The sequence below is a fragment of the Euphorbia lathyris genome, chromosome 9, assembly GCF_963576675.1.
Source record: "Euphorbia lathyris chromosome 9, ddEupLath1.1, whole genome shotgun sequence".
Lineage (NCBI taxonomy): Eukaryota > Viridiplantae > Streptophyta > Magnoliopsida > Malpighiales > Euphorbiaceae > Euphorbia > Euphorbia lathyris.
The window spans coordinates 48,751,623-48,895,801 of record NC_088918.1 but is presented as its reverse complement, the minus strand read 5'-3'; the positions used below and the strand labels follow the sequence as shown (position 1 = coordinate 48,895,801).

At 38.0% G+C, this 144,179-nt stretch overlaps 3 protein-coding genes and 2 pseudogenes across 4 annotated transcripts; 1 reads left to right on the top strand and 4 right to left on the bottom strand.

The window, feature by feature from the left end:
• Nucleotides 1-9,104: 9,104 nt before the first annotated feature.
• LOC136207368 (triose phosphate/phosphate translocator, non-green plastid, chloroplastic-like) lies at nt 9,105-11,444 on the bottom strand (annotated as a pseudogene).
• A 30,065-nt stretch (nt 11,445-41,509) lies between these two features.
• On the top strand, nt 41,510-43,937 carry LOC136206798 (kinetochore protein SPC24 homolog). Its single transcript, XM_065997975.1, has 5 exons — nt 41,510-41,906; nt 42,514-42,656; nt 42,750-42,850; nt 43,355-43,428; nt 43,565-43,937. The coding sequence occupies exons 1-5, from the start codon at nt 41,729-41,731 to the stop codon at nt 43,669-43,671; spliced, it is 603 nt and encodes a 200-aa protein (XP_065854047.1). The 5' UTR covers nt 41,510-41,728; the 3' UTR covers nt 43,672-43,937.
• Nucleotides 43,938-44,076: 139 nt separating this feature from the next.
• LOC136206797 (gamma-interferon-responsive lysosomal thiol protein-like) lies at nt 44,077-46,605 on the bottom strand. Its single transcript, XM_065997974.1, has 5 exons — nt 45,825-46,605; nt 45,502-45,567; nt 45,254-45,394; nt 44,625-44,717; nt 44,077-44,548 (listed from the first exon to the last, which is right to left on the bottom strand). Exons 1-5 carry the CDS (start codon nt 46,080-46,082, stop codon nt 44,408-44,410), a joined length of 699 nt encoding a protein of 232 aa, XP_065854046.1. The 5' UTR covers nt 46,083-46,605; the 3' UTR covers nt 44,077-44,407.
• A 257-nt stretch (nt 46,606-46,862) lies between these two features.
• On the bottom strand, nt 46,863-49,664 carry LOC136206796 (gamma-interferon-responsive lysosomal thiol protein-like). Of its 2 annotated transcripts, none has more exons than XM_065997972.1 (5): nt 49,223-49,664; nt 47,712-47,777; nt 47,432-47,572; nt 47,263-47,358; nt 46,863-47,182 (listed from the first exon to the last, which is right to left on the bottom strand). In XM_065997972.1, exons 1-5 carry the CDS (start codon nt 49,460-49,462, stop codon nt 47,006-47,008), a joined length of 720 nt encoding a protein of 239 aa, XP_065854044.1. In that variant the 5' UTR covers nt 49,463-49,664; the 3' UTR covers nt 46,863-47,005. The 2 variants fall into 2 exon arrangements, with proteins under 2 accessions (XP_065854044.1, XP_065854045.1); XM_065997973.1 differs by having other exon boundaries at nt 47,263-47,355; nt 49,223-49,659.
• A 7,585-nt stretch (nt 49,665-57,249) lies between these two features.
• Nucleotides 57,250-80,669, bottom strand: LOC136207367 (rhomboid-like protein 11, chloroplastic; annotated as a pseudogene).
• Between the last annotated feature and the right edge of the window lie 63,510 nt (nt 80,670-144,179).

Here is a 144,179-nt window from a genome sequence, read left to right as displayed (position 1 = left end):
ACATGGAACCTCCAAAATCTCCGCAAATATTTTGTCAGAAAATAAAGTGTACACACGGTCTTGAGTACTCTTTTTCCTTTAATAAGCTTTTTCCCATGTGGTTTTTCTTATTAAAGGTTTTAACGAGGCTCACCTATAAGACCTACTTGCTGTAATAAAGCATCTCTCCCATTAATAAACATCATTTGTTCTATTATCTATGTTCTTTTTAAAGTTTATTGCAGCAATATCAATATTCCAGTCTTAAAAAGAAGGGGGGCATCCAACGCTCTCCACATTTACAACGTATCGCTATCTTATAGCTACTTTCTTTTCGCCTTAAAGACATAAGAACATCAATCTTATGGGCGGATCTGTCTCTAAGCGGATCCCAATCTCCAATAGAGTTAAAACGATCCTTGGACGCAAGGTCTTTACACTCTCTTATCCTTCCCAGAGAAGGATTCACAAGTCCTACGGGTGGATCACTTCACCTCAAAGATAGGTAGCAAATTGATCCCCTGGGCATCTTTACTTCCTCTAGAAGGAATAGAACAGTTTCTAACCTTCACAAAGGTTCATACAATGGAGTATGGCTGGCCACATACTCCAAATCCTAGATGCCTATATATATTTCCTTACGCAAACGTAAAGGTAAAATAATATAGCTTCCATAAAGGATTAAAACAAATTGTACTTAAAAGCGTTTTTACAATGTCACAAATAAAAACAAACTAAGTAACAATGGGAGCATCCTCCTTTGCGCTTTCCTTGCTCACGGCGCTTGCTTGGGGATCTTCCTTCTCCACATCCACAGATACGCCAGCCGGAGATACCTCCTTATCCACAGAGGATGTGGGACCAAGGGGAAGAGTCTGGTCAAGAATCGGACCTTCATCCGCCTTAGGTTGCACCTCCTCAAGCTCATCTAACGTGACAGTAGTGGACGGCTTGGTTTCCTCCATAGGCCCCTTCATCCATCTCCGAACATAATCACGGAGGTACTCCTTAGCATCTGACATTTTGTTAAAATTCGCCACATCCTCTGGTTCGGGGACGGCGAATTGCGGATCTGTGAAATTAGTCTCAGGATGCGCCAGTGAGAAGTACGCCATGAGCATTTCGCCGTAATAAAAGGCTTACTCACCTGCCATATATTCCGCTTCTCCAAGGGCGTCCTCATGATTTTTGGCATCAGACACGATCTTTGCCTTTAACTTCTCAATTTCTGCATCCCTAAGAACCAAGGCGGCTGTGGCGGAAGCAAGGTTTGCATTAGCGGAAGCGAGGTTTGCATTAACAGAAGCGATATTCGCATTGGCTTCCGCTACCTCTTTCTCTAACTTCTCGATGGTTGCCTTATCCGCCACATTTTGAAGGAGCTCTGTTTCCATGGTACGTATGCGAGAATACAACTGTCAAAAGCTCAACAATTCAGTCAAAAAGCAAAAGGGAATGAAGGACCAGTATTTTCTGCAAAACGAAATCCCTGCTAAAGGAACTCACCATGAGGAGCTCCGTTTTCCCCTTTTGCGCATGTATGGAACCAGGAATCTGGTTATGGTTCCTCTGCACTTCGCCCACCTGACCCAAGGCCTCATCCAAATCGTTTAGGATGGATTCATTCTCGAAAGATCCTTGGGCTCCAAATTTGGCGGACCAGTATCCACCAATATCGGGCTTCGCCGTCTACACAAACGTTCAAAGATCATAACTCAAGCCCAAAACTTGATGAACAAATAAAAATAAACGGTAACCTACCTGTGCAATCTCCCCAGCAGGCCTGGCGGGCCTCATGGCATCCGCTATAAGCTTAAGGCCTCCAGTGGTGGTAGTCTTCCTCCTCTTTAGTGGCGGCTCAACCACTGTTTCTGCAGGACGTTTTCTAGTATCCGCTTGAGGATTCGCCGCTTGATCTTTCTTGCGTGCTTCAGCCTCTAGAAACTTCTTACGCTTCTCTGCAAGAGCGTGATTGGCCTTAGATAAACCCCTGCCAAAGAAAACATTAAAGTAATCAAAGTTCACGAAGAAATGAAAGGTACCTTGGTCAAATTGCGTAATCTTTGAATAAATGAATTGATCCCCTTCCCGGCGAATCAATGGAATATCACTCATCATGAAAGCTAAGGCATCCGCATATGTCCATGCATCCGCCTTGATCTGCTTCGTGAGCTCCGCCACCTTCTCATCACTATCCGTTAAAATTCGCATATCGCCCGCCATATGTAACGGCCTGGGATTCCAAAATGAAGGAAAACCCAGTGGTTCGCCATCTTTTATCTTCACGTAGAAGAATCTCTCATCCCAGCAATGAACATTGGACATTTTGTCACTAAAGGGCGAATACACTCCGAATTTGGCGAACGAAAGATAGGATTCGGACTTCCGTTTTGATGGTTTGTGCAAAGCTCTAAAGATACGACCCGTATATACTACTCCTAAATTTGAGGCGAGGTAGCAGTCTAAAGCGATATCCAACCAGCAGTTGGGATGTAGCTGGCTAACCGTGATGTCAAAATAGGAGAGGATGTCCGCCATCATCTTCGGAAGAGGAAGTCGGAACCCTCTCTCCACGTGACTACAGTATACTGTAAGGAAACCGCTAGGCGGACAGGAAGGACGTTGATGAGATGCGGCAAGCTGAGTCTCATAGTTCTTATCCCCGGAAACCACCTAGATGCACCGGCCGGAGCGGCGCCGGAGACAGAAGTAAAAGGAGTCGGGTTCCTAGTGGAACGAGTTTGGTAATAATTACGCGCCGAGTTACTAAACCCAGCTAAATCAGAGTTAATCGTGCCCTCGGAAGAAGAAGAGTTCTCCGATGACGAAGTGGTCCAACTAAAATCAACTTCTATTTCAGGAGAAGGGGTTGAATTAAAAAGTTCTGAAGTTGATCTAGAAGATGAAGACGAACTTCTAAACATCCAGAGAAAAGTTAAGCAAAAGAAAATGAACTTACATGAGAAATCGGAAGCTTGGTGCGAAACTCTGAAAAATTCCTGGAAAAAGCTTCGATCAATGGAGTAAAAACGAAGAAGTGAAGAAGAAAGGGAAAGCGAAAGAGGAAGAATAAAGTTTTCTCCTTCCTGGGACAGTGCGTCCACTACACGTGTCATTCATCCATTGGCATTGAACAGTGTGCTCCTTAATGTAGGTGTTTATGACGGCGCGCGGGAGCTCAAAAGCCCTAAAGGACTTTCAGGGAATTTTGGGGGGGGCTTCTGATAATATCGTGATATTAACCCGAGGACTAAAAGGGATATTCACCTCAAGAACGCCGCGTAGTGATCCCCAAAGGGGAGCTGGCAGGCGGATCTCCACGGATTTGTTCTGAGAGATCCGCTGGCGGACCTATGAGGCGTATCTCTTCATTCACCTGATTCGCCATTATAACGGCTGGCCGCCGACTCGGCCATAAAGATCATTAATGAGTTATCAATTAGCTAACTGCCAGGTTAAAGATAACTCGTAACCTCCATTAATGGAGTATTAATGGAGACTTTCTAGTTACCTGAAGGTTACGACTCCACAGCTATATATAGCCTGATTCCCTAGGCTATCAAGGTACACATTCTCACAACCTTTGTCAATTCAGTTTGTTTTCTTGAATCATCTTACTGACTTTGGCATCGGAGCTTCCCCCCGTCGAACCCAACGACGCCCCCACAGGGACGGAAGTTGATCCGAATTTCTCTACTTGTTATCAGTTTAGAACAACATAAGTGTGCTCATCCAATTATTCTAATCTAGTTTAAGTCATTACCTTTATGTGCATGAAAACTATTTTCAAATAATTCAGGTGTTACCCATAAGGCCCCCAGATACTGCCGGCTGAATTATAACATTAGGGAGAGGCAACCGATTTCATAACTTGTTTATGAACTAATTTTTTTTTATTAGTGAGGGATTTATTTTAAAGTCTCATAATCTAGTCTAGTCTTGATTTTCTTTATCATAGATCATACCCAATCAATTCACATTGGTGGTTATGGATATATCATCAAATTATTCCGTTGAGCCAAAAACGGAATAAAAGGCCAATCATAGAGAAATACTAACTATTACATATTCCTCCTTCAGGTCCTCCGTCTTTTCCTTGGCGCCTTGAAATTACAACAATATCAATTTCTATGCTACTTTAGAATACTTCAACTAATTTGAAGGGATTTAGGCGAGAAGAAAAATACAATAGAGAGTAGATAAGACAGGACTCGCATGCCATATTTTCTAAAAATACCAAAAGACTAAATAACAATTATAGAGGAGTCTAAATACGTCTATAACACCAACCATGCAAAGACTCAATTAAATAAATTTAATTGGTTGATTACATAAACTATTTATGTAAAGCTTTAGTTAATCACTTTAAGTTAATTTACTTTCAATTTGACTCCTAATAAATTATGTATCACTTATATTTTATTCTAATCGATTTATATCAAATATAATACCAATTACGTATAAAATATAACTATACCAAAGCTGACTATCTACGTTTAATTATTTTATAAATTCATTTAACCTTTTAATTTAACTATATCAAATATGGTTAGATTAAACCTTTAAATAAATTTTAAAACGATTAAACACTAATAATTATTCAACTAGGTAATCTGGATCAGAAAACATAAATTAACATGATATTTATTAAAACGATTTTTAAAAAATATATATCATAAACCGAGTCGGCTGACTGTCGAGAGTAGTCGGCCTAACTGTTGTCGCGGGACAGCAGCATCAAGCTATTGTCTCGCAACAGCAGCAGCAGCCCGTGCAACTGGGGTTGTTGCTTTGCGGTAGCAATCCATAAACATTTATTTATTTTTATTTTTTTTAATTTTAATTATAAAATAAATGTTGTTTTTAATTTACGTTTCAGTTTTTAATCCAATCAAAACATATATCCAGAATTATTAACTATATGAAATAATTAATATTGGTTTTTTTTATAAGGAATTAATATTGGTTTATTACTAGATTAATCAATAAATCAAATTTATCAATTAATCTAATAAATCAACCTAAATCTCTTTCTTATAATTATTAATAATTTTAATCAAATTAAAATCAATTTCATAATCAGAGTTTTAATTATCAAATAATTAAAATTTCATTTATCTTTAGATTAACTAACTAAATCAAATTTATTAATTAACCTAACAATAAATCTATTCAATCTGATTAAAAACTTAATATTTTCATATATAAAATAACAGATTTAAAGTAGGCTTTAATACCACTGAAGGAAAATAGGCAAACACAGGCACAACAGAAATATAATTTTTTTTACCGATTTCCCTTAAACCAAGATTCGTTAAGCGTTATTTCATATAAAGAGGGATAAAGTGAAATACTTTTATTGACGGTCTATCTATAGTTGCAAACGAAGTGTCCACAACTCTTAATCCCGAGTTTCACGAGCACAAACAAAACAAGCAAGTAAACGATTAGAACACAACGATGAATATCAATCAAGAAAGATTGCCTCTGATAAATCAACACAAGATCAAGGATAGAGAAACCAGATATATGAATTAATAGAATGGAGACGAGCAAAGTTTTCTTCCTCCCTAATTGTGTTGGCCGAAATTCTTAAGTGAGGGGGGTATATTTATAGTCTCTTAATTCCAATCCCTAGTTAGATTGAATTAAAACACTTAATTAGAGTCATATTCCAAATAGTACTTCTTATTAAATAATATGAATATTTACTATAACTATATCTAATATAATATAAATAACACTTATATTATTTATTTGTGATAGGATAATATTTTTCAATTAGGGATATAAATTAAATCACCTAACTAATTTTATCATGTAATTAATCAACCATAATTATAATCTAATTATAATTATCTAAATAAATTAATTAAACGAAATTAATATACATACTATATGTATATTTCAGATAGGATAATATTTTCAGTTAGGGATGTAATCAAATTAAATTACCTTCTTTCAAAAAAAAAATTAAATTAAATTACCTAACTTATTTTATCCTACAATTAATTTAATCATAATTATAATCTAATTATAATTATCTAAATAAATAAATAAATAAAATAAAATTAATATACATATTATTTGTATATATTTCAGCCCCTTCTATTTCTCTCTCTCTATTCAATAATTACTATCTTGCCCTCTTTTAGTTCCAAGTCTCATGTGTGACCCATTAAGTTCTTATCGCTACTAGCCGTATACATTTGTTGAATTAATTTCCAAAATTACATTCAACCTACTATATATCAGAATGAGTGCATAGACTGTGAATAACAGAACCGTAAATATTCCCCCAGAGCCATAAGAAGACAGGTTGATTCCGTCATTTACCTTTCTGTATTAGGTCCAGTATAATTCGATCCTTCATCAGCTATATCCTTGAACGAATATTGTAACTATGGATAGTGTCAAGTTACATATAACAATATGTTCATTTTACATGTTCAGGTAGAGTTGACTCTGAATATATAGATTAAGTGAGATCACCATTTCGACTCTTAATCTATCACCTTGCAAGGATTTAGAGTCAAGTCTCCACATGCGATCATGGATACATCTCCCATTTATCAGGAGTGATGAATGCTCAATCTAATATTAACCATTCTGTAATTACTTTATGTGATACCCAACGAATGCCCGCACACACCCCATGATCCTTCCTATTATGGATCATGTTTGAACGGAGTCAAAGCATCACACTCCATAATCCAGAATCACTAATTAATATTTATTTGAGTCCGAGGATTACTTATACCTACTAATACCAATGTGATAAACATGGTACATAGGATAAATCCATCCATCCTGTTATCTTAAGTCGGGTCCCCAATCCTAATGAACTCCTTCACCGGATCCATGTAACTGTCTAGATATCTCCACATCTAAAGCTTGTGAGATTAGCTCTATGTTCATAACAGAAGACACTATTACATACAAGTCTCAGCAGTATTATGTTAATCCCATAAACACATTACTTGTCTTGGGGTGATTTTAAGTTTATTAGAAGGTTTGGTCTTAATTCATGCTTGTATGAACACTATATAATCACTTTAAAAAAACTTCAGGATTTTCTTTTATATGACTTAATTAGTTCTAAAAGATGAATGCCTTTATATAGTTAAACATACTATATCTTATTAAAACAAATGATATAAAAGAACAATTCATTTAAACATTTATATCCTAAAACAATTGTCTATAGGACATAAAACCCCAACATTCTCCCTGTTGGAGTTTAGTGTCCTAAAGACAATTGTTTTAGGATATTAATATTAATGAATAAATTGTTTATTTGATCATTTGTTTAATCAGATATATACACTACACCATAGATGATCTACTGCAACAGGCAATAAATGTTGGCAAAGACCATAAAAGTATTGGCATAGACAAAAAGGCAACACTTTTACCCATAAAAAAGTGTTGGGTTTTTTCGTGTCGCCATTGATGTCTGTAGCAACACTTTTTCAAATTAATAGCAACATCAATAAAAGTGTTAGCATACATGTCTATACCAACATTTTTCTTACCCTAAGACAACTACAATGAAAGTGTTGGCATAACCATAGATTAGGTAACACTATTGTCGAAAAATTTTAAGCAACACTTTAGTATATTTTTGCTACACTTTATTTTGCAACACAATTTTATTGTAGCAATAATTTTTTACACATTTACAACACTTTCTCATTTAACGCTTTTAGTCTGTAGCAACTCTTTTTTATACGCATTTGCAACACTTTCTAATTTAATATTTTTAGATCCTAGCAATTCTTTTATATATAATTACAACACTTTTTTTTATATAACAAACGTTTATTACAACACATTCTTTAATAGATGCAACACAAAATTTAAAAGCAATTTTTAATTTAAATAGCATAACAATATCATTAATTTCAAATACTTTTTTCTCGTATATGTGAAAAAGGAAATTTAACATTGTCATATGATCCAAAAAAATAAACTAAAAAAAGTATAATGTTGTCGTACAACCATAATAAAGACTATCCTTCCATCTCCCTAGAAGAGGTTGCGTCGTTATTTTACAAGAAATACGGCCCAAAATATCCGTCATATAAAAATGTCTGACTATAAAAATATGAGTATGCATATCCAAAAATATGTCACAATAAATAAGTTGTTCAAGCTGTCGTTGCCTTCGTGGCTTAATACATTCCACTCTTGAATACAGAAAAACTCCAGCAAGGGCAATCCCAGTTCCTACGTTATGCCAACAAGAATTTTCAGAAAGTAAAAGGTTAAGATAAGCATAGTAAAATATTGAACTAATGTTTGTTTTAACAAGTTCTACACATAGTTCTCAAGTAAATTTACCATTAGCATTTATAGGTGAGACAGGTGTCTGGAAGACGATGACAGAGCTCACAATGACCACCACACGGTCACACAGTTGCCAACAGAATAGGTAACAGGGGATACCCTCTGCAATAGCATGTAAGGAACCTGGACAATGATGCTCATGCATTTGTGAAAAAGGCAGACCACTTTAATACAAATGCATGAGCACTTAACTACAAGTTAAATGGTGCTTCGGGTCTAATATGAATGAGAAAAAAAAGTATACAAACATGAAAATTATTAGTATTATTTATACAAAAAAAAAATGATTAGACCTTGGAATATGAAGCATTTTCAACCTTTCATACAAGTAAATAAACATTGGAATATGAAGCATTTTCAACCTTTCATACAAGTAAAACCCATACATCAATATATGTCCAAAAACTCACAGCTCATCTTTCATTGGTGTGATTCATCATTTCTTTTTAATCTAACAGCAATTCAGACTAATAAATTTCAAAAACTTAGATTGACCTCCCATTTGTTTGTTTACAAGGCCAAAGCAATTTATAATGATTAATTAGATGAAAAAATTCCACTACAAATAATGGATCAGTCTAATATGATTCATATTGTATGAAAACCAAGTCAAATTTTTACCATCTAAAATTCAACTACTTTTTCCTCTTTTGGCACATGATTTATGATAAAAACAACGGATAAGGTACCATAATAGGCCTACGGGTTTTGGGGAAGTATCAATTTAGGCTCCACATACAAAATAGCACAAATATAGACTTAACGTTTAAAAAAGGTATCAATTTAGGCCTCGATAACGAATTGGACACGTCATTCCTATTACTCCGTTAAGTTCTGATTTCTCCCTCCACGTACAATTGACATAACTTAACGGAGTAATATCAATGACGTGTCTCGTTCCGTTATCGAGGCTTAAATTGGTACCATTTTTTAAACGTTAAGTCTATATTGGTGCTATTTTGTACGTGGAACCTAAATTGATACTTCCCCAAAACCCGTAGGCCTATTATGGTACCTTATCCCTAAAAACAACCACAATGTTGTTTATTGAGTCCTGTTAATAACAAATAACAAATCATTAGCCACTCCCAATAAATTAATCCAAATCTAAAAGTCCATACACCAAGAAACATTCACACATGCAACTGAATCAAGAAAAGGTTTGCTTAATCAAGAAGCAGACTTAAAACATAATGTCCAATGATGACTGATAAGCTAGGATTGTAGCTAAGAAATATTACCTCTTTCTTAATCGTGACCTTTTTGACCTTTTTGCTAAGGACATTTCAGAATTGGTTTATCAAATTGGAAGCCATTACACTCGAAAAGCCAGCCCTATTCTGCAAATCATTAGAACAATATCAAACATGCTAATTAAGAAAAATATGGAGATACAATTATATTCATGAAACATCACCAACAAAGAAGTACATTCCAAAAAATGTTTGGAGTGGCAGCACTATTCTTATATAACTTATCCATTTGTATTTTTTACCAATTGAAAGAAGCTTCAATAGCTGATGCATGTGCTACACCACCAATAATTTGCACGAGGGAACTGACTACTCGGACAGTAGGCAGCTACACAATTAGAATTACATGAAATGGGGCTTAATTAGCATTTCGAAAACATTAGTGGTCACTTGTTTATGAATATGCAGCGTCAACCATCCAGCATTTCAAGATAATGCAAATGAATGAGAGACTCAGTAAAACATGGATTCAAAATGCCTACCTCGCTAAGTAACATGGCAGAAAGAACAACCGAGAGTAAAGGTTCCATAGTTTGGATTGTGTGAGTAAATGAAATAACCACTTTCCCGAGACTCGTATAATAAGTAAAAAGGTTACCTAGTACGTGAACCACTTCCAGTGATAGGAGATATCAAAGAAAGAAAGAAAAAGAAACCCAAGTCTCATATACACCCAAGTCAACAAACCACAAACAATGCACAGTGGTTTTGGGAGAAATCCAATACCTGAGAACTGCTAATTTTAGGTCTTTCTAGAGGTTGAAAATCCACATAAAAGAAACTAGCACTATTCCAATTGCAAACTGAATTAAGGTGATAGTAACAAGATTCAGATTACCTTCAAAACCTGTGAAAGGGAGCATTGCAAATTATAGTCCACATGAATGTATAAATGACAAGATCGAACTTAATTGAACAATGAATTATTTCTTTTTAATTTAGCAGCAACTCAAACTAATCAATTTAAAAGAAGAGAAAGAACTATAAAATCAACGGACGAGCATTGAAATTGATGGAAAAACAGAAGAGACGTATTGGGGATTTGTTGGCACCACTTACATCGAGCGGAGAGCTTTAATGCCACAATAGACATAAAATAATTACTTTCAAACACATATAAAATAAATACACATATGAAATGAACAATTGTAATGTCTCGGGATGCTTTTCCCCTTCACTTTACATATTATAATCCATAAAAATACCAAAAATATCATGTCTCTCGTGGATTTTATAGGATGAAAAATTGATCAAAGACACATTTCTACTATATATACTGCTTTCAGAAGATAATAGTTGTGTTGATATCTACCCATAACTAGGTAGATGTGTCTGTCTGAGTCCTATGACCTTATATATTATTCCTCTATCATCTAAATGGCTTCTATCTTCGACATCTTATCCTGTCAACACCACGTATTTGTGTTGTGTCCACTAATTTCTCATATCATTACACAACATATCAACATCTGATGTGTCAGATAAGATTTAACAACATCATCATGTTTTTAACGATTAATCAGAGTGGATAGTTGTGGTTGAATGCCCCATTTTTGTCATTCTAAATATCCTCTAATCTCAAAACATTTTTGTACCCACCAATTGTCCTTTTGAGTATTTCAAAATAGGTAAATTATATCTATCAACTCTCAACTTTACCCTTACTCTCTTATCATTTGAAATCTTGCATATAGAATCAACATATGCCCCAATAGCACCAAAAAGCCTCTTCATTTCGCTCTTTTCTATGCCTTCCCAATCACGGCCTTCCTCTTCCTCCTTATAACTATCAATCTCACAATTTATATCTCCATGCCAATCTCTTTCTTCTCCTCCATACCCACTTCCTTTTTTATCAAACATATCAGTTTCAGTCTCCTCAACTTCTTTATGGAAAAGTTCGAGTCTTTGATTGTTTGGGATTTCTTATAGCGTAAACACTTGATTGCCTATCTATTTGACTAATTCCTAAAATTGGAACCATACCCAAGTTTATTTTCTATCTCCGAACTGTAATCCCATAAAAAGAACAGAAACCCAAAGCATCCAAGATAAATTTTCACAATCGGTAAAAAAAAATTCATCCTAAGACCCAACCCTCGTCCCAACATACCTAAATCTATATATCCCCATTCTAATGCAACTTATTTACTCCAAATTAGATGCTCAAGAAGGAAAAGATGACACAAAAATAGTTACCTAACATTGACGAATGGAAAGAGAGCATGAATTGAGCGAGAGCAGGTCCAGGCACGAGTGACTTAGTCATCTGGAACGGCCTCTCAGCACCGACCGACTGACAGAAGCGAGATCGATAAGGTTGCTGGATAAAGGGGCCGATAAGAGAGTAGTAAATCACTTTCATCGAGAGAGAGCAGGAACGTCGAGAGAGAGAGAGAGAGAGCAGATGTGAGCATATAAAGAGTAATTTTTTAATCGATTTGAGAGAGTAATTACCAAAATAGTTTAATTTTATCCTTGTTTTTATTTTATTTTTACTTTTTTGAAATAGAGGGAAAACAAATTAATTTTCCCTCCAAACTCAAAATTTTCCGGTCAAAAGTTTAGGAGTTTTTTTTATCTCTACCAACACTATGAAAATAGTTCTACCAATACTCTAAAAATAGTGTTGCAATAAATAGCAGGGAACAAATTTATTATATTTACTCCAACACTTTTTAAGAAGTGTTGGAATAGATGAAATTTAACACATCACTAGCAACATTTTATAGGCAACACATGTATTTTGTGTTGTAATAGACCATCTATGGTGTAGTGATAGCATTAAAATGTAACTATATATAAAGGCACAAATCTTTCATAAAGAAAGTAACCCTAAGTTTATTTAAGTAGTTATAAAGTGTTCATACAAGCATGAAGTGAGACTGTACTTTATAATAGAGCCAATAGACTTAAAGTAAACCCAAGTCAAGTAATATGTTATAGGGGTTGGCATATTACTGTTGAGACTTGCATGTAACAGTGTTTTCTTTCGAGACAGAAAGCTGATCTCACAAGCTTTAGATATTCAGATATCTAGACAATTACATGGATCCGGTGAAGGAGTTCATTAGGATTGGGACCCGTCTTGAGATAACAGAATGAATTGATTTATATAATGTGTCAACTGTTCATCTCATTGGTATTAGTAGGTATAACTAATCCTCAGACTCAAACATTCGTTAATTAGTGATTCTGGATTATGGAGTCCGATACTTTGATTCTGTGCGAGCACGATCCAATATGCGAGAGTCTAGGGTGTGTGAGAGCAGGGTTGGGTATCACACAAAGTAATCGCAGAATAGTTACTGTCACATTGAGCATTCATCACTCCCGATAAGTGGGAGATATATCCAAATGGGCGCTTGTGGTGAATTGACTGAAATCCGTGCAAGGTGATACAGTTAAGAGTAGAAATGAACATTTCACTTAACTTATCTTTTCAAAGTGAATTCAACCTGTACAAGTAAAACCGGACTCTTCGTTATATATAACCTTGACACATTCCATGGTTATAAGGAATTGACCGACAGGATATAGTTGATGAAATGAACATTTCACTTAACTTATCTTTTCAAAGTGAATTCAACCTGTACAAGTAAAACCGGACTCTTCGTTATATATAACCTTGACACATTCCATGGTTATAAGGAATTGACCGACAGGATATAGTTGATGAAGGATCGTATTATACTGTACCTAATATAGAAAGGTTAACGTCAGTTATCAACCTGACTTCTTAATTGCTCTGGGGGAATATCATAGGTTCTGCTAGTAACAGCTCGCGACGGTATTCCGTTATATATATGTTGGAATTAATCGTGATGAATAATTTCAAAGGATATATACGGCTAGTAGCAATAAAGAACCTAATGGGTCGCATATGGGACTTGGAATCGGAGGACGAAAATGTAAATTTGTGAGACATAGTGCATGGGCCGAAATTTATATATTAAATAGGGATATTAATTTGATTTAATAATTATAATTAGATTATGGTTATAAATTAAATTAAAGGATTATCTGATAATATTAATTAGAAGTTTTTATGTGATTGAAACTCTAATTAATTATCCCTAACATTAATTAATTATTAATTTGATTAATAATAATTATCTAGATATAATTAGTTATTATTTAGATAATAGTAAAGTGTTTAATTAATTATCTAATTAGGAATCCTATTCTGAATAAGATTCCAATTATTTAATTACCTAACACAACTGGGATTAGAGTTTAGAGAAGTCTATAAATAGACTCCCTAACCCATGAATTTCGACACACACATAAGAAGGAGAAGAGGAACCGTTCCGACTTTCATCTCGGCTAATTTACTTTATTTCTTACTCCCTTTTTGATCTCGTATCGATTTCTGTTAGAGGCAATCATTGCGATTGCTATTTATTAAAGGTTCATCACTGATTAGTTTTGTTTTGTGTTGAATCAAACGTTCGTGGTTCACGAGTTGATAATAACAAGTTGTGGGTACTTCGTTTGCAACGGTAGATAGTTCTTCAATAAAGGTATTACTTTCTATCCCCTTTATATGAAATAACAATTAACAGATCTTGGAAAAGGGAAATAGATAAAATAGATAAAAAAATTTATTATTCCGCTATGCCTAGGCTTGTCTATTTTTCTACATTGGTATCAGAGCCTATGTTAATCTGTTATTTCATATATGTAAATAAAAGAGTTTTTCAATCGGATTGAATAAACTTATTGTTAGGTTAATTAATTAATCGGTTAGTTCAATTTCCAACGATAAATAAGTTTTGATTACTTGTTAATTAAAACTGATTATGCATAGTTCCTGATTATTTCGGTTGAGAATCGTTTAAACAAAATCTAAAGGTTTTATAGTTAGATAATTAAAACATTTTGGTTTTATTAAATCTAAAAGATAAAACTGTTTTCTAATATTCTGAAAATTGTTTTGAAACTGTTTTAAAACAATTATATATATATATATATATAATTTAAAAAAAAATTAAATCAGCAGCGTTTTCGGGGTCGCTACCGCGAGGCAGCCACCCCGCGCCGCTGCGTCTGGTTGTTGCCATGTGGCAGCAACCAGCTGCAACGTGACGCTACTGCCGCTGAGGCAGCAGCGCCGCGCGCATGCTTCTGCCCTACGGCAGCAACTGTTACGTTTAGGGCCGGGCCGATTCAATCGGTCCGGCCCGATAGGTGGTACCGTTTTGAAAGAGTTTTAAAACAGACCCGTTTTAAATATATATGTATGTGTTTCAGAATATAATAGTTTGTTTTGATTATCAAAACCAATTTATTTAAAAGTTTGTTTTACATAAATATTTGATATAAGTAATTCAAATCATTAAATGAATTGTACGAATTAATTAGGGTATGCATAATTGATAACATTGAGATATTATCCCAAGGACCGAAAGGGATATTCACCTGGAGAAATGCCGTGTACAGATCCCCAAAGAAGATCCGGCGGGTGGATCTCCTTGATCCAGCTTGAAGGGATCCGCTGGCGAACCTATGAGGCGAATCTCCTCCTTCACCTGATTCACCACAGTAACGGCTAACCGCCGACTCATCCATAAAGACCATTAATGAGCTATCAATTAGCTAACCGCCAGGTTAAAGATAACCTGTAACCGCCATTAATGGAGCATTAATGGAGACTTTCTAGTTGCTGAAGGTTACGACTTCCTAGCTATATATAGCCTACATCCCTAGGCTATCAAGGTACACATTCTCACATCCTTTGTCAATTCAGTTTGTTCCCTTGATTCACCTTACTGACTTTGGCATCGGAGCTTCCCCCCGTCGAACCCAACGACGCCCCCACAGGGATGGAAGTTGATCAGAATTTCTCTGCTTGTTATCAATTGGTGCGGTGAAGGTGGAATCCTTAATCGAACAAAGGGTTTTTCGTTCACATTAAAAAACTATGACAACTGGATATCAGAATCCCTCTTCAGGGATTGAAACACCATTAGTTACACCATCTAGTGCTGGCCGCACAGATTCAACTACTCCTGCAACGCACGTCGAAAGTAGTATGAACCCAGATGCTTTCATCAACATGTGTGCACAAGCAATCGGAGAACGGTTTGGGCCCGAGACGGGGAATCGCCTGCGGTCATTTATGACCCTTCCTCCGCATTGGAGCATGGCGTCCACATCGGCTATATCATCTTAGCCCTTATTAAACTTTGGACCGGGCGCCCAAAGTTCTTCATTTCTCCAAGCTCACAACACGGATTCTATGGTAACTACCACGGCAGCAGGTGGAGAACGTCAAATCAATCGGGAGTTATTCCCTAATGGCGCAGAAGGAAGTCAAAGAAACGATTCAACCCTTCTGGGCGGATCTACGGATCCTGGGTTAAATCTGGGTGGGTCCAAAATCCCGAGGCGCCCACGGACAAATCTCTCCCTTGGCGGATCCGAAGGGCGAACACATAAAAAACATAGAAAGGAGAAAGGTATGCGGTCTAAATCACCTTCGCCTCGATGACCGAAATCCTCCTGTCATGGCCGATCGCCCCCATCTACTGGTCATAGACGGAGTAAAAGGCCAAGGGAGACACCCCATTTGAGTGGACCACCGCCGCCGCCACCCCTAGGAACTGTTGGTCACATCCCGTCGGGAAGCTATGGAGGGGGTAATGGGCAAGCTCCCCCAGGTGGGGGGGGGGCGGAGGAGGTAGTAGCGGAGGAGGAGGCGGACGCGGAAGCGGAGGAGGGCGTTCACCATCAGATCCATCATCTGGGTCAAGCTCTTCTTCCTCTCCAAGCAGATCTCCACGAAGGGGTCGCCCAAGGGCGGATCCGGAGAATTTTGATGATAGAGTTAGAGCTCTGGTACTCCGTATGAATGAGGAAAATGCCAGGCATAATCCGTTCGCCAATAGAGATTCGCCTTTCGCAGCTTGGATTGAGGCGGAGGAAACAGATAGAGCTTTTAAAATACCTAATCTCGCTATATACACAGGTGTTGACAATCCGAAAGCTCATGTCAGAAAATACCAAATACTGCTTAAACTCAATCGTGCCACCGAGCCGGTGCTCTGCAAAATGTTTGTCACCACGCTAGGGGGCCCAGCCTATGGGTGGTTTCAGTCTCTACCTCCGGGCTCGATAAACAGTTTTGATCAATTGAGCAGGGAATTTTGCGCTAAATTCGCCAGCTATATTCCTCTAGTGGTTAAATCAGGGAAGCTTTTTGAGTTAAAGCAGAAGGCGAACGAATCCCTTCGGGAGTACGTGGACACTTTTAACCAATTGTGCAGACAAATCGTTGATGTGGATATCTCCGTAGCAGTGGAATGTTATGTGAGAAACACCACTTGTAAGAGCTTGCAAGAAGATCTAATTCGAAAGAAACCCACGAGCATGGCAGAATTGATGGAGCGTTGTAAAGACTTTATCGAGGTGGATGACATTCATCCAGGATCACTGTCATCGCCTAAAAGGGACAAGGGCGAATCTCGCCATCGAGATAGAGACAAAGGCAAGCATCATGATTCTTCCTCTAGAAGCAGGCAAAGAGGTTCTAAGAACAAATCAACGTTTGTCACCTCTTTCACACCTCTCAACGCTTCTAAAAGTGAAGTCCTTATGTGGATCGAGAACAGTCAACACAAACGGAGCATTTCATACCCCGAACCAAAAGGGGGGGAGTACACCAATACTGGTAAAAATCCTAAAAATTATTGTAAATATCACAGGAAAAATGGCCATGACACCGATGCATGTTGGGAGTTAGCTCGGGAAATCGAGCGTCTCATTGAGAGAGGCAAATTGGATCAGTTCATCCAAAGTGATGGCAAGAAAGGAGATGGCGATAGATCCAAAGAGGACCCAAAGAAGAAGGGAAAGGGTACCATTAATGTCATAGCAGGCGGACCTGGATACCAACCAATGCTAAAAAAGGCAAAGACCACCGCTCTTGACAGAACATCGTTAAATCGCCCCTTTGCCGATGTAGGTCCTGAAATCTCTCCCCATGTGGATGCATTAGTCGTCACTATGATGGTGGAAGGCTGGGAGATGAAAAGAGTGATGATTGATACTGGGAGTTCGTGCAATGTCATCACCAGAGGAGCTTTCGCCAAACTCATGATTGATCCAGTCCAAGTAGAGCCAACTGTGGTTGATATCCTAGGAGTGACGGGACACACTATCCAAACAAAAGGCCAAGTCACTTTGGATTGCGAGCTTACAGACGATGATCAGGTCTGGAAAGGTGATTTGGAATTTTCTGTCTTGGATGGTCAGTTAGCTTACAATATCATCCTCGGACGGCCCTTTATCTCCGAAGTAGCAGCCCTTATCTCCATACGCCACTTAACGCTTTACATCCCCATGGCCAAGGGAGGTGTAATGGTCAGAGGTAGCTAAAAGGTGGCCCAGGAGACATATTCGGCATCATTAATGATTCGCCCCCAATCTAAAGAAGAGGATGAGGAGGAGCTCGTCACAATGGCCTTGGGCGAGACAGAAATGTACCTTATGGTGGATGAAAAGCAGGTGCGAATGGCTAAAGGGCTCAAGGGCGAAATTAAAGACGCAATCACTAAGGTACTCCGTGAAACGGAGGATGTCTTCGCATGGAAGGATGAGATTCTCCCCGGGATCAGTCCAGACGTGATCACTCACAAGCTCAACATTGACAAAGATGCAATTCCCGTAGCTCAGAAGCGAATGAACCATGGGCTTGAAAGACAAAAGGTGATAGAGGAGGAGATCACCAAGCTTCAACGGGCGGACGCCATTGAGGAGGTACTTTACACTCAATGGTTGGCGAACGTCGTTCTGGTGAAGAAAGCAGGCGGATCTTACCGCATGTGTATCGACTTTACAGATCTTAACAAGGCTTGTCCCAAAGATAACTACCCTTTGCCATGTATTGACATACTCGTGGATGGAACTGCCGGACATGCGATGTACTCCTTTACAGACGTGAAGTCGAGTTATCATCAAATTCTCATGGAGCCTTCAGATAGAATCAAAACCTCGTTCGTGACTCACCAAGCCACTTATTGCTTCAAAGTCATGCCCTTTGGGCTTAAGAACGCAGGAGCCACTTATCAGCGGATGATGAACAAAATATTCGCAGAAAGCAAAGGTGATAACTACTCAGTCTATATGGATGACATGATCATTAAAAGCACAACCATAGAAAGGCATGCGGATGATGTAAATGAGGTACTGGACATACTCCGACGCCACAATATTAAGCTGAACCCAGAGAAGTGTACTTTTGGTGCGACGTATGGAAAATTCTTAGGGTTCATGATCAGCGAAAAAGGAGTTAGCCCAAATCCTGACAAGGTTAAGGCTGTCCTAGAAATGCAGGCACCACGGAACATCAGAGAAGTGCAACGCCTTAACGGACGAATCATAGCCCTGGGTAGGTTTATCTCCTGTTCAGCGCGCAGATGTCAGCCCTTTTACGAGGTTATCAAAAAGCAAAAGGCGTTCGAATGGGACGAGGATTGTAAAAAGGCCTTTGAAGGGATCAAACGGTTTCTCACGGAGCCGCCCATAATGAGTCGGCCGATGAAAGGAGAGGACCTCTACATGTACGTATCGGTTACGGATAAAGCCGTGTGCACGGTCATGATACGAGAGGAAGACGGCCAGCAGTTTCCGATTTATTATGTGAGCAAGGTTCTGAAAGATGCCGAAACCAGATATTCTAAGCTTGATAAAATGGCGCTGGCTGTTGTCACCACAGCAATCCGCCTTAGGCCATATTTTCAGGCTCATACTGTGGTGGTTTGAACGAATATACTGATGAGAAAGGTGTTGCAGAAGCCGGACACTTCTGGAAGATTAATGGAATGGGCAATCCGCCTTGGTGAATTCGATGTGAGATATGAAAGCAGGTCAGCTTTGAAAAGTCAGGTCTTGGCAGACTTTGTGAATGAATTCACTGAGGAAGGGATAGATCATCCCAAGCCTCCAATGGAAGAGTGGACAATGTACACCGACGGCGCCTCCTCGGCGAATGGAGCGGGCATAGGCGTTGTGATCAAGGGTCCCCAATACATAAAGTTACGATACGTAGCAAAATTGAATTTTCATGCAACTAATAATGCTGCTGAATATGAAGCTCTGATATTGGGATTACGCCTACTCAAAGAAATCACTCCCGAGCGGATTGTGATCTATAGTGACTCCAAACTAATGGTCAATCAAGTAATCAAGAATTACGAGGTGAAAGATGATGTTTTGGCCAAATACGTAGCAGAAGTCAAAAAATTGCTAGATCACCTTGAGGTAAAAGAAACCAAATGGGAACTGATTCATGTACCCCGGGGGTCCAACACTGAGGCGGATCATTTATCCAAAACAGCCTCCAGTGAGGAGAACTGGACAGATCCACAATGTCCCTTCGAAGTTAAAATAGCTCCAGCCTTCGCCTCAGAGGAAGTATCCCTACTCACAACAGTAGAAGATGACTAGAGATCGGCCATTCGCCAATATCTGCTATGTGGAACTTTACCTGAGGATAAGGAAGAGGCACGACGGATAGTTAGAAGAGCGGTTTATTTCTCCATGATCAACGATGGCCTTTATAGAAAATCTTTTAGCCACCCTTGGTTAAAGTGTATTCTACCGGAGGAGGGACAACAAGTCCTCAAGGAGCTACATGAGGGGTCATGTGGGGCCCATGAAGCATCCGCCACCATTTTGAAGAAATCCAGGTTAGCAGGTTTCTACTGGCCCACGGCCGAACTGGATGAACAAAAATTGGTAGAATCTTGTCATAATTGCCAGATTCATGCGAATGAATCACATACTGCCAAACATCTCCAAAGGCCCATCATAGAAGGACGGCCATTCGCCCTCTGGGGAATAGACATCGTCGGGCCATTCCCTCCAACTCGCCGACAGAGGAAGTACGTGGTAGTGGCAGTGGATCATTTCACTAAGTGGGTAGAAGCCAAAGCTGTCTCCTCCATCACTGCAGAACGAATGGTGGAATTCGTCAAAGACAACATCGTGGGAAGATACGGTGTTCCGCATACCATCATCACTGATAATGGAACACAGTTCAACTGTAGCGAGTTCAAAACTTTCTATGAAGAGTTGGGCATTCTGAACAGATTTGCCTCCGTTTATTATCCCCAGTCCAACGGAATGACCGAAGTCACGAACCGGACGATCATAAAAGGGATAAAGAAGAGATTGGGAGAGCATGATAAGAAGTGGGCGGATCAGCTGACGAGCGTTTTATGGGCTTATCGCACCACTCCTAGGACGGCCACATGAGAAACACCATTCGCCCTCTCTCATGGTGTAGAGGCTGTGATCCCAGTCGAAATACAGGTCCCAAGCGATAGAGTGGCCTTTTATTGTGAGGAGGACAACGGCAAAAGGCTAAGGGAAAGTCTGGATCAGGTAGGAGATCGAAGAGACCAAGCCTATGTACGCATGGCGGCGTATAAACAACGGATCGCCGCTTACCATAATGAAAATGCCAAGCTTGTGGATCTGAATGTAGGTGATCTTGTGCTCCGAAAGGCCGACAAAATCCAGTCTCGAGAAGGCAAGGGCAAGTTAGGGCTCAACTGGACGGGTCCGTATCAGATAGTGGACAAGATTGGATCCGCCACATTTAAAATTCAGGACATGGAGGGCAACACATTGCCGCGCACATGGAACCTCCAAAATCTCCGCAAATATTTTGTCAGAAAATGAGGTGTACACACGGTCTTGAGTACTCTTTTTCCTTTAGTAAGCTTTTTCCCATGTGGTTTTTCTTACTAAAGGTTTTAACGAGGCTCACCTATAAGACCTGCTTGCTGTAATAAAGCATTTCTCCCATTAATAAACATCATTTGTTCTATTATTTGTGTTCTTTTTAAAGTTTATTGCAACAATATCAATATTCCAGTCTTAAAAAGAAAGGGGGCATCCAACGCTCTCCGCATTAACAAAGTATCGCTATCTCATAGCTACTTTTTTCTCCTTAGACATAAGAGAATCTATCTTATGGGCAGATCCATCTCTGAGAGGATCCCAATCTCCGATAGAGTTAAAACGATCCTTGGACACAAGGTCTTTACACTCTCTTACATATCCTTCCCAAAAAAGGATTCACAAGTCCTACGGGCGGATCACTTCACCTCAAAGACAGGTAGCAAATTGATCCCCTAGGCAGCTTTACTTCCTTCAATGGAATAAAACAGCTTCTAACCTTCACAAAGGTCCATGCAATGGAGTATGGCTGGCCACCTACTCCAAAATAAATCCTACATGCCTATATATTTACTTACGCAAACGTAATAGTAAAATAAATAGCTGCCATAAAGGATTAAACAAATTGTACTTAAAGGATTTTTTACAAAAAGTAAACAACTAAGTAATAATGGGAGCATCCTCCTTTACACTATCTTTGCTTACGGCACTTGCCTGGGAAACCTCCTTCTCCAAAGCCTCGGATACGCCAGCCAAAGGTACCTCCTTCTCCACGGAAGATGTGGGACCAAGAGGAAGGGCGTTATCAGTGATCGGTTCTTCACCCGCCTTGGGGGGCACTTCCTCAAGCTCCACTAGTGTGACATTAGTGGAAGGCTTGCTTTCTTCCATGGGTCCCTTCATCCATCTCCGAACATATTCACGGAGGTATTCCTTAGCGTCTGACATTTTGTCATATTTGGCTACGTCCTCTGGGTCGGGGACGGCGAACTGCGGATCTATAAAATTAATCTCGGGATGCGCCAGGGAAAAGTACGCCATGAGCAGTTCGCCATAATAGAAGGCTTGTTCGCCCGCCATATATTCAGCTTCTCCTAGGGCGTCCTCATGGTTCTTGGCGTCTGTCACAATCTTTTCCTTTAGCTTCTCGATTTCCGCATCTCTAAGGACTAAGGCGGCTGTGGCAGAGGCAAGGTTCGCATTAGCAGAAGCGATGTTCGCATTGGCTTCCGCTACCTCTTTCTCCAACTTTTCAATGGTTGCCTTATCCGCCACACCTTGAAGGAGCTCGGCCTCCATAGCACATATGCGAGTATACATCTGTAAAAAACAAACAGTTTCGTTAAAAGAAAAGAGCAAAGGAACAACTTTTTCTACAAAAAGAAATCCTTTCTAGGGGACTCACCATAAGGAGCTCTATTTTCCCCTTTTGCGCATGAATGGAACCAAGAATTTGGTTCTGATTCCTTTGCACTTCGCCCACCTGACCCAGGGCCTCATCCAAGTCATTTATGATGGATTCATTCTCAAAAGATCCTTGAGCGCCATATTTAGCGGACCAGTATCCGCCCATATCAGGCTTCGCCATCTGCACAAACATTCAAGGGTCAAAACTCAAGTCCAAAACTTGATGAACAGATAAAAATAAAAGGCAACTTACCTGTTCCATCTCCCCTACAGGCATGGCGGACTTCATGGCATCCGCCATAAGCTTAAAACCTCCAGAAGCTGCAGGTTCCTCCTTTTTAGTGGCGGCTCAACCACTGTTTCTGCAGGGCGTTTTCCAGTATCCTTTTGAGGATTTGCCGCTTGATCTTTCCTACACGCCTCAGCCTCTAGGAACTTCCTACATTTCTCTGCAATAGCATGATTGGCCTTAGATAAACCCATGCCAAAGAAAACAGTAAAGTAATCAATGTTCAAGACGAAATAAAGGTTACCTTGATCAAATTGCACAATCTTCGAGTAAATGAACTGTTCCCCCTCTCGGCGAATCAACGGAATATCGCTCATCATGAAGGCTAAAGCGTCTGCGTATGTCCATGCATCCGCCTCGATCTTCTTCATGAGCTCCGCCACCTCTTCATCACTATCGGTCAATATTCGCATATCGCCCGCCATGTGTAAAGGCTTGGGATTCCAAAACGAGGGAAATCCCAGTGATTCGCCCTCTTTTATCTTCACATAGAAGAATTTCTCATCCCAGCAATGGACATTGGACATTTTGTCACTGAATGGCGAATATACTCCAAATTTGGCGAAAGTGAGATAGGATTCGTACTTCCGTTTCGAGGGTTTATGGAAAGCTCTAAAGATACGACCCGTATATACCACTCCTAAATTTGAGGCGAGGTAGCAGTCTAAAGCAATATCCAACCAACCGTTGGGATGCAGTTGGCTGGCCGTAATATCAAAGTAGGAGAGGATGTCCGCCATCATCTTTGGGAGAGGAAGTCGGAACCCTCTCTCCACATGACTGCAATATACTGTTAGAAAACCGCTAGGTGGACATGAGGGTCGTTGATGGGCTGCGGCTAACTGAGTCTCATAATTATTGATCCAAGGGAAGCGATTCGCCAGATCCATTAGATCCGCGGCACTCATACGAGACGGAGTAGACTCCGCTCGAGGGTTCTTTTTCCTAGGTTGGATTGAAGAAGAGGCCATTGTCCCCGGAAAACACATGGACTTAACGGCCGGAGCGGTACCAGAGACAGAAGTAGAAAGAACTTGATTCCTAGTGGAACGAGTTTGGTAGCGATTACACGCCGAGTTATAAAACCCAGCTAACTCAGAGCTAATGGAGTCCTCGGAGGAAGATGAGTTCTCCGATGACGAAGTGGTCCAACTAAAATCAACTACTATTTTAGGGGAAGGGGTCGAATTAAAAGGCTCTGAAGTTGATCTAGAAGATGAAGAAGAACTCCTAAACATTCAGAACAAATCAAGTAAGAAAAGATGAACTTACATGAAATCGAAAAGCTTTGAACTCTGAAATTCCCAGGAAAAGCTTCGAGCAGTAAAGAAGAAAGTGAAGACGTAATGGAGAAGAGAGAGAAAGCAAGGGAGAAAGAAGGACGTCTTCTCTTTCCTAGGACAGTGCGCCCGTTACACGTGTCACTCCTCGATTGGCATCGAACAGAGTGCGCATTAATACATGTGTTCATGACGGCGCGCGGAAGCTCAAAAGCCCTAAAGGACTTTAAGGGACTTTTGGGAGGGCTTCTGATAACATTGAGATATTATCCCAAGGACCGAAAGGGATATTCACCTGGAGAAACGCCGTGTACAGATCCCCAAAGAAGATCTGGCGGGCGGATCTCCTTGATCCAGCTTGAAGGGATCCGCTGGCGAACCTATGAGGCGAATCTCCTCCTTCACCTGATTCACCACAGTAACGGCTAACCGTCGACTCGGCCATAAAGACCATTAATGAGCTATCAATTAGCTAACCGCCAGGTTAAAGATAACCTGTAACCGCCATTAATGGACCATTAATGGAGACTTTCTAGTTACTGAAGGTTACGACTTCCTAGCTATATATAGCCTACATCCCTAGGCTATCAAGGTACACATTCTCACATCCTTTGTCAATTCAGTTTGTTCCCTTGATTCACCTTACTGACTTTGGCATCGGAGCTTCCCCCCGTCGAACCCAACGACGCCCCCACAGGGACGGAAGTTGATCAGAATTTCTTTGCTTGTTATCAATAATTAAAATTGGATGTGAATTAATTTAAGTTGTTAATTTGATTAACTCAAATATTACATAAATAGTTTATGTAACCAACCAATTAAATTTAGTTTAATTGAGTCTATGCATGTTTGGCGTTATGGACATATTAGACCCTCTATAATCGTTATTTAGTCTTTTGGTATTTTAAATAGGACATGCGTGTCCTGCCTTCTCTTACTCTCTATTGTATTTTACTTCTCATCCAAATCCCTTCAAGAAAATTGAAGTTTCTTAGAAATTGAATATTGTTGTAATTCAAGGCGCCAAGGAGAAGACGGAGGACCCAAAGAGAAATATGTAATAGTTAGTATTTCCCTAGGGTGACCCTTTATTCCGTTTCTGGCTCAACGGAATAAACTTAGAGATATGTCCATAATTGTCAATGTTGAATGTATGAATGTTTGGTATGTGCTAAAGCAAATCAAGACTAGGTTAGATTATGAGACTTAAATAAAATCTCTCACTAATCAAAAGTTAAGTAAATAAGCAAGTTATTAAAATCGGTTGCCCCTCCCTAATATTATAATTCAGCTGGCAGTACTGAAGGCCTTTGGGTTGTTGAGTAAACTCAAGCTCGGGGTCTTATGGTAACACCCGAATTATCGAAAAATTGTTTTTCGCGAATATAGGGTAATGCTTAAATTAGGATAGAATAATTGGATGAGTAAACTCATATTGTTCTAACCTAATGGGCAATATGGTTGGGATTGATAGACGACACATATCAGTTACTAATGTGGTTAGTAACCCAACAACCTAGAAATCACATGTTTTGATGTGATTGATTACATGAATCTACCTAATGAATGAAACTAGCTTGTTGAGTAAACTCATGGTGAAATTTCAGGAGTTAGGATTCTAGCTCACTAAAGGAATTGTGAATATCCTTCGAATTAATATAAAAGGGTTATTAATTTGGCAAAATAGTGGGAGCAATTTAAAAACATAAAAGTCCAACGTATTTAAATTGTAAGTGAATTAAACAAATGAATAACATCCGTCACTTTTCTCACTCTCAGGTTAATTTTATCAAATCGTACTCTAAAAACAATCATGTCGAAAACCGATCTAAGAAATATCCTTACCGATAACAAGTTGAATGGTTCAAACTTCGCCGACTGGTTTCGTAACCTCAAAATTGTTTTGAAGTTAAAAAAGATAGGGTATGTACTGGATACATCGATACCCGTTCTTCCGGCCGATGATGCACCCATTGAAGAGATTGATGCCTATCAGAAGCATAAATCCGATGATGAACACGCCGAGTGCATCATACTTGCATCGATGACACCAAATCTGCAAAGGCAACATGAGGAGATGGATGCATATTCTATTGTCATGCACTTGAAAGAGCTGTTCGGGAAACAGACTCGTTGTGAACGTTTTGAGATATCAAAACCGTTGTTTCGCTGCAGGATGCAAGAGGGCACATCTGTTATGACACATTGTGTCAAGATGATTGGTTATATCACCAAACTTTCTAGTATTGGCTTCACGATGGATCATGAACTAAGTGTTGACTTACTTCTTACATCCCTCCCAGAAAGTTATTCACAGTTCACCATGAACTACCAAATGAATGACTTACATACCTCTATTGAAGGGCTTGCCAATATGCTAAAGACTGTTGAGCCCAACCTGAAGAAAGATAAGGTGGTACCTGCTCTTGTGATTGAGGGATCAAAGAAGAGGAAGGGGAATTTTCCCAATCCGGAATATCCCAAAAAGAACAAGAGAGGCAAGCCAACCCAGGCCAAAGGAAAACAAGTCAAAAAGCCCAAAGGGGAATGCCACTTCTGTGGTAAAGATGGGCATTGGAGGAGAAATTGCAAGGAGTACCTAGCTTCTCTCAAGAAGGGAAAGGACGGTGCTTCAACTTCTGGTATGTTCTATATTGAAATTAACTCAATTTCGTAGTCTGAATCTTAGGTATTAGATACCGGGTGTGGATCTCATATTTGTATGAATATGCAGGAACTAAAGCAGACTAGGGAATTAAAGAAAGGAGACATAAACTTGCGTAGGAAATGGAGCAAGAGTTGCCACCCTCGCAATTGGAGATTACGTTTTGAGTTTGCCCTCTGGGCTTGTAATAGAATTAAGGAACTGTTTGTATGTTCCAGAGTTGTCTCGTAACATTATTTCTATTAGCTGTCTAGTTGATGATGGCTTTCATGTTTCAATTAAGAACAATGGTTGTGAATTTTATAGAAATAACATTTTCTATTTTTCAGGAATATCATTAAATGGGATTTATATTTTGAATGATAAAGTTTCTGCTTTCACAATTGATACCAAAAGACTTAGATTAGATAATTCAACTTACTTGTGGCATTGTCATTTATGCCATATAAACCAGAGACGCATGCTTAAGCTACATCAAGATGGGCTTATAGACTCAATTGATTTTGAATCAATGGGAACATGTGAGTCATGTTTAAAAGGAAAAATGACAAAGACACCCTTTAGCAATAAAGGTCAGCGTGTATCAGACACTCTAGGATTAATACATTCAGATGTATGTGGTCCTATGTCAGTCCAAGCAAGAGAAGGATTCAGATACTTCATTAGCTTCATAGATGATCATACCAGATATGGTTATATCTATTTGATGAAGCACAAGTCAGAAGCTTTTGAGAAATTCAAATGCTTTAAGAATGAAGTTGAGAATCAAACAGGAAAGACTATCAAGATACTTCGATCTGATCGAGGTGGAGAATATCTTTCTGAAGAATTTATGAGTTATCTAAATGAATATGCTCACAATGGACACCTCCTTATACACCACAACACAATGGTGTATCAGAAAGGAGAAATCGCACCTTACCAGATATGGTACGATCCATGATGAGCACCACTTCTCTTCCAAAATCATTCTGGGGCTATGCCTTAGAAACTGCCCTATTTACCTTAAACCGAGTTCCAACCAAATCCGACAGTTCCACACCATTCGAACTGTTCGTTGGTAGAAAACCCATCTTCTCTTTCATGAGAATATGGGGATGTTCAGTATACGTCAAACGTATTGTGTCAGATAAATTAGATCCCAAATCTGACAAGTGTTTCTTCATTGGATACCCAAAGGAAACTATGGGATATTACTTTTATCATCCAGATGACCAAAAGGTAATAGTATCCAAACACGCGGTGTTTCTAGAGAAAGAGTTTCTGGAAGAAACACAGAATGGAAGCGTGATTGAACTTGAGGAAGTTCAAGAGGAATCACATGTTGAAAACGCGGAAGAAGTTGAACCCGAACCCGTTTCACTAGATGAAACACAAGTGTCATATCCCACTCGTAGGTCTTAAAGAATTCGTGAACTCCTAGTTAGATATGGTTTTCTAGTGGGAGATGATGAACTGGTTCCCGTGTTGGACGATGAACCCGAAACCTACGAAGAAGCTCTTACTAGTCCAGAATCTAAAGCATGGCTTGAAGCCATGAATTCTGAAATGGACTCCATGTATACTAACCAAGTGTGGACTTTGGTTGATCCACCCGAAGGGATAAAACCCATTGGGTGCAGGTGGATCTTCAAGAAGAAGACAGACATGGATGGAAAGGTTAGTACCTACAAAGCTAGGTTAGTAGCGAAAGGATATCGTCAAAGGCAATGTGTTGACTATGACGAGACTTTCTCTCCAGTAGCCATGTTCAAATCCATCAGAATATTGCTTACAATTGCCGCTCATTTTGATTATGAGATTTGGCAAACGGATGTGAAAACAGCTTTCCTAAATGGAAACCTACTTGAGGATGTATACATAATGCAACCTGAAGGTTTCACATCGAAGAATGCAACCAAGCTTTGCAAACTTCAAAGGTCCATTTATGGACTCAAGCAAGCATCTAGAAGCTGGAACAAACGTTTTGATGAAACCATAAAACAATTTGGTTTCGAACAAAACTCAGAAGAGGCTTGTGTTTACAAGAAGACAAGTGGGAGCTCAGTCGTTTTTTTAGTACTATATGTTGATGATATAATACTTATGGGAAACGATGTTGCAAACAGTAAAAGTTTGGTTATCGAGTAATTTCTCCATGAAAGACTTGGGAGAAGCAGCCTACATCTTAGGGATTAAGATCTATCGGGATAGATCAAAGAGACTGCTCGGACTATCCCAGTCTACATATATTGACAAAGTCCTAAAGCGTTTTGACATGCATGAATCGAAAAGAGGTAACTTACCAATGGTCCATGGTGTCAAGTTATCAAATGGTCAATGTCCTAAAACGGACAGTGATAAGAATCGCATGGCTGTAATTCCTTACTCCAGCGCGGTTGGTTCGATCCTGTATGCCATGCTTTGCACTAGACCTGATGTGGCGTTCGCATTGAGTATGACGAGCCTATATCAAGGGAATCCGGGATTTGATCACTGGATTACTGTCAAGAACATTCTTAAGTATCTTAGAAGAACTAAAGACATGTTCCTCGTATATGGACAAGGAGAATTGAAAATTGAAGGATATTCAGATGCTAGTCATCTGACTGATGAAAATGATTATAGATCCCAATCAGGATACCAGTTTATCCTGAATGGAGGTTCAGTTAGTTGGAAGAGTTCCAAGCAAGGAAGTGTTGTTTTCTCGTCAACTGAATCAGAGTACATCGCAGCTGCAGAAGCGGCAAAGGAGGCTATTTGGATTAGGAAGTTCATAACAGAACTAGGAGTAGTACCTGACATTGTGAATCCCATTACTCTGTACTGTGATAACAATGGAGCCATTACACAAGCAAAGGAACCACGGTCTCATAATGCATCCAAACATTATCTTAAGCGATATCATCTCATTAGGGAGATCATAGACAGGGGAGATGTGAGAATAGAAAAGGTGCCCACAGAGGACAACGTTGCAGATCCGTTGACCAAGCCATTACCACAAAGAGCTCACGATAGACATCTTAGTTCTTCTGGTATTAGTTTCAGGAACAATTGGCTTTAGTCCAAGTGGGAGAATGTTGGATTTTAGTGTCCTAAAGACAATTGTTTTAGGATATTAATATTAATGAATAAATTGTTTATTTGATCATTTGTTTAATCAGATATATAGCATTAAAATGTAACTATATATAAAGGCACAAATCTTTCATAAAGAAAGTAACCCTAAGTTTATTTAAGTAGTTATAAAGTGTTCATACAAGCATGAAGTGAGACTGTACTTTATAATAGAACTAATAGACTTAAAGTAAACCAAAGTCAAGTAATATGTTATAGGGATTGGCATATTACTGTTGAGACTTGCATGTAACAGTGTTTTCTGTCGAGACAGAAAACTGATCTCACAAGCTTTAGATATTTAGATATCTAGACAGTTACATGGATCGGTGAAGGAGTTCATTAGGATTGGGACCCGTCTTGAGATAACAGAATGGATTGATTTATCTAATGTATCAACTGTTCATCTCATTGGTATTCGTAGGTATAACTAATCCTCAGACTCAAACATTCGTTAATTAGTGATTATGGATTATGGAGTCTGATAATTTGATTCTGTGCAAGCACGATCCAATAGGTGAGAGCCTAGGGTGTGTGAGAGCAGGGTTGGGTATCACACAAAGTAATTGCAGAATAGTTAATGTCAGATTGAGCATTCGTCACTCCCGATAAGTGGGAGATATATCCAAATGGCCGCTTGTGGTGAATTGACTGAAATCTTTGCAAGGTGATACAGTTAAGAGTAGAAATGAACATTTCACTTAACTTATCTTTTCAGAGTGAATTCAACCTGTACAAGTAAAACCGGATTCTTCGTTATATGTAACCTTGACATATTCCATGGTTATAAGGAATTGACCGACATGATATAGTTGATGAAGGATCGTATTATACTGTACCTAATACAGAAAGGTTAACGTCAGTTATCAACCTGACTTCTTAATTGCTCTAGGGGAATATCATAGGTTCTGCTAGTAACAGCTCGCGACGGTATTCCGTTATATATATGTTGGAATTAATCGTGATGAATAATTTCAAAGGATATATACGGCTAGTGGCAATAAAGAACCTAATGGGTCGCATATGGGACTTGGAATCGGAGGACGAAAATGTAAATTTGTGAGACATAGTGCATGAGCCGAAATTTATATATTAAATAGGGATATTAATTTGATTTAATAATTATAATTAGATTATGGTTATAAATTAAATTAAAGGATTATCTGATAATATTAATTAGAAGTTTTTATGTGATTGAAACTCTAATTAATTATCCCTAACATTAATTAATTATTAATTTGATTAACAATAATTATCTAGATATAATTAGTTATTATTTAGATAATAGCAAAGTGTTTATTTAATTATCTAATTAGGAATCCTATTCCGAATAAGATTCCAATTATTTAATTACCTAACACAACTGGGATTAGGGTTTAGAGAAGTCTATAAATAGACTCCCTAACCCATGAATTTCGACACACACATAAGAAGGAGAAGAGGAACCGTTTTGTCTTTCATCTCGGCTAATTTACTTTATTTCTTACTCCCTCTTTGATCTCGTATCGATTTCTGTTAGAGGCAATCATTGCGATTGCTATTTATTAAAGGCTGATCACTGATTAGTTTTGTTTTGTGTTGAATCAAACGTTCGTGGTTCACGAGTTGATAATAACAAGTTGTGGGCACTTCGTTTGCAACGGTAGATATTTCTCCAATAAAGGTATTACTTTCTATCCCTCTTTATATGAAATAACAATTAACAGATCTTGGAAAAGGGAAATAGATAAAATAGATAAAAAATTTTATTATTCCGCTATGCCTAGGCTTGTCTATTTTCCTACACTCCCACTTGGACTAAAGCCAATTGTTTATGAAACTAATCCCAAAAGAATTCAAATGACGATCATAAACTCTTTGGGTCAATGGCTTTGTCAACGGATCTGCAACGTTGTCCCCGGTGGGCACTCTTTCTATTCTCACATCTCCTCTGGCTACAATCTCCCTTACAATGTGGTATCGCTTAAGGTAATGCTTGGATGTATTATGAGATCGTGGTTCTTTATCTTGTGCAATGGCTCTATTATTATCACAGTACAGAGTAATAGGATTCACAATGTCAGGCACCACTCCTAGTTCAGTCATGAACTTCCTAATCCAAGTCGGTTGGATAAAATTCTTCATTATGTTTTTCCAGAATGTATAGTTTGATCCAAAGAACAATGAGGGTCTGGTTATTGACAATCCTCTAGGAAGGATTTGGGTCGTCTCATTCCCTGAAAGGAAACGTGTGCTATTTACCACCATTAGGGATCTAACTCAAGATAGTTATATCTTAATTTACAGAGCTAAGTTCTGATACCACTTGTTGGTCCCTTGTAAGATAGAATCTAGTTCCAAAGGGGGGGGGGGGGTTGTTGAGCGATTTCCGCAAGTGCACGGTATACACTTGTAGTAATAAAAGATATCGATCCCACATGGAATGTTTTTTTAACAAAAACTTATTTTGAATTGGTTAAATATACTTTTAAGATTTATAATATGGAAAATCGTTAAATCGGATTTGGTTTTGAAATTGCTAGAATGAAAATTAGATTAGAGTATGAAGATGTTTAGAAAATACTTCTGATTTAGGAATGAATTTACAAAACAGGATTGTTTAGTTCTTTAGAAAAGTAAACAAATATATTCGTTTGCATTAAGCAAAGAAAACAACTTTAAACTTTGTATAAATTATAACGATGAAATAAATAACGGAACCTCTAATTTTTAGGCTTTGAACTGTAGTCAATCCTCCTACGGTCGGGTTAGATCGCTACCTTAACCAAATTAAAACTCTACCGAGATAATAATTTATCTAAGTGTTCAACAAAGTTTCCTTGTAAAGATTTTGAATTAAACTACGTTTTAATGAAAACACCGGCAATCCATTTCGGATCCTTTACCAAAGTGCTACATGAAAATCTATCGAATAGAACAGACTTTATTAGATGAAATATAAATTGATACAAGTTTACAGAGAATAAGGAGCATGAAAACATTCGACGGCGTGCAAGTGAACGAGTTGTCAATCCTTTCCTTGGGTTTCGTTAGAGTTTGTCAGGCTCAGGGGCGGATTCTCTACTCAATCTTCTCGCTGAATCTTCGGAATAGAGACTGGTCTATCTACTACCAAAATGTAAACTAATATGAACAAATCTAAACGCTACTGTGTTTGTTATTATTGAATAAACAATGTGTGTACATCATATTGCTTTGTACAAAAATGAAATCTAATCTCTGACTCATTTCCGAGTCAGAGTTTCTGCATAACTCTTGCACTAATCTCAAAATCTAACTCTCTCAATATTCATGTTTCAACTCTCAATCAACTCTTTATTTATAGATGTTGAAGAGTTGTGAATGAAGTGTCATGTCCGTTGTGGAGAGTCGTGTCTGCTGTGAAGAGACGTTTCTATCCACCCGAACGAACGCGTTTCTTGGATTTTAAACATGTGTTTGTTGTGCTTGCAGAATTTCTGATCTTACCGAGAATGGCAATTCTCGGCCGAGAATGGGGGAGCATTTATTTGGTCTTCGGACGAAAGGAAGAAGATGACTGGACGACGCGTGTCGCGACCGAGAATTTGGGATTCTCAGTCGCGGCCCATAAATTCTCTACCGAGAATTTGGATTCTCAGCCGAGAATAGGAATTTTTCTTCTGTTTTTGACTTCGGCTTTGTCCTCGTTTTGGTGTAATTGATCTTCGTCGTTTTTGACTCCTTTTGTAGGGCTTTTTATTCTGTTTTTAACCTCTTTCGTTCCTATTTGGATTTTACCAAATATTTAGGTACCTCGCAAGATAAAAACATATTCGAAAGTAAAAGTACTCTAAATAGATATAAATAGCACAAATTCGTAACAAAACTGATGTAAATACCAATGATATTTTAGGTATATTTTGGGCTTAACAGGGGTGAATGGAACTATAAACAGATTTAAAGCTTTATAAAATTTTCTCAATATTAAATTTTATAACATGAGCCACTCAGAATCAAAGGCAAACTTAATTTACTGTTTTGAACAGAAGTTAAGCTTGATTTCGCTTCTGGACATGTACACTTAGGTTACGCAACTGGGTGCAACCTTTGTGTGACTTAATTAAGTATGTCAGTCAGAATCACAAGATATATAATTTATGTACAGAAGCAAGCAATATATTTATATCAGAAGTAAAGGGTTAGATAAATTGTTACGCAACGATTTATCCTCGCTCGGCCTCCTGCCTACATCTAGTCCCCAGGGTACCTTCCTCTGAGCTTTAATCCACTAGCGAACTCTTTCACTGGTAGAGCACGAACCCTTACAATAGATACAAAGGTTCTGTGAAGTACCTTCCTTTGCACTCCACACTCAGCTATCTATTCTCCTCTCTTTATGTCTACTTATAACTGAAGCAAACATAAGAGCTTCTGAACTTTCTAAGCTATTGATAATTTTTGTTCTAATCACAAAAGACAATGTGTGAACTTAGAACTTTTTACACAAATAAATACAATGAGTGTGTATATGATTTTTGCTTTGCTTTTGGGACTTCAATAGAGGTTTCTTTAAATTTCAGCGTTCATTGGTCATCCACAAATGTAGCAAGTGATGGGGGCTTTTATAGTGACATCTTGAAGGCTGACTAATTGAATTTCGAAATAACCGTTGGAGGGAACATCGTTTTTGTCCCTTTCATCCTCAGAGCCCAATGTCCTAAGCCAATGATCTTCTTTCTCTTGTCCGTTATTTTGTCCGAGGTGCCATGCTTCTGATCTTCGATAGAGGCAGTCTATTTGTCTAACCAAATTAGACAAAATTTTCAAGTTGACCAGGGGATACGCCGTTTGGAGCTTCTAAATATTTCCTCATTTAGTTATAGAATGTCAGTCGCACAGAGTCAACGTCTGTCTCTTGCGTCTTGATCTACTGTCCTCTGAATAAGTCTTATCTTGAGGCATGGCATGGTGCTTTTGGATCCTTCTTGCTATTAGGCTGAAGTTGATCCATGAGCTTTTAATCCATCTTCTAATGCATTTGACTATTTCTTTTAATTTTATATTTTAATTTAACCAAAACACTTAACAAACACCTTAGTCCAAATAAATCAACATTTTCTTATTATGGGTGTATTATTTTCCTTTAATATTTTTTGTCATAATTAAAATTAGTGTGAAAATGTGTTTCAATATATACAACTAATCAATTGAATAATATTTGTATTTAATTTTTTTTTATATTAATAGAAAAACTAAAAAGTTATAATAGATTCCGTGTATTTTACGGGGTTTCATACAATTCGTTTAATAAAAAAAAAAACTTAAAAACTTTTAAATATATTATTGCAAGTAAGAGAACTGCATCATATTAGACTAGAGACTCGTACTCCTCCCCCCCACCCCCACCCCCCATGCATTCTTCATCTAAATCATCGCCCCACCTTCTTATTCACTAAAGCCACCATAGGAACCTTTTAAAACAACTTAACACTATCGTTTCTTCATTAGAAGAGGCCCTGTTCTTTATCACTTAATTTCAGTAACAATCAGTTTAGTTCAGTTCAATTCAGTTCAGTTCAGTTCAGTTCAATTCAGTTCAGTTCAATTCAGTTCAGTTCAGTTCAGCATTCAGTTTCAGCATTCAGTTTCAGTATTCAGTAATTTATCATTATTTATTATATTATAATTATTTATATATAATTTATTATTATTATTATTATTTATCTATAATTTGTCATTATTTATTATTATTATTATTTATAGTTTATCATTATCTATAAATTAGATAAAAGTAAGAAATGATAGTTTATTAAAGTATATATGATTTAATAAAAAAAAATAAAACTAAAGTATGCATCCATATTTAAAAATTAGGAATTGCATCCATATTATGAATTATTTCTCAAATTTATCCAATTTATCAATGTTAGGGATAAAATTCCACAATTTTAGACGTTAGAGGTAAAATTACTTCTGACCCAAAACGTTATTTTTGTACTTTAACCCTTAATTAAAATAAAAAGTTAAGAGTTTGTATTCATATGAAGATTTGTATTTAATTTCATAAGCTTTAAATTATATATAAATTTGTGTTTGTATGTAATTTGTATTTTTAATTTAAATTAGACTTATTTTTATTTAATTTCATAGGCTTTTATCGAGCCAAGATTTTATCATCCCGGGCTTTTATTTGATATTCAATTTAGTTTTATCTTTAATAATATATTTATTTATTATTGATATTATTAAATTTATTAAACCATTATTATTATTATAAGTTCATTAATGTCCAATATTATCATGAAAATTATTTTAAAGTCTAATATCATCATTATTGTTAAGTTCGGTTAAGTTCGGTAGCATTCAGTTAAGTTCAGTAGCATTCAGTTAAGTTCAGTATTCAGTAGTATTCAGTTAAATTCAGTTCAGTATTCAGCAGTATTCAGTTCAGTTCAATTCAATTCAGTTCAGTTCAGTTCAATTCAGTTCAGTTCAATTCAGTTCAGTTTTTTTCAGTGATAAAGAACAGAGCCTTAGGCCTTGTTTGATAAGCCACTTAATGACTTAAATTAAAATATCAAACACTTATTTAATTTAAGTGCGTTTGATAACAATTATTTCTCCACCACTTAAATTAATAAATTAAGTTAAAAAACACTTATTTTGGTAAGTCAAAATATTTAACTTAACATTTTAAGTTAAACATTATCAACTAATATTTTTATAATAATTATATCACTCAATATTTTCAGCACTTAAAATTCAGTACTTATTTTTTCAGCACTTAATTTTCAGTTTTATCAAACAGCACCTTACTTCGGTCGCACACCTCAGCAAAATCTTCCCTTTCTCCCGCTATCCTGCATCTTATTGCTATTTTAAAGTTATTTTCCTCCAAGTTGATGTTATCTAGTTGAGGAGGAAGAAGGAACCGCTGTTTTTGTGTTCCTAGTTTTTTCTCTATTTTTTTGTTCGTTTATTTTAGTTGGAGCTCATATATTTTACAAGATCACTTAGGCCTTGTTCTTTATTACTTAATTTCAGTAACAATCAGTTCAGTTCAGTTCAGTTCAGTTCAGTAGTAATCAGTTCAGTATTCAGTTTCAGTATTCAATAATCTATCATTATTTATTATAATTATTATATATTATTATTATTTATATATAATTTATTATTATTATCATTATTTATTTATAATTTCAGCAATTTATTATAATTATTATATATTAATTTATCTATTTTCATTATAATTATATTTATATATAATTTATGCTTTGTCATTATATATATTATCATTATTTATTATAATTATAATTATTTGGTGCAACTTATTTGCAAATTTTGCGAAAAGTAAATAAATATTATATTAATACGTTTACATTATAATGCTCTAAAAAATTAACTGGCTCAACTACCTTAATATCTCAAATAGTGTAATTTTATCCCTAATATTAGAAGCCAATAGCAATTTTACCCTTAACATTGATAAATTGAGTCAAGATTTTGTATTCATATGAAAATTCATATTTAGACGTTAGGAGTAAAATAACCCCGGACCCAAAACGTTAAAGGTATTTTTGTACCTTAATACTTAATTGTAATAAAAAGTTAAGAGTGTGTATTCATATAAAAATTTGTATTTAATTTCATAGGCTTTAAATTATATATAAATTTGTGTTTGTATGTAATTTATATTTTTAATTTAATTTAGACTCATTTTTATTTAATGTCATAGGATTTTATCGAGCCTAGATTTTATTTGATATTTAATTTAGTTTAATCTTTAATAATATGTTTATTTATTATTGATATTATTTTTTTTGGTAGAAATATTATTATTATTATTATTATTATTATAAGCTTATTAATGTCCAATATTATCATTAAATTATTTTAAAGTCTAATATCATCATTATTGTTACGTTCGATTAAATTCGGTTAAGTTCGGTATCATTCAGTTAAGTTCAGTAACATTCAGTTAAATTCAGTTCAGTTCAGTATTCAGTATCATTCAGTTCAGTTCAGTTCAGTTCAGTTCAGTAGCATTCAGTTCAGTTCAGTTCAGTTCAGTTCAGTAATAAAGAACAGAGCCTTAGTCCTTTGAACTGTATCTGTTGTTTATAAAATTTGCTTTTGTAACCTTTTCTATTTTAGTAAGGGCAGAAACAATATATCTTATCCATGGATTTTTGTAGTTGTAAAAGAAAGGGTTCAGATCCGAATGTTCAGAATGATTCAAATGATGAAGATCAGACTACCGTTGCTCCGCCTGCGAATTTGGAATTACAATAAATATATGTTTCAACTGTTGTTTATATTTTTTTTTTGGTAGAAAAGGAAAAGAAAAACGAATAACAACAAACTACCCAGGAATTAGCCTAAGGAAGCTAACCCCAATCCTATCTTCTAAGAGAAGATGAGAGATGAAACTAGGGGAAACAGGAAGGGTAGTAACGCCTAACGTCCCTTCATGGCCCGCCGCCGCCAAGCGATCAGCAACACGATTCTGCTCTCTAAAAATGTGTCTGAACTCTACGAACTCAAAGGAGGAGCAAAGCCTTATAATAGCTTTGATGAGGTTGCGACTGTTAAGACCCATAGAATGATTCTCAGAAATCATTTTGATTGCTTCCAAATTATCAGACTCCACAGAGAGCCTCTTAACACCCAGCCTTTTAGCAAGATTGATTCCAGTAAGAATAGCCCAGAGCTCCGCAGAAAAGGAAGAACCCAACCCTAAATTCTGGGAGAACCCAGAAAGCCAGACGCCCCCTACAACTCTAAGCACACCTCCAGCCGCAATCTTACCGTTACTGAGGCAGGAACCATCAGTATTCAGCTTCACAACCCCCTCTCTTGGCCTGCTCCATCCCACGAGATGGACATCACAACACTGAGAGGCTCTGGCAAGGGACTCTCCTTTGAAACTATCGATAATAGAGAAAAGTTTTTTCGAGAAGAAATCAGCTAAGTTTGTCATAAAAACAGTTTTATCTCCAAAAATCTCCTCGTCTCCATTTCCAAACTTGGTGACAGATAATAGCAAAGAAAATGTCACCATGCTCCATGTATGGAAGCAACTTTCCTCTAACACCATCAGAGAACCAGTCGACCTCAGAATGTGCCATGAAGGAAGAGAAAATATGGTGTGGGAGAATTTTCCTCCAAACCTCTTTACTATTAGAGCAATCTCTAAGAGCATGGCACAAAGTCTCAACATGGCCTCTGCATCTACTGCAAGCTCCAGAATCAGCCAAGTGCCTTCTGTGCCTATCCGAATTAGTAAGAAGCCTGTCCTTAACGCCCAGCCACAGGAAACTCCTAATACGGAAAGGAACTTTAAGGGTCCAAATCGACTTCCACACATCCGAGGGAGGATCAGATCTAAAGAGAGAGAAAGCTTCAAAGGCCGATTTGCAAGAATAAACTCCATTGTTAGTCAGCGCCCAACAGTGCCTATCCAAGTCTTCCTCTTGATTACTCACCTTCACTCCCCGCATTCTAAGGAGAGTCTCAAGGCTAAAGAAAGTATCAAACTTTGACCAGATCCAGTCCCCTTCCGAGTCAACCATATCGGCAATCCTCCAGTTGCGTATATCACTAGGCGGGGGGGAAGAACACACCTCAATTAATGGTTTATCCCCAATCCAGTTATCAAACCAGAAACTAATGGACTTACCATTCCCCACCTCCAGGCCAACTCCCAAGCAGAACTCATCAAACACAGCACTAAGTCCTTTCCAGAGGAAGGAACAATTAGCAACTCTCTCTTTCGGGCCCCCGAAGATTTTGTCTTTCCGATACTTACCACAAAGGAGGCGAACCCAAAGAGAGGAGGGGTTTTGCCACATACGCCAAAGGAGTTTCATTAATAAAACTTTATTATTTTCCTTTGCTTTCCTAATACCCAGACCCCCAGAATCTTTAGGCCGGCAAACCTCACTCCAAGGCACAAGATGGATCTTCCTGCCCTCCGCAGCTTCCCCCCACAGGAACCTACGGTTAATCTTGTCAAGATCATTAAGCACAGGATCCGGAAGCTTACAAGCCTGCATGATGTGATTGGGAGCAGCACAATTAACAGATTGAATTAACGTGAGGCGGCCAGCGAGAGACAGAGTCTTGGCTTTCCAAGTGGCACACTTCGAATTAGCTTTATCCAAAGTCTCTTTGAAGGAGCCTTTAGACACACGCTCACTATGGAGGGGAACGCCCAGATACTTCCCAAGAGAATCAGTAAGAGGAATACCTGAGAGATCACTTAATCTCTTACAGACTCTCTGATTCATATTCTTAGAGCACATCATCCTAGATTTCTGGATATTAAGCTTCTGCCCAGAGGCCGAACAAAAACAATCCAGAATATCCATAATGACTCTCAACTGCTCCTCATTACCCTCAAGAAAGATAAGGACATCATCTGCAAAGAATAAGTGAGTCACCTGGGGACAGAAGCTGTTGATCGCCACAGGGTGGAAACTCCCATTATCAATCGCATCCTGAATCAGGTGAGAGAGCCTCTCCATAGCAATAACAAAAAGGAAAGGGCTCATAGGATCCCCCTGACGGATTCCTCTGCCCGGGGAAAATTCCTCCGACATATCCCCATTGACCATAACTTGAAACACAGGAGAAGAAATACATACCTTAATTAAACTTCTCCAGCTGTCCGGGATTCTAGCTCTCTCAAGGCTCTCCATCAAGAAATCCCAATTAATTCGATCATAGGCCTTCTCTAAATCCAGCTTCAGAGCCACAATGCCTTTCCTCCCCTTCCTAATCTTCATCGTGTGGACCATCTCTTGGGCGATCACCACATTATCCATCATTTGTCTACCAGGCACAAAGCTACCCTGATTCTGACAAATGATCGCAGGAAGAATGCCACGGATTCTATTAGCCACAATCTTTGTAACAGTTTTGTAAAGAACATTACAAAGACTGATAGGTCTCATATGCAAAAAGGAAGAAGACTTATCAATCTTAGGAATCAGAACCAGGAGGGTTCTATTAACCAGCTCAATATCCTTCGAACCACTGAACACCCCCAAGACAAAATTATAGATGCCTTCCTTCACTACATCCCAATGCTTATGGTAAAAGCCCGCCGGAAAACAACTGTTGTTTATATTAATTGTACATTTCATGATTTTTTTTTTGTTTTTGTAGTCGTTTTCTTATCCTATAGTGGATCTATACTAGATTTAACTTATATGTATGTGAGAGTTTATTTCTCAGTTTTATTACTTAATGAAATATTAGCCTTAAAAAAAAACTAGACTAGACTAGACTACACTGCATCATATTAAGTGAAGTTAGAGATAAATAACTTATGGTAAAGGCTATGGTTATTATTATTATTATTTTTTTTGAATCAAATGCAGCATAACTTATTCATCTTAAAAAAATAGTTGACAAACCATTTAATGTACTTATTTAAAAAGATTATAGGACTTAATAATAACAATTGAATTGATGAGGGGTCAAATATGCGTTTTACCCAAATTGTGTTCAAAATGATCAAAAGGATTGTTTCCCTCTCCCGTCTCTGCACAGTGCACGCCCATTCATCACCTCCCTTTCCCTTTCCCTTTCCCTTTCGACTCTCAACGATTATTTTCTGCTATGCCCCATCAGACCGGGGCCCTAATAGTTGTGATTTTCAACCTCTCGCTCTTGAACTATTCTTCATCTCTTTAATTGGTAGAAAATTTTCAAAAACCCTAAGAATAATAGAATCGACATTTCTCAGATTTTGAAGATGGGGGGTTTTTCCGGAAAGATCGATGTGGACAAGTTATTATCGTTCAGCGATGACCTTGTGTCGGTTTTGAAGGAAAAGAGGGATATGAACATTCTTAATCAAAGTCTTCACCAGTTTAAAGCTCTTCGGTTATCTTGCGACGCCGGATACAACGATAGTCGGAGCCTTCTCGAAGGTCTATTTCCTTTTCCCTTTCTACTTTCTCTGTCTCTTTAGTTGCAATGGCAGTCCTATTTCAATGCTTTTTGTTATCACTGTTGTTTCAGTTGACATTTTTATTTTGGATCTAAATTTCTCAAATTTCGTTTCTTTTGTCTTGTGGTTTTCATTGTGTTTTGTCGAGGAGAGAACTGAAACCCAAACAGTAACTTTCTGCTTATCTCGCGGTGGGGTATTATAGCCTTTTACATTTTCAATTCTGTAGCAGTGGTGGTTTTTGGGCAATGTCTCCCTGGTGAAATGTTTGACAAGTTAAACTTCGATACCGGAAGCTTGAAGTTTGCTTCCTTGCATATTTACACCTAGATTTTCGCCAATGCCAGAAATGGTTTCTGGCAATCTTTTGAATTTATGATAAAGTACATATGATGGATTTTTTCAAATGTTGTTAGCTGTATGAAGTTACTGAAGTGCATATGAAAAGATTTCATTAGTAATGCAATGATGTTAGGAACGGAGGATGCAATAATCATCAGCTTGTGCAACACTGCGATGGACAAGTTTAAAATTTAAATGCTATATTTGAAATTTTCTTTTACACTGTATGTTCATGTATTAAGCAGATTATCAGAAAAAGATAGATGAATGCAAGCAGAAAGCTGAGAAGGCAAAACTTGAGGTTTCTGCAGATGACGAATTGGACCCTCTTCAGAAGGAATTAGAACAAGAACGTGAAAAAGAATTTCTATTGATGGAGGAGCTTAGATAAGTCTATACTTGATTCTACTGATGTAGTTCTTGGATTCTAGTATTATGTACTGGCATTGATTGTTGTTTATGTCTTATTTACGTAAACACAGTTATCAACAGTGAGATAAATGATCTCGAACGACGAAGGATTTTAGTTGAAGAACAAAAACAATCTTTGAAGAAACATGAGCAAGAAGAGCTGAGGGAACAGTAAGAATATATGAAAAATCTTGACTCCATTTTAAGAGTTGCTGAGCCTTTTAATTTGATTCATCAGCCTCTTTTTTTTCTTCATAATCAATGAGTAAAATAGAGGGCGAGCCTTGGCGCAACGGTAAACGTTGTTGTCGTGTGACCAAGAGATCACGGGTTCGAGTTTTAGGAGCGGCCTCTTGTCAAATAAATTGGCAGGGGAAGGCTTGCCCCCAGTACACCCTTGTGGTGGGACCCCTCCCCGGACCCTCGCTCAGCGGGGACGCGTAGTGCGACCGGGCCGCCCTTTAATCAATGAGTAAAATGTAAGCATGTGTTTTATCTGGTATTAGTCTATGATTGCATTGCATTGCACTTTACTCATATTTCTGATGATCCAGAAAAATGATTGTTATTGTTAATTTTTTTCTGAAAGTTAATGCAAGTGCCAATTGTGAGTATTTTTCATGTTTATGATAATTTTTGAGAGATAATTGTTCTTTAAATCTGTTCATCTTGCAGGAGGAAGCTTTCAATGTATGCTTCTGTCACAACTATCATTCCCAATTTGGATGAGTACTCCAAAATCTCAGGCCGTATCCTTTCATTGCACTTTGCAGCCCACTATGTTATTGTTTTATTTGTTTAGGGATATTATTGTGAACATTTTTGGAAGGTATCCTTTGTGGTTGAAGGCGATATAATCCGGTTTTCCTTTAACATCAATCTCAGATATTGTGGATAGAAATAAAAGGAAGGTTGAGAAATTTGAATTTGACCCAACAAACATGACCACATTTGATACATGCCAAAGCATTTGGAAGATGATAAATCTGTGACAGAAGTTGGAAAACATTGTTACGTTCTCCTGAAGACATAATGATTATATATTAATCCATTACTACTGTTGTGTGAGTCTTTTGTGATAGGGTTTAAGTTATTTTTAGTCATGGTGAAGTGTTGTGGGTGGCGGTTACTCAGTTCTCCTGCAGAGTTGAAAGCTAATTTCTCGCTTTATTCTATTAGATATTACTCAATATCATCAAATCCTGTGGACGAGTACATTCTGAAATCAGTTTCAATAATATTAATATCAATAGTTTGAGATGGGTCTCCAAACAATGTGCCTTTTTTTCATAAAATTATTTCATTCAGCTGGTATTATGCCCAAAAGTTGAAGGTAACAACATGATGAAGAGATCCAGGTAGCTTTTATTTGTACTGGCGGAATCATAGATCACCAGGATAATATTCTAAAATTTTATAGGCGTGGGCATTCTCTGAATTGAAAGCAGTGAAAGCGTTCTGGCCCTTTCACTGAACATGACAAAAAATAATGCAGACAGCAGAAAGAACCGCGGAGGTTTCATTGTAATCTGATGCTTGTGTTAATTACTCTATCCATGGCCTACAATTTGTTTAATTTTTGAGTATAACTGAAAACAATAATATTAGTATGAGAACCAAAAATTCTACCTATTATATTTTTATGGTCGTGATCATTATATTTTCAGCCTGTGAATCAGTCTGAAATGGTTTGTTGGGGCCCTGATATTCTCTCTTATTAATCTCAAATTAAGAAGTGGAATTTGTATAGGAGACTGGGTGTCCCTCTCCAGTTAAGTTGATCTTTGCTGCAGGATTTTGCTTGCAAGCATTAGGTATGATGTTTCCTTTATAAGTGTTGCACACGTAGGCTGTAAAATTGTTATAATCCTGCATTAAGAGCAATAATGTTTGTTAACTCTCACATGCAGACAAGCAGAGAAGAGAGCAAGTTTTAGAGACTGACATTTCCAAGTGGTCGATTATTCACAACTACCCACGGCATGAATGTTTGTGGAGGATTAAGGTGAGCAGTTTCATAACCATATAAATTGTCTAGCTGCATTTTACTTTTCAGTGTTAAGGAGTGGAAACAAGAAATATGAATCTAGGCTTAATACATCACTTGCCCCCTGAACTTGTCCAAAAAGGTTGATTGGCCCCCTGAACTTACATGGTGTCTCATTAGTCCCCTAAACTTGTTTAAAGTGTCATGATTAAGTCCCTAAATCTATAAAAATGTACAAAATAAAAATTTAATTTGTTTTAAAGACTTAAAATCACGAATTAAGCCTTTACTTTTTAAGTTTTGAATTTTTTACAGATTTAGGCAGATTGCAATGTAGGTCACTTTGAACAAGTTCATGGGGGCAAATGGATCACTGTAAGCAGATTCAGGGAGCCAATAGGTCATTTTAAACAAATTCAGGTGGCCAATAAATTATTTTAAGTAAGTTGAGGGGGCTAACGAGACACTATGTAAGTTCAAGGGACCAATCAAGCTTTTTGAACAAGTTCAGGGGGCTTTTGATGTATTAAGCCCTGAATCTATCATTGCCATTTGGCTTAAACAAAGAAGGAAATGAAACTAATAACCTTTGCTCCGGTGCCATTGTTATAGCAGTCCACAACAGGCTTTATAGATAAACCAAGTGAACTGAAACAAGTTTGCCAATTTTGATGTTGTCCTTCAATTACTAGGAACTCCATGCAGTAAATCAAAGCATAATACTTGTTCTGCAGTAAGAAATTTTAAAGAAAAAAGGATAAAAAACGAAAGTGGATTGAAACTTCCAAGTTAAAAATGGTAATGCAAAATGCAGGAAGAAAAAAAGAAGACTTACCACATCATGCCATACATTGACAGCACAGGCTTGTATTGTATTTAATTTGCATTCCTCAAAACCATTCTGCAAATTTTGGCGTGAACACAAGGATCAATTAATGGATCAAAATTGCACTATAAGAAACAGTGTTGTGAGTGTATCATGTTCATAGTCACCCTTCTAGAGGCTTTGAATTGGTCATAATAAAGACGTGCTTTCTATTTTGGTTTTAATTCATAGTCAGAAATCTGTGTTCAACCTGTGCAAATTTTAGAGTATGAATTGGAAACCCACAGTGTTGGAAAATTGAAAGGATAAAAATGAAAAGATGAAAACTTGACCTGGCAAACCACGGTGCCGTTAACTGTGGTGATATGTGCATTACCCCAAGGAACCATCCTGAGATTGATGATTTCGGTGAGACCATTGTTGAATATAGTCATGAGATTTCTGACTATGAAATTTGCACAGGCTGGACACAGAGTTTCATAGTAGACAGAAAGATTGACTTTTCCAGCATAACAAGGTGGAGATATCAAAAATATTAGAGTGAAAGGAATAAAGAGTGAGAAGGCTAATTTCCGAGTCCGAGAAATCATTTTTGTCAGATCAGTATACAATAAGACAGATTCGTTCCTCCATATATAAGCTCGAACGGTAATATTATTCTTTATATTATGTGGAAATTGACAAGAATGCCCTTTCTACTTGGTGAAATTAAATCCCATGTGTTTTACTGATCAACTTGCTTTATTCTTTTTTGGTAATTTTTCTTTCTTTTCTAATTATTATAGGGGCCTAAGATACTGTTGTTGTTGGATAAAACACCTAAAAGATGTAGTTTGAGGAAATGTTTCTCAACATAAGGTCGGTTAAGAAATATTTGAAACTGTTTTTAACTATCTGGTTAAAAAAAGCTCCAATTACGACACAGTATGCTGTAATTGTAACTTTTTTCCCAATTATGACGTACCTTGGATTTTTTTTTTTTTTTTTTCCAACCAGATGGTTAAAGGCAGCTGAACCTAGACTGAAAAATATTTCCTCAAACTACATATTTTTGCCATTTAGGTGTTTTTGCTAGACAATGCTTTTGCTTAATTGCTGGTTATTCTTTTCTTCCAATTCTATTTGAGATTAGTGCATGATAAATAATAATTGAGTGAAATGTCCAAAAAGTTGTAGAAACTTAGTGAAAGAATAATTGCGGAGCAGGAATAGTACAGTAGAAGTTGTTGGAAATTGGAATGTGTCAACAAATAAATAAAAGTAGGGAAGGGAGAAGTAGATTCTTTATTGAGAATTGAAACTAAAATCTGAAACCTGACAATAATTGCAGTCTCCTTTATATTATATGATAAAGTCTGATAGAGAGACCATAATATTAATATGGGCATTTGGATATAATAAGTAGGGTAGTATTTATGATGAGAATACAATAGCACATAGCACATGGCTTGTAGTAGGAAGACAGCAAGTTGACATTAATATTTATGTAGTCTAGTTAGCTTAAGAGGCGATTTCAGTGAATATTATGACTATGTAGTGCTGGTGCTGATGATGTGAAGTTGGGCGAACAAACTGCAGCAGGATTTTGCTTCCACAACTGACTGTTCTCTTGTGGAACAGATTTACAAGCATCAGGTACTTGACTCCCTTTATAAGCTTTGCATATATAGCTCACAAAATTCTCAAAGTCCTGTAAATGTAATGAATTAAATCATTCCTTTTGGGAATTGAGTTGTTGATTATGAAATTGAAGTTGATAGACAAGTAAACCTCTTGGAGGGGGTGATTATTAACAACAATCCAGGGTACAAATCTATGAGAGGGATTAAGCTGTGCTGTTTGGGCTGCAAATTGATGTTCAAGCTGCTTCAATTGAATGCTGTAATTAGTTCGTCAAACTAGTACGATTTTAACTTTAATTGGGATTAATCGGACCTACCGTGTTTCCATATCCAGTAGTATAGCAGTCAATTATGGGTTGTCTACCAATTCCAGAAATTTCAAAGCAATTAACCCACTCTTCCTCTCTTTTCTCAAACCACTTACTCTCAACACACTGTATAAACCTGAAATGCTTCTCCTGCCAATTTCCACCATTATTAATAAATTAATTGCATACAACAGTGGAAACAAAAACTCAGAATTAGTTGGCTGATGACCCACACCAATACTACAGTTAATGAACATATATATATATTTTCAGTAGAAATAAGACTTACCACATCCGGGTAGATGGTTATGGCGCAGGCTTCAATGGCATTTAAGATGCATTCGTTTGCCCCATGCTGCATTCATTTCAATTTAATGAAATGTAATAATCAGCTTAATTAACCTTCACTATTACTCCATCCATTCCAATCCAAAATATAAATTTTCACACAAATTAAGAAATATAATTAATATAGAATGAATTAATGAATTTAATTGGTTAACTAAAAAGAAATTCTTTTATATAATGGTTGGTGAATAAGTCTTGTAATTTTGAAAAATACATGGATCAAGATAAAAAAAAGGGTAAATTTCAAATAAAACCCCTGTGGTTTTACTAATTTTCAGATAAAGGACTGTGGTTTACCTTTTGTCAAAACAAGGACTGAGGTTTTCAACTTTAGCAAAATAAGGATTTTTTCGATTGATACTATTAAAATCACCATTGACGACTTCAAAAATGACATATTTTAAGAACTACTAATATTCTAAGCAACTTTAATTCTTCAACTTTTTTATTTCGAGATTATTTAGATGATGTTTGGTAAAGAGAGAGAAAGTTAATGTTTAGAGAGAGAAAGTTTCAAAAAAGATGATTTTCTAAAATTGAAAATGTAGTTCCATAGAAAATATGATATTGAACAACTTTAATTCTTGAAAATTTTCATTTTTAGGTCGTTAAAGATAGTTTTAATAACATTATTAAAAGTGTGAAACCTCAATCCTCGTTTTGACAAAAAGTAAACCACAGTCCTTTATCTAAAAATTAGTAAAGCCACATGGGTTTTATTTGAAATTTACCCTAAAAAAATTAATACTGCTCGGAAAACTAAATTAAAAGTTATTAGAAAACCAAAAAGACTTATATTTTGAAAAAAAACTCAATTGCTAGAATGACTTATAAAAAGAAATGGACTATCTACTTTGCTAAAGGAATGACTCAATGACCATTTAAGAAATATCGGTTTGGGTGCAGTAGATTTTAATTAGGAGAAAGACTAAAAAGTGCTTAATTAATTGGGGATAAGATCCAAATTTAACCCTAATGTTTTAGAAGAGTTCATATTTAGCTGTATCATTTAAAATATGCAAATTTAATCATAATATTTTGAAGAAAGATCAATTTTAACCTTATTTTATTGAAAATTTGAAAAGACAAATTTGATTATTATTTAACTATCACTTTAGACATTTCAAGCTAACAATTGATTCTTCTACATATAAGTTAATCATAAACTTTTTATAAAAGATTTATTGTGTTACTAATATAATTAAAAATAATAATAAAAAGTACGAAACTTTTCAGTTCATCGATAAATTTGTTTAGAAAGTCCGATGCGACAGTTAAATAACAGTTAAACCAGTTTTTTTAAATTTTGGTAGGACTAAAATTGATATTTTAAAAAAAACATTAGTTTTAAATTTGGATGATTTTGCAGGCCTTTCATGTAGATTTGAGTGATAAAAGAAAAATTGTAAATCTTACAAAGTAATAAATGGATGAGAAAAGAGAGATAGATACCTGGCAAAGGAAGGTACCATCGGATTGAATAAAAGCGTTGCCCCAAGGAATGAAAGTGAAATTGAGGATTGAGAGAAGCTGTTTATCATAAAAAAGGTTCACCAATCGATTAACTATGAAATCTTCACAGTATGGGCATAGAGCTTCATAGTACAAAGATACTCTCACTTTTTCACTGCAGCTGCAACCACTCACTATAACTATAACTAGATATAAACCCAATACCTCTCGACGATCCATTAACCTATATTCTTTCAAGGATTCACCCACCCACCTATCTATCTATCTATATATACATCTAGAGAAAAAAGAAAAAAGGAATCAATTTGGAGTTAACTAATTAATTGACATGCAAATGCAGGCATCATAAGGCTGAGTTGTGGTCTCCCACTCGGTGGCCCTCTTTCATTTTCTTTTTCTACTTTTTTTCTTTTTCTTTTGCCTTAATGCTCAATTTAGCAATTTTGCCAAAACCAAACCACTTTTATAGTTGTCCTATAAAATCACTTGACACCGAATCATGTAAATAATAACAGGAAAAGTACAAAAATAAACCTTGTAGTTACACTTGTTTTCGATCGGCACTTTTGAGGTTCATTTTGTTAGCAAACACATACCAAATGGACTAACGGTGTTAAAAGTCAAAGGAAAAAGAATTAATTTTGTCCTTATATTTATTTATTTTATAAATTAACCCCTTTATTATCTAACTATCACAAACAAACCCCAAAATAAAAAATAAAAATCAATTACACCATTTTCTCCATCATTTTTTAATAAAAATCAAAACACATCTACTCTCCCTCCCTATTTTCTCTCTCTAAAAATAGAAAAAGAAATCAATAGAAATTAAACCAAAACAAAGTTCAACATATTAATTAGATGAAATTAAAATATAAAGACAAACACGTACATTGTGATCAATATCGAAGTCAAATAACTATTTTATTCCGAAACACACCCGTACTGAAAATTAAGGATTGATAATCTCGCGGCAATATTTAACAATGCGTAGTGCAGAAACAGTGACGGCGGAAGCATCAGCAATGTCCTCCGCGGAAGCCCTCCGTCTGGCAAACGGCAACGCAATTGCTTCTCCTAACACATGAGCCCTTGAACCGATGGCTCAGAGACTCAGAGGTCCTGCCCTCTGCAACATTTTCTCTTTTAAGTCAAGGCCGACTGTGATCTCTGTAGTTCCGTCTAAATAATTTGACGGACATAAACTTAAATTCATAAATAAAGGTCTAATATGTTGAAACAAAATAGGAGAGATTCAATCCACTAAAATGGAACCTGCGGCGAGAAAGAGGAAGAGGAGAAAAGGAGCTGAAAAGAGACCCATCATTTTTAGAGAGAGAAAATAGAGAGGGAAAGTGGGTGTGTTTTGATTTGTATTAAAAAGAGATGGAGAACACTGTGTAATTGCTTTTTATTTTTTATTTTTGGATTTGTTTGTGACAATTAGATAATAAGAAGGGGTTAATTTATAAAATAAATAAATATAAGGACAAAACTAACTCTTTTCTCTTTGACTTTTAACACCGTTTGTCAATTTGGCATGTGTTTGCTAACGGAATGAACCTCAAGATACAAGTTTGTAAATTTTTAAACCACAACGGGGTGTTTGTTAGAAGGAATATAAGAGGTGGGATATGGATAAAAAATACGAGATAAGTTATCCCGTGTTTGTTTGGGAGATAGAAGAGTGAGACAAATGAGGGATAAGCTAAGAGAGGGGGGTGGAGGGGGTGAGGGGTGGTATAAGTAGGTGTGATAAGCTCCTGCTATAAAAATGGAATTTATTATTTTTCAGGATTATCATTAAATGATATGTATGTATTAGATGATAAAGTTTCTGTTTACACAATTAATATCAAAAGACAAAGAAAGGAGAATTCAACTTACTTGTGGAATTTTCATCTAGGGCATATAAAATGAGAGGCACATGCCTAAGCTGCATCAAGATGAGCTTATAGACTCAATTGATTCTCAATCAATAGACATATGTGAATCTTATTTAAAAGGAAAGATGACAAAAACACCATTTAGCAATAAAGAGGAATGTGTATCAGACACTTTAGGACTAATACATTCAAATGTATGTGGCCTTATGTCAACACAAGTAAGAGGAGGATTCAGTTACTTTATTAGCTTCATAGATTATTATACTAGATATGGATTCGTCTACTTGATGAAGTATAAATCAGAAGCTTTTGAGAAATTCAAATGCTTCAAGAATGAAGTAGAAAACAAACAGGAAAGTATATCAAGGTACTTCAATCAGATTGAGGTGGAGAATATCTTTCAGCTGATTTCCTGAATTATGTAAACGAACATGACATTCACTCACAATGGACTCCTCCATACACACCACATCACAACAGTGTATTTGAAAGGAGAAATTGCACTCTTTTAGATATGGTATGATCTATGATGAGCGCAACCACTCTTCTAAAGATGTTTTGGGGCTACACCCTAGAAACCGTCTTTTTTACCTTGAACCGAGTACCCACCAAATCTGCCACTTTTACTCCATTCAGATCGTTCATTGGACAGAAACCCGTTTTCTCTTTCATAAGAATTTGGGGATGTTAAACACATGTTAAACACATGACATTAGATAAGTTAGATCCTAAATCTGATAAATGCTTCTTCATTGGATATACGAAAGAAATTGCAGGATATTACTTTTATCATCCGGATGATCAGAAAGTAATAGTATTCATTTCTAGAGAAACAGTTTCTGCTAGAAACACAAGTAGGAAACGTGATTGAACTAGATGAAGTTCAAGAAGAGGCATCAATTGAAATAGCGGAAATGACGGTGGAACCCGAATCTGTCTCATAGGATGAGACACACGTGACACTACTACATTGTAGATCTGGTTGAGTTTGTCAAATCCTAGAGAGATTTGGATTTCTAGTGGGAGACGACGAAGAGGTTCCTGTGTTAGATGATGAACCTACTCAAGGAAATTAGGGCTAAGGTATAGCAGCGGAAATATAAAATTTTTAGCCTATTTCCTTTTAACCATAGGATCCGTTAATCGGTATTTCATATAAAGAGGGATAAGAAGGAATACCTTTCGATGAACAATCTACCGTTGTTAAAGAAGCGCCCACAATTCTTCTCCGAGATTCCAACCACAAAGTTTAACACGGAGAGGTTAAGATGAAATCAACCCTTATGAGATGCAACCAAAATAGATTGCCTCTAATTAACCAACACAAGATCAAAGAGAAAGAGGGATGAATAAGATTAATCAATCGATGGAATGCCGTATGAATTCTTGTCCACGAACTAGGGGATGGGAATTCTTTTTCTCTCACTGAATAGCAATTTCGAAAATCACTAAAGGGGGAGGGATTAGGCTTGGTCAAAATTCACATGGGAGGGGGTATATATAGTTGCTTGAATCTAAACCCTAGTTAGATAGGAATAGGTTACTTAATAGGAATCCAATTCGGAAAAGGATTCATAATTATTATCTTACTATATATCTGATATATTTAGGATAATAATAAATAAACTAATTGGATAATAATAGGAGTATATTAATCCAATTAAAACTCCTAATTTAATTATCTCTTAATTAATTTAATTCATAATCCTAATCAAATTAGGATTAATGGAATAAAATCAATTCTTTATCTCTATATACAAATTTCGCCCCCCTCCATATATTTGGGCCTTACTGGGCTCAATTGGGCTTCCATCTATTAATCATATCCATCTCTCTTTTGGTTCCAAGTCTTATGTGTGATCCATTAGGTTCTTACTACTTCTGGCCGTATGCAACTATTAAATTAATTTCTTCAAGAATTATATTTAATCCTTGCATAACGGAATGATGTACTGAGTATGTTATTGGCAAGTCTGTAATCATTCCCCCAGAGTCCGTTAAGAAGACAGGTTGATTCTGTCGTTAACCCTTCCGTATTAGTTACGGTATAATACGATCCTTTATCAACTACATCCTTGAACTGAATCTTATGACTATGGGTAATGTCAAGTCACATATAGCGAGACGTTCGTTTTACTTGTTCTTGGCCGAGTCAACTCAAAAAGATAGGTTAAGTGAAATCTGCATTTCTACTCTTAAGCTATCACCTTGCAAGGGTTTAGAGTCGAGTCTTCCACAAGCGATCCTTGGATGTATCTCCCATTAATCGGGAGTGATAAACGCTCAATCCAATGTATAACTACCCTGACATTACTTCTTGTGACACCCAACCTTTGCAGTTCACACCCCAGAGTCATCTCTGTTAAGGATCGTGGGACCGCAGGATCAAAGTCTCACATTCAGTAATTCAGGATGACCAATTAACATTCTTTTGAGTCTGAGGATTAGTTATACCTAGTAATACCAATGAGATGAACAGTTGACAAGGATGAATCTACCCATCCTGTTATCTAAAATCGGATCCCCAATCCTAATGAACAACGTTTCACCGGATCTATGTAACTGTCCAGATATCTATATATATGAAGCTTGTGAGATCAGCTTTCTGTCGGACAGAAGACATTGTTACATACAAGTCTCAACCGTGATATATCAATCCTAAACATATCACTTGACTTGGGGTGGTTTTAAGTTTATTAGTTTATTATAAAGTTTTGTCTCACTTCATGCTTGTATGAACACTTTATAATCACTTTAAACGAACTTACGGATTTCCTTTTATTAGACTTTATTCAGTGCTTAAAAGGGATTGCCTTTATATAGTTATAAAACATATATCTCATTAAAACAAATGATATAAAGAACAATTCATTTACAATAAGTTTGTATCCCGCAACAATTGACTATAGGACACTAAACCCCAACATACTCCCACTTGGACTAAAGCCAATTGTTTCTAAAACTTATCCCAGTAGAAGTTAAATGACGATCATGTACTTTCTGGGTTAAAGGCTTTGTCAACGGATCTGCAACGTTGTCCTCTGTAGGTACTCTTTCTATTCTCACATCTCCTCTAGCCACAATCTCTCTTATGATGTGGTATCGCTTTAGGTAGTGCTTGGATGCATTATGAGACCGTGGTTCCTTTGCTTGCGCAATGGCTCCATTGTTATCACAGTACAGAGTAATGAGATTGACAATGTCAGGCACCACACCTAGTTCTGTAATGAACTTTCTAATCCAAACTGCTTCCTTTGCCGCTTCCGCAGCAGCGATGTACTCTGACTCGGTCGTAGAGAAAGCTACGCTTCCATGCTTGGAACTTTTCCAACTGACCGCGCCCCCATTTAGGATAAACAGGTATCCTGATTGGGATTTAAAATCATTCTCATCTGTGAGATGACTAGCGTCTGAAAATCCTTGTATTTTCAGATCTCCTTCTCCGTACACTAGGAACATATCTTTAGTCCTTCTCAAGTACTTAAGAATGTTCTTGACGGCAATCCAATGCTCGTCTCCCGGATTACCTTGGTAACGACTTGTTACAGATAACGCGAACGCTACGCCAGGTCTAGTGCATAGCATAGCATACATAATCGAACCGATCGCGCTGGTGTACGGGACTACAGCCATGCGTCGTTTGTCATCATCAGTTTTAGGACATTGATGATTGTTTAACTTTACTCCATGTACCATGGGTAAGTTACCTCGTTTCGATTCAAGCATGCTAAACCGATTTAGCACCTTTTCAATGTATGTAGCTTGTGAAAGACCAAGCAGTCTACGCGATCTATCTCTGTAGATCTTTATACCAAGTATATAGGCTGCTTCACCAAGGTCTTTCATTGAGAAGTTACCAGATAACAAAACTTTCACCGATTGTAATAGAGCAATGTCATTTCCCATTAACAGTATATCGTCCACATATAGTATGAGAAATGCTATAGAGCTCCCACTTGCTTTCTTGTAAATGCAAGCTTCTTCGCAATTTTGTTCGAAACCAAATTGTTTTATGGTTTCGTCAAAACGCTTGTTCCAGCTTCTAGATGCTTGCTTGAGTCCATAAATGGATCTCTGAAGTTTGCAAACTTTATTTGCATCCTTTGATATGAAACCTTCAGGCTGCATCATGTATACATCCTCAAGCAGATTTCCATTTAGGAAAGCTGTTTTCACATCCATTTGCCAAATCTCATAATGAAAATGAGCAGCAATTGCAAGCATGATTCTGATTGATTTGGACATAGCAACAGGAGAGAAGGTTTCGTCATAATCAACACCTTGTTTCTGACGATATCCCTTCGCTGCCAACCTAGCCTTGTAGGTGCTAACCTTTCCATCCATGTCAGTCTTCTTTTTGAAGATCCACCTGCACCCAATGGGTTTTATCCCTTCGGGTGGATCAACCAAAGTCCAAACTTGGTTAGTATACATGGAATCCATTTCAGAATCCATGGCCTCAAGCCATGCTTTAGAATCTGGACTAGTAAGAGCCTCTTCGTAGTTTTCGGGTTCGTCGTCTAACACGGGAACCTCGTCATCATCTCCCACTAGAAAACCATATCTAACTGGGAGTTCACGAACTCTTCGTGATCTATGAATAGGTGCCACTAGAGTCTCATCTAATGGGACTTCTTCGGGTACCTCAACCGCTTCTGTTGTTTCAGTCGTTGTTTCTTCCTCTTGAACTTCGTCGAGTTCAATCACGCTTCCCTTTTGTGTTTCTTCGAGAAACTCTTTCTCTAAGAAGGTTGCATGTTTGGATACTATTACTTTCTGATCATCTGGATGATAGAAGTAATACCCTATGGTTTCCCTGGGATATCCAATGAAGAAACATTTATCAGATTTAGAATCTAATTTGTCGGACGCAACGCGTTTGACATATGCTGAACAACCCCATACTCTCATGAACGAGAACACGGGTTTCTTACCAACGAACAATTCATATGGTGTGGAAACAGCGGATTTAGTTGGTACTCGGTTCAGGGTGAAGAGGGCAGTTTCTAAGGCATAGCCCCAGAACGTCTTTGGAAGTAAGGCCATGCTCATCATAGATCGTACCATATCTAATAGGGTACGGTATTCTCAGCTCATATTCAGGACCAAAATATCATCCTAATATAAGTCCTTTAGGGCGTGTACCTATGCCCTAGCTACTTGATCGCCCTTCCTATAGTGTTTCCACGGTAAGATGATGCTATAAATCTATGCATTTGCCTATGTTTGGGGTCTAATTTGTCTATGCATGTTTGGGGTCTAATTTATCTATGCATGTTTGGGGTCTAATTTATCTATGAATTTTCTAGCTGTTGTGGCATATTTATGGAATGTTGATAGAGCCCTTCATTGAGGGGCCATTTCTTGGCCGAGAGCGAATTGATGAGCTATACATCAGCAACAGGGCAGGTTATGTAGCAACTTCCAGGAGATGGACTCAAGAGCACAAGGGGGGCATGATGATGTGCGTGCGAATAGCATGCAAGGGGGAGGCATGATGTGTGAATAGCAACAAAGGAGGTGTGGATGCTAAACAAACGTTGAGCTGGATGGTGTGGACTACTAGAGGCATAGAGCCAAACTTGAAGAACAGAATGATTACAGATTACAAATCTACTTGGTAATCAATCTGATCTTCAATGTTGGCTTCATGCCTCTCCAGTACTCCACTCCATCCAGCTCTAGTGTTTGTTTATCATCCAAATCTCCTTTGTTGCTATTCGCACATCACGCCCCCCCCTTGCACGCTATTCGCACGTCACATCATCATCCCCCTTGCACGCTATCCTTTTTTTGTAATACAAAGTAGACAACTTATTGAAGTAGACATATGTATATTCAAGTGATACAGAACATGCTATATAACAAGTACACAACTTATTCGTGTATACATGGCTATTCCTAAATTGATATAAAACTTGTGCTGATAACATCATAAATCCATCACTATAATTCACTAACACAGAACATGCTTTCCTAAATTGATATAAAACTTGTGCTGATAACATCATAAATCCATCACTATAATTCACTAACACAGAACATGCTATATGTATATTCAAGTGACACAAAACATGCTATATGTATATTCAAGTGACACAGAACATGCTATATGTATATTCAAGTGACACAGATAGCAACAGGTTTATAAACATGCTCATAGTTAGTTCTAGCTCCCTAAACAGAACATCAACCATAAGCTTCATAGCAATACACATACATAACCCATGTTTATCACATACTCATGTCTGACTATTGTATACAAACGAATTCGGTTCATGGCAATTCCTATACACAACCCTTTATAAACATACTCATGTCTGACTAAGGCATACAACAACATCATACATGCAACCAACATAACAATACATGTACTAAACAAGTTAAAGAAATCTTCCCATATGTTGTAGGCATGAAACCATATCTTCCATATACTTTAGCACTCTTATTACCCTTGCAAATAAAAAGAGCAATATCTTCCTATATGTTGTAGGCATGAAACCATCTCCTTCATACACATACTCATTTCAGCCCTTGCATCATTATTTCACTCAATGAACATTCATAGCATAAGAGTAAGACCAATCACAATATATACAATGGACATATAACATGCTATAGATAAAGTAGAAATAATATAATGATGAAGTGAGCACAGTAATGAAAGGCATGATACTTGAAAGCTCCTTTACTATGTACCTGCCACTTGGATTATACAGTTCATGATGAAGTGAGCATAGTGATGAAGTGTATGATACTATCACCACAAGCTTAGTCATAAACTTGTGTTGTTAGAATCATATAACTTTATCACCATGTTAAATACTTTTCCATAAGCATAACAAGCCAAGTGACACGATACATAGTGATGGAGATTTAGTTGACCATATGACTATGGTTCACTGTGGTGACTATGCTTCATACATGCAAGCTTCATAGCAATACACATACACAACCATTGTTTATCACATACTCATGTCTGACCATTGTATACAAATGATTTCAGTACATGGCAATTCCTATACACAACCCATATGTTGTAGGCATGAACATTATTTCACTCAATGAATATTCATAGCATAAGAGTATGGCCAATCACAATACTAAACTAAACCGCAACATGCTTCAAACAGTTCCAGCTTCCTAAAAAAACATAAATCATAAACTCGAATCGCTTTTACTATGTACCCGCCACTTGGATTGTACAGTTCATGAAAAGTGAGCACGATGATGAAGTGTATGGTTCTAACACCACAAGCTTAGTCATAAACTTGTGGTGTTAGAACCATATAACTTCATCACCATGTTGAATGTTTTTCCATAAGCATACCAAGCCAAGTGACACGATACATAGTGATGGAGATTTAGATGACCATATGACTATACTTCACTGTACTCAAGTGACACAGAACATGTTATATGTGTATATTCAAGTGACACAGATAGCAACAGTTGACTATATCATCATACTTCACTGATTAAGTTATATACAAGTAGCACTAAGCATGTTCATAAACATACTCATAGTCAGTTCTAGCTCCCTAAACAGAACATCAACCATAAGCTTCATAGCAATACACATACACAACCATTATTTATCACATACTCATGTCTGACTATTGTATACAAACGAATTCAGTTCATGGCAATTCCTATACACAACCCTTTATAAACATACTCATGTCTGACTAAGGCATACAACATCATACATACAACCAATATAACAATACATGTACTCAACAAGTTAAAGAAATCTTCCCATATGTTGTAAGCATGAAACCATCTCTTCCATCAGTCGTCCTATATACTTCAGAACTCTTACTATCCCTGCAAATAAAAAGAGCAATATCTACCTATGTCAGCATCACCCACAATAGCATCACGAAGTATATATTGCCCTATGTTAAAAAAGATAAAGACCAGAGATCTAACCTTTTCAACGATATAATAGATATCGTTTCCAACTGTTGAAATCAACATACACAAGAGTAAATCGGATGAGGAAAAGGAATAGTAAGGAACAATGACACTCTAATACATCCAGGAGCGAAGTAAATATGGCTTACCATTACCTTGTTTCGACCCAGTGAGAAAGCAATCGGCCGTAGATAGCCAACGAGAGGGGTGAGAGAGATGAAGATGAGCTACATGAAACCTAGTTAGGGATTTAGAATGAGAGAGGGGTTTATATATGAGCTGAAATTTCAGTCAAACCTATTAAGCGCGATAAATTTCGCATCATTTTTCATTGGCCGCGTAAGTGAAAATTTCATTGCCGCTTTTTTTTTTGTTTTCCGCAAACAATGACAGTAATTATAACTAATGTCATCTGATGATTAAGTAAATTTTGACTTAAACATGCGCTTTTTATAGATGACAGAATTGTGTCATCGGAAGGCCATATTTGAATTGAGCTGATTTAAATTTACGCTTTCAGATGACAAAATTTTAATATACTATCACGAAAAATAATCAGACGACACGAAAATAAATCTCTGTCATGTATCTTGTGTCATGTGAAAGAGAAAATGACATAGTGAGAATTGATCTTTTGGGTCAAATTCTCTTCAAAACTGGTGGATTTCGGTTCGAACTAGTGGGATACCACATTCTGATCACTTCAAATCTCTTGCTGCATGGGTCCAGGTTGCTGCTTAAGTCACAATCACATGTACGTCGATCTACTTTGCACCAAAAACTGGAAAAGAGTTTCATAGGTAACTTCTGAAGGGTTTTTAAAGCCCATCCCTACTGCCTGCTACTTATTCTTTTATACTTTCCTTTTTTCCCTTATTTTCTGCTTCGAACACGTAAAACAGAGGGTCTGCCTGAAAGGCAGCCCTCAATCGAAGACTTGGTCTTCGATCGGGGAACCATGTTACCGATCGGGGACTTCCTTAGATCAGTAACAGGGAACAAATGGCCAGATCCATGTTTTCTGTCTGGGTAGTTTTGGTTTCAATTTCGAAGTTTATTATTTTTGCCTTTTATAAATAAGGATAAAAGCAATCCCGGGTGTAAGGGTATTTCTATCATTTCAACTAAATCTATTTAGATGAATGGACTAGGCTTCAGAATAATTGCATGTTGACGTGTTAGATCTTAGGAATAAATGAGTCCTATTTGATCGAGTTCGGCATTGTAATTAAATCTGAAAGATGGGTCCCAATGTCCCACGGCTAATGTTTATTGTCTTGTAGCACTATGCCATTTTCTCTTTCACATAACACAAGATATATGACAGACATTTGTTTTCGTGTCGTCTGAATGTTTTTCGCCACAGTATTTTAAATTCTGTTATCTGAAAGCATAAATACAAAGAACCTCAAATTAAATGTGGCTTTACGATGACACATGTCTGTCATCCCATAAAAACCTGATTTTAACTGAAAATGTACATCAATTTTAGATGACACTTATTAAATTATACTGTCATTAAATCAGAATCTAAATTTTTCGAACTTTCGCGGGCGGAGCAAAAAGTACTCAGAATTTTAACGCGCCCAAATTTTTATAGGCCATATAAAAGGAGAGTAAAAACCTAATTTCTTCTGCTTTCTCCAATTTCTCATATCTATCTCCCTCCTAAAGTCCATCTCACCTTGCACCCTCCATCTCCATCTTCATCTCTAGAATCTGGAATCGTGTCTAGCATCTCAAAAGGTCTTCTTCTCCAGCCATTCTCAACTCCATCTCATAAGTATTGTTGGGGTTTATCTTTTTTATCTTACTAATTCCATAAGTTTAGGGGTTTCTCTTCACTTTGTGAAACTCATCTTTCTTATGGCCTCGCAACTATATATGATTCACTTTCCTTTTTCTTATTTGTGTTATATCTAATTTTTAGGGTTTCTGCCTTAGGGCTTGATTGGATGAAGGGTAGGGAAGGGTTAATAAAGGAAGGGTAGAGAAGGGTAAGGAAAGGTAGAGAAAGGTAAGGAAATGGAAGGAATGGTAATTTCTAACCCTTCCAAACCCACCAAATTGGAGAGTTCAAAATTGGATGCAATTTGTTAAAAAGAAACCCTTCAAAACCCCTCCAAACCTTTACCCTCCTAAGTTTTTTATGTTCCAAACATGGGTTTGTAGAAACCCTTACTAACCCTTCCTCCTCCCAAACAAGGGTTTCTATCAACCCTTACTAACCCTTCCATTACTAACCCCTCTAAACCCTCCATCCAATCAAGCCCTTAGAGGGTTCTGCATAGAGAGTAAAGAGAAAGGATTTTGGGGCTATCCTTTAGGTTCTGGTCTCACTCCTGAAGCTGCAAAGGCAAGTAATTTTGTACCCAAGACTTGTTGTTATCAAGTGATGTTCCCTTGTGTCATTTGATTGGATGCACCCATATTAGCACATAGCAGTTGTCTATCTATGGAGTGTGTATATGTTTGATATTAACTTTAAATTTATGATATTCGGAATAACATAATAAATATTATATGTTTGTTGAATTTAAGTGACATCTTGTATGTTTGTTGAATGTAAGTGATATAATTGAAATTATTGATATAATTGAAATTATTATTCTTTCCAGAGGATGACAAGGAAGCAATAGGTCATCGCATGGCTTTAGTTTTTTGAAAATAATTAGTTGGTAGTCTGATATGCTGCCACTATAAGAATATCGAGGCCATCCCATTTGCAGTTAAACTAGTGCTTCCTAACCACTGTCTTAAAGCAAACTTTGTTTCTTCAAATGATTTGTCTTCAATTTTTTCATTAGTTCACTCAAATTTATGGGTATTGATGCCTTTCAATTTGCTAAATTTCTTATGCAGATATTGGCTATTTGTTTGTTGTTCGAAATGGGTAAAGGAAAGAGTTCATTTTGGTACCCTTATTTGATCCATTTGCTACTTTCAGTGAATTTGAAAAGCAGGCTTTGCAAGTTCAGTTTGTACTTTTTTTAAGTTCTTTGGTCCACTTATATCTCTACCAAAGAGAGGAAGTGTTGTCACTTAGAGGAACTTCCTGATTTACCTCTTGCAGCCTATAATCTTCCTTCTCATGTCTTCTGTCAGGTGGTTGATGTCAAACTCCATATAAATTTTATCACTTTTATGAATTTCTATGTTATCTTTGGTTGTGCCCAAATGGAGTTTTTTTTTACAGCTTTTGGTTTTCAATTCTTGAGAATTGAACTTATTTTAAGTATTTTTACATTACCAAGAGTACATGAGTACTATATTGTTTTATGTTTGTGAAGGTTGAGGACCAATTGGAATGTAATATGATGTTGTTTTGTGGTTAAATGTGCAATCATTTTATTTTAATTATTTTCATTGACAGACAGAGGCAGATAATGATGAGGTTTATGCACAAGTTTCAGTCTGAGGTTGGTGTTTTCTAATTTTATATTTCCTTTTGATTATAAATTAAGTGAATGTTTCTTATTGAGACCATTATAGAGGCAAAGACAAACATTTTTCTTAATCTAATAAATATAATTAGACAAGTGAACCAAAACTATTTAAGGCAATAGCTTCATCGATTCATTTTACAATGATTTTAATGGTTACCAAATGGGAAAACATGCTCTTGTAGTTGATTTTTATGTTGGATTTTTGAAAAGGTTGTCTCCTTTCTCTTTTTTAATAACCTTGTAGTGTTTTCTAGTTTGGGGATGATTGAAATTTCTGAGTTGGAGTTGATCTTGCCTTGAAACATTGTTCTGTTCTGTGTAACAAAATGATCAAAAGTTCAACCAAGGGAAAGTTGAGGGGGATGGAGAAGAGGAGGATATGGAAGCGAGTGTGAAATCAACGACACCCCATATGTTCTGCAAAACCCTTACTACCTCAGATACTAGCACTCATGTAGGCTTTTCGGTCCCTCGTCGTGCTGTCGAGGACTGCTTCCCCCCTTGGTAAACGAAGTTCATGTGTTTTTATAATTTTTGAGTGATCATTTTCGGGTGCACTGCAACTTGGATCTCGCTAAGTCTGTTATTTTGTTGTTATGTATGTTGAATCACGTGAATTAGTTTTGTAGGATTATACTTAGCAAAGGCCTTCATAAGAGCTTGTAGCCAAGGATCTACACGGGTTTGAGTGAAAGTTTTGACACATCTACCGTGGTATGCATTAGAAAATTGCATATGTGCCTCTATCACTATGCCAAAAACCCCTTCAGATGATGGTTAAAAACCGTCATCCCGTAAGATATAAAACTGTCACGGGGCTCGCTGCAGTCTATTGATGATTCAGATGACGGTTATGTTCTGTCATCCGTAATAGCCTCACATGACAGCGACCAAATAGCGATATGTCATCTGACAACTACTTATATACGGATTATATCTAATAACAACTATCACGAAATATATGTTCTCATGACACCATTTTTAAATAATCTGTCAAAATATTAAGTTAAAATAGAGGTGTTATGTTAATGTTATGACAGTTTTTGTTTTCTCGACTGTCATCATAACGTAATTCACATGATATAATTTGTATTAAATTCTGTCGTTGGAACATAATTAGTATGACAATTTGTTATCAGTTCTGTATCGTTAGATAGAAAGTAAGATGACATTTTCTTATAAGAATTTTGTCATTGTTTTTTTGATTTTTACCTCTTCCATGAACCTGTATATATAACAAAAGTAGATTGCAAATAATGTGCAAATAACCTTTATATATAACAATAAACTTGTACATATGTGAAGATCACAATCCTAACCAAAGGTTTCTCATTACAAAACTAACATTTAACTATATAAGAAGCCTAAACACCTAAACCTTGAACCTCCTGACTTGTTATGCCCATTCTCTGCATGTTTCCTTCTATCCATTTGCTCCCTACAACATAAAATACACAAGTTAATTGAATGCTGATCTTAATGCCAAGTGCCTATATTGTGCCACACACTTTAATAGCCTAATTAGGGCCATTATATTTAATTCATATTGACATAAACTGAGGGTAAAAGAAATGGCTCACTAGAGATGCATGAAATTCTGATAGCTCATCAACTGTAGTTTATTGAAAATAAAGTAATTCCTACCATAGAGAGATATTTTCTGTTGAGATCGAGAGTAGACAAATAAAGTTAAAAATAAGTTAATAACAGAAGATCACAAGCTACCATGCACCAACCATATTTGTAGGCATATGCATAAAATTAAAGGCATATGATGAGGAGAAGAGAACTAACAGGTAAAGAGAAGTGAGCCTGTGTAAAAAGATGAGCATAGAGAGTTTATTAAATAATCCGAAAACAGCACCAGAAGCTCCCATGGAAAGAGCATTTCTTGGTAAAACTAACCATGAAACAAGGTTGGCTCCAACACCTGTAAAAATATAGCAAAGCCACAATGCAAAATTCCATTCCTCTTCTTCAACGAGTTTTCCTGTTGATGAAGAAAAGAGCGATTAGTGTTCAGTTATCTTATACAAAGAGCAGCCTTCTTGTTAAAAGGCGAACTCTAGTTAAAAAAGAATAATAAATCTTACCAAATATGCACAAGAAGAAAAGGTTGCTTGAAAGATGCTCCCTGAAGAAATTACAAGCCAGGATAGAGGAAATGATGAGTGACTAAATTCATACTTGCAGAATAAGTTTTTCTGCACAATCTTTGGAAAGAAGAAAGATCAATTTGACATCTCCACATCCTTAACAAACATGACCACTTACCAACTGGCATGGCAGAATGTTGCTGTGACAAACTGATACCAAGTAGGCCAATTATGATACAAGTACAAAGATTTGATGCCACAGAGCTTTGCAAAACAAAAAAACAAAATAACTAATATCAGCTTTCTCTAGTTAACCATGGCAATCACCCTTAAAAAAAGACCTTAGCTGTGTCAACAAGATAAGCAAAAGTATATTCAAAACCTATGCTCACAAATAAAGTTTTCCATACGGCCAAAAATTAGCCTCAAAACATATTCCAAGACTTATTCTGTTTCTTAAAGAGAAACATGAAAATGCAGATATGATACATGTAGGAAACAAACGAGGGTTACAGAAAAAACTGAATTGAAATTGAGAATGGAAATAGAACTGTGCCGTGGCGGAGGCCACTGCCTTGAAAGCGATTTCGACAGACCGAGGTGCAATCTGTAATTTCGGTTGCTCTCCAAGGTTAACATAGAAACCTTCGAACTTGTGCACTCAAAGTCGAAGATGATGGAACAACAAGAGTGTATCTTTAAATGCCCAGAAAGTTTGATTAAAGAGATTAGATGAAAAAACTGTGTGTAGAAAAGCTGGAAACTTATTGTATTTATAGGCCACAGAAATATGAACGTTAGAACGTTCATATACACATTAGAACGTGGAGTGAGACCAGGAGATAAATAAGGTTCCGTTTTTTACTAATTAAAATGCTGAAGAAAAATTCAAAGAAGTTGAAACGGATAAAAAATAAAATAAAATTCGGGCCCAGTCCAGTCGGGACGGGCGGGCGTCGCGCGAACGAGCACGCGCGCGCGTGTGGTATATTTGCTAAAAACCACTTAACACAATTTAAAGGCTTCTAAAGCCCAATTCTATATATACCCACTCAAAGGGTTATAAGTTTCCCATGTGGGATTGTAAAAGTGCTCTTGAGAGCAAAGTGGTTAAAGACAAATATACCCCACACTATCAAAGCCATTTTTATTCAACACACCAAAGCTATTTTCTAACAATCCCCCACAAATGGCTTTATAAAAACAATTTTAAAATAGCACAAAGAAGATAATTTTCTGGGCAAATAAAAAGAATATGGTAAGGTTACGAAGAACTTAAGTATCAATGTCTTTCGATTGAATTGATACGTAGTGAGATGAGGCAACATGGTGACGTTTTGGAAGTGAATTACTCTTGAACTTCTAAAACTTCATATGAGACCCCCACAACACGTAAATAACCTTAAAAACTTTTACTGTTCCGCGATAGTACATTACAACGCTTTTGAAGGCCATGCGTACACCTTGGTTCTCATGAGTGCTCTAGAAAGACTGCCTGAGTCTTTCATAGAAGGCGGCCCACCTCCACACTCAAGTAGGTGATCTCAAAATGAGATCATTAAGAGTTTCTCGTAACTCAACCTTCAAAACACATCCATCAGGTCCATTATCATGAACCACCACTTAATCGGGCTATGGATTACACACTGAAGGAAAATAGGCTAACGTATAGCAGCGAAAATATAAAAATTTTAACCTATTTCCATTAACCCCAAGATCCGTTAATCGTTATTTCATACAAAGAGGGATAAGAAGGAATACATTTTAGATGTTCTATCTACCGTTGCAAACGAAGTGCCCACAACTATTACTTCGAGTTCCCGAGCACAAAACAAAACAAAGGAAGATCAAGTTAGAATCAACCGTTTATAACAACCAAAGTAGATTGTCTCTAATTAATCAACACAAGATCAAGGATAAAGAGAAAGAGATGAAAATCAGTTGAACGGATGGAAGCGGTGAAAACTCGTCCTCGGTTAGGGGGGTTCGAATTCTCTCTCCTCAAATTCAATAGTGGATATCGAAAATCCTTATTAGGGGGTTATTTATAATCACTTGTATCTAAACCCTAGTTAGATAGAATTAGGTTACTTAATAGGAATTCAATTTGGAATAGAATTCTTAATCATTATCTATTAATATATCTAAATATAAAAGATAATAATGATAACCTTATTGGATAATAATAGGAGTAATATAATCTAATTAAAACTCCTAACTTATTTATCCTTTAATTAATTTAATTCATAATCCTAATCTAATTAGGATTTGATAAAATCAAATTAATTATTTATGTATCTAATATACATAAATTTCGACCCCCATGGTAATTGGGCCTTATTGGGCTCAATTGGGCTTCCATCAATTAATTAACATATGTCCCTCTTTTGGGTTCCAAGTCTTATGTGTGACCCATTAGGTTCTTATCGCTTCTAGCCGTATGCAACGTTATTAAATAATTTTCAAAGAATTATATTTAATCTCTGCATAACGGAATGATGTACAGATTATATGATTAGCAAGTCCGTAATCATTCCCCTAGAGCTATAAGAAGACATGTTGATTCTGTCGTTGACCTTTCCGTATTAGTTACGGTATAATTCGATCCTTTATCAACTACGTCCTTGAACTGAATCTTATGACTATGGGTGATGTCAAGTCACATATAGTGAAACGTTCGTTTTACTTGTTCTGGCCGAGTCAACTCCAATTAGATAGGTTAAGAGAAATCTCATTTCAATCTCAATCTATCACCTTGCAAGGATTTAGAGTCAAGACTTCCACAAGCGATCCATGGACATATCTCCCATTTATCGGGAGTGATAAATTCTCAATCCAATGTATAACGATCCCGCAATCACTTCCTATGATACCCAACGTCTGCTGTTCACACCCCAGAGTCATCTCTGTTAAGGATCGTGTTACACCAGAGTCAAAGCGTCACATTCCGTAATCCAGAATACCAATTAACATTCCTTTGAGTCTGAGGATTATTTATACCTATTAATACCAATGAGATGAACATGTGACAAGGAAGAATCTACCCATCCTGTTATCTCAAGTCGGGTCCCCAATCCTAATGAACTACCTTTCATCGGATCCATGTAACTGTCCAGATATCTATATATATGAAGCTTGTGAGATCAGCTTTCTGTCGGACAGAAGACACTGTTACATGCAAGTCTTAACCGTGATATGTCAATCCTAAACATATTGCTTGACTTGGGGTGGTTTTAAGTTTATTAGTTTATTATAAAGTTTTGTCTCACTTCATGCTTGTATGAACACTTTATAATCACTTTAAACAAACTTACGGATTTCCTTTTATTAGACTTTATTTAGTGCTTAAAAGGGTTTTGCCTTTATATAGTTATAAAACATATATCTCATTAAAACAAATGATATAAAGAACACTTCATTTACATTAAGTCTGTATCCTAGAACAATTGTCTATAGGACACTAAACCCCAACATACTCCCACTTGGACTAAAGCCAATTGTTTCTACAACTTATCCCAGTAGATGTTAGATGACGATCATGTACTTTCTGGGTTAAGGGCTTTGTCAACGGATCTGCAACGTTGTCCTCTGTAGGTACTCTTTCTATTCTCACATCTCCTCTTGCCACAATTTCTCTTATAATGTGGTATCGCTTAAGGTAATGCTTCGATGCATTATGAGACCGTGGTTCCTTTGCTGGCGCAATGGCTCCATTGTTATCACAGTACAATGTAATGGGATTTACAATGTCAGGCACCACACCAAGTTCAGTAATGAAATTTCTAATCCAAACTGCTTCCTTTGCTGCTTCCGCAGCTGCGATATACTCTGACTCGGTCGTAGAGAAAGCTACGCTTCCTTGCTTGGAACTCTTCCAGCTAACCGCCCCCCCATTTAGGATAAACATGTATCCTGATTGGGATTTAAAATCGTTCTCATCTGTGAGATGACTTGCATCTGAAAATCCTTCTATTTTCAGATCCCCTTCTCCGTACACTAGGAACATATCTTTAGTTCTTCTCAAGTACTTAAGAATGTTTTTGACGGCAATCCAGTGCTCGTCTCCCGGATTTCCTTGGTAACGACTCGTTACAGATAACGCGAACGCTACGTCAGGTCTAGTGCATAGCATAACATACATAATCGAACCGATTGCCTTGGCGTACGGGACTACAGCCATGCGCTTCTTACCATCATCAGTTTTAGGACATTGATGTTTGTTTAACTTTACTCCATGTAGCATGGGTAAGTTACCTCGTTTCGATTCAAGCATGCTAAACCTCTTTAGCACCTTTTTCAATGTATGTAGCCTGTGAAAGATCAAGCAGTCTTCTTGATCTATCCCTGTAGATCTTTATGCCAAGTATATAAGCTGCTTCACCGAGGTCTTTCATTGAGAAGTTACCAGATAACCAAACTTTTACCGACTGTAGTAGAGCTACGTCATTTCCTATTAATAATATATCGTCCACATATAATATCAGAAATGCAATAGAGCTCCCACTTGCTTTCTTGTAAATGCAAGCTTCTTCGCTATTTTGTTCGAAACCAAATTGTTTTATGGTTTCGTCAAAACGCTTGTTCCAGCTTCTAGATGCTTGCTTGAGTCCATAAATGGATCTCTGAAGTTTGCAAACTTTGTGTGCATCCTTTGATATGAAACCTTCAGGTTGCATCATGTATACATCCTCAAGCAGGTTTCCGTTTAGGAAAGCTGTTTTCACATCCATTTGCCAAATCTCGTAATTATAGTGAGCGGCAATAGCAAGCATTATTCTGATTGATTTGGACATAGCCACAAGAGAGAAAGTTTCGTCATAATCAATTCATTGTTTCTGACGATATCCTTTCGCTACTAACCTAGCTTTGTAGGTGCTAACCTTTCCATCCATGTCAGTCTTCTTTTTGAAGATCCATCTGCACCCAATGGGTTTTATCCATTCGGGTGGATCAACCAAAGTCCACACTTGGTTGGTATACATGGAATCCATTTCAGAATCCATGGCTTTAAGCCATGCTTTAGAATCTGGACTGTTAAGAGCCTCTTCGTAGTTTTTGGGTTCGTCGTCTAACACGGGAACCTCATCATCATCTCCCACTAGAAAACCATATCTAATAGGGAGTTCACGAACTCTTTATGATCTACGAAGGGGTGGCACTTGAGTCTCATCTAATGGGACTTCATCGGGTTCCTTAACCGCTTCTGTTGTTTCAGTTGATGTTTCTTGTTCTTGAACTTCATCAAGTTCAATCATGCTTCCCTTTTCTGTGTCTTCGAGAAACTCTTTCTCTAAGAAGGTTGCGTGCTTGGATACTATTACTTTCTGATCATCTGGATGGTAGAAGTAATATCCCATAGTTTTCTTAGGGTATCCAACGAAGAAACATTTGTCAGATTTAGAATCTAGTTTGTCGGACGCGATGCGTTTGACATATGCTGAACAACCCCATACTCTCATGAATGAGAACACGGGTTTCCTACCAATGAACAATTCATATGGTGTGGAACTAGCGGATTTAGTTGGTACTCGATTTAGGGTGAAGAGGGCGGTTTCTAAGGCATAGCCCCAGAATGTCTTTAGAAGTAACGCTATGCTCATCATGGATCGTACCATATCTAATAGGGTACGGTTCCTCCTCTCAGTTACACCATTGTGTTGTGATGTATAGGGAGGTGTCTATTGTGAGCATATCCCACATTCAGTTAGATAATTCAGAAAATCATCTGAAAGATATTCGCCACCTTGATCTGATCGAAGTGTCTTTATTTTCTTTCCTAATTGATTTTCTACTTCATTCTTGAAGCATTTGAATTGCTCAAAAGCTTCGGACTTGTGCTTCATTAAGTAGATATAACCATATCTCGTATGGTCGTCTATGAAGCTTATGAAGTATCTGAATCCTCCTCTTGCTTGGACTGACATAGGACCACATACATCTGAATGAATGAGTCCTAGAGTGTCTGATACACGCTCACCTTTATTGCTAAAGGGTGTCTTTGTCATTTTACCTTTTAAACACGCTTCGCACGTTTCCAATGATTCATGATCAATTGAATTTATAAGCCCATCTTGATGTAGCTTAAGCATGCGTCTTTTGTTTATATGGCCTAAACGACAATGCCACAAGTAAGTTGAATTATCTAGCTTATGTCTTTTGGTATCAATTGCGAAAACAGAAATTTTGTCATCTAACACATAAATCCCATTTTGTGATATTCCTGAAAAATAGAAGATCGAATCTCTATAAAAATCGCAATGGTTTTCTTTTATTGAAATATGAAAACCGTCGTCAATGAGACGGCTAATAGAAATAATGTTACGAGACATTTGTGGAACGTATAAACAGTTCCTTAATTCTATTACAAGTCCAGAGGGCAAATTTAAAACATAATCTCCAATTGCGAGGGCGGCAACTCTTGCTCCATTTCCTACTCGCAAGTTTATGCTTCCTTTCTTTAATTCCTTAGTCTGGTTTATTTCCTGCATATTTGTACAAATATGAGATCCGCATCCTGTATCAAGTACCCAAGATTCAGACTGTGAAATTGTATTTATTTCAATATAAAACATACCAGATGTTGAAGTCCCGGCTTCTCCCTTTTTGAGGGTAGCTAGGTACAGCAAACAATTTCTCCTCCAATGCCCCATTTCACCACAAAAGTGGCACTTGCCTTTGGGCTTCTTTAATTCCTTTCCCTTTGTTTCGGCGAGCATTGCCTCCTTGCCTTTCTCAGGATGGTTTGGATCGGGAGATATCCCTTTCCTTTTCTTTGATCCTTCAATAGTAAGGCTTGGTATCTCCTCATTTTCTTTTATATTGGGCTCGACTGTCTCGAGCATATGTGCAAGCTCTTCAAGAGAGGTTTGCAAGCCACTCGCTTGGTAGTTCATGATGAACTGCGAGTAACTCTCGGGGAGGGAGTGAAGAAGTAAGTTCTCACTTAGTTCATGGTCCATCGCATTTCCAATACTAGAAAACTTGGTGATAAGGCTAATCATCTTAGCACAATGTGCCATTACAGATGTGCCCACCTGCAACTTGCATCCATATAACTGCTTTGTTATTTCGAAGCGTTCGCACCGAGTATGATTTACAAATAACTCTTTTAGGTGCTTGACCATGGAATAGGCATCCATATCTGAATGTAGTTGCCTTTTAACTTCCGGTGTCATAGATGTAAGTATGATGTCTCCTGCTTGATCGTCATCAGCCTTATGCTTCAAGTAAGCATAAAATTCTTGGTAGGGAGCATCATCCGTTGGGTAAGGGGGTATCCGTGTATCAAGTACATACCCTTTCCTTTCGAACTTCAAAACAATTTTGAGGTTATGAAACCAGTCGGTGAAGTTTGAACCGTTCAACTTGTTATCGGTAAGAATGTTTTGCAGATTGGTGTTAGTCATGATTTTAAGAGTGTTTTATTAAACCTGAGAGTGAGAAAGAGTAAACGTATGTTATTCATTTGCTTTAAAGTACATCAATCTAAAATTATAGGCCTTTTAGTTTATTTCAGATTGCTCCCACTATTTTTCCAAATTAATAGCCCTCCATATTAATTCGAAGAATTTCACAAATCCTTTAGTGAGCTAGGATCCTAACTCCTGAGATTTCGCCTTGAGTTTACTCAACAAGCTAGTCTCATTTGTTAGGTAGATTCATGTAATCAATCACATCGTTAATGTGATTCCTAGGTTATTGGGTTACTAACTACATTAGTAACTAATATGCTATTCATATTAATCCCAACCGTATTGCCTATTAGTTTATGAAAACATGAGTTTACTCATCCAATTATCATAATCTAATTTAAGTATTACCACATATTCATGAAAAATGGTTTTCGATAATTCAGGTGTTACCGTAAGACCCCGAGCTTGAGTTTACTCAACAACCCAAAGGCCCTCAGTACTGCCGGCTGAATTATAATATTAGGGAGGGGCAACCGATTTTAATAACTTGCTTATTTACTTAACTTTTTAATGAGGGATTTTATTTTAGGTCTCATAATCTAACTTAGTCTTGATTTGCTTTAGCATACATCAGACACATACATTGGCGTTATGGACATATCATCTAAATTATTCCGTCGAGCCAGAGACGGAATAAAAGGGCAAACCTAAGGAAATACTAACTATTACATATTTCTCTTTAGGTCCTCCGTCTTCTCCATGGCGCCTTGAAATTACATATTAATTTCTATACTACTAAAGAAAACTTCAATTGAATTGAAGGGAATTAGATGAGAGGAGAAATTACAATAGATAGTAGAAAGGCAGGACTCGCAGACCCTATTTTAAAAATACCAAAAGACTAAAAGAGGGTCCAAATATGTCCATAACTCCAAACATGCATAGACTCAATTAAATAAATTTAATTGGTTGATTACATAAGTATTTTATGTAATATTTAGGTTATTCACATTAACTCAACAAATTAACTTTCATCCAATTTTACTTCTAATAGTTTCGTATCCTTTTATATTAAACTTTTAGATTAATATAACTATACAAAACTTTTAATTATGCACGTCCCAATTATTTTGATTTTAATTCATTTAAACATTTTTTATTTACAAATAGGTAAAACAAACTTTTAAATAAATTTCATTCGATAATCAAAAGAGAAAACTATTAATTTCTGAAACATATACATATATATATATATTTAAAACTAGTTTTTAAACGATTTAAAACTAAGTGGATCTTGGCAGAAGCCCTGGTCGTCTGACCCGCCGCTGCCTTGCAACAGCGGCGGCCAGGCGCCGCGCGCAGTTGCTGCCGCGCGGCAGCAACCGCGACAGTAGTCGGGTCGCGCCGTATGGCACGACCCGAACTACTGTAATATATATTTTTTTTATAGTATATATATATATATATATATATATCAGTTTTAAAACAGTTTTAAAACGATTTTCAGAAAATAGGAAAAACTATTATAGATTTTTCGTTTTATCTTTTAGAATGAATAAAATTGATTTTATCAATCTAACCATAAAACTAATAGATTTTGTTATAATGATTATCAATCAAAATTATTAGGAACATGTGCATAACCTATTTTAATTAACAATTAATTAAAACTTATCTATCTTCTAGAACTAATTAATCAAAACAGTTTTGTTAATCAACCTAACTATAAATATTTATTCAATCTGATTGAAAAACTTCTAAATTTTTATATATGAAATAACGGATTTAACGCAGGCTCTGATACCAATGAAGGAAAATAGGCTAACGTATAGCAGCGAAAATATAAAAATTTTAACCTATTTCCATTAACCCCAAGATCCGTTAATCGTTATTTCATACAAAGAGGGATAAGAAGGAATACCTTTTAGATGTTCTATCTACCGTTGCAAACGAAGTGCCCACAACTCTTACTTCGAGTTCCCGAGCAGAAAACAAAACAAAGGAAGATCAAGTTAGAATCAACCGTTTATAACAACCAAAGTAGATTGTCTCTAATTAATCAACACAAGATCAAGGATAAAGAGAAAGAGATGAAAATCAATTGAACGGATGGAAGCGGTGAAAACTCGTCCTCGGTTAGAGGGGTTCGAATTCTCTCTCCTCAAATTCAATAGTGGATATCGAAAATCCTTAGTAGGGGGTTATTTATAATCACTTGTATCTAAACCCTAGTTAAATTCAATTTGGAATAGAATTCTTAATTAATCTATCTAAATATAAAAGATAATAATGATAACCTTATTGGATAATAATAGGAGTAATATAATCTAATTAAAACTCCTAACTTATTTATCTTTTAATTAATTTAACTCATAATCCTAATCTAATTAGGATTTGATAAAATCAAATTAATTATTTATGTATCTAATATACATAAATTTCGACCCCCATGGTAATTGGGCCTTATTGGGCTCAATTGGGCTTCCATCAATTAATTAACATCTGTCTCTCTTTTGGGTTCCAAGTCTTATGTGTGACCCATTAGGTTCTTATCGCTTCTAGCCGTATGCAACGTTATTAAATAATTTTCAAAGAATTATATTTAATATTTGCATAACGGAATGATGTACAGAGTATGTGATTAGCAAGTCCGTAATCATTCCCCTAGAGCTATAAGAAGACAGGTTGATTCTGTCGTTGACCTTTCCGTATTAGTTACGGTATAATTTGATCCTTTATCAACTACGTCCTTGAACTGAATCTTATGACTATGGGTGATGTCAAGTCACATATAGCGAGAAGTTCGTTTTACTTGTTCTGGCCGAGTCAACTCCAATTAGATAGGTTAAGAGAAATCTCATTTCAATCTCAAGTTATCACCTTGCAAGGATTTAGAGTCAAGACTTCCACAAGCGAACCATGGACATATCTCCCATTTATCGGGAGTGATAAATGCCCAATCCAATGTATAACGATCCCCCAATCACTTCCTGTGATACCCAACGTCTGCTGTTCACACCCCAGAGTCATCTCTGTTAAGGATCGTGTTACACCAGAGTCAAAGCGTCACATTCCGTAATCCAGAATACCAATTAACATTCCTTTGAGTCTGAGGATTATTTATACCTATTAATACCAATGAGATGAACATGTGACAAGGAAGAATCTACCCATCCTGTTATCTCAAGTCGGGTCCCCAATCCTAATGAACTACCTTTCATCGGATCCATGTAACTGTCCAGATATCTATATATATGAAGCTTGTGAGATCAGCTTTCTGTCGGACAGAAGACACTGTTACATGCAAGTCTTAACCGCGATATGTCAATCCTAAACATATTGCTTGACTTGGGGTGGTTTTAAGTTTATTAGTTTATTATAAAGTTTTGTCTCACTTCATGCTTGTATGAACACTTTATAATCACTTTAAACAAACTTACAGATTTCCTTTTATTAGACTTTATTTAGTGCTTAAAAGGGTTTTGCCTTTATATAGTTATAAAACATATATCTCATTAAAACAAATGATATAAAGAACACTTCATTTACATTAAGTCTGTATCCTAGAACAATTGTCTATAGGACACTAAACCCCAACACACACGCACTATTATTTGCCATAGGAATGGGAGTAGTATAGTGCATAACAAGGACAATATGGTTTCGTTTGACCACGAATGGTGTCCACCATATTTCCTTTACTCAACAGGCTTTAGTCCCATTCCCCTCGACGACTCAAGTACAACTCTTCTAGGTAACCCTTTGGTAAAAGGACCTGCTAGATTCTTTTCCGACCTCATATAGTCTAAGGCAATTACCCCATTCTTCAGTAGTTGTTTCAAAATTCCATGTCTAATGCGAATAGGTCTTCTCTTTCCATTGTAGACACTATTCTTTGCTGTACCGATAGCTGCCTGTGAATCACAATGCATTGAAATGGGTGCAGAAGAATTCCCCCACAATGGAACATCTACTACTAGAGCTCTCAACCATTCTGCTTCTTGACTAGCTAGTTCAAGAGCTATAAATTCAGATTCCATGGTTGATCGAGCAATACAGGTTTGCTTGGATGATTTCCAAGACACTGCACCACCACCTAGAACAAAAACATAGCCACTGGTGGAACTCACCTTATCATTGTTAGATACCCAATTTGCATTAGTATATCCTTCTAAAACAGTAGGAAATTTAGTAAAGTGCAAACAATAATTCATGGTACCCCTTAAGTATTTCAATAAGCGATAAAGTGCAGTCCAGTGTTCATTACTTGGACAGTGAGTATATCTACTCAATCTACTAATAACATAGGCTATGTCAGGTCTAGTATGGTTCATTAGGAACATTACACTACATATGATCTTAGCGTATTCCTCTTGGGAGACACTATTTCCTCCCTTATTACTTGTTAAATTTACACTAGGATCATAAGGAGTTCTAGTTGGAACTAGATCAAAACTGTTAAATTTTTTCAACAGCTTTTCAACATAATGTGACTGTCCTAATGAGAACCCATTTTCTGTCTTAGTAATTTTGATGCCAAGAATTACATCCGCTTCTCCCATGTCTTTCATGTCAAAGTGAGAAGATAGAAAGGATTTTGTGTCATTAACCATATCTAAGCTTGTCCCTAAGATAAGCATGTCATCTACATATATGCATATAATCACATAATTCGAATCACAAGATTTAGAATAGACACATGTATCCGATCCATTAACCACATACCCATTGGAAAGTAAAACACTGTTAAATTTTTCATACCATTGCTTGGGTGCTTGTTTCAACCTATAGAGTGACTTTCTCAATTTGCACACTTTGTCCTCGTGTCCAGGTATGACGTGTCCTTCTGGTTGGTGTACATAGATCTCCTCTTCTAAATCCTCGTTTAGAAATGCCGTCTTTACATCCATTTGATGTATCACCAGGTTATGAATTGCTGCAATGGCAATCAGAACTCTAATAGTAGAGATTTTAGTAACAGGAGAATAAGTATCAAAATAGTCAATTCCTTTCTTTTGACTATAACCCACTACAACTAATCTAGCTTTAAATTTTTCAATGGATCCGTCAGGCCTCAATTTTCGTTTAAATATCCATTTACACCTTATAGATCTAGAGCCTTTTGACAGATCAACTAATTCCCATGTATGGTTGGCCATAATGGAATCTATTTCACTCTTAATAGCTTCTTTCCAAAAATCATCATCTATAGAAGTGACTGCTTCTTTATATGTTTTTGGGTCTTCTTCTATTAGATAGGCAGACATAATCTCATCAGTAATGTTATCTGGATTTTCTAATAGAAAGGCTGAAATGAAATCTGGTCCAAAGCTATTTTCTATTCTTCTTCTTTTGCTTCTCCTAGGTTCAAAAGCAACATCATTTTCATTCTCATCCTGAGGTAGAGATGAAGCAGACACAATTGGAGTAGGAATAGGTAATGAAGTAGAAGCACTAGTTGTATCACACTGTTTGTCTTTCTTTAGGGGAAAGGTGTTTTTAAAAAACACTACATCTCTAGATTCACATATGCTATAGTCGTTTAGATTCATGAACCTATAAGCGGCACTATTTGAGGCATAACCAATGAAAACACAATCAAAGGTCTTGGGTCCTATGTTTGGCTTTCTAAAGGATGGAAATGCAACTTTAGCAAGACAACCCCAAACTCTCAAAAAGTTCAAATTGGGTGCAAAACCCTTCCACAGTTCATAAGGAGTTTTATCTAACTTTTTATGAGGAACCCTATTCAGAATATAACATGCAGATAAGACAGCTTCCCCCCACATGTTATCAGATAACCCAGAACTAATTAACATGACATTCATCATCTCTTTGAGAGTTCTATTTTTCCTTTCAGCTATACCGTTTTGTTGAGGTGTATACGGTGCACTAGTCTCATGTATAATGCCATTATTCTCACAAAAGGACTTAAGGAAAAAGGTTCCATACTCACCTCCCCTATCGGATCTAAGCCTTTTTATTTTCTTATCTAATTGATTTTCTACCTCTGATTTAAACTTAATAAACATATGCTCAGCCTCATCTTTTGATTTCAATAAATACACTTTGGTATATCTAGAGAAGTCATCAACTAAAGTAATATAATATCTTTTGCCACCTTTGCTAACAGAATTTTTAAAATCAGCCAAATCAGAGTGAATTAAACGAAGCAGTTCTGTACTTCTACTCTCAACAGGTAAGAAAGGTTTCTTTGCAAATTTTGCTTCCACACATATAGAGCATTTGGAGTTAATTTTAGAATTAGTGACATTTATAACATGCATATTTCCCAATTTTTTAATGGAAGCAAAATTTACATGTCCTAATCTATCATGCCACAAATCAATGGATTCACTCAAGTAAACAGAAGCAGATTTAGTTGCATTAATACCAACAGAATTCACATGGACAGTGTTCAAAATAAAGAGGCCATCAGCTAGGTACCCTTTTCCCACAAAAGTCCCATTCCTAGTGAGAATAACCTTATCAGCCTCAAAAATAATTTTTAAACCAGCCTTATTTAGCAAGCTACCAGAAATAAGATTTCTACGAAGAGCAGGCACATACATCACATTATTTAAAGACAAGCTTTTTCAAGAAGTTAACTTAATTAAAACTGTTCCTTTACCGACAACACCAGCAGTAGTGGTGTTTTCCATGTAGACGCATTCCCCATCAGCAGCATCCTCAAAGTGATTAAACAGGTCCTTATTTGAGCATAAGTGCCTTGTAGCTCCAGTATCTAGAACCCAGTCCGTTTTGTTTTCAACCAGATTAGCTTCAACCACAACGGCAACAATAATTTCTTCATTTTCCACCAGATTGGATTGTGGAGCAGCTCTGTTGTTTGGATTCTGATTGGTGTGTTGTTGGTTCTTCCTTTGGTAGCACTGAAATGCCTTGTGGCCAGGTTTACCACACACAAAACATTCCACTACTTTCCTCTTCTGAATTCTTCCATTCTTCTTGAAAGGCTTGTTCTGGTTTGAGCCTTTTTGGAATTTGGTTGAGGGTCCTTTGGTCCTGTCTTTTGGCACCACAACAGATTCAACAATATTAGCATTAATTGAAACAGATTTTGAGGAAAGTTGCTTATCTTTCATTCTATTTGCTTCTTCAGTTCTCATGTGGCTGACAAGTTCCTGGAGACTAAAGTCCTTTTTCTTGTGCTTCAGATGGTTTCTGAAATCACTCCAGGAGGGTGGAAATTTTTCCAGGAGGACATTGGCTTGCAGCAGATCAGACATTGTCATGCCTTCACCCAGAACTTCAGCAACTAGATTCTCATATTCATGAATCTGGTCAATGATTGGTTTTTCATCAACCATTTGATAATTGAGCCATCTTCCAACCACGTATTTACGTTTACCTGCATCATCAGACCCGTATTTTTCTTTCAGGGTATCCCAAATTTCTTTGGCAGACCTTTTATTGACAAAAATATCGAACAGTGGGTTCGACATATGATTTAGGAGATGACCCCTAACTGTTTTGTTGTCTTTTTCATATTTTGCAGAACGAGTGTCGTACTGCTGAACAATCAGAGACATGTCAGGACCATTTGGGTCAGAGGGTGGATCCTGGACAACAACATAGTCGAGTTCGAGCTGTTCAAAGAAAATCAGAATTTTCTGCGACCATCTTTTGTAATTAAGACCGTCCAGAGGTTCAAGTTTGGAGAGGTCAGGAAGAGATTTCGCAATTAAAGCAGACATGATTGCGAAACAGAGAATCGCTTTCAAATTGTAGGAAACAAACGAGGGTTACAGAAAAAACCGAATTGAAATTGAGAATGAAAATCGAACTGTGCCGTGGCGGAGGCCACTGCCTTGAAAGCGATTTCAGCAGACCGAGGTGCAATCTGTAATTCCGATCGCTCCCCAAGGTTAACACAGAAACCTTCGAACTTGTGCACTCAAAGTCGAAGATGATGGAACAACAAGAGTGTATCTTTAAATGCCCAGAAAGTTTGATTGAAGAGATTAGATGAAAAAACTGTGTGTAGAAAAGCTAGAAACTTATTGTATTTATAGGCCACAGAAATATGAACGTTAGAACGTTCATATACACGTTAGAACGTGGAGTGAGACCAGGAGATAAATAAGGTTCCGTTTTTTACTAATTAAAATGCTGAAGAAAAATTCAAAGAAGTTGAAACGGATAAAAAATAAAATAAAATTCGGGCCCAGTCGGGCGAACGAGCGAGCGCGCGCATGTGGTATATTTGCTAAAAACCACTTAACACAATTTAAAAGCTTCTAAAGCCCAATTCTATATATACCCACTCAAAGGGTTATAAGTTTCCCATGTGGGATTGTAAAAGTGCTCTTGAGAGTAAAGTGGTTAAAGACAAATATACCCCACACTTTCAAAGCCATTTTTATTCAACACACCAAACCCATTTTCTAACAATACATATAACTAGTAATTGATAGTTTGAACAGCTTCCGTTTCTAGACACGTTTAATCATATGCAAAACCTGGAAAACATCAATTTACACAGAAATATTCAAGAACATGAAAGTAAGATAGGAGGATATGACCTAAAAAAAGTGGTCTGCAACGAATATTCCGAGATTGAGAAGTATAATCCAGAAGATACCATTTGCACGCTTCTCAGGCTTCCTTCTATTTCCTGGCTTATCAAGTTCGAGTTGCCGTACCATATCTGGTTTAGATACAACAAACTATCTCTATTTTGGTTTCAGAAAAAGCGACATCGAAGAACTGACAGATATAGAGAAGTGAGCCTGTGTAAAAAGATGAGCATAGAGAGTTTTGCCATCTCTATTAAACATGTCCTTGCTCCTACTGCAAATGGTATGAAACTGTATGCTTTTTGTGTTTTATGGATATACATTTCATGATGCACATCTTGGCTTCCCTCACTCACATGATGCTCGAGGAACTGAGTGAGCAAACCAAGTTGATTTCTGTGACCCACATGAGTGCAATGGCATCAATAGCAATGGTATCAGGATGATTAAAGAGAACAAGAATTTACCTCTTCTCACATTCCTCCACAAGAGGCTCAACAGGAAGCAAACAACAGTCAGAATGAATCAAGCCCTTAATAAAATCTTCACGGCACCCCTTGTCTCTGCCCCTGATTTGAGTGGACTTGTTATGCTGCAATTCTGTATCAACCATCATTTGAGTATTAAGCTGAATCAGGAAACTTCTGCTTGTTACCACTTGACAGAGATTAAATACAAACTTAAATATGAGTACTAGAAACTGAATCTCCTTACCATGCATTTTTAGAAGCAACTTAAAAGAAAAACCAAGAAAGAAAATGATTGAAGGAAAAAAAGAAACTTCTGATTCCATAGGGAAGTGCCCCTTTTCCAAGCTAGAAAACCAGAAATCTATATCTTGTATGGGTTGTAACAGCAGTTCCTATGATTGGAACTATAAACTTTATGAAGCAACATCTTCAATTAACATCAAATCTCTTTACCTGTAAACTCTCCAACAACCCCACAATGGACAGCGAACATCTCTCATCGTTGCCGGCGCTGCATTCTCCACTTATTCGAATCTGGTTTGGCACAAAAGTAATAAGACTTTACTGAATACAGTCCTTTTTTTAAAGCAACCAGAAAACAACATCTTCAAACAACCGAAAGCTCATATCATCAGACATAAAACATATCAACTGATAGCACACAATTTATCAACTTATGTAATAAAATTTGTAATTTTGGTGAACAAATCACTTACTTCATTAATCTTATTTAATAAATATTTACCATCTCTTAGTTGAAATATAATAGTTAAGCAATGAAACTGTATTCATAGGCCAAACATTATTGCATGTAGACAACTCAACTTAATATGATTATTATTTTGTGAAATTGTATACGTCAATGAAAATAATGTTAGAAAAGGAAGGATTAAAAAAGCAAACCCTTTTTAACTTTTATTGAACAAAATGGTCAGGAGATAATATTTTGGAACTAAGCACTGGCAAGTAACTATTAATAATACCACATGTATTAGTGAATCTCCAAAATGATAGCTGTAGAACAAGTATACAAGTATCATAGTGGAAATGAAAAAAAAAATAGAACAGTGAAACTTAGACCTAGAGCCCTATGGTATAGTTCCAATGTAAATAACACAAAAATAGACATAGAATCTTCTCTGATCGTTATTGATAACATCCTAATATTATTTACGGGACTAAAAGGGAAATTGACCAAACGACCGTGTATCGAGGCAATCGGGAAAACTATGACGTATCAAGTAAGCTACCAAGTAGGCGGATCACATAGATTTCTCCACACGCTATCCGTAGTCAAACCTACAGGAGACCCGCCATCACATCTCCATCCGCCCCCAAAACGGCCGAGCCGATTCCCGATAAATGCAACTAATAATCCATTAATGAGCTAACGGCCATACTTGAATGAGATCAGTAACCGCCATTAATGGAGCATTAATGGAGACTTTCAGGTTACCAATGGTTACAACTACATGACTATAAATAGCTTGCATCCCAAGCTATTGAGGTACACATTCATGCTCTCCTAAACCCTACTTTGTGCTTACAGTTTATTCTATTATTTTATACTAACTTTGGTATCGGAGCTTCCCCCCACCGATCCCAACGGCGCCGCCCGCAGGGAAGGATACCGATCGAGAATTCACCACCAGTCATCAATTGGTGCGGTGAGCGTGGAAGTTCTAATCCAAAAAGGACTTAGTTCACAATCACAAACATGGCAAGTGGAGGGTCTAACCCCTCAACTGGAACCATAACACCATCAGTACCGCTTTCAGTTAATCCCCCGACAAGCATCGGCCATATTGATCCTGATCAACCAATCGTTCATAATGAAAGGGAAATGTTGTCAGATTATTTTTTGGAAATTTATGCAGATGCAGTGGGGAGTATGCATGGGCCAGTTATGGCGGGATGATTGAGGGCCTATCTGGAGAACCACGAGGTAGGTGGTGTTAGGGTTTAGTGTCCTATAGACAATTGTTCTAGGATACAAACTTAATGTAAATGAAGTGTTCTTTATATCATTTGTTTTAATGAGATATATGTTTTATAACTATATAAAGGCAATCCCTTTTAAGCACTAAATAAAGTCTAATAAAAAGGAAATCCGTAAGTTTGTTTAAAGTGATTATAAAGTGTTCATACAAGCATGAAGTGAGATGAAACTTTGTAATAAACTAATAAACTTAAAACCACCCCAAGTCAAGCAATATGTTTAGGATTGACATATCGCGGTTGAGACTTGCATGTAACAATGTCTTCTGTCCGACAGAAAGCTGATCTCACAAGCTTCATATATATAGATATCTGGACAGTTACATGGATCCGATGAAAAGTAGTTCATTAGGATTGGGGACCCGACTTGAGATAACAGGATGGGTAGATTCATCCTTGTCACCTGTTCATCTCATTGGTATTAATAGGTATAAATAATCCTCAGACTCAAAGGAATGTTAATTGGTATTCTGGATTACGGAATGTGACGCTTTGACTCTGTTGTAACACGATCCTTAACAGAGATGACTCTAGGGTGTGAACAGCAGACGTTGGGTATCACAGGAAGTGATTACGGGATCGTTATACATTGGATTGAGCATTTATCACTCCCGACAAATGGGAGATATATCCATGGATCACTTGTGGAAGACTTGACTCTAAATCCTTGCAAGGTGATAGCTTAAGATTGAAATACGGATTTCTCTTAACCTATCTAATTGGAGTTGACTCGGCCAGAACAAGTAAAACGAACGTCTCGCTATATGTGACTTGACATTATCCATAGTCATAAGATTCAGTTCAAGGACGTAGTTGATAAAGGATCGAATTATACCGTAACTAATATGGAAAGGTCAACGACGGAATCAACCTGTCTTCTTATAGCTCTAGGGGAATGATTACGGACTTGCTAATCACATACTCTGTACATCATTCCGTTATGCAAAGATTAAATATAATTCTTTGAAAATTAATTAATAAAGTTGCATACGGCTAGAAGCAATAAGAACCTAATGGGTCACACATAAGACTTGGAACCCAAAAGAGAGACAGATGCTAATTAATTAACGGAAGCCCAATTGAGCCCAATAAGGCCCAATTACCAAGGGGCGCGATTTTATGTATGTTGAATACATAAATAATTAATTTGATTTTATCAAATCCTAATTAGATTAGGATTATGAATTAAATTAATTAAAGGATAAATAAGTTAAGAGTTTTAATTAGATTATATTACTCCTATTATTATCCAATAAGGTTATTGTTATTATCTTTTATGTTTAGATATATTAATAGATAATGATTAAGAATTCTATTCCGAATTGAATTCTTATTTCAATAACCTAATTCTATCTAACTAAGGATTAGATACAAGAAAGATTATAAATACCGCTTTAGGGATTTTCGAAATCCAACCCTAGTAATTAAGCTAGAGAATTTCGAATTAAACCCTAGCAACAAGAGAGAGAATTTCGACCCCTAGCTCGAGGACGAGATTTTCCACCGCTTCCTTCCGTTCAATTGATTTTCATCTCTTTCTCTTTATCCTTGATCTTGTCTTGATTAATTAGAGACAATCTATTTTGGTTGTTAATAAACAATTGATTCTAACTTGATCTTCTGTTGTTTTGTTTTGTGCTCGGGAACTCGAAGTAAGAGTTGTGGGCACTTCGTTTGCAACGGTAGATAGAACATCTAAAAGGTATTTCTTCTTATCCCTCTTTGTATGAAATAACGATTAACGGATCTTGGGGTTAATAGAAATAGGTTAAAATTTTTATATTTCCGCTGCTATACGTTAGCCTATTTTCCTTCATTGGTATCAGAGCCTGCGTTAAATCTGCTATTTCATATATGAAAATTTAGAAGTTTTTCAATCAGGTTGAATAAGTATTTATAGTTAGGTTAATTAACAAAACTGTTTTGATTAATTAGTTCTAAAAGATAAATAAGTTTTAATTAATTGTTAATTAAAATAGGTTATGCACATGTTCCTAATAATTTTGGTTGATAATCATTATAGCAAAAATCTATTAGTTTTATGGTTAGATTGATAAAATCAGTTTTATTTATTCTAAAAGATAAAACGGAAAATCTATAATAGTTTTTCCTATTTTCTGAAAATCATTTTAAAACTATTTTAAAACTGATATATATATATATATATATATATATATATTAAAAAAAATTATTACAGCAGCTCGGGTCGCGCCTTACGGCGCGACCCGACTACTGTCGCGGTTGCTGCCGCGCGGCAGCAACCGCGCGCGGCGCCTTGCCGCCGCTGCCGCAAGGCAGCGACGGATCAGACGCCTAGGGCTGCTGCCAAACGGCAGCAGCCCACCCTCGGGTCCGGCCCGAGACCCACTTAATTTTAAACCGTTTAAAATTAGTTATATATATATATATATATATATATATGTTTCAGAAATTAATAGTTTTCTGTTTTGATTATCGAATGAAAATTTATTTAAAAGTTTGTTTTACCTATTTGTAAATCAAAAAGGTTTAAATGAATTAAAATCAAAATAATTGGGACATGCATAATTAAAGTTTTGTATAGTTATATTAATCTAAAAGTTTAATATAAAAGGATACGAAACTGTTAGAAGTAAAATTGGATGAAAGTTAATTTGATTAACCTAAATATTACATAAAATACTTATGTAATCAACCAATTAAATTTATTTAATTGAGTCTATGCATGTTTGGAGTTATGAACATATTTGGACCCTCTTTTAGTCTTTTGGTATTTTTGAAATAGGGCCTGCGAGTCGTGTCTTTCTACTATCTATTGTAATTTCTCCTCTCATCTAAATCCCTTCAATTTAATTGAAGTTTTCTTTAGTAGTATAGAAATTAATATGTAATTTCAAGGCGCCATGGATAAGACGGAGGACCTAAAGAGAAATATGTAATAGTTAGTATTTCCTTAGGTTTGCCCCTTTTTATTCCGTCTCTGGCTCGACGGAATAATTTAGATGATATGTCCATAACGCCAATGTATGTGTCTGATGTATGCTAAAGCAAATCAAGACTAAGTTAGATTATGAGACCTAAAATGAAATCCCTCATTAAAAAGTTAAGTAAATAAGCAAGTTATTAAAATCGGTTGCCCCTCCCTAATATTATAATTCAGCCGGCAGTACTGAGGGCCTTTGGGTTGTTGAGTAAACTCAAGCTCGGGGTCTTATGGTAACACCTGAATTATCGAAAATCATTTTTCATGAATATGGGGTAATACTTAAATTAGATTATGATAATTGGATGAGTAAACTCATGTTTTCATAAACTAATGGGCAATACGGTTGGGATTAATATGAATAGCATATTAGTTACTAATGTGGTTAGTGACCCAATAACCTAGGAATCACATTAAAGATGTGATTGATTACATGAATCTATCTAACGAATGAGACTAGCTTGTTGAGTAAACTCAAGGCGAAATCTCAGGAGTTAGGATCCTAGCTTACTAAAGGATTTGTGAAATTCTTCGAATTAATATGGAGGGCTATTAATTTGGCAAAATAGTGGGAGCAATCTGAAATAAACTAAAAGGCCTATAATTTTAGATTGATATACTTTAAAGCAAATGAATAACATACGTTTACTCTTTCTCACTCTCAGGTTTAATTAAACACTCTTAAAATCATGACTAAAACCAATCTGCAAAACATTCTTACCGATAACAAGTTGAACGGTTCAAAGTTCACCGACTGGTTTCGTAACCTCAAAATTGTTTTGAAGTTCGATAAGATAGGGTATGTACTTGATACATCGATACCCCCTATCCCTGCTGATGATGCTCCCATCGAAGAAATTGATGCTTATCAGAAGCACAAAGCTGATGATGATCATGCGGGATGCATCATACTTGCATCGATGACACCGGAATTAGAAAGGCAACATGAGGAAATGGATGCCTATTCCATCATCATGCACCTTAAGGAACTGTTTGGGAAGCAGACTAGGTGCGAACGCTACGAGATATCCAAATTGCTATATCGTAGCAGGATGCAAGAGGGCACATCTGTCATGACACATTGTGTCAAGATGATCGACTATATTACCAAACTTTCTAGTATTGGATTCGTGATGGATAACGAACTAAGCATAGACTTAATTCTTCAATCCCTCCTAGAGAGTTATTCACAGTTCATCATGAACTATCAGATGAATGACTTGCAAACCTCTCTTGAAGAGCTTGCAAATATGCTCAAGTCAGTTGAGCCCAATATGAGAAAGGACAAGGCAATATCAGCTCTTGTCATAGAGGGATCTAAGAAAAGGAAAGGGGATTTTCCCAATCCTAAATATCCCAAGAAAGGCAAGGGAGCCATGCCCACTAGAGCTAAGGGAAAGGAAGTAAAGAAGCCCAAAGGAGAGTGCCACTTCTGTGGTAAAGACGGGCATTGGAGGAGGAATTGCAAGGAGTACCTAGCCTCCCTCAAGAAGGGAAAAGGCGGTGCTTCAACATAGATAATTCGACTTACTTGTAGCATTGTCGTTTAGGCCATATAAACAAAAGACGCATTCTTAAGCTACATCAAGATGGGCTTATAAATTCAATTGATCCTGAATCATTGGAAACATGTGAATCATGTTTAAAAGGTAAAATGACAAAGACACCCTTTAGCAATAAAGGTGAGCGTGTATCAGACACTCTAGGCTTAATACATTCCGATGTATGTGGTCATATGTCAATCCAAGCAAGAGGGGGATTCAGATACTTCATTAGCTTCATAGACGACCATACCCGATATGGTTATATCTACTTGATGAAGCACAAGTCCGAAGCTTTTAAGAAAATCAAATGCTTCAAGAATGAAGTAGAAAATCAATTAGGAAAGAAAATAAAGACACTTCGATCCGATCAAGGTGGCGAATATCTTTCAGATGATTTTCTGAATTATCTAACTGAATGTGGGATATGCTCACAATGGACACCTCGACAGGAGGTACCGCCGCCACCACCAAATCAAGGAGGAGGCGGACGTTCCCCACCAAGAGGGCGTGGCAGAGGTGGAAGAAGGTCACCATCAGATCCCTCATCAGAGTCTAGCTCCTCTTCCTCTCAGCGGAGTAGATCTAACAGTAGGAGACGCCCAAGAAGGAATCAATGCTCTATGGCTGATCAGATCATAGAGGAAATACGTAGGCAGAATGAGGAGAATGCAAGGCATAATCATTTTGCCAATAGAGAATCGCCCTTCACAAGGCGGATCGAAGATGAGGAAACTGATAGACAGTTCAAAATCCCAAACATACCTGGCTACTCAGGGGAAGATAATCCTGAAGCTCATGCAAGGAAGTATCGCATGTTGCTTGGACTTAATCGCACCAGTGAAGCAGTATTATGCCGAATGTTCATAACCACACTAAAGGGATCGGCTTATGACTGGTTCCAATCTCTCCCGCCAGGGTCGATAGATAGCTGGGATCGGTTGAGCAGAGAATTTTGCGTGAAGTTCACAGGAAGTATCACGCCAGTCGTTTCATCGCGAAAGCTCTTCGAGTTAAAGCAAAAAGAAGGCGAGTCTCTCAGAGATTACGTCAATAACTTTAACAAGTTATGCATTTGCGTAGTAAATGTGGATGTCTCCACAGCTGTCGAAGCAGTGATAAAGAATACGACCTGCAAGAGTTTGCAAGAGGATCTAATCAGGCACAAACCAAAAACCACTGCAGAATTGATGGAGAGATGTAAGGATTTCATGGAAGTAGATGATATACAAAGAGAATCTATTTCTCCTCCTAAAAAAGGGAAAGGCGAATCCTGAAGACGGGATAGGGAAAAAGAAAAGCTCCCCAATTCATCCTCCAGAAGTAGGCGAAGAAGCTCTAGGAACAAATCAGCATACACGCCATCGTTTACACCATTAAACGCCTCTAAAAGCAAAGTGCTAATGTGGCTAGAAAACAACCAGCATAAACGGAGCATTTCATACCCCAAACCAAAAGGGGGGAGTATACCAATACGGGGAGAAACCCCAAAAATTATTGCAAATATCACAGGAGAAATGGCCATGAAACAGATGCATGATGGGAGTTGGCCAGGGAGATTGAAAGGCTTATTGAGAGAGGAAAACTGGATTGGTTCGTCCAGAACGACAAGAAAGGAGATGGTGATAAACCAAAAGATGATCCAAAGAAAAAGGTTAAGGGGGTCATTAACGTTATCGCTGGCGGGCCAGGATATCAACCTATAGTTAAGAAATCGAGAACTACCGCCCTTGATAGGGCATCACTCAATCGCCCATTTGCAGACATTGGTCCCGCGATCCCTCCGCATGCGGATGCTCTCGTTATCACCTTGATGGTAGAAGGATGGGAAATGAAGCGAGTGATGATAGACACTGGTAGTTCATGCAACGTCATCACCAGAGGGGCATTTGCCAAGCTTAAAGTTGATCATATCTAGATAGAGACCACCATCGTGGACATTTTGGGAGTAACAGGCCACACAATCCAAACGAAAAGGAAAGTAACTCTGGAATGTGAGCTGGCGGATGATGATCAAGCATGGATTGGAGATCTGGAATTCTCCATTATGGATGGACAATTGGCATACAACATCATATTGGGATGCCCTTTTATCTCAGAAGTGGCGGCTTTAATATCGATACGCCATTTGATGATGTACATCCCTACGACCAAGGCAGGAGTGATGATTAAGGGGAATCAGAAAGTTGCTCAAGAGACATACTCGACATCCTTATCAATTCGCCCACAGTCTAAGGATGATGAAGAGGATGAGCTTGTTACAACGGCCCTTGGAGATACAAAAATTTTCCTCATTGCGGATGGAAAGCAAGTGCGGATCGCCAAAGGATTGAGAGCTGAAATCAAAGATGATGTTACGAAGGTTCTCCTCGAGTCAAAGGACGTGTTCGCATGGAAGGATGAGGTCCTCACAAGGGTCAGTCTAGATGTGATCACTCATAAACTCAATATCGCCGAAGATGCGATTCCTGTAGCTCAGAAGAGAATGAATCATGGTCCGAAACGACAGAAAGTGATCGAGGAGGAGATATCTAAAACTGAAAAAGGAAGATGCCATTGAGGAAGTTATTTATACACAATGTCTGGCGAACGTGGTCCTGGTTAAGAAGGCAGTCCTATCATATCGCATGTGTATCGAATTCACGGACCTTAATAAGGCGTGTCCCAAAGACAACTACCCTTTGCCTTGCATTGATATTCTAGTTGATAGAACAGCAGGACACACCATATATTCCTTCACAGATGTGAAATCGAGCTATCATCAGATTCCCATGGAGCCATCTGACAGAATCAAAACTTCCTTTGTAACTCACCAGGCAACATATTGCTTTAAGGTCATGCCTTTTGGGCTTAAGAACCCTGGAGCTACTTACCAGCGGATGATGAACAAGATATTCGGAGGAAGAAAGGGTGATAACTTCTCAGTGTACGTGGATGGCATGATCATTTTTTTGGTAGTGGATGACATGATCATTAAAAGCTACACAATGGAAAAGCATGCAGAGGACATAAGAGAAGTCTTGGGAGTCCTTCGCCACCACAACATTAAGCTAAACCCAGAGAAGTGTACCTTCGGGGCAACTTATGGAAAGTTCCTGGGATATATGATCAGTCAGAAAGGAGTAGTCCCCAAGCCAGATAAGATCAAGGTTGTACTGAATATGAAAGCGCCGCAAAATGTTAGAGAAGTGCAACGCCTCAATGGGCGGATCATAGCACTTGGCCGATTCATCTCATGCTCTGCTCGTAGGTGCCAACCATTCTATGAGGTGATCAAGAAAAAAAAGACGTTTGAGTGGAATGAAGATTGCAAACAGCCTTTGAAGGGATCAAGCGTTTCCTCACAGAACCGCCTCTAATGAGCCGACCCCTTGAAGGTGAGGATCTATACATGTATGTTTCTGTCACTAATAAATCGGTTTGTACAGTCATGATTAGAAAAGAAGGAGGTCAACAATACCCAATCTACTACGTCAGTAAAGTCTTGAAGGATGCGGAGACTCGATATTCAAGATTGGATAAGATGGCACTTGTCATGGTCACAACCTCCATCCGCCTCAGACCCTATTTTCAAGCTCAAACGGTCATCGTTCGCACCAACATACCTATGAGGAAGGTATTATGGAAGCCAGAAACTTCAGGAAGGTTAATGGAATGGGCCATCCGCCTAGGCGAATTTGATGTCCGCTATGAAGGCAGATCCGCTTGGAAGAGCCAAGTCTTGGCAGACTTTGTGAATGAATTCACCGAGGAGGGCGTTAATCTTCCTAGACCAAAAGTGGAGGAATGGACGATGTACACTGATGGCGCTTCGTCAGCGGAAGGTGCTGGAATAGGCGTAGTGATCAAAGGACCTTATTACATCAAGTTACATTATGCAGCGAAACTAGAATTCCCTGCAACAAACAATGCTACAGAATACGAGGCCTTGATTCTGGGGCTACGCCTGTTGAAGGAGATTACACCGGAGCATGTTGTGATCTACAGTGACTCCAAGCTAATGGTCAACCAGGTAATAAAAAACTTTGATGTGAAAGATGAAACTCTGGTCAAATATGTAGAGGATGCCAAGAAGCTATTGAGCCATTTGGAAGCTAAAGAAACGAAGTGGGAGCTAGTTCATATGGTTCGAGGATCAAACGCAGAAGCGGATCACCTGACTAAGATGGCTTCTAGCAAAGATCAGTGGGCGGATCTACAATGCCCATTTGAAGTGAAAACCAGATTGGCATTCACCTGTGAAGTCATAGCTCTTCTTACATCCGCCGTTGGAGACTAGAGATCACCGATCCAGCAGTATCTCGTGGACGAAACTTTGCCTCAAGACAAAGAAGAAGCCAAGCGGACGGTAAGGAAAGCAGCATATTTCTCCATAATAAATGATCACATGTACAGAAAATATTTTAGTCAGCCTTGGTTGAAGTGTGTTACAACAGAAGAGGGGCAGGAGATCATTAAAGAGCTGCATGAGGGCGCTTGTGGAGCCCATGAAGCATCCGCCTCCATTCTCAAGAAGTCTAGGTTGTCTGGATTCTATTGGCCGACTGTAGAACTTGATGCTCAGAAGCTGGTGGAGTCCTGTCACAATTGCCAAGTCCATGCAAATGAATCTCACACGGCTAAACATCTACAAAAGCCCATTATTGAGGGACGACCTTTCGCCACATGGGGTATTGACATTGGCGGTCCTTTTCCCCCTACTAAGAGACAAAGAAAATACGTGGTGGTAGCCGTTGATCACTTTACAAAATGGGTAGAAGCAGAAGCTGTTTCCTCCATAAGTGCACATCGGATGGTCGAGTTTGTAAAGGATAATATCGTCGGAAGGTTTGGAGTCCCCCACACAATTATCACCGATAATGGAACACAGTTTAATTATGGGGAGTTCAGGTCATTTTGCGAAAGTCAAGGCATCCAGAATAGATTCGCCTCAATATATTACCCTCAATCCAACAGAATGACCGAAGTCACTAATCGAACAATCGTGAAAGGCATAAAAAGGAGATTGGGCGAACATAACAAGAAGTGGGTGGATCAGTTGATGAATGTCCTATGGGCATATAGAACTACTCCTCGAACCACGACGGGTGAAACGCCATTCGCCCTCACCTATGGAGTAGAAGCCATCATTCCTATTGAGATTCAGATCCCAAGCGACATAGTTTTATTCGATTGTGAGGATAATACCGATAAAAGGTTAAGGGAAAGTCTTGATAAACTGGAGGCAAAAAGGGAGAAGGCGTATGTTCGAATCGCCGCCTACAAGAAAAAGATAGCGGCTTACCATGATAGACACGCCAAACTCGTGGATCTGAATTAAGGAGATTTGGTGCTCCGGAAGGCTGACAAAATTCAATCCACAGAGGGCAAAGGAAAGTTGGGAGTCACATGGACGGGACCATACAAGATAATCACTAAGGTTGGACCCGCCACCTTCAAGATTCAGGACATGGAGGGGAACACACTACCACGGATGTGGAATATCCAGAACCTCCGCAAGTACTTCACCAGAGAGTAAAATGTAATCAAGGTCTTGAGTACTCTTTTTCCTTTAGTAAGGTTTTTATCCCATGTGGTTTTTCTTATTAAAGGTTTTAATGAGGCTCGCACAAAAGACCAAGCTGTTGTAATAAGGCGTATAGCCATTTCAATAAAGAGAAATTTTCATTTGCAATTTTCTTCTTAAGTATCTTTTTGCAGAAATATAAATATTCCAAATTCAAAAAGGGGAGGCAACAAAAGCATTCCCATGGTAGAGCAATGCCGTGATAGCATATCTACCTTCTCCTCAAAGATAGGAGAACAACAAACTCGGATGGCGGATCAATCTACCTCAAAGATAGGAAATGATTAGCCACCGTCAGAGATGGATTAAAAATTTCTCAGACGTGAGATCTTTACATCCTCAAATATTCTTTTCAAAAAAAGAGCATCAAGACCTAGTGGCGGATCAATTTACCTCAAAGATAGGAAGCAATCGATCGCCTAGGCAGCTTAACTTCCTCAAAAGGAATAAAAGCTTCAAGCCTTCAAAAAGGCTCACACTCCGAGGTATGGCTGGCCACCTACCTTGAACTAACAAAATAAGTCCTAAATCCAAGAAATTTACTTACTGAAAGATATAAAGTGTAAAGTAAAATTAATGGGCAAAAGGATTCAACAAAAATTGTACTTAGTTACAATAAACTAAATGTTTACAACATTATCCTCTTTGGGTTCCTTCTCAAAAGACGTATCCTTCGAAGGAACCTCACTTTCCTTATCAACAATCCCTGCCTAAGGATCCGCGCCATCAATCTCTGCTACACTTGCCTTGTCACCCGCCTCTTTGGATGCCTCGTTAAGGTCATCCGCTTCAAGGTTGACAATCAGCTTGCTTTCCTCGTCTCTTTTCGGACTTGATCACGGATGAAGTCACGGGGATTCGGCACTTTATCATATCTAATGGCATCTTCAACCTTGGGGACCACGTACTCTGATCCATAAAATCAATCTCCGGGTAGGCGAGTCTAACATAGGCTATGATCCGCTCGCCATAATAATAAGCCTAGCTACCTGCCATAATCTCTATATTTAACAGGGCAACTTTGTGGTCCTTGGCATCTTTCGACATCTTCTCTTTTAGCTCGCGGATCTCATCATCCTTGCTTTTATTAACCACGATGGCATCAGCAGCATTTGCACTAACAATAGCCACTTCATTCTCCAGCCTCTTGATAGTAGCCTTATCAGCGACCCCTTGGAGAAGATCCGCCTCCATTGCGCGAATATAAGCATAGGCCTGACAAAGCAAGAAGACTATTCAGAAACAAAGTCTCTCGCATGGAGATGACTCTTTCATCCAAAAATGTAAAGCAAGAAAAGAAAAGCTTACCGAAAGAAGATCCCTTTTTCCTATCTTGGCGTGGGCGGATCCGGAGAACTTGGTTTGGCTCTCCTGGACTTCTCCAAGGTGGCCAATGGCTTCATCCAGGTCATTCACGACCGCTTCGTTCCCTAGAGACCCCTTAGTGCCATACTTGGAGAACCAGTACTTCCCCAAGTCAGGTTTGACCACCTACATGGAAGAAGCAAAGATCAGAGTCTATAGCCAAAAAACAAAGAAAGATAAGGAAGCCATACCTGCTCTTGGTTGAGGCCAAACCAGTCCATCTTAGGCTTCCCAGCTCTTAAAGCATTAGCCACCAACTTCTCTCCGCCAGTAGCAGCTGTCCTTGTCTTCTTGCTCGGAGGGATCATAGCACCTTCTAGAGGGCGTTTCTCATCCCGCTTGCTGGGATTCGCCACATGCACATTCTTTTGTGCCTCCATCTCCTTCTGCTTGTTACGCCTCTCTACAAGGGCGCATGTAGACACCGAGTCGGAGGACCTGTGACGAAAACCCATAGCAGACGGTTAAAGCGGTTGATTCCGATAATAAAAAAAACACGAAAGAATCCCGAAGAATGGCGTACCGGCAAATAGACGGCTCGCGAGCGCCCGACGGCGTGGGGAGAGCGCCCAGCCGCGTCAGGCACACGCCCGATGGCAGTTGGGCGCACGCCCAACAGCCCGGGGCGCGCGCCCAACTTGCGCTGGGCGTCCGCCCAGCGCCTGTTGGGCGTCGCCCAACTCAAGGTTGGGTGTCGCCCAACCCCCCGTTCGGCGCACGCCCAACTTTGGGATCCGTGCCTATAAAAGGCACGGATCCCCATGCATTTAGAGGAGGGAGGATTTTTTGGAGAGCTTCTCACTCTAAAACATTTTTTAGAGAGAGAAAGTGAATTTTTTTGGGAAAAATATTTTTTTTCCTTAAAAAAAATCAAAAATTCCTAAAAGTTAAATGTTTTACCAAAATCATAAAAAAAAATAAAAAAAATCATAACTCCTGAAATCAATCGACATTGGCCGCAGATACCGATCTTGAGGTATTATCCGAGGAACTAGACTCGTTTTATTTATTTATTTATTTATTTATTTATTTGTTTATGTCGTAATTTTTATTTATTTATTTATTTATTTATTTATTTAGCACATTTATTTATTTTTTCGTATTTACTTAATTTCCGTCTCGTATTAAATAAACGTTCGGTTTTTGTTTTGAAATAAAAAACCTCGTTTTAAAATCCCAACACGAACCGTGACCCGATTTAAGGGTAGTTCAGGATTAAAACGTTGTAAGTTAGGTTTTAAAAATATTTCCGAATAACGTTTTGAAATAAAACATCGTTTTAGGAGTCTCCGTTATAGACTATGATCCAATTTGGGTAGTTCGGAGATCCAAAATGATAGAATAGATTAGATTTGAAGTATTTTAATAAATCTGGAAACTGTTTGGACTGATCCTGTAATTTACCATTTTCTGTCACTAATAGCTGTTTAGCGACGGATTTTCCGTCGGTAATCTGCTGGAATCCGAAAATTGCTCTTTTAAACCCATTTTCTTAACTTTTTGACATTTGATCCTTGTATATATAAGTATATAATCATGTAATATATTTATGAAAGTTATTTTTGGGTCCTATAATTATCAATTATATATTATGTACCTATTTATCTCATATTTGAAACTTAATTCATTTTGATTTAGTTTTGTAAAGTAGCATATTTGTATATATATATATGGTTTTTGGTTCATTTAAGTTATATTAGCTATTATTTAGGGTGTGGGCTATTTTCTATATGATTATTAGGTGAAACTATTTTGGGGATAAATGTTATTTTCCTATTTACGAATTTTGTCCATTATTTTTACATATTTTTAATTAGAATGAAAATGTATTATACTTAGTATTTCTTTTTTCATTTTCATTATTATACATATACTTAGTTATATAATATAATATCTTTTACCTTTTTAATCTATAGATATATCCTTATTTTTAGATAAAAATGTATATATATGCATATTCACCCTTGCTTTTTGGCATTTACATGTACATATTTCAAATTGGTTTTATTTGGAGAATTTTGGGATTTAAATGGTTCATTCTTGTGAATATGTTCAAGTAAAGATTATTTGAGTGAAAAAGGGGAAATAAACCACAAAAAAGAGATTTCAACTTGATTATTTAAACTAAAGATTTTTAGAGATCCCAAATGTAAATAAAATGTTTTTTTTTGGTTTTTTTTATCATTTTCAAACGATTTCCAAAATATCACGTGTTGAAACCTTATTCCGTTCCAACGACGGATTAAGCGAACCTTGTAATTAAAATCGTTTTTTTTTACTTGTAAATAATGAAGTTTTGAATTGTTTTCCTATCCAAATGGTTTTGTACAAAAACAAACGGACTTGTATGCTTAATCATGTTTTTTTGTTAAAGCTTCTTATCTCACGTTTTCAAACGCTCGAACCGTTCCAACGGCGATTCGAGTAGAAATCATGTAAATCAACAGGGTTTTGAAACGTACCTAAATCGTTCCAACGGCGATTAAGATACGAGCCATAAATAAAAACTTGTTTTTGGGAATGAGGTTAGCTTAGAATTAACATATAAATTGAAGCATAAAACCACACTGTAAATAAATCGATTCTTACTTCTATCTCCCTCTCTCTCCTATATATTTTAAATTCATGCAAAAATGGGTGATTCTTTACTAAAATGGCTTTCAATGACATGCTCAAAACGGTTTTTAAAGCGAGAAAGAAAAGGTTTCAAATGAATTTTAAACTTAAAGAAATATGCGATTAGTCCGTTATCGCCTAACACGCTAAGTAGGATGCCGGTGGTTCATAACCGAGCGATGTCGGGGTTCCTAGTAGCCTTTCTCCGGAAAGGAGCTAGCCTTCTCGGCTCATACCTAAGTTTACCGAACCCTCACCGGTCTCCCACAAGGGATCGGTGTTCATTTCCCATTCGTGGGTAGCGACTCTTCCATACTCCGAGCTCTGGCCCTGTCGAGCAGCTTGATTCCGCGATTGGTTGCTTTCGGCGCCAATCACAGCATCTGTCGTCAACGGTGTCCACCCCCCGGTCCGCTCGGGCAAGGCCGCGGCATCTACAAGTGGCGACTCTGCTGGGGAAGCGAGAAATTTGATTCTGGAAGGCGTGTATTAAGCCCATAACAGGGACGGATCGTATTATTTCTTTTCGTATGCATTCATAAGCATTATTGCAAACCTTTTGGGTAATTTTCGCGAAACCTCTATTGAGAGTCCATTCGTCGCTCGAAAGAGGCTAGTGTAAGTTTCCCCTTGCAGTAAGGCACCAAAGGGTCCCCATCCATTCGTTAGGGGCGAATTTGTGCGGTCCTGTGAGGTCCCGCGATCAGCCGTGTCAGTATATAGTAGCCTTAGAAGTTGCCATAGGATTACCCGTTACTATTTTTGACGTGATGAATGAATAATTCGTATTTTCAAAGTGCCATGATACGTGTCTAATCCTAAAATACATAAAGAAAATGAAACGAGACGTTAATATATAACTGATATACGAACTACCCAAAAACATCGAAACGATTCGAACTAAAGACGACTTAGTCATCTCGTATGAATGAACTTGTGCGACCCGCCTGGTCCCTTTCCGTGTCCCAAAGAAGGCACATGTTTAGGAAATACGTTGTGACGTAAGCACGTATTAGTACGAATCAGTTTGGCTAATCGCTCGATCATTTCGACCGTTACCAAAACTACAAGAAATATGGCCTGATCTACATGTTTGCTTAACTTGTGCCTAAATGAAAAGAACGGTAATATCCCTGCTTCGAATAAGCATGCGATTAAATGAAACGTTGATTTTCTATAACCACGCTAGGATAATATATCCCATAAATTGGAAGAAATAAAAAGTTGTTGCTAGCCAAAAGGCAATCGTGCGCTCGAATAAGACTCGCCGTCTTTTCACGTAGCCAAGACGAGCAAACGGATTCTTGACGCTAAAAACAAACACGTTACGCAATGGATCCGTTCCCTAAAATAAAATCCAAAAGTGATATCATCACTATACAAACGCATGGTTACGTCTCTCGATAGATCCAAAAGATCCCGTTGTAATCCAAAAATCGAGACACAAACCCACGCGAATAAAGGGGAACGAGTCATTGTCAATAACGAACGATTGAACTGAAAAAATAACTCGTACCACGTCTAAATCCGAGATACGCTCAAAAAGGAGTCAAAACCCGAACTAATGCATCTCGCGAAATAACGAAAGACGAGTTATTCGATAGGACAATCCAATTGGTCGATATCTTAGTCACTGAACGCTGATACGTTAAAACGAATTGTGTTGTTTGGTGAATGATTTATTCTTCTGCAATAATCGATGGCATCACGCGTCCCCTGGACCGTAATGTGAGCCCCAAACCAAAATCCTAGGAAAGAGACTTGGACCATCGAGTGTGTGGAGGAATAAGGATGGAAGAGAGATGTTGTGATACGTGTAATTAGACTAACATTTGTTCTTCTTATCTTATATATCCGTAAATGATAAACGCACACACCACGAATCATGCATATAAAATCATGCATACATACTAATGAGTATCGCTCGTGCAGACGTCATCATTAAGAGGTTGTGGTTCCGTGAGAGTAGTCGACTAGTCAAACAGTTCGACTAGTTACAGATTGTCAGTTCCGAACCATCGCAGTCGACAGTTGTGGCTTCTGAATCATCTTCGTTCGAGTCCGCTCAGTCTTCGGTCAGTATGTCTGCGACTAATGAAAAAGTGGCTGAATTGGAGAATTCTGTGAACAACATTAACGGTCAACTAGCGGCAATGTCGGTCCAGCTGGCTGAGCTTACAATGAAGGGTAACAAAAGTGGTAGTAAACCAGCTAGGAACATTGTGAACACCGGTTCCTATTTTGGAGGTGACTATCAGGATTTCATAACAAGCAATTTGGGAGAGAGAAATCAAATGGAGAGGAATGGAAGCCACCCATCACACAGGAAGTGTAAGACCCGCGTGGAGTTCGGACTCCTTGACATGAAGAAGTTTGATGGAACTGGGGATCCTATCGCCCATGTGAACCAATACGTGGCAGTAATGAAGCACACAATTCTGACTGAGGAACAGATCCTAAGGCTATTCAATGTTTATCTGGAAGGAGCTGCCCTCGTATGGTTTCAGGCATTGCCGCTAGGAACAAAGAGAGATTGGAAAGAACTGGCGAAGGCATTCATCATCCAATATAGCTTCAACGCTATGTTTGAGGTTACTTTGAGGGAGCTAGAGAGCACCAAGCAGCAGGTCGGGGAGTCCTTGTTCGACTTTGTGAGTAGGTGGGGAGCTAAGGCGGCAGTTATGAAACAAAAGCCGTCGGAGCAGGATCAGATCCGGGTGGTAATTGGCAATACTTTGCCATATGTTAGGAATGAGCTGCGGTGTATGCCTTTCACCGATTTTAATCAGATGTATAGCTACGCTTTGACAGTTGAGGGGGATGGAGAGCCGAAAAGAGCTTATACTAAATGGATGAAGTCGGGGTATAGTGCCGGAGGGCCAAGTACTAATATAGAACCTACCGCAGTAAAGGCGCTTGAACTCAATGCTATCAAGAAAAGGCAGTTCACCCAGTTTGATCAGACTTATGCAAAAGTTTTCGAACGATTGCAGAAAAAGGAGTTACTGAAAGCTCTTACTCCCAAGAACAAGACAGGACCCACACCCCAGATGATAACCAATGGGTATTGCGAGTTCCATAGTAACTACGGGCACACCATTGAAAAGTGTGAGAGGCTAAAGCATGAGATTCAGGATTTGATTGAGGAGAAGAAGATAGCCGATCCATCATCAGTGAACCCTTCCACTAGGCTTAATCCCTTGCCTAACTATAGGGTAAGCATGATTGGACCTGGTCTAGGAAGAAACTTGATAGTAGGACCCTTCGGGGAGGATGAAGAGGAGCTGTTGGACTCCGATGAAAAGATAAATGTGGGAAGTGGATTGCATGTATCCGTCTTAGGAGAAGGACTAACAGAGGAAGTGATAAATGACAAAGGAAAATCCGAAGAAGTGTCATCTCAAAGGGTCAGGCCTGTGTTAAGTTTATTCAGTGGGGTAGAAGATCCCGAAGCCCATTTGTCCGGGTATGTGTGCGCTATGTTTAAAGAGCCATATGAGGTGGAAGATGTTGCTCCGTGGTTCTATCTATCGCTAGTGGGCGAACCTTTAAGGTGGTTTCAGTTGCTATCTGAATCGACTAAGCATGATTGGTCACTGATGTCAAGCTTGTTTTTAATGAAGTATAGAAAAGCCAAAGCACAGGTGGTGAAACATAGCGCGATGCAAATTGGGCCTATCAAACGCCCGTTGCCAACTGTCAGCAAGTATAATGAAGGCAAAGACCCCATGGAGCACTTGCATTTTTACCTGTCCGCTATGGGTCCCCTGGGCTTCGAAGAGGAGGAAATTACGAGTTTGTTTTGCAACTCGTTGGCAGGAGAATCACTGGTGTGGTATATGTCTCTTCCGATGAATGTTAAGGTGAATTGGGCTGAAATGACTAAGAGATTCATCAAGAAATACACCGCATTGGAACATCCGGAGGAAATGTCTAAGTCACCTGACGAGGAGACACCTGAGGCGGTATTAACTATGGCTAAGTACAAGGGAGATGAGAACCCCGTCAATCACATAAACTGTTTCCGCGCCCACATGCATGACGTAGGACTCTATCGTAGTGAGTTGATTCAACATTTTCCAAAGACACTCACAGGGGAAGCTTTGATGTGGCACCGAATGCTCTCGGGGAAGACAAACGGGGATTGGGGGATCCCTCATGGAGGCCTTTGTATGGAGATATGAGACATGCATTCCGTGGACAGGGTCTTTGGAAGATTTAGAAAGGATCAAGCAGTTTCCTGAGGAAGCATTCGTGGATTATGCTAGAAGATGGAGGTTCAAGTATGCCTCGTGTCAGGTCACTTTGATCGATCAAGAGCAACTCATGTGCATTCGAAAAGGTGCTATTCCACTTGTGGCGAAGAGGTTGAACAAGGTGTTCTTGAGGGATTATGACGAGCTCATAGGCTGGGCTCAGTATGGATCATCAAACCCTTCCTATGTAAATCCAAACGTCCCTCACATGAAGGATCTGATGGTCATAGATATTTGGGGAAGTTCCTCAGACGAGGAAGGTATCAATCAGAGAGCTCCAATCAATATCTGGGATGAGTCCGATGATGAGCCAGAAATTGCTATTATGACGAGGTCAGACCGAGGCACCGAGGGAAAGATTCTGCCAGGCTTCGAGATCTTCAACGATGTCACCAGCTGGGGCAAAGGAGAAGCAAGCTGCTTCATAGAGGAAATCATGATGCTTGACCTAAATGCTGAGGAGTAAGTTATCACCACTGAGGCAACCGTGGGAGCAGTGGATGAACCGAGCACCTCCAAGGCTTATGAAAACCCCGATGGTGACGATTGTATTACTGCTTTGTTTGAATCTGATGATGTACTCGCCAAAACTATCAATGAAATGAATTCTAATTTTGCTTACTTGCTTGATGTTGATTCTGATCATTTCATGCATTCTCATTCATATAACATGCCTACATTTGAAATCAATGCAATAGAAATGTCAACTTTCAATCTTGGCACAGATGAAAATCCTAAACTTATACAAATTGCTCAAGAATTAACTATTGAAGAGAGGAAAGAATTTGAGAGAATAATTAAAAATATGAAATAGTGTTTGCTTGGACGTACGAAGACATGCCAGGAATTGATAAATCCATCGTAGCTCACCGCATTCCAACATACCCCGATGCTAAACCCGTAAAGCAAAAACTCCAACGCATGAGGCCAGAATGGGCGGATAAGATCAGAGAGGAGGTGAAGAAACAGTTAGAGGCAGGTTTTATCGAAGTAATCGACTATCCTCCTTGGGTGGCAAATGTAGTGCCAATCGCAAAGAAAGACGGTAAAGTGAGAATGTGCGTCGATTACAGAGATCTCAACAAGGCTTGCCCCAAAGATGAATTCGCGTTGCCTCACATCGATGTATTGATTGACAGTGCGACATCCAGCGTCTTGCACACCAATGTGGGTGGTTTCATGGGCTACATGCAAGTTCAGATGGCCGAGAAGCATAAAGCGAAAACCTTGTTCACTACTGAGTGGGGGACATACTGCTATAGAGTTATGCCGTTTGGTTTGAAAAACGCTGGGGCAACTTATCAGCGAATGGCTACGACACTGTTCCATGATATGATACACAAGGAAGTGGAGGTTTATATGGATGACATGATGGTCAAGTCGGATACAAGAGAAGGGCATTTCGTGGCACTTGAGAAATTTCTGGCCCGAATCACAGAATTCATGCTAAGGTTGAACCCGAAGAAGTGCTTCTCTGGCGTTTCGTCAGGGAAAATCTTAGGCTACATAATCAGTGACAAGGGGATTGAGGGGGATCCCAATAAAGTGAAAGCCATACAGGAAATGCCAGCACCGAAGAATGAGAAAGAAGTAAGAGGATTCCTGGGGCAGGTTCAGTTTATCAGTCGATTCATAGCACGACTCACCACAATCTGCGAACCAATCTTTAAGCTGCTACGGAAAGATCAACCCATGGTTTGGAACGATAAGTGTCAGCAAGCGTTGGAAAGCGTCCGGGCCTATTTGACTAATCCACCGGTTTTGAGGCCGCCTAAACTCAGAAAACCACTTCTCCTCTATGTAGCGATGGAGGAGCGGTCCATTGGAGCAATGTTGGCCCAGGAAGGGGACACTAGTGTGGAGCATGCAGTGTATTATCTGAGTAAAAAGTTCATGGAATACGAGCTTAAATACAACATGATCGAAAAGACGTGCGTGGCAGTAGTATGGCTAACGAAGAGGTTGCGGCACTATTTTCAGTCTTACAAAGTGATCATTATTTCCTGGATGGACCCTGTGAAGTATCTGTATCGAACTCCGTCCTTAACCGGAAAGCTGGCCCGATGGTTGTTGCTTTTATCAGAATTTGACATCGAATATGTGACAGAAGGTTATCAAGGGAAGAGCTGTAGCAGAATTTCTGGCCAATCAACTCCTAAGTGCGAAAGAAGAAGAAATAAACTATGACTTCCCCAATGAACATCTGAATGCGATAGAAGTTATACCATGGAAAATGTTCTTTGATGGAGCGGTTAACTCGAATGGAGCCAGGGTAGGAGGGTTACTCATCTCACCGGAAGGGGAAAGGATCCCAATGGCAAAGAAGTTGTCGTTCCCCCTCACTAATAATATGGCCGAGTATGAAGCATGCATCTACGGGTTAGAATCGTTAGCAGCGCTCGGAGCATCGTATGTTGAAATCTGGGGCGACTCAAAGCTGGTTATCGAACAAGCACATGGAAATTAGGAAGTAAGGGAAGAAAGGTTGCGCCCGTACCTAGACTAGCTAGGGGGGTTGGCACAGAGGTTCAGCGAGTGCCGCTTTTATCATATTCCTCGAGCTCAGAACCAAGCGGCGGATGCTTTGGCCACTTTGGTGTCGGTATGGGATAATCCTCGGAACCTTGCCTCAAAGCCTCTGGTGTTAAGGAGGTCCCATAAACCATGCTATGAAGATGTAATGTTGTTAGGAGTGGATGAAAAGCCTTGGTATTTCGACATCGTGAACTTCATGAAAAGTGGAACTTATCCGGCAGAATCAGAACTTAGGGATCAGGCCGTGATCAGAAGGTTAGCCCAGCAGTTCATCATCCACAATGACTTGCTCTACAAAAGGCACGCCGATGGATTACAATTGAGATGTTTAGACAAGGGAGAAGCCTGGGAAGCGATGGAGTCAGTGCACTCGAAAATTTGTGGAGACCATATGGGAGGAGCAGTGTTAGCAAAGAAAATCATAAGACAAGGCTTCTATTGGCTCACCATGGGAAGAGATTGCAATGAATACGCGAAGAAATGCCATCATTGTCAAATCCATGGGGATTATAATCACCTGCCAGTTATGGAACTGCATGTGTTAGCACCCATTTGGCCGTTTGCAGCTTGGGGCATTGACATCATCGGCGAGGTGAGGCCTAATGCATCAAATGGACATAAGTTCATCGCAGTGGCCATTGATTACTTCACCAAGTGGGTCGAGGTAGAATCGTTTAGTAAGTTGGGATCTAAGCAGATGAGGAAGTTTATCGAAAAGCATCTGATCACCAGGTCCGGGGTACCTCATCACATGATCACGGATAATGGGGTTCAGTTTCAAGGAGAAGTAAAAAGTCTTTTCCAGGAGTACGGTATCGAGCATCATAGATCTTCTCCTTACTGTCCGTAAGCTAATGGGGCAGTGGAGGCAGCTAATAAGAACTTTAAGAGGATTCTCGTAAAGACCGTGGAGTCACATCGGAATCGGCACGAGTAGCTTCCACTTGCTTTGTGGGTCCATCGCACGACTATTAGAACATCTACTGGGGCAACACCGTTCTCCTTAGTATATGGGGCAGAAGCAGTTCTGTCGATTGAGATTGAGAAGCGATCACTGAGAATCGCGGTAGAAGCAGAGATTCCTGAAGCGGAATGGGTGAAGAAACAGTATGAATAGTTGGCATTGGTCGACGAGAAGAGGATGGAGGCCCTTTACCACCTACAACTATATCAAAGGAGGACGGCTCGAGCCTTCAACAAAAGGGTTAAGGCTAGTCCTATTAAGGAAGGGGACATAGTGCTGAAGCAGATTCGAATGACGCGCACTGACCTTAGGGGCAAGTTTAGGCCAAACTAGGAAGGACCGTTTCTCGTAAAGAAGATGCTAAGCAAAGGGGCGGTGAAACTAACCACGATGGATGGCATGGAGTTCTCCGAACCTACCTACATGGATAGGCTTAAGAAATACTTTTCGTAAAAAAAAACAAAAAGAGAAATAAAAATTCCCGATAGGTTGAAAACCCGCAAAGGGCGATCTATGCAACAATAATGGACATCCCAATGAGTGAAAACCCAAGAGGGCGCTCATTTGAAAATTCCGGGATAATAAAAGGAGAGTTGAAAAATCGCTGGGATCTGAAAACCGAAAAAAGGCGGGTCCTGGTAACAATAGTTATATCTTGAGCAATTAAAAAAATAATGTATAATTGGCTAAGTATTTCTGTTGTTTGTAAATAAATAAAGGCATGAAAATATTTGAAGAGAATGATTGGAATAGTTATAATCGATTGAATGCATTGTATTATAAATCATGAGTTATACATTCCCTTTCTCTAACTACGAAATAAAAAGCCTACACCGATATCCACTCCTTTCCATATATACAAGTTATACATCGGGATGATACAAGGCAAAACAATGACAGTCATATCAATGCGGAGGAAATCCGAGATCCCAAAAGTGCCCTAACGGATCAAAATTTCTGAAGTAAGTAACCCGCTCCTCAGCTAAGGCCTCCTTGGCAACTCGACGGGCATCCATAGCCGCCCGCCAACCCTCATCTGAAACTCGGCGGCTCTCCACCGCAATCCGCAAACTCTCCTCAGCAGCTCACCGGGCCTCTATATCCACACGGCTCCTCTCCTCGGTTGCTCGACCTCGCTCCTCCCAGCTGGAGCGTTCATCCTCCATATCCGATAACAACGTCTGATCTGAGCATCATCATCCTGCAGTGAATCCTCTCGCCCAACCGCCACGCTCTCCTATACTCTCCGGTCAATAGAAGGGAGGTCTCCCTATAAAGAAAAATAGGAGGGAAGCAATGTAAAAAAAAAAAGAGAGAGAGAAAAAAATATATATACATTCATTCATGATCATGTGCATACATATCACTACACTAGGTTATACAATAAAAATACTCACCAGGTGATGGGCGTAACCCAAGTCGAACCGCACGCGGAAATACTCGGATAGCTCCGCGAAATCCGTGCGGGTCTAGGCAGGCTTCGATAGGCAAATTAAAATTTGATCTATGGGCACAGGCCCCAGTACGGACTGCAGTCTACGGCATTATCAATTGGCACATGACCCGCTACGGACTATGGTCTATGGCATTATCAATGGGCACCGGCCCCGCTACGGACTGCGGTCTACGACATTATCCATGGGCACAGGCCCTACTATGGACTGCGGTCTATGGCATCATCAATGGGCACAGGCCCCGCTACGGACTGCGGTCTACGGCATTATCAATAGGCACATGCCCCGCTACGGACTGCGGTCTATGGTATCATCAATGGGCACAGGCCCCGCTACAGACTGCGGTCTTCGGCATTATCAACGGGCACAGGCCCCGCTACGGACTGCGGTCTACGGCATCATCAATGGGCACAGGCCCCGCTACGTACTCCGGTCTACGCCATCATCGACTCCGGTCAAACTCAAACGATCCTGGTAAAAAGAAGCGACTGCGGTCGAAACCTCTAGGATGAGGTCCCAAGTCCAAACTCTCGGACGAGTGATAAAGCCCAAATATCAAAGCGACTGCAGTCAAAAACTCTCGGACGAGTGATAAAGCCCAAATATCAAAGCGACTGCGGTCAAAAACTCTCGGACGAGTGATAAAGACCAAATATCAAAGCGACTGCGGTCAAAAACTCTCGGACGAGTGATAAAGCCCAAATATCATAGCGACTACAGTCAAAAACTCTTGGACGAGTGATAAAGCCCAAATATCAAAGCGACTGCGGTCAAAAACTCTCGGACGAGTGATAAAGCCCAACTATCATCAACAAACAACGCCTGAAATCGATGCATAGATTAGGGTCGGATGTTCAATTTGGAGATTTGCAATACAAGAAAACGCCTGCGATCGATGTAAAGATTAGGGTCGAATGGTTGATTTGGAGATATGCAAAACGAAAGAGCTACATACCTGCGGTCGATGTAAAGACTAGGGTCACTAGAAAGAGCTACATACCTGTGGTCGAGATAAAGACTAGGGTCACTAGAAAGAGCTACATACATGCGGTCGATGTAAAGACTAGGGTCGCTAGAAAGAGCTACATACCTGCGGTCGATTTTTAGACTAGGGTCGCTAGAAAGAGCTATATGCCTGCGGTCGATGTATAGACTAGGGTTAGACAGTCGACTTGAAGACCGGGAACGAGGAATCACGTGGGGAGATCAACGCTCGCAACCGAGGCAAGGACGATGGACAAGTTGAAGACCCATGGCATGGAGGTCAGGTACTTCTTCTCCGACTCTATATGTGTCTTTTACTTTAATATATTTCCCATTGCATGTGTCGCATTCGCGAAAAAGTTTTTTTCAAAAAGGCACACACGTCACTGTCAAAATAGTACGCCTGTTGGGCGTTGCCCAACTTAAAGTTCGGCGTCGCCCAACTGTGTGTTGGGCGTCCGCCCAACCCCCCGTCACTTTATAAAAGGCACGGATCCCCATGCATTTGGAGGAGGGAGGATTTTTTGGAGAGCTTCTCACTCTAAAACATTTTTTAGAGAGAGAAAGTGAATTTTTTTGGGAAAAATATTTTTTTTCCTAAAAAAAATCAAAAATTCCTAAAAGTTAAATATTTTACCAAAATCATAAAAAACACCAAAAAAATCATAACTCGTGGAATCAACCGACATTGGCCGCAGATACCGATCTTGAGGTATTATCCGAGGAACTAGACTCGTTTTATTTATTTATTTATTTATTTGTTTATATCGTAGTTTTTATTTATTTATTTAGTTATTTATTTATTTAGCACATTTATTTTTTTTGTATCTACTTACTTTCCGTCTCGTATTAAATAAACGTTCGGTTTTTGTTTTGAAATAAAAAACCTCATTTTAAAATCCTAACACGAACCGTGACCCGATTTAAGGGTAGTTCAGGATTAAAACGTTGTAAATATAGGTTTTAAAAATATTTCCGAATAACGTTTTGAAATAAAACATCGTTTTAGGAGTCTCCGTTATAGACTATGATCCAATTTGGGTAGTTCGGAGACCCAAAATGATAGAATAGATTAGATTTGAAGTATTTTAATAAATCTGGAAACTGTTGGACTGATCCTGTAATTTACCGTTTTCTGTCACTAATAGCTGTTATTGCCCTTTTAAACCCATTTTCTTAACTTTTTGACATTTGATCCTTGTATATATAAGTATATAATCATGTAATATATTTATGAAAGTTATTTTTGGGTCCTATAATTATCAATTATATATTATGTACCTATTTATCTCATATTTGAAACTTAATTCATTTTGATTTAGTTTTGTAAAGTAGCATATTTGTATATATATATATGGTTTTTAGTTCATTTAAGTTATATTAGCTATTATTTAGGGTGGGGGCTATTTTCTATATGATTATTAGGTGAAACTATTTTGGGGATAAATGTTATTTTCCTATTTACGAATTTTGTCCATTATTTTTACATATTTTTAATTGGCTTAATACATCATTTGCCCCCTGAACTTGTCCAAAAAGTTTGATTGGCCCCCTGAACTTTCAAAGTGTCTTGACAGCTCCCTGAACTTGCATAAAATGTTCAGTTAGCCCTCTGAACTTGCATAAAATGTAATCAATTGATCACTCGGTCGCAAAAAAGTAAGATAAATGTGGAAGATGTATTCCACGCATCTTAGAATGTTATTACATAATTAAAAAATAGATTAAAAATGAAGTTATTGCTTGCTCAACTATACAACTTGTCTTCTCTATTCTAAGCACCATATACTTCGATTTCGGTCGTTTTACTCTTTTTAAGACTCGTGCAATATATCTTCCGTATTTAACTTACTTTTTTGCAATTGAGTGATTAATTGATTACATTTTATGCAAGTTCAGGGGGTTAACTGAACATTTTATGCAAGTTCAGGGAGCTATCAGGACACTTTGAAAGTTCAGGGGGCCAATCAAGCTTTTTGGACAAGTTCAGGGGGCAAATGATGTATTAAGCCTTTTTAATTAGAATGAAAATGTATTATTCTTAGTATTTCTTTTTTCATTTTCATTATTATACATATACTTAGTTATATAATATAATATCTTTTACCTTTTTAATCTATAGATATATCCTTATTTTTAGATAAAATGTATATATATGCATATTCACCCTTCCTTTTTGGCATTTACATGTACATATTTCAAATTGGTTTTATTTGGAGAATTTTGGGATTTAAATGGTTCATTCTTGTGAATATGTTCAAGTAAAGATTAATTGAGTGAAAATGGGGAAATAAACCACAAAAAAGAGATTTCAACTTGATTATTTAAACTAAAGATTTTTAGAGATCCTAAATGTTTTGGTTTTTTTTATCATTTTCAAACGATTTCCAAAATATCACGTGTTGAAACCTTATTCCGTTCCAACGACGGATTAAGCGAACCTTGTAATTAAAATCGTTTTTTTTACTTGTAAATAATGAAGTTTTGAATTGTTTTCCTATCCAAATGGTTTTGTACAAAAACAAACGGACTTGTATGCTTAATCATGTTTTTTTGTTAAAGCTTCTTATCTCACGTTTTCAAACGCTCGAACCGTTCCAACGGCGATTCGAGTAGAAATCATATAAATCAACGGGGTTTTCAAACGTACCTAAATTGTTTCAACGACGATTAAGGTACGAGCCATAAATAAAAACTTGTTTTTGGGAATGAGGTTAGCTTAGAATTAACATATAAATTGATATCCTCATGAGGGCGCTTCCCCTCTTTCTTCTCGACAGCCGCGATGCTGGTCTTCTTCTCGGCCTCTAGATCCCTCATTCGCCTACGACATTCTGCAATGGCATCATCAGCATTAGGCATCTCACTGTCAATGGAACAAAAAGGGTCAAATTACAAAAAGACAGGGAAGTACCTTCTATAAACTGAGAATGAGTCTTATAAACTATCAAAGCCCCTTGACGGCGGACCAACGGAACACCATCCGCAATGAACTCGAGGGCTTGGGCGTACGACCAAGAGTCTGTCTAGATAGCCATCAGAATCCCAGCTACCATCTCCTCGGCAGATGTAAGAGTGATGGACTCTCGCGGCCATATGACGGGGGTTATAGCACCAGGCGGAAGGAAAGCCTAAAGACACCCTCCGGCAGCTTTACAAAGAAGTACTTATCGCTCTAGTTGTGGACATTCTACATTTTCTCATAAAAAGGCGAATAGCCTTTCAGCTTGGTAAACGTCAAATGGTCCTCAATCTTTCACTTAGTAGGTGTATGAAGGGACCTAAAGACGTGAGGAGTCAGGACCACTCCCAGATTCACCGCCAGGTAGGCGTCCAACGTTAAATCTAGCCAGCCATTTGGGTGGACTTGGCAGATGGGAATGCCAAAGTAATCTAGAATCTCTCTTATTACTTTGGGGATAGGAAAAACAAACCCCCTCTCTACGTGGCTTTTGTATACAACAAAATACCCCTTCGGGGGCTGACCAGGACGATGTGTCTCATCCGCCAGCAATAAATCTACTCTCTTCATATAGGGATAAAGACCCGGCAGCATGGTCAGATCCCCAAAGCTCATCCGTGATGGAGTAATTTCCATCTTTGGACCCTTCCTATTCCTCCTGTAAGGAATCGAGGAGGAGGCCTCTTTACCAGAAGCCAATCTAAGCACCGCCGCCGTTGCAACCGGAGCAGCAACAGCGGCAGGACCCTGGGTTTCTAAAAACCCAAGTTGACAGACTTCCTGATTCTCTCTAAGATCCCTTAAATTTGTGAATTCACAACTCAAAGTCCTCACGGAAGAACTCTCACTCAAAGAACCTTCAATCGAAGAACTCGAGCCTAAGAGTTCAGAACTCGAGCCCATGAAAATAAGAAGAAAAGGAAAATGAGAAGAGTCAGACGCACTTACATGGATAGTGGAGTGAAATAAGAGAGGATGAACGATGGGAAGATCGACGGTGGGATCGGAGGATTCCAGAAAAGAGAAAACTCCAAAGCTTGAATGAGTCAGATGAGGTTGGGAAGATGAACCCTAAAGAACAAGCAAAAAGCCGAAGAGAGAGAAAAAAGGTTTAAAAAAAGGAGACCATGATGCCATCTTTCTCGGTACCAAAGCCTTCAAGTGACACCTAGCAGCCGATCTGTGGTATGGAACAGAGCACCCATCACTAGGCCGCCTATTAGCAGCACGCGAAGAAGCCCAAAAGCCCTAAAGGGTTTTATTGTCACTTTTAGGGCGGGCTTCTGATAACATCTAGATATTATCGAGGGACCAATTCGTAAAGCTCCATAAAGCTAAGGAGCTAAATGAGCACTTAACCAACAGCTACGGCCAATGGATACGCCATAAGGGTGGCATACGAGGCAAGTTCTACGCCACGCCGGATCCTTAGATTCACCGATACGCCACATATGGTCAGACATCATAAAAAGGATCATAGCCGCCATGTCTTGGGAGACCCGCCATTAGGCATCGATATGCCCAAAGAATGTCGGTGCGGTCTTCCCATGAGAAAACTGACATCATTATAGGCAAGTAATAGCCCCATAAATGAGCTAACAGTTGATGAGAAGCACCTCTAGTATAGCGGTAAGTTATGTATGTGTGTTACGGTTAAGATCTTTCTACGTGTTTTAATTCTACTAGACACTATGTAGGGGCAAGTGTACCCCGTCGTATCAAGTAATAAATCCAGTTAAGACCGGGTATCGAATCCACGGGATTTATAACTATAAGTATTAAACTACTCGGTTTTACACGTTATCTAAACGGTGAATACTTTTGACTTGAGTTTTGGTGACAACTACAAACTACTCCTAAACTATACGTGAGGCAATTTTCATGTATTTCAAGCCCTTGTAGAATGATATGGATAATGATAGGTTATAACATATGACAAACAACTCGAAACATATACGATCAATAATTTACTCTTGCAAAGACGACTATCTATAGACCGAACAACTTCGTGAGGTTCTTAGATCATGATTTCCACTTAAGGCGACTCCAATTCTTAGGATCAGAAACTAGGGCCCGTAAGTTCCGTGGCTCATCAATTCCTACGGTTTCCGGATTGTCAACTCTGGTAAGGCAACACCTATGTGATTCCTAATAGATTTTGGAGCTCGTAAGCGACCTACACAATAATCAATTATAAGTATCAAAACAAGCAATAAATAATAACACGTATAGTGAAAACGCAATTGTAAATCATATATTACAAATGTGGAACGCGTAAATATGGAATACAACCAAGCCTAGTACATAGAAAGAGTACAAGCTAATTAACAAGTAGAAAGGGAAGAAGAATCGGCCCTTAGAACTAGCTAACCGGACTCAAAGTCATCTCTTAGGAATTGGAGGTGGAACTCTCGAGCTTGGTGAATGTGGGTGGAACGTAACTTCGACGGAGTGACGGGAGGATTATACAAGCTCTCAAGGTGTAAAGAACTTTAGTACATGGAAAATTGAATACCCAAAATGAGTGCTAAACACTCTTATTTATACACATCAAGCTCGGGGGTAGAATTGTAAATACATAAGTCTTTGGAATAATTCACACAATCTCTGTTGATTTCACATGGCATGCTCCGCGTGTTTGAGGCCACGCTCCACGTGTCCTGCCTTTTCTCACTTTGTTGCAGATTTCACATACGCGTAGACTGGACCCAAGGACATTGACTCAGCCACACTCTGAGTAGACCAAGGCAAGCTACCGCGTGTTTGAGCTACTGGAACTCATTTCTGAATTTATCACTCCTTCACGCTTCGCGTCTTTCAGGGCACGCTCCGTGTGTTTGAGGCATCAGAACTTTGTCAACTGTTTCACACTTTGCACGCTCCGCATACTCTAGGTTACGCTCCGTGTGGCCTTCATTGACTTGAGATATAGATCAGGTTGACTGCCGTGAATTAGTGGGAATTGCACAATGACGTGGCACGCTCCGTGTGATGTATTTTATGCTCTGTGTGGTGCAAGGCTGAGATTTGGCCATTCTTTCTTTTGTTCTTTGCATCTTGTGTGTTTATCCCGAACCTGCAAAAGACGACTACAAACACCGAGATTACTTGATGCTTTATTTTTCTGAATTTAATCAAAGAAAAGAGAAAATATATTTAAAACACAATTTTTATTATTATTTCATTAATTTATTCGAAACACATTTATTTTTGTAATTAAACTTAATTATTAGCTCAAAATAAACCGTAAATCACGCTAAAAAGATAGGGACAAAACGTCCCTATCAACCTCCTCGGACTTTAAAGTTTTACTTGTCCTCAAGTAAAGAAAGTCGAAAGACAAGGGATTGAGACAATTAAGAAACAAACCTCCGTTTGGTTTAATCAAGTGCGTGATTCCAAAACCAAGATTTTACCAAAAAGTTTTCAATAAGCACCTATGTGGGCGGACGAGTGACCATAACTTATTTGAAGCCTCCATGATCAAACTTAATAGGCAATATTAATGAGGATCGATTATTCTTGGAGAGCTTAATTGTACATCACCAAGGTATTTCACTCTTATCACACAATTTTTGGTGGGTTGATGTTTATACGCTCTTTTTTATACTCACCCAAAATCATACCGAGTTTGCATGTTCATCCGGGTTTTCCCGTCCACGTTATGGCCGAACAATATTAAAAATGAGCCCGGAGGGGGGTTGTAATATAGGTGAGGCTTTTTAGTGGTTAGGGGTTAATTTTAGGAACTCGTGTTCGAACACTGAATTTGGTGATTGCATCGTTTTCTATTGATTCGTTCTAGCAAGTATGGGAGATGAGTTTGAAATTGCTCGGTGGAGCTTGAGAATGCCTTTTTACTTTCTATTTTTGTTTTATTTTTCTTTTTATCTGAGTGCGGCAAAAAAACGATTTCAAAGATTACTTGTACTTTCTTGCTAGAGACTTGGCTTGTTTTGGGTCTTTTTGATGCATTTGATTTTGGTATTCGAACAAGAGGAAAAAGGGTTAAGTGTTAAAAAGGCGTTAGAAAAGAAGTTGGTTAATAGGCTCGAGGGGGCTTCCTAGAGGTATATGAAAACGAGAAAATAATTAAGAAAGAATTAGCTTACGTGAGCTCATTTTATCATCTATTGTCTTTTTTACCAAAACAGATGTACTTAACCCGGTATTTAGTGCAAACTCTATGAATTGAGAGAAGTAAAAGCCCTCAAAATTTTGTGAAGAAAAATAGAGTTCTCATGCAAACTCTTTTAGGCTCAAAATACCTCACATTGATTTCGGGTTTAATTGTGTACTTTCAAGCTCTCGTAAAATTTTCAAAAATCCCATTTTTATTACCTTTTTAAATTTCACTATTGAGATAACTCGTGGGTTTGGACTCGTTGCTTTTGTTAAGTGTAAATTTCGACTATCCGTAAATTTCCTAACTTCGGAATCAAGACTTAAAATTTCTTAACTAAACCGATCTTTTGTAATCGCGTGTTTCTTTATTTTAAGGACAAATAACGGAACTTTTAATTTCTTTCCAAGGGGGTGACGTGTCAGAATGATTACTGAGCTAATTATTTAGTTTAATTGACCATTAATTTATCTATTTTTATTGATTTTTATTTTTATTTATTTATTTTTATCTTTATTTTTATTCTATTTTTTTGTTTTGTTTTTAAACTGTGCCACGCGAAGCTTGGTTTTAGCTGCGCTCCGCGTGGCGCAGCTTAAAAGCGGAGTGAATTCCAGAGACTGGTTTACGCGGAGCTTGGCCAAGAGTACGCTCCGCATGAACCAAGACTAGAGCAAATTATTGAATCAGAGTCTAGTTTATGCAGAGCATGGCCAAAAGCACGCTCCGCATAAACCGAATTTTTATTAATCAGAACACGAAATTAAACACAGAAGTGATATGAAAACGAACTTGAGAAAACATAAATGATATATATCATAAAAACATAATATAAATAAAGATAAAGTGCAAGACAAACGACTAGTGCGGGGTTGCACATCCCTTCGTGTGAAAAACTAGACGTCAATTCCAAAAACGTCTAAGACATAAAAACATAAAAATAAAAACAGGAAAACAATAAAATAGAAAAATAGAAAAGAAAACACCATAAATCTATTGTTGAGGCGGATGAGGGGGCCACTCAATGTGGAAGTGAGAGCAAAAAGCATTGGTGAACGAATCGAAGTTGGCCCGATCCATGAGGCGATGAGCCTCGAGTGTGTCAAAACGGGCATTTATGGTAGCCCGATCTTGCCGTTGGTTGCCTTTCAAAACATCCAACCGAGCATAAATGGATTGGAAGTCAGGGTTGGTGGTGAATGAGGGGCCGGTAGCAATGTCGTCCAAGTCGTCCAAATCAAAATCCGAATCCCATTCTTTCGCGGCTTGTGTGCCAACACCCGAAATTTCACCCAGGCCGGAAGGAGGGGTTTGGAGGTTCTTAAAAGAGGACTTGCCAATGGGGCGAGGGGCTAAATTGGGGAGCCCATCAAGGACGTCAGGACTGAGAGTGGAGGAGGCAAAAATTATAACCAAGTGACCCAAACCTAAACCGGCTCGCTTCTTTTTATTCATTTGCCGGAGAGTGGACTCGACAAGTAGGGATAGGTCCAAGGCAAGCCCGTTCTCCCAGAAATAGAGGGCAAAGAGTTCGGGTTTGTTGACTTTGTCGGACTCGGCCTTGCCCGAGAAGTAAAAATTAAGGAACTTGTGGATGAGTTGGAGGATGGGGTTGTGGATGCGAGCCGGGTGGAGGTTGGATACGTCAAAACTATCGGACCCTATGATGGACTTCCAATAGTCTCTCGGGGCGACCTCCGGAGGCCAAACGGTTACCCCGACCTCCGTTTTCTTGGTAAAGTGTGTGCGGATCCAAGCGGTGTTAATGGAGTAGGGTCGGTTGAGAAGTCGGAAGGCAAGGACGTGGTTCCCTTGGAGACCGGTGGTGGTGAGAGTGGTGAAGAATTCTTGCACCAAAGTGGGATAAACAAGGTGGCGGGCACGGAAGTGATCATGCCACCCGAATGCCCGGAGTCGGTCTTCAAAATCACGACCAATGTTATGATGGTCGAGGTAGGAGATTATGAAGATGGGAATGGCTATGATGGGGGAGGCGGCTACGTTTTTGTAGTTGTGCCCTTCTGTATCATTTTGAATGTGGAAGGGAGCTCGATAGTGGAGGGTGAGTGGTGGGATTTCATCGGTGTTTGGTGGTGGTGGTGGTGGTGGTTCTTCTGGTGTACGGGAGGAAAGGGCACGTCGTTGGTTAATGAGATCGTCCATTGCGGTGTTATCCGCGGTTCGTTTTGATCATCGGGTCATGGTGAAAGAGGTAGATTTGAAGAAGAAAGATGAACAATGGAGGGGTTGGAAGCAATCAACAATGGTGGTTTTGAGGAAGGAGGAGTGAGTGTAAAAGGGAAGAGGAAGGAATAGTGAAGTTTATATAGGAAAGAGAAGGGGAATCCAAAAAGAATTCGGATTCCCAAGAGTCACACGGAGCTTGGCGGGGGCCACGCTGATGCTTGTAAAGTATATAGCAATAAATAGGACAAGTGTATCCTATCACAACAAGTAATACAGTGCTTAAGCACGAGATCGAACCACAAGGACTACTATCCTAATTAGTAAATTCAATTGGTGATCTATCTGTTTAGCAGGGTTGAAAAGCAATTTGTTGTTTAAACTAATTAAGTAAATAACTAATCTAAGAAAGCAGTAAACAGAACAAGCCGCATGGTGGATTGTGATTAATGGTAGTTACAACCTAGAAAGGGGAATCCATTGGTTAATTCCTATGAATGAGTTTATAGGGATTCAGGTTTAAGTTCAACTAATGATTGAAGGTAATTTCCCTAAGTGAAAGACTAATGTGATCAGTATTGTCCTTCCTATTCACATGCATTCGGGTGACGGCTTGATTAGGCATATACCCTAGGTCATGCAAAGCATTAAGTTCTTTGGCAACTAAGGCTAAACTCGTAGCCCAGCCACGAAGCCTCATTCCTAGTGGTCTCTAGCAAAGTCAGGTTAATGCAAATTCAGATTAGACGATTCCGTGGTCAGGATTTCATCTATCTATCATCTATTTAATGTCAGGGTCATAGGCATTAGGCTCATTATATACAAAAACACGTTAGTTGATCATTATCAATGCTCATTCTAGCATAAATCATGTTCCTAACATCGTCTAGGCTTAAAGCATGCATAAAATGATCGAATCAAAAGCGAATTATCAAACCCTAAACCCTAAACATTCATAACAATTCAACCAATTTCATCCCCATCCTAGATTGGATGGGGATTAGCTTATAGACAAACTAATCATAATAATAATGCACAAGTGGATAAATGAAGGCATACTTTGATTAATATGTAAATAAAGATAAAGGGAAAGAGAAAGAATTTCTAAAACCCTTTGTCTGATTACAGCATAAACAAGGCAGGTCGATCCTCCACCCGTTGAGCTGTTCTTCAAAGAATTAAAATCTAACTACAAACTATCTGGAAATTAAAGCTAAAAATAGAATCGGAAAGTGTCTGCTAAAAATAAAACTGTTTAATCTCCCGAAGAACTGAGTTAAGCTGCCTATTTATAGTCGTAGGCAGCAAACCTAGGTCTCCGGGGGTACAAACGACTTTTCCCGCGTTAAATAGGTGTTAAAAAGACCTAAATTTCGAGTTTCCAGCTATGGAGAGGCGTTTTTACGCCTCTCCCGCCTCGTCTCATCGAGACAGAGGCTGACTCGTCGAGACAGAGGCTGACTCGTCGAGATAGCCTAGTGTCTCAACGAGACAGTGCCTGTCTCGGCGAGACAGGCAACCAAATGGGCAAAAAGGGGCCGGTTTTATTCCATCTTGGTCCTTGGGCTTCCGAATTTCGCTCTAATGGTCCCTGATGAATCCCAAAAGTGCTCCGACGGTCCCTAAATTGTCCGGAATTGCTCCAAAAGGTTCGGGTCTGGTTCGGGAATGCTCAAATAGGCTTAAAAACACCTGAAAACACACAAAATGCCATAAATACTCGAAATTGCTTATTTTAACTAAAAGCTAACGAAATGATAACAAAACTAAAAGGAAATAAAGCAAAAACGAACTAAAAGAGGTCTAAAAACCCTATACAAATGGGAGCTATCAACCCCCCCATACTTGAATCTTGCTTGTCCTCAAGCAAGAAAGAATCAAAAACAGTGAAATATCAACAAATAGCTCCTGTACACAGACAATGATCCATCACACCTTTATTATCCATACGGTCTCAGACTACTCAAGTTGCAATTAAAAACAAAGTGAACCTCAGAATAATCTCCAAAACTGGTCAAGTAATTTTATAAACCAACACTTTGCAAAAACGAAAGGCAAGGACTAAGATTGCTAGCTCACAGGTGGTCACTCTTGCACTCAAGTGTTTAGGTAAAATATGAATTTGGTAAACGCTCTACAGTTTATTGCACAAAATGGTCACGTTGGAATTGCATCATCCATCCGGTCGAATTTAAGCATCACAATTAAACGAGATTATAGGTCTTTAAAGGGTTGTAACACATGTTAAAGGTTTGGGGGTAGGAAAAAGGGAATTTAGGCGCAAAGTTAATGACTCAACTAACTAGAATTAATTTGCAAAAATTTGGCGCTTTTTCCGCTATGTGCGAGATAAAAGCTCAAGGTTGTTTAATTTTTCAGTTCGGGAAGCAACTAAAGAATATCTTCTATCCTTTCCTCTACAATTTATTTGGTTCTACTTTTTTTTTATTTGAACCATATATTTTTTTTCTTTATCTTTCTTTTGAGATAGAGGGGGCAAAGGGTCAATTTAATTCGGTTACTTCTATATAGAATTACAACCTTTCTATTGTAGCTAACGGAAATTTTAAGGGTGTGTGCCCAAGGATTTTTCTAACCGAAATTGAGTCAATTAACTAGGGTGAGAAAGGGTATTTAGGAAGCCTAAGGGCTTACCTATGCCTTAGGAGGTCATGGGTTCGAATCACATCCGGGTCTGGTGGGGATTTTTCTTTCTTCTTTAATGTAAGCGCATTGTGCGCAAAAAAAAAATTAAAAAAAAAACTAGGGTGAGAAAGGGTATTTAGGAAGGCTAAGGGCTTGTAACTATGGTGATCAAAGAAAAAGGGTAAATAAGGCTCAAAGGGGCTTATCTAGTGGAATTGGTAAGGGATTTTGGCTAATCAAAGAAAAGGCTAAGTTCACAAGGGGCTATACCTATATTGCCTAATCATTTCAAGTTCAATTATAACACAAAATTCAACCAGTATTTGATGCAATTCCTATGAGCATAATGACAATAACTGTAATCCCACACCTAAGGGATCAATTGTTCATAAAAACGAGTCTAAAATATTGACCTTAAGGCTCTAACTCACAATTTAGGGGTTATTTGTAACAATCCCAGCCTCACCTAACGAATCGTTCCATGTCAATCTTAGTCAAATGACACTTTTTGGAGACTCAAATGTTGTTCACAAGTTTTGGCATGCATCAATTTCGACTGAGCTTTCAGACTTTTAGAGCACAATTTTAACTGTAATGTAAGGATTACTAGATGCATCAAAATCAACTGCCTAGGATTCCTTTTTTTATTCCTAAAAACTAATAGCACAAATAGGAAGAAACACAAAACTCAGAAATCCTAAAAGCTAACAAGCAAAACAAAATGTCAAAAATCCCAAAACATGCAAAAATATCTAAACGCACACAAACAGCCAAGCAAAGTACAATAAAAGTAAAAACATGCATAAAATGGAAGAACTCCAAAGTTTTCTATCCTATTGCATCCTCCCCCACACTTACGATACGCATTTATTCCAGAAATGCAAAAGCAAAGCATAAAGTAAAGTGCTAAAAAGAAAAATAGGATAGAAATACTCCCTAGGGGTGGCGATCCATCCAACCCCGAATATCACTCGCCAAGCTGTTGAAATCTAGGCGGAAATCCCAGAATTCATAATTGAGTTCCTGGATACTCGCCCTATTCCGTTCACCCACAGCAATGGCCTGCTCCAACCGTTCCTCGAGCTCACCAGTGTAACCCGGTTGGTAATCCTCATCCTCCTCCTCCTCCTCAGAACTTGTTGCCATCACATCTGCTGCACCTACTCCAGATGAGATGGCTCCAGTTGTACCTGCCTTATAATCTCTAGTCCACACACCAGAGTTGTGAATAATGCCTACTCTATTCAGGTAAGATTTATCAAGCAATAAGAATGGAGTGGAGGGTCTGGAGTCTAATTCCACGTGAAGCACCTATAGAAAGGCCATTCGGCTAATGATAGCCCCAAACGGGAAGGCAGTTCGCTTAGTAAAGCAAAAATTAGCCATTTGGGACCACAGGACGTGGGCCGTCCGAGCTGGACGGCCCTTTTTCATACACCACAACAACAGGAGGTCCGTTTTTGTGACCTTGTCAGCCTCCCTCTGACCACACAGGTTAAATGAAATCCACTTATGCATTAGACGGTCCATTGGGTCCATCAAACTTGCATTAGTGGCTGTTTTCTTACTATAACACAACTCTCTCGATACTTCAGTGAAGTATTGGTTGTGGGATAAGTCCCGTTCCCACTGAGTGATATCGGCCTCCTTGAAATCGAAGGCCTAGTTCATGTCCTCCTCACTCCAAACGTGCCCAATGTTATTAAGGCGAAAATGTAAAGTTTTCACCCCATCGTCATCTGTCTCCAATTTCAGAGTCGTGTAGAACTCTAAAATAAAAGAGGGAGACAGAGGGCAAAGTCGCCTATCAATCACTAGCCAACCCATAGCAGACATAAAAGCGTGCACACGCTCATGAAAACCACACTGTTGGAGTTTAGTGTCCTAAAGACAATTATTTTGGGATATTAATATTAATGAATAAATTGTTTATTTGATCATTTGTTTAATCAGATATATAGCATTAAAATGTAACTATATATAACGGCAATAATCTTTCATAAAGAAAGTAACCCTAAGTTTATTTAAGTAGTTATAAAGTGTTCATACAAGCATGAAGTGAGATTGTACTTTATAATAGACCAATAAACTTAAAGTAAACCCAAGTCAAGTAATATGTTATAAGGGTTGGCATATTACTGTTGAGACTTGCATGTAACAGTGTTTTCTGTCGAGACAGAAAGCTGATCTCACAAGCTTTAGATATTCGGATATCTAGACAGTTACATGGATCTGGTGAAGGAGTTCATTAGGATTGGGACCCGACTTGAGATAACATAATGGATTGATTTATCTAATGTGTCAACTATTCATCTCATTGGTGTTAGTAGGTATAACTAATCCTCAGACTCAAACATTCGTTAATTAGTAATTCTGGATTATGGAGTCTGGTACTTTGATTCTGTGCGAGCACGATCCAATAGGTGAGAGCCTAGGGGGTGTGAGAGCAGGGTTGGGTATCACGCAAAGTGATTACAGAATGGTTAATGTCAGATTGAGCATTCGTCACTCCCGATAAGTGGGAGATATATCCAAATGGCCGCTTGTGGTGAATTGACTGAAATCCTTGCAAGGTGATGGAGTTAAGAGTAGAAATGAACATTTCACTTAACTTATCTTTTCAGAGTAAATTCAACATGTACAAGTAAAACCGGACTCTTCGTTATATGTAACCTTGACACATTCCATGGTTATAAGGAATTGACCTACAGGATATAGTTGATGAAGGATCGTATTATACTGTACCTAATATAGAAAGGTTAACGTCAGTTATCAACCTGACTTCTTAATTGCTCTGGGGGAATATCATAGGTTCTGCTAGTAACAGCTCGCGACGGTATTCCGTTATATACATGTTGGAATTAATCGTGATGAATAATTTCAAAGGATATATACGGCTAGTGGCAATAAAGAACCTAATGGGTCGCATATGGGACTTGGGACCGGAGGACGAAAATGTAATTAGTAAAGACACACTATATGGGCCGAAATTTATATATATATTAGGGGATAAATTAATTTGATTAATAATTATAATTTGATTATAATTATGGATTAAATTAAAAGATTATCTGATAATATTGATTAGAAGTTTTTATGTGATTGGAACTCTAATTAATTATCCCTAACATTAATTGATTATTAATTTGATTAATAATAATTATCTAAATATAATTAGTTATTGTTTAGATAATATTAAAGTGTTTATTTAATTATCTAATTAGGAATCCTATTTAGAATAAGATTCCAATTAATTAAATTCCTAACACAACTGAGATTAGGGTTTTGAGGAGTCTATAAATAGACCCCCTAACCCTAGATTTCGGCCAACCCTATTCAGGAGAGCAAGGAATCGTTCCGTCGTCGTCTCGGCTAATTACTTTAATTTCTTACTCTCTCTTTGATCTCGTATCGATTTCTGATAGAGGCAATCATTGCGATTGCTATTCATTGAAGGTTGATTATTGATTATCTTTTGTTTTGTGTTGAATCAAACGTTCGTGGTTCACAAGTTGATAATAACAAGTTGTGGGCACTTCGTTTGCAACGGTAGATAATTCATCAGTAAAGGTATTACTTTCTATCCCTCTTTATATGAAATAACAATTAACAGATCTTGGAAAAGGGAAATAGATAAAATAGATAAAATTTTATTATTCCGCTATGCCTAGGCTTGTCTATTTTCCTTCATTGGTATCAGAGCCTATGTTAATCTGTTATTTCATATATGTAAATAAAAGAGTTTTTCAATCAGATTGAATAGATTTATTGTTAGGTTAAATTAATTAATCGATTAGTTTAATTAACCTAACGATAAATAAGTTTTGATTACTTGTTAATTAAAACTGATTATGCATAGTTCCTGATTATTTTGGTTGATAATCGTTTTAAACAAAACCTAAAAGTTTTATAGTTAGATAATTAAAACGTTTTGTTTTATTAAATCTAAAAGATAAAACTGTTTTAACATTCTGAAAATTGTTTTGAAATTGTTTTAGAACAATTATATATATATTTATATTTAAAATAAAAAAAATATAAATACGAACAGCCGTTCGGAGTCGCTGCCGCAAGGCAGCAACCCCGAGCGGCTGTCGGGGTTGGTTGCTGCCTTGCGCAGCAACCAACAGTGGGGGCGCCGCTGCTGTAATAGCAGCGGTTCCCCTGCAACTTGCTGCTGCCACGCCCGAAGGGTACCGTTTTAAAAATTGTTTTTTTAAAAGCAGGCCCGGGTTTTAAATATATATATGTATATGTTTCAGAATATAATAATTTGTTTTGATTATCAAAATCAATTTATTTAAAAGTTTGTTTTACCTAAATATTTGATATAAGTAATTCAAAGTATTAAATGGATTATTCGAATTAATTAGGATATGCATAATTAAAATTGGATGAAAATTAATTTAAGTTGTTAATTTGATTAACTTAAATATTACATAAATAGTTTGTGTAATCAACCAATTTAATTTAATTTAATTGAGTCTATGCATGTTTGGCATTATGGACATATTAGACCCTCTTTAATAGTTATTTAGTCTTTTGGTATTTAAATAGGCCCTGCGTGTCCTGCCTTCTCTTACTCTCTATTGTATTTCTCTTCTCATCTAAATCCCTTCAAGTAAATTGAAGTTTCTTTGGAATTGAATATTGTTGTAATTCAAGGTGCCAAGGAGAAGATGGAGGACCCAAAGAGAAATATGTAATAGTTAGTATTTCCCTAGGGTGACCCTTTATTCCATTTCTGGCTCAACAGAATAAACTTAGAGATGTGTCCATAATTGTCAATGTTGAATGTATGAATGTTTGATATGTGCTAAAGCAAATCAAGACTAAGTTAGATTATGAGACTTAAATAACATCCCTCACTAATCAAAAGTTAAGTAAATAAGCAAGTTATTAAAATCGATTGCCCCTCCCTAATATTATAATTCAGCCGGCAGTACTGGGGGCATTTGGGTTGTTGAGTAAACTCAAGCTCGGGGTCTTATGGTAACACCTGAATTATTGAAAAATCACTTTTCACGAATATGGGGTAATGCTTAAATTAGGATAGAATAATTGGATGGGTAAACTCATGTTGTTCTAACCTAATGGACAATATGGTTGGGATTGATAGACGACACATATCAGTTACTAATGTAGTTAGTAACCCAACAACCTAGAAATCACATGTTTGATGTGATTGATTACATGAATCTACCTAATGAATGAAACTAGCTTGTTGAGTAAACTCAAGGTGAAATTTCAGGAGTTCGGATTCTAGCTCACTAAAGGAATTGTGAATATCCTTCGAATTAATACAGAGGGTTATTAATTTGGTAAAATAGTGGGAGCAATTTAAAACATAAAAGTCCAGCGTATTTAAATTGTGAATGAATTAAACAAATGAATAACATCTGTCACTTTTCTCACTCTCAGGTTAATTTTACTCTAAAAACAATCATGTCGAAAACCGATCTAAGAAATATCCTTACCGATAACAAGTTGAATGGTTCAAACTTCACCGACTGGTCTCGCAACCTCAAAATCATTTTGAAGTTCGATAAGGTAGGGTATGTACTTGATACACCGATACCCTCTATCCCGACTTTTAATGCACCCATCGAAAAGATCAAAGCTTACTTGAAGCATAAGGCTGATGATAATCACACAAGAAGCATTGTACTTGCATCTATGCCACTGGAATTGAAAAGGCAACATGAGGAGATGGATGCCTATTCCATGGTCGCGCACCTAAAAGAATTGTTTGGGAATCAAATTCGGTGCGAGCGCTGTTGGTCCCTTATAACGTGACAAGGTTAGTTCCAAGAGGGGGATATGAACTATTTAAAATTTTGTCCGTTAAGGTTGACTTCTTTTCTTAAGAAAAGGTTTACACAGCGGCGCTAAGTGGTTTTAAGACACAAGCTTAGTCAACTTGTGACTAAGTCTGTTTCTTTCCTTGAGTCAGGAGATAGCACTTAGAGTCTATTCCTGAACTCAGCTTCTTAGTGCACTCAACTCAGCGTGAGTTCGTTACTTAGTCAGTTTTATAGAAAGCAATATATAAAGGAGTTTAAGGGTTAGAAATATGTTACTCAGCAGACATATCCTAGTTCGGCCTCTCCGCCTACGTCCAGTCCCCGGAACTCGTTCCGAGCTTTTTGAATTCTCTACTGAGCTCTTTAAAGGTAGAGCACGAAACCTTTTACAATAGAAGCTGAGTATACAAGAGTACCTTCCTCTATACCTCTACTCACTCTTATAACTACCGCTGAGTACTATAACCGAGTACTCAGCCTCTCCTTTCTATTCTTCTAGAAATGATAAAGTGTTTGTCCTAAACAACAATTGCTAAGACACTTTAGATGATTGAAATCACTCTAGACTTTTACACAATGATTGGAAATTGGTGTAAGATTTTTGCTTTGCTTTTCTCACAGAACTTCAAGTATGAATTTGGACAGCATTTCGACTAATTGAAGATCTGCATCGAATGAAGCAATTGAGAGGCCTATTTATAGTGACATTCGAGGCACCGGTGATTTCGAATTTTGAAATAACCGTTGGAGGCAAACGGCTTCCTGTCATTGTCACTCAGGACGTGCTCAGTGTCATTGGCCAATGAGATTCTTGCATCTTCTGCCTACGGCAGTGCTCAGCAGCTTTTCGTCAGATAAACAGAATGTTTCGACATTTACGGCAAAGTCTTCCAGACAGCTTCCTGCGCCTTCTGAACTTTACCCAAAGTAGAAATACTTTGTCTAGAAGTTGGTTCTGTTATGCCGCTGACCTGACTGTATTGTCGCTTAACTCAGCAGCTTCCTCTTGAAGCTTTTGTTAGAAGTCTTCTCGATCCTTCCTCATGCTGAGTCGTCGTTTCACTTGATACGACAACGTTTTTATCTTCTTGGGCCGTGAGGTCTTGATGTGTTGACTTGGGCTTGACTTTCACTTATGGGCCTTTAGACTTTTTATCTTAATGTCTTATAAATCAATAAACTCAACATTGAACAAACACATTAGTGTGAATAAATCAAAGCATTTAAACTTAATGTGTTAGAATATTTTTTATCAATTACTTAAATAATTTTGTCAAATCAAAATCATGTGGAAAGGTGTTTCAACAAACTCCCCCATTTTGATGTTGGCAAAAATATTCAGTTGAAGAACTCAGTGTTGAGCTCCCCCATGATAGTTGACCTTATATTACTCAGGATACTCCCCCGTAAGGGTTGAGCTACTGACTTAGTTTTACTTTAAACATTTCAAGGTTTAATCAAGTAAGTCTAAGGTCAGTTTTCAGAAATAGGTCAGCTTATGGAACATATTCTTTTTAACTCAGTTTATGCGGAAGATTTAGATATCAGAGAGCGCTGAGTATTTCTTTGTTCAATGTGTTTTAAGAAGACATATAAAAGAGGTCAACTTATAGATCAACACAACATACAATCATTAAAGCAATGTAGACAAGTAGCACAGTTGATTTAATGAAGATGCGTTAACTATTCAGCACAAAACATAAGTAAGCATCACATAAGATTGGTCAATTTTGAAAAGGTAGATGCATGCATAGTTTTGTATTCAGGGTCAGCACAACAAAATACATAAGGGAAAGACTACAAGTTTAACAAAACTAAATCTAGCAATCCTAGTCAAGCTATTTTTTCTTGTAGTTAAGTTGGACATCATGCTCTTTAGCTTTTCCCTTTCCCTTGAATTTTTGCTGGCTTCTTGATGCTTCCTCTGATTGTTGAGTTCTTTGAGCTTGTTCTTTCTCCCCCGTTTTGCCACCATCGGCAGGAGGAGGAATGAAGGTGTCGTCAATGGCAGCATGAGTTAAGCGTTTAGAGAATGCCTTAAGCCTGCGCGTGCTTTCATTAATGCCATCAAAAACAGGAACACCCTCATCCAAGACAGAACGTGGAATTCTGATAGCCGCGTCACTGAGCATACTCAGGATATATGCTTGAGACTTTCCAACCCAGTGTATACTGTCAGTGAGCATGGCAAAGGCTTGATGAAACATCTTTAGCAAGGATGTGTCAAAATACTGACGTTGAGCATTTGAGTGGCGCACGTGGTTGAAAGTAACTCGAGAGTACTTCAGAATTTCATTCGTCTTGAGTTGGTCAGTTTCCATCTCTTCCTTACTCAAGTTGAGTAGACGGACAGCCTCACTGATTTGCTCAATTGAGCATTGGGAGGAGGAAGAGAGTTGCTCATTTGTTATGGCTTGCTCAGTATGAAGCTGGTTGAAAAGTTGATGAACTTCAGCAGAAGTTGCATACATTGTGTTCGCAGCTGACAGTTGATGAAGTTGACCCTGTAGAGAGTTCATGTGATTGACCATGGTCAGCTGGAGTTCGGCCAGCTTTGTGATTGATTCCTGTCTGGGCTGTTGTCTCGACGAGACACATCAAAAAAACAAAATTCTCGAAAAAAAATTTCCGAAAAAAAAAAATTTCCGTCTCGTCTCGGCGAGACACTGTTCATCTCGCCGAGACGGACACGAAAAAAAAAATTTTAAAAATATATATATATTAAATTAAACGTTTTTTCTTTTTCTTTTCTGTTGGTTTCTCTATTCTTATGTTTGTTTTTTTTTTCTATTGGCAGAACCGTCTAATCGGAATACTCACCGACGCCGGATTGATTTTCAGGACTGCAGCTTGGAATTGAAAATTTAGCATCGGAAAATCGGGGTTGGATTGACAAACCACCCCTGAGGGAGTTTTTCTATCCTATTTCTTTTCTGCACTTTATGTTTTACTTTTATGTAATGATGGAAGTAAATGCATGTTGTAAGTGTGGGGAGGAGATACTAGGATATGGTGATTTTTTATTCTTCCATTTGCATGTTTTTAATTTCTTTTTGTTTTTCTATATTAGGTTGCATGTTTTTGTTTTAATTTTAGGATTTCATGCTTTTTGTTTTTGTTTGCTTTTTAATTCTAGGAATGAAAGAATCCTAGGCAGTTGAATTTGATACATTTAGCTATCCCGCAATACAGTTGACAATGCGCTTAAAAATTTGCACATTCTAAATGAAATTGATGCATGCGAAAAATCTTGAACACCGTTTGAGTCTCCAAAAAGTATTATTTGCCTAAAATTGACATGGAACGGAACGTTAGTTGAGGCTAGGATTGATACAAATAACCCTTCAATTGTGAGTTAGAGCCATAAAGATCAATATTTTAGACTCATGATTAGGAACAATTGATCTCTTAGGTGTGGGATTACATTTATTGTCTTTGTGCTCATAGGAATTGCATCCAACACTGGTTGAATTTTGTATTTTTATTAAACTTGAAATGATTAGGCAACTTAGGTATAGCCCTTTGTGAAATTTAGCCTATTTCTTTGTTTAGCCAAAATCCCTTAACAATTCCACTAGATAAGCCCCTTTGAGCCTTTTACCCCTTTCTTTGATCAACCCTGTTACAAACCTTAGCCTTCTTAAATATCTTTTCTCACCAAGTTAATTGACTCAATTTAGTTTTAATAAATCCTTAGACACACCTATCCTTCAAATTCTCGCTAGCAATCATTAAACGGTTGTACTTTTAATAGAAGAAGCAACCTTTACCCATTTGATTTTCACTCTTTATCCCCTCTATTCAAAAGAAAAAAAAATGGTTAAAAACCAAATAAAAAAAAAGAAAAAAAACAATAAAATAGAGGAAAGGATAAACGACGTGTTTATATTTTTAGTTGCTTCCCGAATACTTCATTGATTCACAAACACAACCTTGAGCTTAAACCTTCTTTTACATAGCGGAAAACGTGTCCTTTTGGATTCTGACTTGCTTGAGGACAAGCAAGATTTTAAGTGTGGGGAGGTGGTTTATAGCTCCTGTAGACACCGAGTCGGAGGACCTGTGACGAAAACCCATAACAAGACGGTTGAAGCGGTCGGTTCCGATAATTTAAAGCAAAAATAACAATAAAAATCACGAGAGGATCTGTAGGGGTTGCGATCGTCGAGTGGACGGCTCGCGGGTGCTCAGCGGCGTTGGGCGAGCGCCTAGCGGCAGCCGGTGCGCACCCGATGGCAGTTGGACGCACGCCCAGCGACAGCGGGGCGCGCGCGCCCAACCTACGTTGGGCGTGCGCCCAACATCCGTCGGGCGGACGCCCAACGACGTTGGTTGGGCGCGCGCCCAACAGAGGTTGGGCGTACGCCCAACAGAAGTTGGGCGTCCGCCCAACCATTTTGGGGCGTAGGCCCAAAATTTTTGGGCGTAGCCAGACGCCCTTCGGGCTACGCCCAAAATTTTTTTGGGATCCGTGCCTATAAAAGGCACGGATCCCCATGCATTGGGAGGGGGAGGAATTTTGAGAGCTTCTCACTCTAAAACATTTTTTAGAGAGCGAAAGTGATTTTTTTGGGAAAAAACATGTTTTTTCCTAAAAATTTGGAAATTCCTAAAAGTTAAATATTTTACCAAAACACGAAAAAAAACTGAAAATCACGTCGTGGAATCAACCGACTTCAACTGTCAATACCGATCTTGAGGTATTATCCGAGGACTAGACTCGTGTCATTTATTTTAATTATTTTATTTATTTTGTTCATTTATTTTTATTGTTAGTTTTTATTTATTTATTTATCACGTTTATTTACTTTTCCGTATTTATTTAATTCTCGTCTCGTATTAAATAAACGTTTGTTTGGGTTTTGAAATAAAAAACCTCGTCTTAACATCCCAATATGAACCGTGATCCCGTTTGAGGGTAGTTCGGGAATTCCGACGTTGTATACGTATAGATTTTAGAAAAGCCTTTCTAATTAACGTTTTAAAAATAAAACATCGTTTTAGGGGTCTCCGTTATAGACTATGATCCTATTTGGGTAGTTCGGAGGTCCAAAACGATAGAATAGATCTAATTTAAAGTGTTTGAACAAATCTGGAATGTTAGGTACTGTTTCTGTAATTTTCCATTTTCTGTCACAAATGGCAGTTTGCCGACGGAATTTCCGTCGGTAAAGCTGCTGAAATGTAAAAAATGCTATTTTGGTCCTTCTTTCTCAACTTTTAGACTTTTGGTCCTTTATATATATGTATAATTATGTAATATATGCATTCAAATTATTTTTAATTATTTTGTATATATATTTATTCAACATGTTTAGATATTATTTTTCATTAATTTGATTTGATAAAATTATAAGTATATATATAGATTTTCCTTTAAATTCATTTAAACTATACATATTTGTCATTTTGGGATTATTAAGGGTTATTTTCTATATATACTTGTCATAATAGTTGTTTTGGGGTTAAAAGTTAATTTCTTATCATTTGTGAATATTAGTGTCATTTTTATCTATTAATCATAGTCTTTATTATTTACCTTTTCTTTTAAATGTATATGTATAATTATCATTTCTATTAAAAATATATATATATATGTACATCTTTCTTCCCTTTTTAAATTTCCTATATGTATATATGATTTGGAAAATGTTTTGATTAGTTGAATTTGGATTTAATTTATTAATTGTTGTCATTATATTCAAATGAAGGATAATTGAGTGAAAAAGGGGAAAGTAAACCACAAAAAGAGATTTTAATTTGCTTATTTAAACTTAAGTTTTCTAGAAGTTCCTAATGTAAATAAAAGGCTTTCCTATTACTTTAAACCGTTTCCTAAAACATCACGTTTTAAAACCTTAATTCGTTCCAACGACGGATTAAGCGAACATTGTAATTAAAATTGTTTTTTTTTTAATAATGAAGTTTTGAATTGTTTTCCTAATTAAATGGTTTTGTAAAACGTAAATTGACTTGTATGCTTAATCACGTTTTTAGATTAAAACTGTTTGCTCAACGTTTTCAAACGCTCGAGTCGTTCCAACGGCGATTCGAGGGAACATCATTAACGGGGTTTTGAAACGTACCTAAATCGTTTCAACGGTGATTAAGGTACGAACCATGTAAATAAACTCGTTTTTTTGGGAGTGAGATTAACGTAGATGTAATATACGACATAAAGCCTAAATCACACTGTGAATAAATCGATTCTTTCTTCTCCCCCTCTCTCTCCTATATACTTTAAATTTATGCAAAATGGGTGATTCTTTACTAAAATGGCTTTTAATGACATGCTCAAAACGGTTTTCAAAACGAGATAGAAAAGGTTCTAAATGAATTTTAAACTTAAAGAAATATGTGATTAGTCCGTTATCGCCTAACACGCTGAGTAGGAGGCCGGTGGTTCATAACCGGATGATGTCGGGGTGCCTAGTAGCCTTTCTCCGGAAAGGAGCTAGCCTTCTCGGCTCGTACCTAAGTTTCCCGAACCCTCACCGGTCTCCCGCAAGGGATCGGTGTTCATTTTCCCATTCGTGGGTGGCGACTCTTCCAAACTCCAAGCTCCGGTCCTGCCGAGCAGCTTGATTCCACGATTGGTTGCTTTCGGCGCCAATCACCGCTTACGTCGCCATGAGGTGTCCACCCCCCGGTCCGCCCGGGAGAGGCCGTCGGCACCTTGTCTAACAAGTGGCAACTCTGCTGGGGAAGCGAGAAATTTGATTCCGGAAGACGTGTATTAAGCCCTTAACGGGGACGGATCGTATTATTTCTTTTCGTATGCATTCATACGCATTATTGCAAACCTTTTGGGTAATTTCCGCAAAACCTCTAGCGAGAGTCCATTCGTCGCTCGAAAGAGGCTAGTGTAAGTTCCCCCTTATAGTAAGGCGCCAAAGGGTCCCCATCCATTTGTTAGGGGCGAATTTGTGCGGTCCTGTGAGGTCCCGCGATCAGCCGTGTCAGCAGATAGTAGCCTTAAAAGTTGTCATAGGATTACCCGTTACCATTTTTGATGTGATGAATGAATCGGTTCGTGTCTTCAAATTGCCATGATACGTGTCTAAATCCTAAAATATGTAAAGGAAATGAAACGATACGTTAATATATACTCTTAAACCGATATATAAACCACCCCAAAGCATCGAAACGATTCGAACTAAAGACGACTTAGTCATATCGTATGAATGAACTTGTGCGACCCGCCCGGTCCCTTTTCGTGTCCCGAATAAGGCACATGTTCAGGATATATGTTGTGATGTAAGCACGTATTAGTTCAAGTCGGTTTGATATTACGGACAGTTATATCTCGATTCAAAAGACTATATTACGATAGTCGTTATTCACATTCTTTAGATACATTGGGATAAAACGAAATTATGACAAAACGAAAACAAAGAACATTTCTGTTTCGAATGACCCCATTGTAACGTAAAGAGTTTCATAAACGTGGCCTGTCCCTTCTGAATGAAAAATGAACTCTTACGTTACGCATTGTGTTGTTCTTAAGAGAAATGGGTGTATCCGCGAAAGTGACTAAGAAAATAAAAGCAAAAATAAACAAACGACCAAAATCATTCCGTATCTACGATGTATATCAATCCTTAGAGTAGTTAAAGAAAATGAACCAATGTCGTTAAATACGTGTCTCAAACTGGTATATACGCCGTTTAAAATCACGAAGCCGAATTAAGCTAAAAAAACCGCATTATCGCACCATATGGACGAGACTGTGGGTTTGACTAATGGCTCGATCATTTCGATCGTTACCAAAACCACAAGAAATATGGCCCGATTGGCGTGTTTGCTCAATTCGTGTCTAAATGAGGAGAGCGATAATATCCCTGCTTCGAATAAGCATGCGATTCAACGAAGCGTTGATTTTCTATAACCACGCTAGGATAGTATATCCCGTAAATTGAAAGAAATAAAGAGTTGTTAATAGTCGAAGGATTATCGTGTGCTCGAATAAGACTCGCCGTCTTTTTCACGTAGCCAAAACGAGCAAGCGGATTCTTGACGCTAAAAACAAACACGTTACGCTATGAGTCCGTCCCCAAAGATAAAATCCAAAAAGTGATTTCATCACTAAACAAACACGTGGTTGCGTCTCTCGATAGATCCAAAAAGATCCCATTGTAATCTAAAAATCGAGATACGAACCCACGCGAATAAGAGGGAGCGAATCATTGTCGATAACGAATGATTGAACCAAAAGAGTAACTCACGCCACGAGATACGCTCGAAAGGAAGTTAAAACCCGGACTAACGTATCTCGTAAAATGACGAAAGACGAGTTACTCCGAAAGGACAATCCAATTTGGTCGATATCTTAGTTGTTGGGGTTTGGTGTCCTATAGACAATTGTTCTAGGATACAAACTTAATGTAAATGAATTGTTCTATCATTTGTTTTAATGAGATATATGTTTTATAAATATATAAAGGCAATCCCTTTTAAGCACTAAATAAAGTCTAATAAAAGGAAATCCGTAAGTTTGTTTAAAGTGATTATAAAGTGTTCATACAAGCATGAAGTGAGACAAAAACTTTATAATAAACTAATAAACTTAAAACCACCCCAAGTCAAGTGATATGTTTAGGATTGATATATCACTGTTGAGACTTGTATGTAACAATGTCTTCTGTCCGACAGAAAGCTAATCTCACGAGCTTCATATATATAGATATCTGGACAGTTACACAGATCCGATGAAACGTTGTTCATTAGGATTGGGGATCCGATTTGAGATAACAGGATGGGTAGATTCATCCTTGTCACCTGTTCATCTCATTGGTATTAATAGGTATAACTAATCCTCAGACTCAAAGGAATGTTAATTAGTCATCCTGAATTACTGAATGTGAGACTTTGATCCTGCGGTCCCACGATCCTTAACAGAGATGACTATGGGGTGTGAACTGCAAAGGTTGGGTGTCACATGAGGTAATGTCAGGGTAGTTATACATTGGATTGAGCATTTATCACTCCCGATTAATGGGAGATACGTCCATGGATCGCTTGTGGAAGACTCGACTCTAAATCCTTGCAAGGTGATAGCTTAAGACTTGAAATGCAGATTTCACTTAACCTATCTATTTGAGTTGACTCGGCCTGTACAAGTAAAACGAACGTCTCGCTATATGTGACTTGACATCATCCATAGTCATAAGATTCAGTTCAAGGATGTAGTTGATAAAGGATCGAATTATACTGTAACTAATACGGAAAGGTTAACGACGGAATCAACCTGTCTTCTTAACGGACTCTGGGGGAATGATTACAGACTTGCCAATAACATACTCAGTACATCATTCCGTTATGCAAAGATTAAATATAATTCTTGAAGAAATTAATTTAATAGTTGCATACGGCCAGAAGTAGTAAGAACCTAATGGATCACACATAAGACTTGGAACCAAAAGAGAGATGGATGTTATTAATTGATGGAAGCCCAATTGATCCCTGTAAGGCCCATTTAATTAAAGGGGGGGGCCGAAATTTATATATAAGTAAGTAATTAATTATTTTGATTTTATTAATCCTAATTTGATTAGGAATATGAATTAAATTAATTAAGAGATAATTAAGTTAGGAGTTTTAATTAGATTAATATACTCCGAAGAGTGGCAAAGGGATGTAGTGGTGAGGGGTAGGGGAAGACATAAGCAAACTTGGAGGAGGGTGATCGAGAGTGATATGAGTTTATTGGGAATTGAGGAAAATATGGTAGTGGATAGGACGGAGTGGAGGGAGCGAATCTGTGTCGCTGACACGACTTGATTTTCACGGTTTTATATGATGGTTCATGTTAGCCGATCCCGAATCATTTCGGGACTAAGGCTTTGTTGTTGTTGTTGTTGTTGTATACTCCTATTATTATCCAATAAGGTTGTTTATTATTATCCTAGATATATTAGATATATAGTAAGATAATAATTAGGAATTCTATTCCGAATGGAATTCCTATTAAGTAACCTATTCCTATCTAACTAGGGTTTAGATACAAGTGATTATATATACCCCCTACTACATGAATTTCGACCAAGCTCTATCCCTCCCCTCTATGTGATTTTCGAAACCTACATCTAGAGAGAGAAAGAGAATTTGACTCCCCTAGTTCGTGGACGAGAATTAATATGGCTTTCATCATTTGATTAATTTCATTCATCTTATTTTCTCTTTGATCTTGTGTTGATTAATTAGAGGCAATCTATTTTGGTTGCATCTCATACGGTTGATTCTTACTTAACCTCACCGTGTTTTACTTCGTGTGTGGGAACTCGGAGAAGAATTGTGGGCGCTTCTTTAACAACGGTAGATTGTTCTTCAAAAGGTATTTCTTCTTATCCCTCTTTATATGAAATAACAATTAACGGATCCTATGGTTAAAAAGGGAAGTAGGCTAAAACTTTATATTTCCACTGCTATACCTTAGCCTAATTTCCAACAGTGGTATCAGAGCCATCGTTAAATCCGTTATTTCATATATGAAATTTAGAAGTTTTTCAATAGGATTGAATAAATATTTATGGTTAGGTTAATTGATAAATAAGTTTTGATTAATTAATCCTAAGGATAAATAAGCTTTAATTAATTGTTAATTAAAATTGATTATGCATATGTTCCTAATTATTTCGGTTGATAATCATTATAACAGAATCTATTAGTTTTATAGTTAGGTTAATAAAATCAGTTTTATTAAATCTAAAGATAAAACGGAAACCTATTGTAGTTTTTCCTATTTCTGAAAATCGTTTTTAAAACCGTTTTAAAATCTATATATATATATATATATATATATATATATATATATATATACTTATAAAAAAAAATATAACGCGACAGCAGCCCGAGTCGCGCCTCGCGGCGCGACTGGCCGCTGTCGCGCGTGGCTGCTGCCTCGCGGCAGCAGCTGCGTGCGGCGCTGGGACGCTGCTGCCGCAAGGCAGCGGCGTCCTGCGCGCCCTAAGGGCCGCTGCCAATCGGCAGCGGCCCACTCTCGGGCCCGGCCCGATATCCACTTGATTTTAAATGGTTTAAAATCGTTTTATATTTGAATATATATATATTTCAGAAATTGATAGTTTTCTGTTTTTGATTATCGAATGAAAATTTATTTAAAAAGTTTGTTTTACCAATTTGTAAATCAAAATGTTAAATGAATTAAAATCTAAATAATTGGAACATGCATAATTAAAGTTTTGTATAGTTATATTAACCTAAAAGTTTAATATAAAAAGATACGAAACAATTAGAAGTAAAATTGGATGAAAGTTAATTTGATAAGTTAATGTGATTAACATAAATATTACATAAGATAGTTATGTAATCAATCAATTAAATTTATTTAATTGAGTCTATGCATGTTTGGAGTTATGGACATATTTGGACCCTCTCTTTAGTCTTTTGGTATTTTTGAAATAGGGCCTGCGAGTCCTGCCTATCTACTATCTATTGTAATTTCTCTTCTCATCTAATTCCCTTCAATTCAGTTGAAGTTTTCTTTAGTAGTATAGGAATTAATATGTAATTTCAAGGCGCCATGGAGAAGACGGAGGACTTAAAGAGAAATATGTAATAGTTAGTATTTCCTTAGGTTTGCCCTTTTATTCCGTCTCTGGCTCGACGAAATAATTTAGATGATATGTCCATAACGCCAATGTATGTGAATGTATGTGTCTGATGTATGCTAAAGCAAATCAAGACTAAGTTAGATTATGAGACCTAAAATAAAATCCCTCATTAAAAAGTTAAGTAAATAAGCAAGTTATTAAAATCGGTTGCCCCTCCCTAATATTATAATTCAGCCGGCAGTACTGGAACCCTTTGGGTTGTTGAGTAAACTCAAGCTCGGGGTCTTATGGTAACACCTGAATTATCGAAAATCGTTATTTCATGAATATGGGGTAATACTTAAATTAGATTATGATAATTGGATGAGTAAACTCATGTTGTCATAAACTAATGGGCAAGATGGTTGGGATTAATATGAATAGCATATTAGTTACTAATGTGGTTAGTAACCCAATAATCTATGAATCACATTAGAGATGTGATTGATCATATGAATCTACCTAATGAATGAGACTAGCTTGTTGAGTAAACTCAAGGCGAAATCTCAGGAGTTAGGATCCTAGCTCACTAAAGGATTTGTGAAATTCTTCGAATTAATATGGAGGGCTATTAATTTGGCAAAATAGTGGGAGCAATCTAAAATAAACTAAAAGGCCTATAATTTTAGATTGATATACTTTAAGCAAATGAATGACATACATTTACTCTTTCTCACTCTCAGGTTTAATTAAACGCACACTCTTAAAATCATTACTAAAACCAATCTGCAAAATATTCTTACCGATAACAAGTTGAATGGTTCAAACTTCACCGACTGGTTTCGTAACCTCAAAATTGTTTTGAAGTTCGATAAGATAGGGTATGTACTTGATACATCGATACCCCCTATCCCTGCTGATGATGCTCCCATTGAGGAAATTGATGCTTACCAGAAGCATAAGGCTGATGATGATCATGCCGGATGCATCATACTTGCATCGATGACACCGGAATTACAAAGGCAACATGAGGAAATGGATGCCTATTCCATCATCGTACACCTAAAGGAATTGTTTGGGAAACAAACCAGGTGCGAACGCTACGAGATATCCAAGTTGCTATATCGTAGTAGGATGCAAGAGGGCACATCTGTCATAACACATTGTGTCAAGATGATTGGCTACATTACCAAACTTTCTAGTATTGGATTTGCGATGGACAACGAATTAAGTGTAGACTTAATTCTTCAATCCCTCCCAGAAAGTTATTCACAGTTCATTATGAACTATCAGATGAATGACTTGCAAACCTCTCTTGAAGAGCTTGCAAATATGCTCAAGTCGGTTGAGCCCAATATAAAGAAAGACAAAGCCATACCGGCTCTTGTCATTGAGGGATCAAAGAAGAGGAAAGGGAATTATCCCAATCCTAAATATCCCAAGAAAGGTAAGAAAGCCGTGCCCAACAAAGCAAAGGGAAAGGAAGTGAAGAAGCCCAAAGGAGAGTGCCACTTCTGTGGTAAAGACGGGCATTGGAAGAGGAACTGCAAGGAGTACCTAGCCTCCCTCAAGAAGGGAAACGGCGGTGCTTCAACATCTAGTATGTTCTATATTGAAATAAATACAGTTTCACTGTCTGAATCTTGGGTACTTGATACCGGATGTGGATCTCATATTTGTACAAATATGCAGGAGCTAAAACAGACTAAGGAACTAAAGAAAGAAAGCATAAACTTGCGAGTGGGAAATGGAGCAAGAGTTGCCGCCATCACAATTGGAGATTATGTTTTATCTTTGCCCTCTGGGCTTGTAATAGAATTAAGGAATTGTTTATACGTTCCTGAAATGTCTCGCAACATTATTTCTATTAGCCGTCTTGTTGACGACGGTTTTCATATTTCAATAAAGAACAATAGTTGCAATTTTTATAAAGATTCGATCTTTTATTTTTCAGGAATATCAGAAAATGGGATTTATGTGTTGGATGATAAAACTCCTGTTTTTGCAATTGATACCAAAAGACATAAGATAGATAATTCAACTTTCTTGTGGCATTGTCGTTTAGGCCATATAAACAAGAGACGCATGCTAAAGCTACATTCAGATGGGCTTATAGATCCAATCGATCATGAATCATTGGAAACATGCGAATCATGTTTAAAAGGTAAAATGACAAAGACACCCTTTAGCAATAAAGGTGAGCGTGTATCAGACACTCTAGGACTTATTCATTCAGATGTATGCGGTCCTATGTCAGTCCAAGCAAGAGGAGGATTCAGATACTTCATAAGCTTCATAGATGACCATACCCGATATGGTTACGTCTATTTGATGAAGCACAAATCAGAAGCTTTTGAGAAATTCAAATGCTTCAAGAATGAAGTGGAAAATCAATTAGAAAGGAAAATAAAGACGCTTCGATCTGATCGAGGTGGCGAATATCTTTCAGATGATTTCCTGAATTATCTAACTGAATGTGGGATATGCTCACAATGGACACCTTCCTATACACCACAACACAATGGTGTGTCCGAGAGGAGAAACCGTACCCTACTAGATATGGTACGATCCATGATGAGCATGGCCTTACTTCCAAAGACGTTCTGGGGCTATGCCTTAGAAACTGCCCTCTTCACCCTAAATCGAGTACCAACTAAATCCGCTAGTTCCACACCATATGAATTGTTCGTTGGTAGGAAACCCGTGTTCTCATTCATGAGAGTATGGGGTTGTTCAGCATTTGTCAAATGCATTGCGCCCGACAAACTAGATTCGAAATCTGATAAATGTTTCTTCATTGGATACCCTAAGGAAACTATGGGATATTACTTCTATCATCCAGATGATCAGAAAGTAATCGTATCCAAGCACGCAACCTTCTTAGAGAAAGAGTTTCTCGAAGAAACCCAAAAGGGAAGCATGATTGAACTTGACGAAGTTCAAGAAGAAGAAACACCGACTGAAACAACAGAGGCGGTTGAGGTACCCGAAGGAGTCCCATTAGATGAGACTCTAGTGCCACCTATTCGTAGATCACAAAGAGTTCGTGAACTCCCAGTTAGATATGGTTTTCTTGTGGGAGATGATAATGAGGTTCCCGTATTAGACGACGAACCCGAAAACTACGAAGAGGCTCTTACTAGTCCAGATTCTAAAGCATGGCTTGAGGCCATGGATTCTGAAATGGATTCCATGTATACTAACCAAGTGTGGACTTTGGTTGATCCACCCGAAGGGATAATACCCATTGGGTGCAGGTGGATCTTCAAAAAGAAGACAGACATGGATGGAAAGGTTAGCACCTACAAAGCTAGGTTAGTAGCGAAAGGATATCGTCAGAAGCAAGGAATTGATTATGACGAAACTTTCTCTCATGTGGCTATGTCCAAATCAATCAGAATCATGCTTGCAATTTCCGCTCACTACGATTATGAGATTTGGCAAATGGATGTGAAAACAGCTTTCCTAAATGGAAACCTGCTTGAGGATGTATATATGATGCAGCCTGAAGGTTTCATATCGAAGGATGCAAATAAAGTTTGCAAACTTCAGAGATCCATTTATGGACTCAAGCAAGCATCTAGAAGCTGGAATAAGCGTTTTGACGAAACCATAAAACAATTTGGTTTTGAACAAAATTGCGAAGAAGCTTGCATTTACAAGAAAGCAAGTGGGAGCTCTATAGCATTTCTCATACTATATGTGGACGATATATTATTAATGGGAAATGACATTGCTCTGCTACAGTCAGTGAAAGTTTGGTTATCTGGTAACTTCTCAATGAAAGACCTTGGTGAAGCAGCCTATATACTTGGTATAAAGATCTACAGAGATATATCGCGTAGACTGCTTGGTCTTTCACAGGCTACATACATTGAAAAGGTGCTAAATCGGTTTAGCATGCTTGAATCGAAACGAGGTAACTTACCGATGCTACATGGAGTAAAGTTAAACAATCATCAATGTCCTAAAACCGATGATGATAAACGATGCATGGCTGTAGTCCCATACGCCAGCGCAATCGGTTCGATTATGTATGCTATGCTATGCACTAGACCTGACGTAGCGTTCGCGTTATCTGTAACGAGTCGTTACCAAGGGAATCCAGGAGACGAGTATTGGATTGCTGTCAAGAACATTCTTAAGTACTTGAGAAGAACTAAAGATATGTTCCTAGTGTACGGAGAAGGTGATCTGAAAATAGAAGGATTTTCAGATGCAAGTCATCTCACAGATGAGAATGATTTTAAATCCCAATCAGGATACCTGTTTATCTTGAATGGGGGCGCGGTCAGTTGGAAGAGTTCCAAGCAGGGAAGCGTAGCTTTCTCTACGACCGAGTCAGAGTACATCGCTGCTGCAGAAGCAGCAAAGGAAGCAGTTTGGATTAGAAAGTTCATTACAGAACTAGGTGTGGTGCCTAACATTGTCAATCCCATTACTCTGTACTGTGATAATAATGGAGCCATTGCGCAAGCAAAGGAACCACGGTCTCATAATGCATCCAAGCACTACCTAAAGCGATACCACATCATAAGAGAGATTATGGCTAGAGGAGATGTGAGAATAGAAAGAGTACCTACAGAGGACAACGTTGCAGATCCGTTGACAAAGCCTTTAACCCAGAAAGTACATGATCGTCATTTAACTTCTACTGGGATAAGTTTTAGAAACAATTGGCTTTAGTCCAAGTGGGAGTATGTTGGGGTTTGGTGTCCTATAGACAATTGTTCTAGGATACAAACTTAATGTAAATAAATTGTTCTTTATATCATTTGTTTTAATGAGATATATGTTTTATAACTATATAAAGGCAATCCCTTTTAAGCACTAAATAAAGTCTAATAAAAGGAAATCCGTAAGTTTGTTTAAAGTGATTATAAAGTGTTCATACAAGCATGAAGTGAGACAAAAACTTTATAATAAACTAATAAACTTAAAACCACCCCAAGTCAAGTGATATGTTTAGGATTGATATATCACTGTTGAGACTTGTATGTAACAATGTCTTCTGTTCGACAGAAAGCTGATCTCACGAGCTTCATATATATAGATATCTGGACAGTTACACAGATCCGATGAAACGTTGTTCATTAGGATTGGGGATCCAATTTGAGATAACAGGATGGGTAGATTCATCCTTGTCACCTGTTCATCTCATTGGTATTAATAGGTATAACTAATCCTCAGACTCAAAGGAATGTTAATTGGTCATCCTGAATTACTGAATGTGAGACTTTGATCCTGCGGTCCCACGATCCTTAACAGAGATGACTCTGGGGTGTGAACTGCAAAGGTTGGGTGTCACATGAGGTAATGTCAGGGTAGTTATACATTGGATTGAGCATTTATCACTCCCGATTAATAGGAGATACGTCCATGGATCGCTTGTGGAAGACTCGACTCTAAATCCTTGCAAGGTGATAGCTTAAGACTTGAAATGCAGATTTCACTTAACCTATCTATTTGAGTTGACTCGGCCTGTACAAGTAAAACGAACGTCTCGCTATATGTGACTTGACATCATCCATAGTCATAAGATTCAGTTCAAGGATGTAGTTGATAAAGGATCGAATTATACTGCAACTAATACGGAAAGGTTAACGACGGAATCAACCTGTCTTCTTAACGGACTCTGGGGGAATGATTACAGACTTGCCAATAACATACTCAGTACATCATTCCGTTATACAAAGATTAAATATAATTCTTAAAGAAATTAATTTAATAGTTGCATACGGCCAGAAGTAGTAAGAACCTAATGGATCACACATAAGACTTGGAACCAAAAGAGAGATGGATGTTATTAATTGATGGAAGCCCAATTGATCCCTGTAAGGCCCATTTAATTAAAGGGGGGGCCGAAATTTATATATATAAGTAAGTAATTAATTATTTTGATTTTATTAATCCTAATTTGATTAGGAATATGAATTAAATTAATTAAGAGATAATTAAGTTAGGAGTTTTAATTAGATTAATATACTCCTATTATTATCCAATAAGGTTGTTTATTATTATCCTAGATATATTAGATATATAGTAAGATAATAATTAGGAATTCTATTCCGAATGGAATTCCTATTAAGTAACCTATTCCTATCTAACTAGGGTTTAGATACAAGTGATTATATATACCCCCTACTACATGAATTTCGACCAAACTCTATCCCTCCCCTCTATGTGATTTTCGAAACCTACATCTAGAGAGAGAAAGAGAATTTGACTCCCCTAGTTCGTGGACGAGAATTAATACGGCTTTCATCGTTTGATTAATTTCATTCATTTTCTTTTCTCTTTGATCTTGTGTTGATTAATTAGAGGCAATCTATTTTGGTTGCATCTCATACGGTTGATTCTTACTTAACCTCACCGTGTTTTACTTCGTGCGTGGGAACTTGGAGAAGATTTGTGGGCGCTTCTTTAACAACGGTAGATTGTTCTTCAAAAGGTATTTCTTCTTATCCCTCTTTATATGAAATAACGATTAACGGATCCTATGGTTAAAAAAGGAAGTAGGCTAAAACTTTATATTTCCGCTGCTATACCTTAGCCTAATTTCCAACATTAGTCACTAAACGTTGATATGTCAAAACGAACTGTATTGTCTGGTGGATGATTTACTTTTTCCGCAATAATCGACGGCATCACGCGTCCCTTGGACCGCAATGTGAGCCCCAAACCAAAATCCTAGGAAAGAGACTTGGACCATCGAGTGTGTGGAGGAATAAGGGTGGAAGAGAGATGTTGTGATACGTGTAATTAGACTGACGTTTGTTCTTCTTATCTTATATATCCGTAAATAAATAAACGCACACACCACGAATCATGCATATAAAATCATGCATACATACTAATGGATGTCGTTCGCGCAAACTTCACCATTAAGCGGTTGTGGTTTCGCGAGAGTAGCCGGCTAGTCAGGCAGTTTGATCAACTACAGATTGACGGTTCCGAATCGGCAATTGTGGCTTCTGAATCGTCTTCGTCCGAGTATACTCAGTCTTCTGCCAGTATGTCTGCGACCGACGAAAAGGTGGCCGAATTGGAAAACTCTGTGAACAACATTAATGATCAGTTGGCCGCAATTTTGGCCGAGCTCGCTGAGCTAGCGTTGAAGGATAACAAGAGTGGTAGTAAGCGTGCTGAGAATGAGGTGAACACCGATCCCCACTTCGGGAACGAGGATGACTATGAGGATTATATCCAGAAACAGCTTGAGAAAGAGAAGGCTAAGGAAGAGGAGTGGAAGGAGCACATCACTCAGGAAGTGCAGGATCTGCGTGGGGGAAGTTCCGGGAGTCAGGACTTTTATAATTTGAAGAACTGCTTGTCAGCAACGGCTTTGCCTTTGAAATTTTGGCTCCCGGACATGAAGAAGTTCGATGGAACTGGGGATCCCACGGCTCACATAAATCAGTATGTTACAGTAATGAAGCACACGATCCTGACTGAGGATTAAGTCCTAGGACTGTTTAATACCTATCTGGAGGGAGCTGCCCTCGTATGGTTTCATGCGTTGCCGATGGTGACGAAGAGAGATTGGAAGGAGTTGGCAAAATCATTTATCGCTCAGTATAGTTTCAATACTATGCTTGAGGTTACTCTAAAGGAGCTGGAAAGCACTAAGCAACAAGCTGGTGAGTCTTTTTCCGAT

What these genes read in the sequence shown, in the direction of transcription:
- LOC136206796 (XM_065997972.1), bottom strand. Translation starts at nt 49,462, where the DNA reads ATGGATCGTCGAGAGGTATTGGGTTTATATCTAGTTATAGTTATAGTG. An exon ending in ATGGTACCTTCCTTTGCCAG is followed by an intron (nt 47,778 to 49,222) that starts GTATCTATCTCT and finishes AAATGAATGCAG; the next exon opens with CATGGGGCAAACGAATGCAT. An exon ending in TAACCATCTACCCGGATGTG is followed by an intron (nt 47,573 to 47,711) that starts GTAAGTCTTATT and finishes GGAAATTGGCAG; the next exon opens with GAGAAGCATTTCAGGTTTAT.
- LOC136206797 (XM_065997974.1), bottom strand. Translation starts at nt 46,082, where the DNA reads ATGATTTCTCGGACTCGGAAATTAGCCTTCTCACTCTTTATTCCTTTC. An exon ending in ACGGCACCGTGGTTTGCCAG is followed by an intron (nt 45,568 to 45,824) that starts GTCAAGTTTTCA and finishes CAAAATTTGCAG; the next exon opens with AATGGTTTTGAGGAATGCAA. An exon ending in ACAATGGCACCGGAGCAAAG is followed by an intron (nt 44,718 to 45,253) that starts GTTATTAGTTTC and finishes AGTAAAATGCAG; the next exon opens with CTAGACAATTTATATGGTTA.
- LOC136206798 (XM_065997975.1), top strand. Translation starts at nt 41,729, where the DNA reads ATGGGGGGTTTTTCCGGAAAGATCGATGTGGACAAGTTATTATCGTTC. An exon ending in CAAGAAGAGCTGAGGGAACA is followed by an intron (nt 42,851 to 43,354) that starts GTAAGAATATAT and finishes TTCATCTTGCAG; the next exon opens with GAGGAAGCTTTCAATGTATG. An exon ending in GTACTCCAAAATCTCAGGCC is followed by an intron (nt 43,429 to 43,564) that starts GTATCCTTTCAT and finishes CATCAATCTCAG; the next exon opens with ATATTGTGGATAGAAATAAA.